The sequence below is a fragment of the Clupea harengus genome, chromosome 17, assembly GCF_900700415.2.
Source record: "Clupea harengus chromosome 17, Ch_v2.0.2, whole genome shotgun sequence".
NCBI lineage: Eukaryota > Metazoa > Chordata > Actinopteri > Clupeiformes > Clupeidae > Clupea > Clupea harengus.
This window is the reverse complement of record NC_045168.1, coordinates 25,755,737-25,858,677: the sequence shown is the minus strand read 5'-3', so window position 1 is coordinate 25,858,677 and position 102,941 is coordinate 25,755,737. Positions and strand designations below refer to the sequence as shown.

At 42.0% G+C, this 102,941-nt stretch overlaps 3 protein-coding genes and 1 long non-coding RNA gene across 5 annotated transcripts; 3 read left to right on the top strand and 1 right to left on the bottom strand.

The window, feature by feature from the left end:
- Positions 1-9,770: 9,770 nt before the first annotated feature.
- LOC122133640 (OTU domain-containing protein 1) lies at positions 9,771-12,186 on the top strand. Its single transcript, XM_042710240.1, has one exon. It carries the CDS (start codon positions 10,857-10,859, stop codon positions 11,715-11,717), a length of 861 nt encoding a protein of 286 aa, XP_042566174.1. The 5' UTR covers positions 9,771-10,856; the 3' UTR covers positions 11,718-12,186.
- A 2,711-nt stretch (positions 12,187-14,897) lies between these two features.
- Positions 14,898-42,635, top strand: nphp3 (nephronophthisis 3). Of its 2 annotated transcripts, none has more exons than XM_031583764.2 (29): positions 14,898-15,506; positions 15,843-15,937; positions 19,176-19,605; positions 19,690-19,815; positions 20,080-20,230; positions 20,871-21,023; positions 21,950-22,083; positions 24,287-24,441; positions 25,123-25,291; positions 25,602-25,676; positions 26,382-26,549; positions 28,421-28,524; positions 29,264-29,378; positions 29,564-29,707; positions 30,068-30,165; positions 31,017-31,119; positions 31,204-31,286; positions 32,402-32,540; positions 32,734-32,898; positions 33,663-33,757; positions 33,863-33,985; positions 34,093-34,282; positions 35,519-35,760; positions 37,514-37,589; positions 37,775-37,902; positions 38,297-38,537; positions 39,305-39,430; positions 40,329-40,444; positions 42,416-42,635. In XM_031583764.2, exons 3-29 carry the CDS (start codon positions 19,282-19,284, stop codon positions 42,582-42,584), a joined length of 3,912 nt encoding a protein of 1,303 aa, XP_031439624.1. In that variant the 5' UTR covers positions 14,898-15,506; positions 15,843-15,937; positions 19,176-19,281; the 3' UTR covers positions 42,585-42,635. The 2 variants fall into 2 exon arrangements, with proteins under 2 accessions (XP_031439624.1, XP_012676699.2); XM_012821245.3 differs by having other exon boundaries at positions 14,898-15,518.
- Positions 42,636-58,816: 16,181 nt separating this feature from the next.
- LOC122133637 lies at positions 58,817-60,658 on the bottom strand. The gene is made up of 8 exons (XM_042710233.1): positions 60,532-60,658; positions 60,318-60,393; positions 60,044-60,199; positions 59,819-59,936; positions 59,640-59,690; positions 59,457-59,534; positions 59,215-59,271; positions 58,817-58,828 (listed from the first exon to the last, which is right to left on the bottom strand). The coding sequence occupies exons 1-8, from the start codon at positions 60,656-60,658 to the stop codon at positions 58,817-58,819; spliced, it is 675 nt and encodes a 224-aa protein (XP_042566167.1).
- A 23,733-nt stretch (positions 60,659-84,391) lies between these two features.
- On the top strand, positions 84,392-85,722 carry LOC116224404. Its single transcript, XR_004165565.2, has 3 exons — positions 84,392-84,750; positions 84,836-84,920; positions 85,114-85,722. It is a non-coding gene; the product is annotated as an uncharacterized LOC116224404 (long non-coding RNA).
- Positions 85,723-102,941: the final 17,219 nt, after the last annotated feature.

Here is a 102,941-nt window from a genome sequence, read left to right as displayed (position 1 = left end):
CATGAAACATTAAATCACTCCAAGCAATATACATTTGCTGACCTAAATAAGATGCTATTTTTATTACTTCAGGTTATTTCCATAATTGAAAATTTTAAGCTTGGCCTACCATTTTATGGGAGCGATGAGGGACAGGTGGGGATTGAAAAGCCCCCCTTGTTCAAAGTGGGGAATTACAGAAAAAGTTTGAGAACCACTGCGGTAGTTGAAGATGGAGAGAGCTGAGGGATTGTTGGGCGGAAAGTCTCTGTTCTAGAGCCAAAATGACGGAACAATCGACAAAACTAAAGTTGTATGTAGCATTTGTCAAGCTGAATTTAGCTATCACAGAAGCAGCTCGTCTTTAAGTTATCACCTTAATGCAAAGCCCCCGACAGAAAGCAGTCCCAGGTTAGATGATCGCCAACCCACACTCCACGACTTCTCTAGGAAAATAACTAGACCAGTCCGTGAAAAGGTTACCATTTGGGTTGCCGGTGACTGTCGGCCCATCAACATAGTTGAGGAGAGTGGGCTGATTGAGGTGATTCGAATTGCTTCAGGGGGAAATTCTTACGATTGACCGTCGAGGGGCACCATTGTGTTTTAAAAAAAATACAATTAAACAACAGTGTCTAAAATACACGCTGTCTGAAGTGATTACTCGTTAATTTATGAGATCTAGTCTTAAGAAGAAAAACAAACTTTTAATCGCGATTCATTATTTTCAAAATGTGCGATTAATTCGTTTATTTTTTTTAATCGATTGACAGCCCTAGTATCATTACATCCCATTGCTGCAACTTCATATCTGTGGTTTGCGAGTGGGGTGACATCGTGTGGACAGTGCTGGAATGACAGCCTACATGTCCCAAGCAGCTGCCAGATCAGCCTGCAGCTTCCTTTCAAATCCGGTAGGAACCCATTTAATCTTGGTTTAAAAATAGGCAAATTAAAGTACCCTGTTCTTTTAGTTATGTCTGATTCAATAAATAAGTTGTTAGAATATATACATATATACCGGTATATATATATTACCATGTGTATACATTATTTCCAGTATCGATTCCATTTAATATCTGTACATTTTCATTTGGACTACTAAAGTAAAGTGAACACTCCCTGAGTATCTACTGATGTAGATATTTATATGCCCTTAAAAGCTTAAAAATGATTGACACATAGACCGGAGAAGTTACAATACTGGTGAGACTTTATTACGGAGTAACAAAGCCGAGGTGGTCTCGGGAGCATCTAGCATCTTTCTTGCCACCAGCTTGTATAGGGAAAGCTCATCCCATCCCAGAGATAGAAAGCTCATCCCATCCCAAGATGGCAACTTTGACGACTTTGATAACTTTTTTTGTTCTTAGCTAATATTGACTGGTGATAATTGTTACATAAAATGAAGTTGACTGGTGATAATTGTTAGATCAAATTTATATAACACTACAAACACAGCTACGTATATATAGACATGGAGGTTGATTCTCACTTGCATAGCCAGTTAATATCTGTAGATTTGGGCTATCCAAGTAAAGTGAAAACTAACAGAGTCGACAGGCTACTTATTTCCTTCTACATGAAAACTTTTAACAGGACAAATCCTCACATCCTGACAACACGTCCATCAAATCAAGCTGTGAATGAAAGACTGACAGTTCATTAATTATAATAGGCCATCAATCATTTTTGACAGAAAGTCAATCCTATATACTGATATTCAGACCCCTAGTGGTGCTCAAGCACCTGCCCTTTTGCCCTGGATGAGAAAAGTGCCCCTTCTGCTGGAGCCAAATTTTTTCTTCATTCATCAATATTTAAGAATAAAAATTACTCTCTCTCTCATCAATTCCCCCCAAATGTGTTTTGATATATGACGGGGCATTTATTTGAGTTCTTGTGAGAATTTCACCCCGACATGCTCCGCGGCGCTCACAAGCCCCACGCGCCTCTCCCTCCTCCTCCTCCACTTAAGGGCGCCAGAACAGTAGGTGGAGCAACGAACGAAGACGACCTTAGCGAAGTCGGCTATCCCATGCAATCTGTGGGCGTGGAAGTCGTTGGCTTGTTTATTTACCCGGTCTTGTTGTCAACACACTCACTGAACGATGGCAACCTGGAGTCGAAAACAGTTGAGGGAGCTGCAGCTGATGAACATTGAAGAGCAAATGATCATATTGCGAAGGAGGATTCGGAGACGAGAAGAACTGCTTGTGCAAAGACGGAGACGGAGATGGAATGGGGGGAAGAAAGTCGTGTCGTGGTTGTGGCCACATATAAAACATCGGATGACCTCGTCCAATTACGAAAGGGTAAATATAAAGTTATTGGTTTTTGAACAGCCTCTGAGTGTTTCGAGCTAGTACGCTAGCACTGTAATCAGAGTGGTAGAGTTCACATGTTTGGCCGGAGTATGCTCAACATATTGCAAATTGTGGTAAAGAACCTAGATGTAATGCAATTGCCTGTAACCTTTGCATTTGCAAGACCGGTCCTTTCGGGGAAGGTATCTCAAAACCCTTTGATTTCGAACAGTCTATTAAGATAGCATGTACGGCAACATGACGCTGTGTCATCACGCTCTGTGTGCTTATTTGCTAGCTAGCCGCTACTGTTAGCGACCTTGCAATTGTAGCTACAGACTGTTTAAATATCGCTAAAGAACTGTGGGCGAGTGTTGCCTACACGTTTTCTATCTATCGTCATTGTCGTTAGTATTCCATTCCATAAACTAAGACTCCTGGTCATATACTCTAAATCAGGGGTGCCCACACTTTTTTGGCTTGTGATCTACTTTTAAAATGACCAACTAAAAATGATCTACCACCAAAACATGTTCATAAATAGAGACTTTGGGGGGGCTAAACAAAAGGTTACCAGGACTACAAAACGTATCCACAACACAGTGCACCTGTTGGCATTACAGAAGGACCATCAGTACGACTGAATACAATTATATGAATGTCTCAGCCTTCACGATCGCGATCGACGCATTGGGCACCCCTGCTCTAAATGCATGGACAGAGAGTAACTGTCTGTTCCTAAAGTGCTCTTACTGTTGATGTAAGGAGTGCCGGAATGTTACTTTCACCATTGTAGCCATATGCAATTTCCATATTTCTAACAGACCAACTGCGTTCTTTTGTTATCATGAACAGGCCCCAACCACAGGACCTTCGCCATCGCCATCCATCTCAATGCCATCTACCTCATCACGATTTCCATATCTACCGGCTATGTCCAGCCCTCCAGCCTCCATGCTGCCATCTCCTCTGTCCCGCAAGGCACAAAGAACAAGGCTGTGGGAGGAGAACCAGCAGGAAAAGGCGAGATTGAATGCTCGTGGAGAGAGCATGACTGCTCTCCTTCAAGAAAAGGAAGAGGATGAGGACACCAGATTTGCCGCTACGCTGGTTGACGTGCTGAGGAACATGCCGCCAGGGACTAAGGATGAAGGCAGGCGCACCCTGTACGTGGCGGCGGTCGACATATTGCTAAAAGCACAACAAAAGGAAAATGAAAGCCCCTTATAAATTCGTTATTCGCTATTGTTTGGCACTGGTTTTTACTTTTATAATTTGCAGTTTTATATTATATTTATATTATTATCTTTATTTCTTACTGTTTCTACTTTTATATTTTACACCTTTTATTGTACTTTTTGCACTGTTTCTACTTTTATATTTTGCACCTTTATTTTACCTTTCTTGTCTGTTTATAATAAAAAAATTGGTTCGTTGTGAAGCAGGATTTTGTCAAATCTATTTACACTGCTAAGTACAGGTGATCCAGGGTCAAGACAGAAGATAAAAGCCAGCTATCAGGTTCTAATTAGCTCTAGCTCAGAAAACACAAAAGCCAGGAACCATGTCTGACGACTCTCTACATAGACAAAAGCCCAGGAACCAGGTTGATATGTGAGATGATGGTCTGATGGCTGAAATTCACCTAAATGTAACAGGTAAGATCACCAGGTCGTTATCAGGTCATCTGTGGACCGCTCCCTCATGGGTCAAAGAGTTGCATCAAATCATTTCTCACACCTATAGCAGCTAAATTCTCTCCCCTCACTCCCCCCAGCCATATCCGTCAGTCAGACATGAGGCTGAAATCCCCCCCAACCCCTAAAATCACTCAGACAGTTTTGTTGCAGAGTCCTCTTTTAAAACTGCACTTTTATCACTTACCTTTACCATAACCACTTTACTGTTCTACTTGCACTGTTAATGTAGCAAATACATCTTACAGGATGTTTTTTTGCTGCCATTACCAAATTGCCTCTCTTGCACTATCATAGCCTCATTTAAAAAAAAAACGTATTCTGCTGTATGTGTATGTTTATATCTATATGTAGGAAATGTCTTGTCTTATCTGTTGTGCCTGTGCACATTATATGTTTCACCGTGGGAGAGTGGGAAACATCCTATCAATTCCTTTGTATGTCTTGACATGCAAAGTAATTGACAATAAAGCTACTTTGGCTTTTGTATAAGTGTTCATACAGGCTGCTTTTATAAAATACAGGACTGATCATATGCCTAAAGACACTATGCTGCTTCTTTGCACTTAGTTTTCTAGTATTATTTGAATAGCATGTGTTTGGCACCTTGTTTGTATGCAAAGTCAAGATAAAATAACACAACAAATAGGTATAGAAACAGTTTTTTTTTATTAACGATTCCTTAAGTCAGCGTATAAGGTAAGATCATCAGGGGGGAAGTGTGTCACGGGACACTATTTCATCCTGCCATTGAACCGCTCCCCCAGGCGTCTGGAAGAACTGCATCATGTTGTTCCTCACAACCTGGGCAGCTCTGGTGGCACGGCTCCTGGAGATATGTGGTGTCTGTGCTAGGTTGAGGTCGCCAGCCACCACTCTGCGCCACTCACCAGGCGTTACCGATCCTCCTGACTCTGCATCCGAGTAACCGTCTAGTATGTAGCGGCCCCCAGATGACGCATCCGCACAGGCCAGGAAATTGTGTAAAACAACACAGGCCTTGACAACATCAACAGCTTTGCCTGGCTGGAACTCCATTGTCCTGCCCATAATCCTCCAACGTGCTGCCAAGATACCAAAGGCATTTTCGATGACCCTCCTGGCTCTGGAGAGTCTGTAATTGAAAATCCGCTTTTCCCTGCTCAGGTTCGCCCCTGATAACAAAACAAAAAAACATGCAAACTGTTACTGAATAGAACACGGTGGCACCACAGTCATGGAGAAGATACTACGTTCTGTCAAATATCTATGCAATTAATTCTTATGGTTTGTGACATACCTGAAAATGCACAAGTCAAATGAGAAGATTTGGTAGTGATAGTGACACCGAGATCTCTGAGATCTGTTTTATGTACAAGTCAAATGAGAAGATTTGGTAGTGATAGTAACACAGAGATCTCTAAGATCTGTTTTATGTACAAGTCAAATGAGAAGATTTGGTAGTGATAGTGACACCGAGATCTCTGAGATCTGTTTCATGCACAAGTCAAATGAGAAGATTTGGTAGTGATAGTGACACCGAGATCTCTGACACTTCGGTGTTAGTGAGATTCCATCAAGGATGGCTGGATAGTGTAATTCTCAAATGTTAAGGGCCTACATTCATAATGCCAGTTTTATCTGTGTTAAGGAGCAGAACATTGTTAGTCATCCCTGCTTTGACATCTTTAACACTCAGGAGTATGAGGCCTGTCAGGCGTCTTTGAGGTTACTTGACATGCATACATGACTTGACATTTTCATATTTTTACCCCACCTAAAACACGCTACATGCTACAAACTATAGCAACAATAATCTGAGGGCAGTAAGAGTGGTATTATTATATTTTTGGGATAAAATCAACTGTAAACACAGTTTTCAAAAACGCAAAGACACACTTTGAGACTGTTGAGCTCTAAACATCCTAGACACACGTGTTGGCTCTGTAAAGGTGATTCAAGCTGTGGGATATTTTTTATGTTTAGATGAACATGGATTAACTCATCAGTATGACAGTCTCACTTTAGGAAAGGCAGACCAGGCGGGCAGCAGTAACCTAGCCATAGACATGATTCACTGATGTTAAAGTCAGCACTAAAGTCACGACACAGGCACATTCCAAGAAACACCCGGTGAGGAGGGGGTCTCAGAGGATCTCAGGGAGTCTCACCCCATGCAGACGGACTCTAGTTTGCCTGAAGCCGGGTTCAGTTTTCACACCTATTTCACACCTACCCAATTTTTACATCGCGTGCACATGAACCCAGTGAATCCGATTGACTCAGCTGTAGTACATCCCCCACGCCTGTTGGTGGCGCTTTGGTGCTACAGACAACTGAAGAAAACGGAGAAGAAGACAGGAGCATGCTATCAAAATAACATATGACAGTAGTTGAGCTCCAACTAGCAACGTTTAGCTTAGCCGCATAGCCTACATTTAATCTGCACAGTAACACATTATGGTGGTTTATAAAATCAGTGGTAAGAGCAGACTGTAGGTTAAGCGAAAAATAATTATATTTGTTATTGATAATAAAGAGTTTAGAACAGTGCAACAAAGCAATGTGCAACATGACATGTCTGAGTTGTTTAAATGCCTGTGCTTTATGGAGATGCTGAGCTTGAGCAGGAGAGACCACAATGCAAGTGATGTGGATCCTGAATGTTTCATGGTTTACAATTGCTTCCAATTTCATGGTTTTATTACTAACAACAAATGTAGGCTATTGTTGAGGGCTTTGTCCTTCACGTACTGTAGGCTACCTCTGAAGTAACGTTAACACTAGCTAGTAGCTATCGCTATCGTTGTCTGACAGGACTAAAGCTAACGTAACATTCATCTGTTTTGAAACTTCCGTCTATAATAAAAAATCTTTTCACGTCAGATTTGCTCATATAGGCTATTGCTGACACTTTTAAAAACTGTTTTTTGAAAAATGGTCTGATGCAAATAGATTAAACAGTGATAGATTAAAGTGTGGCTTGTTAATGTCATCCCTTTCCTAACAACAGATATATACATTTGTATTAATCCCGTTAGGGAAATTCACGTGGAAAAGGAGCAAGGTAATAGGAAGAATATTTTTTTTTAAACTGGAGAGCTGTTATAACTGGCTGCCAAACTCACTGCGCCATGGCAAACTATTCAGTTATTAAATAATGCCGGTTGTGTCTGTTGTTCTGGCTGGTCTAATGATGCGATCACGTGGGGCAATCCGATTAGGTATGCGGATAGCGTGCAGACGAACACCAACAGCAATCGGATTCGGAGGTTACTCACTTTGGACCCCCGATTCGAGGGAGTGCGGATACAGTGTGCGGATACAGTGCGTTCGTCTGCACGATAGGGCTATCTGTACTCGGGGTTCACCGGGTCCAGACAAACTAGAGTCCGTCTGCACGGGGTGTCAGGGGATCCAGACACGACACACACACACACACACACACACAGGGGGGGTCTAAAGGGAGTTAGAGAAGAGGGAATAGTTCATTCTGATTGGTTTTGGCAAACAGCCAGATAGAACACACCCCACAATTTACAGGCCTTAAAACGGCGTGCAGAATGTTCATACAATGAGCACTTTTAACAATAAACATGTTTCATGTAGTTTGGTTACTAAACTTAAATTTCATTAATTTATAGAGCGCCTATATAATACATACATTGGACCCTAGTTTGGCGCATGTGCATTGTTGCGACAGTAGAAATGCTTCAGGAAAAAAGTTAAAGGTCAAAGATGATTAATGCTTCAGGAAAGTGTTAAAGGTGTGGTCAAAGATGAATAATGGGCTGAGCCATGAAAGGTTTGGTTAAATCCAGTGTCTGAGCAGAAAAAATACACACAGTGTCTTCACAGACATTTACTGTCCTGGCTCTAGAAATGGGAAACAAAACACAGTGGCTCGGACTGAGCCATAAACAGTGACGTCATCTCGACCAACAATGAGGATGAAGTTGAATCTAATCTAATACATCTTACCCTCTTTCCTCTCTGTCGACTCTGGGCTGCAGGTTGGCTGCCGCCTCAGCTACAAGGTCTTGTTGGCTGGACTTGCCGCTAGAGCTCAGACTAATAACTGGGCGACAGTGGTACAGGAGGTAAAGAAGTCGTTTAGTAATCAGAAGGTTGCTAGTTCGATTCCCTGTCAAAGTGTCCTTGAGCAAGGCACTGAACCCCTAATTGCTCCTGATGTGCAGTGTGCCATCAGTGTAAATGTAAAATGTGTATACATCGTAAGTCGCACATATGTAAGTCGCTTTGGATAAAAGCGTCTGCTAAATGACTAAATGTAAATGTAAGTGTAAATAAGAAGTGACTGCCTGATTGTGATGTGAGTGCAGTCTGTGAAAACAAACAGTAAATAAACCAGATAATGTATTTATTTACTTATATCCAGCATGCAATAAAAAGTACCCTTGCTCCAGTTCAGAGCGCCTGCAATTTGCTTCAGAGTTGTGAAGACAAAATACCACTTCCTATAAAATACAACAAGACAAAAAAGTTACTTTTATGAACAAACTTCCACTGGTTCTGCTAAAAAAACTCATAGCTCTCTCTCCTTACATGATAGTCCCTTTCTCCCTCTCCTTACACTTATGATAGTCCCTTTTTTGCTAATCCATGTATATGATATATGATATATGAAATATGATAGTCCCTTTCTCGCTAATCCAACAGTTGTTTACATGCTATTCAGATCTGTAACTTCAGTTAGGGCTGGAGTCTCTCTCTCCCTCTTACTCTAAAACAGAGCTGGCTAGCTAGCTGTTGGTCACCTAACTAAGTTAGGGCTGGAGTCTCTCTCTCCCTCTTACTCTAAAACAGAGCTGGCTAGCTAGCTGTTGGTCACCTAACTAAGTTAGGGCTGGAGTCTCTCTCTCCCTCTTACTCTAAAACAGAGCTGGCTAGCTAGCTGTTGGTCACCTAACTAAGTTAGGGCTGGAGTCTCTCTCTCCCTCTTACTCTAAAACAGAGCTGGCTAGCTAGCTGTTGGTCACCTCACACTAACTAAGCAGGCATAGCAACTAATTTATTACATCAATGTTACATTCAAAAGTAATGTTATGTTCGATGTGGGAGGGACTTGTATCTCAAACATTCTGGTTTTCTGAAGGAGTCCTGAAGAACTTGTCTCCTTTAGCTTCACTCCTTTAGCTTCAACCACACACAAACACACACACACACACACACACACACACACACACACACACACACACGCACACACACACACTCCTTTAGCTTCAACCTTGTGCACAGCAGTTGCTCCCAGGTTTTATAGTCATGTTGACTAATAGAGGCATACCCACATACATACATACATACATACATAGGCCTACGCACACACACACACACACACACACACACACACACACACACACACACACACACAACACACACACACACACACACACACAGGCGTTACGACACACACACACACACTCCTTTGGCTTCAACCTTGTGCACAGCAGTTGCTCCAGGTTTTTATAGTCATGTTGACTAATAGAGGCACACCCACATACATACATACATACATAGGCCTACACACACACACACACACACACACACACACACACACACACACACACACAACACACACACATAAATACATAGGCCTACACACACACACACACACACACACACACACACACAAATACACAGGCAGCATACAGATGGAGAGAGGTGTTCAGATATTCTGGCAGTCTGATTAATGTCAATATGTTCTCATCGCCTACATTAGAATACCAGAGAGCTTCACATCACTCACATTTTTACAAATATGACTAAACTAAATTCTTCATATTCCTGTGCCTGGGTCATCTTTCAGAGTGGAGCCTGGGTGGTGTGAGGGGAGCTCGGGTGACTCTACCAGTCCAAACCAAGCATACACTGACGCAGTACTGGCCTGTTGCACACCAGATGCATTGCATGACGGCTGCGTCTGGGAACTGCTGCTCTTTCTGCATTGGCTTTGCTTTTGATAATGGCCACAAATACATAATGAGCTTGGTGTCAACCATCATTGATGAGCGGTCCCAAAAGTGAAAACCAGAAAGTCTTCAGGAGGAGAGAGCGCACCAGAAAATGACTGCCCTTCACCTTATGTTCTGTTAACCTGTCGACATAATTATAGGCTACATTGGGTTACTGCTATGACTAAATAGTAGGCATGTAGCCTCCACGTCCCACTTTCATAACATGCAATTGCAAAAATTGTTTACAAATTTCATATTTATATATCTGTGACAGATAGCCTAGTCATTGAAATGACAGTGAAATGTGTCAGTTATGTAATGTTGCTGGTATGATGTCAATATGACTGTCAACAGATCTACATACCGGTAGTCTATTTTTGTTGAGAACAGCTTACCTCACCAGTGAAAAATAGGCTCCAGGCCGAAACTCTAGATGACTCGCGGCTGAAGAGCGCCTGACGCACGTCCCATGCAGGCAGTGAATGCTCTAACCTGTTTACATGGGCGCCGAAATGAAAGTCCAGACGTGCCGCAGCCGTCATCCACGCAACACATGTGTGTCAAGAGCCCAAACTTGGACTACTACGTCATCACTGAAATCCATCTGAGAAGACGTTTCAACAACGTAACGTTACTAGTGGTGATTGGTAGCCTATTTTCAGAAGGTGCTGTCATCTTTAAGCATAATTTACATCATAAACCCATAAAGCGATACGTTTAAAAAGGGAAGTCGCACGAAGCCATTACAGGTTACTCTCAACGTGCTGATAGCATAACAATCACACGAGACCAACTGTAGGCTTATCCAGAGAAAAAAAACGATTCACAGTACCGGATAGTTGGCCAGTCTTGCGGATTTCAGGATTGCCAGTGGCCACAGCGGAATATCACTTAATCTCTGGACACAACAGACCGGTAATATGGCTTCGTTTTCTTTTGAGGATACTTCAAAACCATTTATCTACAGATCCACTGCAAACATTATCATATCTCGTCTGCATGGTGAAGAGGCTCCTATCCATCCACAGAGGGAGTTTCAGAGAAAACACTTGAGTTCAGAAAATGGTTATCATTACGGTGATTGTGCTCAGTCAGACTTGATAGCGAACCGCCTCGACCGTTTGTGGACAAAAAGAGACACTGGCTCAAATGGTACCATTGACGAAGTTACTGGAAAGCACCAAGACAAGGCTCAAACCACCCTCTCGCCGAATCCGAACGTAACTGAGATCGACAAAAAGGTGATCTGCTACTTGTGGGAAGTTACAAAACAAAATACATACCTTCACGAAAGGCAAAAGTACCGGTTCCAGGTAATCCCCGATGGCAACTGCCTCTACAGGGCGGTGAGTAGGGCAGCCTATGGGGACCAGTCAATGCACAAGGAATTGAGAGAACAAACAATGCATCACATCGCTGACCACCTGGAGGACTTTAACTCCATCATTGAAGGGGACATCGGGGAGTTTCTTATCAGTGCCTCACAGGAAGGAGTATGGGCTGGATATCCAGAGTTGTTGGCTATGAGCAAGTTTCTCAATGTGAATATTTACCTGACCACTGGAGGAAGTTTTGAAAGTCCTACTGTCTCCAGTATGGTTCATTTCCTTGGCGAGGAGGACACAACCAAACCCGTTATCTGGCTAAGCTGGCTCAGTAACGGTCATTACGACGTGGTGTTAAATTGCTGTGTGCCCAACCCAGAGTATGATGAGTGGTGCGAAATAATGCACCAACAAAAGACAACGGATGAAGAGCTGGCCAAATCAATAGTCACATAATAAACTATGTACTGCAGAATGTCGTTCACTGAATGACAATTTGATAATGAATGACCTCGATAGGAATAGGCCTGCTTTCGCTAGTCTACTATAGGCCATTGTGTTCAAGAGGTAACTGTAGCAGGCAATCATTGTTTATACTATTGTCTGATATTAATGGACCTTTATATTGCTCTCAAAACAATGTTTCTGATCTGGTCAAAGTTTCTGAGCACACCTCAAACATAAAGCCCATGGCCTACTTTTTATAAAAACTGTTCCTTCTGATGTCTTTTTGTTTTTTACTGTATGGCTACATATTTTTTTTTCTTTATTTTCAATATTTATTTTTATGGTCACTCACTGTAAAATTGTCAAAATGATTTTACCAATTATCCAGTAGTTTCTGTATTTCATACCACGGTAGAATTACCATAAAACTAACTACAGTAGTTTTTAGTACACTGTAAAATAAAGTACCCTGTTATTACAATGTTATTTTTTGACATACTTTATAATTAAGTACAGTATAATACTGTTATAGAAATGTAATTTATTTTTCAGTGCTACTGTATAACCTACAGTACTACATACCTATATACTGCTGTATTTGTTACAATGAAATACTGTTATTTAGCTGTTGATGTAAAAAGTTGAATGACATCTAAAAAGTAGTGAAATAAATGATAACTGTTTTGGAGATAACATTCCACACAAATTTCAGGTAATTCCTAACAATGGATTAAACTTTCACCCATGCCGCTAGTTATTCTGTAAAAGGCGGTGGAGGTGGTGGGAGCCGGGTGAGGAGGGTAGTTGTGGGTGGTGGCATCATATGGAGCAGAGGCAACAACACATGATAGTCCTGCAAAAAATGAAAAAGACAAATGTGCCTAACTCACATTATTAAAATACCTTTGAGTGAATCCGTGAAGGTACAGGAGGGTTGCTCTGCACTCACACTAGACAAAGACATTTTTAAAAGCCTGTTGCTACTCAGTTGGTCCCTAAGTCTGTATGGTCTGTAACAGGAGGCAAAAAGGGGATTCATAATGACTATACACACACAGTGCAGTCTGTAAGTCCAGTCCAGTCCAGTCCAGTCCCGTCCCGTCTCTGAAACAGATGTTGTTTTGACTCCACTCCAAAACACTGGTTTTCAAATGGAATGATGACAAACACATTAAAGTGCAGACTTTCATCTTAGAATTCAGGGTGTTTACATCCATATTAGGTAAAAGGTGTAGGGATTGTAAACATTTTTAGACATAGTAACCCTCTTTTAGGGGATGACCAAAGTGATTGTTCAAATTAAGATCAACTTCATACAATATGTTCATATTTGGTGGAAAATCGTCTATCGTGAAATTATTTCCTGCTCACAAAGCAGAGACCAATGATCCTCAATACAGTACATTTGAATGAGACTTAAAAGGATTTTAGGTGTACAGTGGACTCTTCATTAGAATATTGCCCAGTGTGCCAGTGGGTAGTGTGCGAGGCCCATTGTGCAGTGGGTAGTGTGCCAGTGGGTAGTGTGCCAGTGGGTAGTGTGCGAGGCCCATTGAGCCAGTGGGTAGTGTGCGAGGCCCATTGTGCAGTGGGTAGTGTGCGAGGCCCATTGTGCAGTGGGTAGTGTGCCAGTGGGTAGTGTGCGAGGCCCATTGTGCCAGTGGGTAGTGTGCGAGGCCCGTCGGGTCTGTGGGTAGTGTGGCAGTGGGTAGTGTGCCAGTGGGTAGTGTGCCAGTGGGTAGTGTGCGAGGCCCATTGAGCCAGTGGGTAGTGAGGCACATTGTGCCAGTGGGTAGTGTGCCAGTGGGTAGTGTGTGAGGCCCATTGTGCAGTGGGTAGTGTGGCCCATTGTGCAGTGGGTAGTGTGTGAGGCCCGTCGGGTCTGTGGGTAGTGTGTGAGGCCCGTCGGGTCTGTGGGTAGTGTGTGAGGCCCATTGTGCCAGTGGGTAGTGAGGCACATTGTGCAGTGGGTAGTGTGTTAGGCCCATTGTGCAGTGGGTAGTGTGTTAGGCCCATTGTGCCAGTGGGTAGTGTGGCAGTGGGTAGTGTGCCAGTGGGTAGTGTGTTAGGCCCATTGTGCCAGTGGGTAGTGTGGCAGTGGGTAGTGTGCCAGTGGGTAGTGTGTTAGGCCCATTGTGCCAGTGGGTAGTGTGGCAGTGGGTAGTGTGCCAGTGGGTAGTGTGTTAGGCCCATTGTGCCAGTGGGTAGTGTGGCAGTGGGTAGTGTGCCAGTGGGTAGTGTGTTAGGCCCATTGTGCCAGTGAGTAGTGTGCAAGGCCAATTCAAACGAGGGAGGACCCCAAACCATATCCCATGGACCCAGGCAGGCAGCTCTGGGCGTACTGCTGTGTGGAGAGTCTTAGGGGCTGTGGATCAGCTCTGGGCGTACTGCTGTGTGGAGAGTCTTAGGGGCTGTGGATCAGCTCTGGGCGTACTGCTGTGTGGAGAGTCTTAGGGGCTGTGGATCAGCTCTGGGCGTACTGCTGTGTGGAGAGTCTTAGGGGCTGTGGATCAGCTCTGGGCGTACTGCTGTGTGGAGAGTCTTAGGGGCTGTGGATCAGCTCTGGGCATACTGCTGTGTGGAGAGTCTTAGGGGCTGTGGATCAGCTCTGGGCGTACTGCTGTGTGGAGAGTCTTAGGGGCTGTGGATACTGTCTGCATGCCGGCTGATGGCCTGGAGGGCCTTCCCTGTCCTACTGCACACTCATGCTTATCTTAAAAGTGGCACATTTTAGGCTCCCCTGTCTCACGGCACACACTCTAACATATTTCCAACCAAACTTTAGAATATGCAGGGCCTCGGCCATAAGGGGAAAGCACTGATAACTGACCAAATATGACATAAAAACATTTCCGGGCCCCCAATACTCCAATTAAAAAGCAACATGTATCCTATGTGGAGGGCCATAGGTGATTTAGGGTGACCAGAGGGTCTCTTCAGATGAATAAAAAAGAATGCAAACCTCTGAAAACACAGTATAGTCTTGAGACTTGCTCAGGTTTAAGATGTTGGTATTGCACTGGCAAAATAAACCTTTTTTGCTTCACACTCTGCCATACTTCTGAGGATTTTGAAGATTTTTCCTGAGTGACCAAGAACAAAGAGTTTTATTCAGATCAGAAAAGAAGACTGTCTAATTTATCACAAACCTACAAATCAGACACGCCACATCTCTCTGCTTAACTCCTTTTTCAATATGCAATTTTTATAAATATGGTATGTCGCGGAGAGGGACAGTAGGCTACAAAGTTATCCACCCTCCTTGATGAACTCAGATGCCTTGCCTAGCCTGACCAATAAGAGCCTGATTTAACTTATTTAGGCTACAGCCCTCCCCTATGCTCCACAGGCGAATCAGGGAGCAATCCTACCCGCGACGCACTTTAACAAGTCTGCTGCAAACAAACAAAGTAAAAAAGCCAAGTGAACCAACGACAACGAGATGGAAGATGGGCATTAACTATTCGTTCTCGTTCACTGAAAAGATTCGTTCCTGAACAGAAATTCGTTCACTAACATGGCTTACTTCACGTCTCATCTTCGAGTGGATTTCAACATAGTTAGAGGGTCGGTCAGTGAGGCTAACGAGTTGAGTTGTCATTGCTGAATTAAGAGCCAGTTTGAAGTCTATACTCACATAAAACATCTTTGGATGAGACTTTAATATTAAACTGGAACAAATATAGGCGTCTGGACAGACCTAGGATTTTCAGATAGACGGGCTCCAGACAGACCTTTCCTATGATGAAATGGACAATGGCGGTCACTTAAGAAAAACCCACTTTTATCGCAAACTGGGTAAGAACCAGGGTAAGTTGACGTTAAGATTACTGCTGATGTTAACATGATAACTTGGACGACGACGATGGCTAATATAAAACTTTTTGTTCCAAAGATTCAATGCATAACTCCAGTCAGTGCCTAGAAACTTAAGAATAATGACTCTGAATTGCATGTCATTGACTTGTAACTTTACAAATAGCTATTTTGCTGATGAAACCGTGACTTGGACTGTGTCCGTCCCAGTTAAACGTTAAAGCACCGGCTACGGAACCAGTGTTATGGATCAACTTGCATCCACGTTAACGCGACGATTGCTGATGTTTTAGCTTGATTTACCCTTTTCTTCTACAGATGTGGAGGGTCGCAGATTCGTCATTTCACGATAGCCTGGGAGATGTTCAGTAGGCTACTTATTTTACAACTAAAAACACATCATCATCGGCACAGTAAGTACGAACGTTATAAGTCAATACAACAATGAAATTACTTTGGAATACGTTCACATCCCATTAGACCACCAATCTTGTCAGAATAGGTAGGAATCGATGTATCCTCTACATCTACAACATAGGATAATCCTTGGGGGTATTTAAACCAACTGAATGCTCATGTCAACTGTTATCTGAGGTCTGGATGTTTTAACAGTCGTTCTCCGCGGTTTGTTTAAAAAGAAAAGTAGGCCTACCACATATCATGCGTGACATGACTCCCGCATAAAGTGAGAGAATGAGCAAGAATCAGGCTTTATGCACACCGTTCGTTCCCATCGTTGCATGTGTCTGGCAGCTGCGTAGTGGTACTCCTACGTCCGGTAGCTGTGTATTTACACCGCCGACGTTTCTGCTGCGGTGTTGCTACTACCAGGCCTATCTCTCTGCATTTAGTATGCCTTTGATAGTTGCCGTCCATACACAATCAGTTTGGTATCATCCATGGTTGATAAGTGGTCCTAACAGTGAAGATCAGAGCGAGGCCAAGAGCGAGAGAGCGCAACAGAAAACTACTAACTTATCAATATAATGTAATCCTAGCCTACATTGGGCTTGTATATAGTAGGCTACACGTGTAGCCTCCACTTTACCCTTTCATAACATGCAATTGCAAATATGGTTAGAAAATATCATGTATATGTCTGTCCTATCTGTGACATATTGCCCACAGATCAAAACTGCAGTGAAATATGTCAGCTATGTAATGTTGCTGGTATGATGTCAATGTGATTATTAAAACATAGTTTTACTGTCTACTTTTGCTGACATTAAGCACATTCTTAATGCTTACCTCACACGTGGAAAAATAGCCTTCATGTCAAAATTCTAGGCCTACATGACTCACATCTGAGACTCCTGTCTCACGCAGGCAGTGTGTATGCTCTAACGTGTTAACATGGGCGCCAAAATGAAAATCCACAGGTAACCCAGCCAGACACGGAGACACGGAGAGCCCTCTTCGACGTTGCAAACCCTCTCCGAGCACCTCTCCGTGGCCTGACGTGCACCTCCCACATTTTTTAACTATCCGACTCCGTCAATCCGTCAATACATCGCTGTTTACCTTGTGGGTAGTAGTATGCCAACATTAGATAGCTAGCTCAGACTCAGGCAAATCCCCTCAGATGTATTTTTCAGTTACAATAACGGGATTTTTACATTGCAGTGTCTATTTCTCTGTAACTTAAAAAAAAATCTAAGCAAACAAACAAACAACTTTTATGTACAAATACGACCATCTACGGAGTTTGGTCCGCCGCCATCTTTAAAAAATAAAAAATAAAAAATGCTTTACAACACCCACAACCGTCGGAGAACCATAAATGAATACGAGTCCGTCAAGTCAACCACGGAGTAACGGAGTCGTAGAAGTATATTTCGGCCTTTGCAGTACTGATGTATGCTGGTGAAGCAAAACACTTGCTTTGCTTTGAGTGGGCGAACAGGCTGAACTAGCAAGCTAGTTATCAAGATATACACTGTATATCCAGTCACCTGTCTTTATATCAGAACTGTCAAGCCCAGGATTAAATATCTAATGTACCAGGAACAACAACCCCTTACTAGGCCCTCCAAGGTGTTGTCAACCTCTAGCAAATTAAGCAGCCGAACAACAGCATAATCCTGCAATTTTCAAAACGCCAGAGACCACAACAAACTTCGCTCCTCATTCGCTCGCTTTGCCCAATCCCAATCGCCTGCCTCCAACAGAAATGATTGGAACACACAACTTTGCTTTGCTGGCATGTATCAGTACTGTTACACTTCTTGCATATCGCCTGCATTCTGTGTGAGTGGGCACTGCTGCGGCTCAGCGGTGTGTGTGTGTTAAGGCCTGTTTCACACTGCTTGTGTTGCATGGTGGCTGCGTTACCTGTCGATTCTCATTTGGGCGCCCATGTTAACAGATTAGAACATGTACACTGAGTATAAGACATACATCTGGAGTTGCAGCCGCAAATCAATCACATATTCATATCATACCAGCAACATTACATAACTGACACCTTTCACTGCAGCTTCGATGTCTGGGCTATATGTCACAGACATGACAGACATATATTTTATGTAATAATTATATATTTTAAGGTAATTCTGGGTACAACCTGTCAACTTTCTTTTTTGGACCACTCATCAACAGTGGATGATACCAAACTGATTGTGTATTAATGGCCATAAGGCGAACTCGATGCAGAAAGATAGTGCTGGCAGTAGCAGGGCAGTAGCAGAAACGTCAGTGGTGTGAATAAACACGCAACCGAGCTGCAGCAGTTCCGTAACGCAAACGTTTGGCAAAATGTTATAACTCTTCGGTCATTTGTCTTGGGTGTGGCCAGTGGACTCCCTGGTGCCCCGTAACATTTCTGAATGAGTTTATCGCTGTGGTTGCTACAGAGTACAATATTCACAGATTATGCTGGAGACATTGTCCTTACCATGTCAGGCATATTTCCCATTGGTTTGTATTTACTCAACATGTTGAAATTTGAGCAATTTTCACATCATTTTTACAAACTCTTTTGAACTCCATCTACAGAGTTAATCAGATTCCCTTGCAATGTGGTTGGTATAAACTCCAGACATATGTGATGATAAAATGAGAAGGAATAGTGGATACCTCAAACGAGGGCGTTATGTCTGGCAATTGATTTGCTTGAGGCCAGATTCAAGGGTGTTGATGGTCAAGACACAGTTGCTTTTTACATTCATTGAATTTGGCATGAGCACTTTGCCCTGACACCATTGATGTCACGCCCCACCCACCCCTTGCCCCGTTGTACGGTTTGACTTGCACTGTAGTGTGAGGGCCCTAGGTCCCTGTGACAGGGGAACCCATTTTTTAATTCATTAAAAATTCATTTTGAGATTACTGATTACCTGTTGACAGCTATGTTGTGTAATATAATCCTTCATTAAAATGTGTAGTCTAATAAACCACAGTTAAAAAGGCAGAGACAAGCTAATTGAAGCTTTAAATATACATACACAGAATTATGCTTGAACTAATCACACAGTGGTTATACATTGTGATTGATAATGACAGAAATGAGACTGTTATTATTTACTGTAGTATCAGTGTCTATTCAGTTTCATGTGCTGATGTGTGACCTCGCATTTCAAGCAATGTTTTTTTCTTCAGTGTCAACATCCAGAGTTGAGTTTAATGTCAGTATAACTGTTTCATTTGCTACAGTTGATCAGCCGGTCTCCAATCATGCAAGATAAATCAGGAGCAGTGGTCAGCGATGTGCACATCGACTTGAACTGAAGGACTTACGTGCAGTTACTCTGTGGTCACCATGGGGACGGCCTCTTCACTGGTGAGCCCCGGTGAGGTCATTGAAGACGCCTATGGTGGCGAGGGGGGCGAAGCGTGTGAGATACCCGTGGAGGTGAAGCCCAAAGCACGTCTCCTGCGCAGCTCCTTCCGCCGCGGCCCCAGGGTGATCGGCGCCAGCTTCAAATCCACTGGGTCTGTGGACCTCGAGTACACCGCAGAATACGAGCGTCTTCGTAAAGACTATGAAATCTTCAGAGTCAGCAAGAATAACGAGGTTGCGTCCATGCAAAAGAAAGAGGCCAAGTTGGATGAAGAAAACAAGCGACTGCGTGCTGAGCTACAGGTAGGAGGCTGAATTCAGACTAAGCAATTTTGTTTGAAATAACATACACAAATGAATTAACAAATGCTTTATCAACTTCTAAAGGCTTTGCAGAAAACCTATCAGAAGATCTTGCGTGAGAAAGAAAGTGCTGTGGAGGCTAAGTACCAGGCCATGGAGAGGGCCTCTACATTTGAACATGACCGAGACAAGGTCAAGCGACAGTTCAAGGTTGAAGGCACCCTCATTTTTTATTTCCTCTTTTTCATCAATGAAATTTAGTTAATTGGTGCAAGTCCCACCTTAATGGAATCTGGTGTCTTAACATTATGGTGTCTATTGTGAAGACCACACAGGAGAAAGGTTAATTGTCTCTGGTATGATTAGCCAGTTGGGAAACTTCCAGAGATGATTATGCCTATTCACAAATTATTTTGCCTTCATGGCCAGATATTCATTTCTTTCTTTTTCTTCATATTCATTTCTGATTGACAGATATTCCGGGAAACAAAAGAGAAGGAAATTCAGGATCTCTTGCGAGCAAAGCGGGATCTAGAGTCAAAGCTGCAGCGGCTACAGGCTCAAGGTGTCCAGGTATATGAGCCAGACGACTCTGACTCCGAAGAGAACCAAACCACAGTGACCGGTACGACCCACCAATCATTATTGATCATTATTGATCATTCAGAATGTACGACCCACCAGTCATTATTGATCATTATTGATCATTCAGAATGTACGACCGACCAGTCATTATTGATCATTCAGAATGTATTAAAAACAGACAATTTGAGGCATGCAAAAACCTTGCCAGGACCAACACCACCACAGTGGGTTCAGATGAAAGCTTGCTATCACGCTCTGTGGTGTCTTTTGGGCAATGTCGTTTGTGATGTCACAATGTGAAAGCTTTTTTTTACATTTTGGCAGGTGGATCATCCTGGTCCACAGAACTAACCTGTCCATAACCTGGGCAGTTAGTGGGAATGATAGCTGCGTTAATCTGTCCTTCACATAACCATATACAATCAAAATGCATTTTAAGGAAAATATAAAAACCTGTAAAAACATACATCAAACTGTGGAAAATTGCTGTATGCTGTTAAGTGGTCTTATTGGTGAAGGCATTATTATTACACTCCTTTTGTTTAAAAGACATGTTATTACAAGATGTAAATGTGGTAACGGTCAGTTACATGAAATTTTTCTTTATCATGACCATAATATTGCTTTCATTGAATTGCTTGTATGATGAATGTTTACCTCCTCTCTCTGCCCGGCTCCAGCGGTTGGCATGCAGTGTGAGTACTGGGGCGGGGGAGCGCTGGGCAGTGAGCCCTCTATGGGCAGCATGATGCAGCTCCAGCAGAGCTACCGGGGACCAGAGTTTGCTCACAGTCTAATGGATGTGGAGGGACCCTTCGCCAACGTCAGCAGGGGTGTGGACATTTATTTCTGTTTGTTCGCATAGTGTGTGTGTGTGTGTGTGTGTGTGTGTGTGTGTGTGTGTGTGTGTGTGTGTGTGTGTGTGTGTTATACATGCGTTCACATTTCATAACATAACAATGTCCCACAGAGGTCATTTACCACACATAGTGTGTGTGTGTTATACATGCGTTCACATTTCATAACATAACAATGTCCCACAGAGGTCATTTACCACACATAGTGTGTGTGTGTTATACATGCGTTCACATTTCATAACATAACAATGTCCCACAGAGGTCATTTACCACACATAGTGTGTGTGTGTTATACATGCGTTCACATTTCATAACATAACAATGTCCCACAGAGGTCATTTACCACACATAGTGTGTGTGTGTTATACATGCGTTCACATTTCATACCATAACAATGTCCCACAGAGGTCATTTACCACACATAGTGTGTGTGTGTTATACATGCGTTCACATTTCATAACATAACAATGTCCCACAGAGGTCATTTACCACACATAGTGTGTGTGTGTTATACATGCGTTCACATTTCATACCATAACAATGTCCCACAGAGGTCATTTACCACACATAGTGTGTGTGTGTTATACATGCGTTCACATTTCATACCATAACAATGTCCCACAGAGGTCATTTACCACACATGTAAACATCTGCAACTTCTGATCCCACAAATACATTTGCCAAAAAATTTCATTTGGCAGATTTGTAATAACTTCAGTAACTAAATGTAATAAATGACTCGCACTGAAGCTGAGTGTTGGGATGTGTTGTAATACCAGGTACAGTGCCTTGCAACAGTATTCAGCCCCCCTGAGAGTCTTCATGATTATCCGGTTTACATAAGATACTTACACATATACAATGTGCATGTGGTTGATGGTGTGTGTGTGTGTTTTTCCTAGATGACTGGGATACAGCTGTGGCCAGCCTGTTGCAGGTGTCTCCTCATATCTCTAAAGGCCTCTGGAGCAACACAGTGCGGTGCTATGTCATCCACACAGAGGACACCAGAGATGAGCTCCATCACTTTATTGAGGTACAAATACACATACTTTATAGAGGTACAAATACACATACCTTGGCCATTGGGGTGATTACTTAACCCCCAGAAGTCCGGGGCTTGATTCAGGCGCTTTGGTGGTTCTGACATGCTCTGAGTACATATTATTGTACATGAAGGTAGTATGGCAGATTTGTATTTACATTTGTATTATAATCATACTGTAAAGGGTAGTTTTTCATACGTATGTGCTAGAATATGTGCAAAACTGAACCACAGTGACTAACTGTTTTGGTGACTTGAAGAGATTCTCTAGGGTCTTGCTTTATGCTGTACGCATAAAAGCGTTTAATCAGTCCATTCATACAGTGAGTAGCCTAAGCCCACACTAGCACACAGCAAACTATGACTGTAGTTATATAACTATAACTTATGAAGCATGTAACATTACCTACTGCACACAGAAACTCAAGATTAGTTTGTTTTTAATTATGTGGCGTATTGCTACTCGTCATTAGCCTGGATGCCAGACGAACTTAGCCCCGCCCACAAAAATTTAGGTTGGGAAGTTCGGTCTGGCATCGCTCCATTGGGGAGAAACTATCTCCTCACAAAAATCTGTGAGGAGATAGATAGACCAATCAAATTGTCAGGGCGGGCTTTATACGATGATGGACAGATGATCAACCGTAACGTAATCAACCACGTCACCAAAGAGCGCTTGGGTTGAATTTGTTTTCAAAAAACATGGCTGCCGCTGGAGAGCTGAAATGTGGAGATTCGAGTCTGTTTTAGAAGACATTGACAGCACATTCATTTTGAAAGAGGAACAGAGAAACGTGATCAAGGCATTTGTCGATCGAAAAGATGTTTTTGCCGTCCTTCCTATGGGATCCGGTAAAAGTTTAATGTATCAGCTGGCCCAGATGGTCTACGTTATGGTCATACTACGTTACTCTGATTGGTTGTAGGTATATCCAATTGAGCGAAGATGCATTTTTTTTCCTGGTTCGGTTGAAACACGCCCCATAATCACAGCCCAATGGAGAGATATCAGACTCATATTCTGACTAGAATTATGAGTATGACATCGTCAGGCTAACTCGTCATACCACCACTGCCAAATAAGTTATGTTAAAAACGTTAAAAACGTTAGCCTATCCTAAACACATCAATACACCTACACAACACCAAATAAGTTATGTTAAAAACATTAGCCTATTATAAATACATTAATATGCCTACACAACGTTAGCCTATCCTAAATACATTAATACGCCTACACAACACGCAAATCTCCTTGTGTGATATTTTCAAATATTTAAATGTACTAGTAGTGTTGATAACGTTTTAGATCCATAGTGCACTAAATTTCATTGACCTTGGAATTTTAAAGTTTCATAAAAATAAAATTGGCTACTCCAACTCACCATGCCTCTGTTCACATGTTGCACGGACAAGTGGACATGCATTGCATCTCCTTCGAAGGAATTCCTTATCTCCTTGCTAATGGCAGGGCTTGCCTCAAAATACAAGACATGCTTAGTGGCGTTTTGTTTACAGTGGATTGCTGCAAAGTCTATATCCTTCATTAAAGCCACAGGCAATGACAAAGTCTTTAGCATGTGAGTAGGAAAACGAATAAGGGAGTGAGTGTTTATGCTGTCCTGCTGTTACTGAGACTTCAGAGGGTTAACCTGGACATATCGCGATTCTTGACAAACAATTCTCGGCTATCTTAGCCCCATTTACTGCCAGCTTGGTGCAGTTTAACCCCATAATGTTATTGCACAGTCAACTTATAATGTACACTCTGTGATAAATGCTCGGCCATCCACCAACTGCTACAGAAAAAACGTCCAGCTTTGCTTGGATTGTGCCTAATATATATATATTTTTCTGGCAGCTTCTAGTATTATGGCTGACAGCTCTTTGGAAGTCCCCCTTAATTTCACCTGATTGTTCACATGAAGCCATGCCTGTTTAGATGGGGAAAATGACACGATTTGGGAACCAACATCAGTGGATAAAAGGAAGGTTAGGTGAAGCTCAAGCAACCAACTTGTCCACACCTCATATTACTTGAATCTCACACAGTTTCTCTGAAAAGTTTGCTTTGCTTCTCAGGCCTCTAAAATGAAAGCAATTATTTGAAGTTGGTATTAAGAGAATGTGCATCAAACTGAGCCAGTGTGGTGAACAGTATACTCTAATTCTATTTTCCCCCTTTTTCCTTCAGATGTATTCTCCCACATTGCGGAGGCTTTGTGAGCGCTTGGGCCACTTCTATCTGAATGTGTATTTTCCCGAGGACACAGCCAGTGTTGCAGAACGGCGACGAGAGATGGAGAGGAGCTCGATATGTGTCTTACTACTTAAACCCTCTGCTAACAGGTCAGTTGTGATATGATACTTAAACCCTCTGCTAACAGGTCAGCCGTGATATGATGCTGAATTGTCCTTGTCATTTTGTAAGGATCTGGTCTGAATTTTTAAATCTCCAGAAATGTTATTTTATCCTCAGTTCGTGCAGTTGTAAGAAGAGTGTGGGATTCAGGAAATTATTTATTGGTGTTGGCATTTAAACCATGAACTACAAATTTCAATCTTTGATAACAGCTGATATAATTGACTTGATTAACACCTTCAATTCAATAACAATTTCCACTTCAGTTTTTCTGTCATGCAGTTTTTTGATTCAGTTGTGACACTACTAGATTCAAAGGCTCCCAAGACTTTGCCCTGCATTTCTCAGACTTGGCCATAGTGGATATTCCTTCAGATGTTTATTGGAACAATATGTCGGTCAACATATCATGAAAATACCCAACTGTTTTGTGTTTGGGTGTGTGCTCGTCCTTGCATCAGATAGCACATTATCCCTGTCCTATAGTCCAATTTCATATTTAACAGAGGGCAGTTCGAGGTTTAGAAAATTCACATGGTAAACCTAAACATCTATTACGACGACCAGTCCCAGTGTTGTCCGACACGGGGATGAAGTGGGTTTTTGTGACTGCTGTAGAACTGCCACTTAGGTTAAAGCCCCATATTCTTTTTGTACCTGTCTGGTAGTCTCTGTAGCTATGTGTTAGAGGACGCAGAGGAGGCTTTTGTCAAGACCCCAGACTCCAGGCCTCTCCTATTGTACCTTCGAACAGTGGATGGGAAAGATAGCATCAGTGGGACCACCAGAGAACTGCTGGAAAGGGTCAACAATGCAGACAAAAATGCAAAGATCAAGGTAAGTGCAATAATCCCATTAGAAAACTTAATTATAAATGCAGACAAAAAGGGGGCCGTGCTGTGCAGATTGAAGATTAAGATCAAGGGGCCAAGTAACATACGCTACCCCTCAAAAGTTTGGAATCACTGAGAACACAGCTAATAATCCCCAGACCCCAAACCTGAATTACAGAAAGAAATGAAAATGGCAGAGTGATTATTATGAAAGTGTTTTGAAATGTATCATCTTCAATTATGCTCCAAATGTTCAATTATAATTCAGGACTAAACCTGTACTTTAATACACTGTGGCCCAATCTTGTCTTAAGGTAGTGGACCACGCTGGATCTCCAGAGGACGGGGCTGCTCTGATCCACCATCAACTGGAGAAAATAATAAAGCAGGTGTGAACCGTGATCTAACCTTGTTAGACATTTCCTTTACTGTGTGTTCAGGAGCTCATTTTGAGAGATTCAGACAAAACCAGGTGGGCTGAATTGCTAACCTTCGCTAATTTTTTAACTTTTTTGTAGAATGGGTATGGTACTCTAATTTAAAAAATCCTTCTGAGATTGACCACTTGGACCAGAGTTAGAGCTTCACCTGTTTTGGGAGCCAAGGGGCCTCCTTTGAAAACGCAAATTCCAACCTTTATAGGTCTCAATTTCGAAGGGGTCCTAGATCAAACGTACTTGATAAAAAGTCTTTAGGGAGGGTAGAGTACACCAACAGAATTGTGAAGCTGGGAAGTTTGAAGTTGGCCACTAGGGGGCGCTCAAAATGCTCCAAATCTTAATTTCTCCCCAGGGTTATCTTGAAACTTCAAGGGAATCCTAGATGTTTGGTTTCTGATGTATTTCATTTGCAAGGGACTGACCTAATATGAATCTATTGATGTTTTGATGGGGCAACCTTCGAAACGGTCGGGAATTAGGCTGGTGGGCCTTTTCTTAACAACTCTAGGCTAGATCCCAATTGTTTTGTTTAAATATCTCTCAAAAATGAGAAAAATGTGTTTACATTGCTGGATTACAATACATTCCAAAAATAATATTACATTGTAAGCAGGTGATGAAAAGTATACAATTCTTTCTCTGTTTTGCTGCCAGGATTTGTTGGGCTTGAAGCTAGTTGATGACGGTGAGCATTTGGATCTGTTGGAGGACCAAGCCGAGGTGGAGGCCAGTGATGTTCTGTGGGACGAACATGATGAACAAGAACAGATTGAAACCTATCAGAAGATATGCAGCTCTACAACCCACCTTCATTTTGACAAGGTTTCTCTCTGTCACTCAACATTCCTTTCTTTTCTCCCTCTATTCCATACATTTTGCCATTTTGTGCTTAATTTTCCACAGAGATGAAGTTAAAGTAACACTATGGAGCAATTTGGCCTTAAAATTAGATTAGATTAGATTAGATTCAACTTTATTGTCATTGCACAGAGTACAAGTACTGAGGCAACGAAATGCAGTTAGCATCTAACCAGAAGTGCAAAAAGCAGAAGAGTGCAGAGTATGTGCATATGTATAGTGGTATAACAAAAATAAAATAGGATATATACAGTATGATATAAGATATATGGGGTATGAACAGTAAGAACATAACAGCTATACTGGATAATCTAATCTGGCCCTGCCTCCTGCATTATTATTTCCTGACGTTTGAATGAGCTCGTGGGGCCTACATGGTGTCAAAACCTATACATTGAAGCAAATTTGGAATTACATGTACAACTACATGCATTATTTATTAATGGATGAGTTCAATTTCAAACTGGATGGATATGGCAACACAGTCAGCCAAAATTAGTCTGGAATGCCATATACAACGGCACTCAGGCCATGACCATCATACCTGGTGCTTTAGGGTCCTGTGCATCGTCTTAATAGTTCCAAAGAGCAACTATGTTCTCCCTTCGATCTGTTAGAAGCAAACTCCTAAATATATGTTCCTAGCACTGCTTGAGTCATGTTTGCTTTTTACTTATTTGCTTTAACTTCTAATTCCTCTTTCGGTCCCTGAAATGTTTCATGTTCTTTCTCTATGTTGACATGACTTGGCATCAGTGGTGATCCTTTTGGAGGCCTCTAGGGGGCACCAGGAGGCACTGGTACAATGGCGTAGAAACCTTAATCAATATTATTGCCAGGAAACAGTCACATTTCCACTGGTTTATGACCGTATAAGGAAGGAGTGGAGTAAACACCCAAAAGGCATTTATGTTTTAAGCTGGATCTAACTAATGACCTGACCTAAAGTCAAAGTTCTTTTTTTTTTTCTTCTGTTTCCCACAAAGGATACATTTCAAGTTTATCTTTGTACCTTTCCAGACTTTTTGAGAAACCTTTTTGAACTCGTCTTAGACTATTTCTTGGACTCTTCTACAGACCAGATTTACAAAAAGTTGTTCAAGAAAATGTGTTCAAGAAAAGGTCAAACTGTTTGGTTTATCTAGTCTGATGAAAGTTTGTCATGAGGCAATGAATGTTAAACAAGCTTATATAAGCCACTGTGAATGTTCAAGCATCATGTTATTTACTATACAGATGTATGATATCACAATTCTTAGATTTTCATTTAGACTGAACATGTATTACTATTTTATAATGTCATAGGTCCTCACAACCATAACCATAACTGGCCCGTTTTCACAAAGCATGTTAAGGCTAAAAGTAGCTCCTAAAGTAGCCTTAGAAACTCCAAAATAATGGGCTTGTCAGTACTAACTTTGGGACGTCTAAGAGTAATTCACAAAGTCCCTTAGCACTAAAGCAGCACCTAAGTCTGGGAGAAATGAGAAGTACTCCTAACTCATTGAGACCAACATCCAAACGAACAGAAAACATCAGTTTCTTGCGTGGATAAAAGTGCTACACAATATAAACTAAATATTTTGATAAACTTAGAGTTACATTTACTCTAAATATATAAAAACCATGAATGATCAGAGGGCATTGACTTTCCCATCTTACGACGCCGCTATCTTCACTGGAACCATCATGCACATCATTTGTATAAAGATTCCAATTTTATATTTTACATTTTTATAATGATGTGCGTCAGGCTCGACACTTGTATTTTGCCCAATACCAGTCTTATCCTAACTAACTTCCAGAGACTAATAGAGTTTGTTTTCCTTTGTCAGTATTTAACTCGTCTGAATGACCTGGTGGCGGCTCCTCCTCCCACTCCCCCACTGTTGGTGTCTGGTGGACCAGGCTCAGGGAAATCTGTCCTGCTTGCCAAATGGTATTGGGGAAAAAAACCTCTGTCGTCACTGTTTTAGTTTTAAAACTGTATATCTATTGTGTTGATGTACCTAGTATGGTGTTAGATAAAGCTACTATGGTCTGCAACTGATATTTTTTCTAAACTATTGATCAAGCCATGAAATGATTTTCAATCTGTCTATTCTAGGGTTTGTTGTAACTCCTACAACAGGTATATCATTCATAGAGGTTAGCCATAGCTGAAGCCCCTTGTTGCCATCCATAAGGATAGGGGTTGTGTTGGGTGGCCACTGTAACAGCACAGCTGGATTTAATGAGAGCTGCTTTCATGTGTCGGCTGTGCTGTTGTGGTTTGGGCAGCGCAACCATGCCACAGAGAAGGTAGCAGAGACATCAAAAGTGATCTATGAACAATGTGCCTCATAAACAAACGAAATGGTTTCATGGTTCTCAGTTCAGCAAAGACAGGTTACCAACAGTGCAGGAAGCAGTTAGGTTTAAAGCCAAGACCAATGCTGAAAGAATCCAGTTGTACGACACCCTTGCAAAGTGCAGTAACAGCGACGGAAAGGCCATAAAACCTGAAGGACAATTAGCACCCTAGCACCCTTCAGTTGCTTTTTAGATGATTTTTGTAAACATTGGGTACTTTTACACCACCTCAACCCCCAGATTGGTTTTGCATTTGCACTTAAGGTTATGGCATTTCAGGGCAGTTAGCTGTATGGACAGGCTTTGATAATATACATGCTCCACAGGATTGAACTGCAGCAAAGAAACTCTCCCAACACAGTCATTCTCCATCACTTTGTTGGTCGGCCTTCAACTACAAGTGCAGAGCCTGTGCTCATCATCAAGCGTCTTACTGTCAAGGTAAAGGAGTGTAGGTAAATGCATTGCCATACAGAAGGGTTGTGTGATACCAAGCCAAGAAATATTTTTCGAAGTTACCTAATATTTAATCTGATGTGCATGTAATAATTTGTCTTGGCGAGCTCAGGTTTTTACCATTTACGTCTGTAGCTGTGTTGTAGTTGTGATGTGTGTGTTTTCTGTAGCTGTTACAGCACTTCTGGTCCATATCAGGGCTTACTATGGACCCATGCAAGGTCCTGGAAGACTTTCCTCGCTGGCTGGAACGCTTATCAGCACGTCGTCATGGCAATATTATCATTGTCATTGATTCCGTCGATCAGATACAGGTGCACATTCTCACCGGCTGGGGTCCATTTTGGTGGTAATAGTATAGTGGATAAAAACCATACAGTTATTGCATCTGTGCCCAGAAGAGCCATGTCTAGCAAATAAAGGAGATACAATACGCAGACGTGCATTTTGTCTGGATCTAGTCGTACCTTAAGGCAATCTTGTCATTCTGTCACGTGTCATCCTGTCACATGAATATATGTTTATTTGTGCCCACATCAATATTGGACCTCCTCACTTGTGAACTCTGTGTTAAATTGGAAAAAACAACAATTTGCTTTGGTTGTTTGTTGAGAGATTTATGTTTATGGTAGATTAAGGAACTTGTATTAATTTAAATTCTGTGGTCTGTGTAGAATGCAGAGCGAAACATGAAATGGCTGATTGACCCTCTGCCTGCTAATGTCCGAGTGCTGGTGTCAGTCAATGTGGAGACGTGCCCACCGGCCTGGAGGTATGGAGAACACAAACACTCATGGGAATACAAATATGGATGTGACTGTACATATTTGCACTTTCTAATACATTTGTAAATTATAAAAAATATATTGGAAATGAGTTAGTTCTGATCAATCTATTTCCAGTGTAATAACTAACAGTGGCTGTGCTTCAACATGGTATAAGCATGAAGTGATTCAGTCCAGTCAAATAGATGGATAGATGGATAGAAGTGACAGATAATCAGAATAGAATCAGAATAGAATAAAGTTGACCAATTTAATTAAATGAATTTGGGTGGGCAGAGCAGAAATGTAGGTGGGAATTGCCCACCGCTGCCCACCGCTGCCCACTTCTAGATCTGACGTTGCTCCACTGGCTACCTACTACATTTAGAAATGATTAAATGTTTTATTATTATTACATTTGGAATGATTAAATGTAGATCTTTTATTATTTGTTTTAGGCTGTACCTGGATGAACACCTATAATTAATGAAGACTGTCACATTGTTTTTCACTGTCCCTTGCTTTTCTAATCAGATCCTCCTTTTAGTCCTTAGGACTGACTGAAAAATAAAGGAATATAAAGCTTTCTCACTCCTAGCCTGTGCAATAGTCCCCTGTGTTGGGTCCTTTCCCACACTTGCCACAAATTATTATTTCCAGTTTTATTCTTCATCTCTTGAATGTTTTTTTTTTTTGTTCTCTGCAAATTATTCTGTTTGATGTCATTCTCTTTGCATTTGATTATTTATGGACTTCTTACATTTTTCTTAGTCTTGTAAATCACTTTGAAGCACCTTCTTGTTGGCTTTTAAATGTGTTAAGTAATTTTAAGTGACTATTATGTGGTGATTTCCTCTAGGCTGTGGCCTACAGTACACCTCGACCCCCTGAGCAGCAAAGACATAAGGAGTATGATCACCATGCACTGTATGACAGCTGAGATTAACCTCAGCAAAGAACAGGTGCGTGTTAGTGTTGGTTTGTGTACACATGTTTCTGTATGACATTCGTGTTTGTGAAGCTTTAACATGGCTGTCTTTTAACAGGAGAAGAAATTGGAGAGACACTGTCGGTCTGCACCTACTTGTAATGCTCTATACATTTCCCTTTTGGCCAGACTTTTAACAGAGTAAGTATCAACAACCCTCTTGGCCAGACTTATAACAGAGTAAGCATCACCAACCAGAACTGTAAACTTTTGTTTGGATTTGGCCAGGTATATAGGAAACTTGCCTGGTTTTACGCCTTCAGTCATAAGTTATGAGTGATGACTGAAGTCATAAGCAATAAAATGCTTTTGGCATGTTACCGGCCTCAAGCCTAGGGGAACTGCGGCCACCACAAACTTGAAGATTCAGAACGGAGAGACTGTGTTATTCAATTCAATTCAATTCAATTTTATTTATATAGCGCCATAACAATACAATTATCTCTAGGCGCTTTACAGAGCCCAGAGCCTGTTATGGCATGGAGACAATCAAGTTCTTTATTAAAGAACAAAAATAAAATAAATTGTATGAAATATACAATTTCCAGGCAAATATAGACACAGTTCATCAAAATAATAGCGGAAGTTCAATGCCAAAAGGCAACTTCGCACACCAGAAAATCAGCTTTTTACACCCATTACAAATGTGTATTATGTTAAGACACAAGTACAACAGAAAAAATGCTACTCACATTCACACAAAACATAAAATGTATTCCAATATGCTTGTATGGGCTAAGTCTACACTTAAAGCCCAGAGGGGTTGCTGACTGAGCACTTGATTGACACGCTTACTTGTTAGATGTAAAATAACGTTCCAGCTTTGTTCTTGGTTATGGATGCTAACTGGCTGAAGCTAACTCTCCGAAACCTGCCCCCCTGCTTCAAACCATGCTCCCCAGTTTCTTCTCTTATCCTACCTGATTTGTTGGGTGTGCCCAGCTGGCAACATACCATTGCTCCCTAGTAGACTGGCGATGACTGAGAAAAGATGCAGTGGACAGGGGTATGGCATACTACGATAAAAGAGGGTGGGGGGGGATATAAACGTATTACTTATTTCCAGCCACTACAGGCAGTTGGCAAAATATGGTATGAGGTCAACATTAAACTGCTGCTGTGCAATGCCTCTACTGTAGAAAGTGGTTGCCAGGGTGTTGCTAGGCAGAGTTTAAGGTATACTAGGTGATGCCTAGGATGTAGTAGTAGTAATAATAATGATAATAAAGTAGTGTGATATGTGGTGTGTTTTATAGCAGTAGGTTTGGCTGGTCGCTGGAGGAGACTCTTCAGCAGTGTGTAATGTGTCACGATACAGTGTCACTGTTTCAATTTGGCCTGAGGATGATGCTAGACTCGCTAAGGACAGATGAAGAGAGACACATTATGAAACAGGTGACCCCCCCCCCCCCCCAAAAAAATTACTTTCTGTTAAAAAGAGTTTTTCTTCCATTTTGTCACTTGTATGCTTGGTCTTGGGGCTTTATGCCAGTGTAGAACAGATAAACAAATTTAATTGACTTGAATAAATAAATATGAATAATGATAAAAATGTGTTTGTTTTGAGAATGTGTCTTTATCTCCACAGTTGCTCTGTTTATTGTATGCCAGTCATAATGGAGTCAGTGAGTCAGAGCTGTTGGAGTTACTGCCAGAGCTGGCCTTCCCCACCCTCTCCTCTTGGCTCTTCAGACTGGAGTACCTGCTGGTCCTGACCCTGGGCTGTGGCATCATCCACTTCAGACACCTACAGGTGCGTTTCAGGACAGACACCTACAGGTGCGTTTCAGGACAGACACCTACAGGTGCGTTTCAGGCGGTCTCCCAGAACAGAACCATGGCAGATGAATTAATATACGTATCAGGGTGAGCATGCTAGCATACATTTCGTAAATGTACACAATACATACCAACATAACATGGTATATACATGATGCATACAAAATTGATAGTTGATAAGGTGGGGAGAGAGCGTTCAAGTATTAGAGAGCATTCAGCTTAGTGGGTATACAGTGTGCTCATGGGTTACAAGGGTAAGTAGAACAATAAAAGAGAAAACTATGTCGATGGTGGCAATTATTTACATTGCAGGTAAATCTAGCACAGAGTATGGGGTAGAATAAGTGAATGGCTGTGGTGGGGTTTGGGAGGATTATGTCAATGCTGATGTTTCATTTGTATAATAAAGTGGTGTGAAGGTTTTAATCAAGATTCAAAGGGACATTTCTCATGTTTTTCTCAGCGTCACCAGCATAGCTACTAACTTTAGAGGGCAATAACGTAGTTGAAATCTCACGAGGGCTCACCCATGCTTCAGCCCTTGTTTGTATAGTATAACTGGTGTGATCTGTTGTGGTAATTTCAATAAATGTGTGAAACAAGGCAAATTTAAGGCATAAGACATAGTTATTGGATTATAAGATCAGATTGAGGTCAACGCTCATGATTGGATCCCTCTTGTTGGTTTTGATATCGATCATGATATCGATCATGATATTGTCCCATGGTTGTGTGTAGGCATGTGAGGCAGTCAGACTTGAGCTGTTGGACGGAGGGGAAACGGTGGCCACATACAGAGAAAGGCTCATCCAACACTTCAGCAAGCATCTCAGGTAACATAACTCAATTTGTGTTGTCAACTTGAAAATAAATATGCACACATCCTGTCCAAACAGAAGTTTAAGAACGGTAAACAGCTGACAGTGGTTGTTTTGCAGTCAACACAGGGTGACGTGGCGAGTAGCTGATGAGTTGCCATGGTTACTACAGCAACAAGAGGATAAGACGAAGCTCCAACTAAGTCTGCTGAATTTGTTTGTGTCTCAGAATCTGTACAAGAGGTGACGAGGCCATTCATTCTTTGATTAATTGATTGGGTCTTAACTTCTTATCTTAAATATCATTCGCTGGGATGTCACTCAGTTTTTTTCTCTCTCTCTCCTAATAGGGGGCATTTTTCAGAGTTGTTGACCTATTGGCAGTTTGTTGGGAAGGATAAGGTGTCCATGGCAACAGAATACTTTGTGTCCCTGAAGTGCTATGAGCAGAGCTGTGAGACTGAGGACAGCATGAGACGCCTGGCCAACTTGTATGAGACGCTCGGCCGTTTTCTCAAGGACCTTGGTCTGCTCACTCAGGTTTTGAAACGCAAAGACATACATTGGCACACACACACAACTACACTCATACAAGGGTTTGAAGACATACATTGGCACACACACACACACAACTACACTCATACAAGGTTTTGAAGACATACATTGGCACACACACACACAACTACACTCATACAAGGTTTTGAAGACATACATTGGCACACACACACACACAACTACACTCATACAAGGTTTTGAAGACATACATTGGCACACACACAACTACACTCATACATGGTTTTTCTCTGCTCTGCTAATACATATGAGATGAATTAGTGTGGAATATGTTTGTTTGAGATCCAAGCATTGAAATAGCTGCCAATGTAATGGTAGCCAGCGGGTGTGGAGCTGTGCAGTGAGTAAACATCACTCCCCGCAACAGATGCTAGCAGTCATGGGTTTTGGCCTCATAACTAACATGCCACCTCCCTTGTCTGAGGTTGCAAGTTTGAATCCACTGTGGGACTGTGCTCTCACTCAACGCAGGTTACAATGGTGCTGTAGACCTGGAAGAGGAGTGAATTTAAGAGAGGGTGACTGTGCTCTCACTCAACGCAGGTTACAATGGTGCTGTAGACCTGGAAGAGGAGTGAATTTAAGAGAGGGTGACTGTGCTCTCACTCAACGCAGGTTGCATAGATGCTGTCAACTTAAGAGTGTTGGGAATCTGTTAATTATAATTTATGTGTCCTTCTACATATTCTTTTAAATTGTATCTTGATGGATGTGAAGGCAGAGATTTACACCTTGGGTCAGATGCCACACATTCCAGTTAAAAAGGCTTTTTGTAAAGGACGGCCCACCTGTTTCTTTAGTAGATTACCATGGCAGACAAATCAATTTAGCTCTTATGCAAGAATAGGGCCTCTACTGTTTCTGAGTGATGGGTTGCTTGATTAATAGGCTGTCGGGCAAGACTAGAGATAATCCCCTGATTAAAAGAAGTCCAATTTCAGCCTTATTTCCCAGAGAGTAGCTGAAGGGCTCAGGTTTGAATATTGTAGGGAAGATCAGGGAGGAAGGTGTTGGGGGAAACAAGGTGATCTTGGAGATTTTTTGCAAATGAAAAGGCATCTGTGATAACATTTCATAACACAAATGGAAAAGCACTGATTCAAACGATGTCAGATGTCCATGGTAGACACTTGAATGTATCTGTAAACAGTAAAAAAGGGCCAAGCACAGGAGGGGAAAACGTTTTTCTGCTCTTGCTTTCAGGCAGTAGCACCTCTGCAGCGCTCCCTGGAGATCCGTGAGACTGCGCTGGACCCAGACCACCCGAGTGTGGCACAGTCTCTACACCAGCTGGCTGGAATCTATGTTCAATGGAGGAAGTTTGACAATGCAGAGCAGCTCTACAAGCAGGCGCTGGAGATCAGTGAAAGCGCTTATGGTCCAGAACACGGTTCAGTTGCACGAGAACTTGATTGCCTTGCCCTACTTTACCAGCAGAAGAACAAGTACACACAACTTTGTCTTTGCTTTATATGTATAATAAGATCCAGTTATGTTGAATTGAATACTAACAGTACTTTACACAGTGCGGGCCAATTTGACCCATAACATAATGGATGTAATAGTAGCATAGTTTGGGGATATGTCATCTCATGGTGTCTCAAGGATTATCAGATAAATCTGAGATGGTATGATGGATCCCCATAGTTTAAATGACATGGAATGACCCTCCTGTGTGTCATGCTTCTTCTAGGGTTCCTTGGCTTTATAAACTCTTTATTGGCTAGCAAACATACAGTGCCTTGGCTTTATAAACTCTTTATTGGCTAGCAAACATACAGTTCCTTGGCTTTATAAACTCTATATTGGCTAGCAAACATACAGTGCCTTGGCTTTATAAACTCTATATTGGCTAGCAAACATACAGTGCCTTGGCTTTATAAACTCTATATTGGCTAGCAAACATACAGTGCCTTGCTAAAGTATTCAACACCCATCTCATCATTCATCATTAGCCATCATTTTCTCAATTACAAAAGGTATGTACACATATTTTAACAATTTTCAGGAGCATATATGCAATATTTGTCTGCTTAAAAATAACAACTGAAATATACTACTTGCATAAGTATTAAAGCCCATGTGCTTTTGAGTTCCAGGTTTAGATTATTATTCACAAATGATAGAGATACCACTCATTTTACCATTGCGTTACTTTTAACTGATCATAATTAGGTACTACCTATGCGTGGAGGTAGAGACCTCTCTCTGCATGTAGAAATCAATCAGTCTGAAGGTCAAGGGTCAGAGAAAAAGAGGACTAATGGGACAAAGTGATTCAAATGCTTAAGTGAGGAAAATACTCATTCAATACAAAATGCATTAAATACTCATTCAATACAAAATGCATTAAATACTCGTTCAATACAAAATGCATTAAATACTCATTCAATACAAAATGCATTAAATACTCATTCAATACAAAATGCATTAAATACTCGTTCAATACAAAATGCATTAAATACTCATTCAATACAAAATGCATTAAATACTCATTCAATACAAAATGCATTAAATACTCATTCAATACAAAAGCACAAATAACCTGTTGCAGTCTGTTTTAAAACTAAGGCTTGGGACAGGGTTCGCCTTCCAGCAGGACAATTACGGTTTCTGAGCCACTCCAGTGTTGCACTTGCATTGTTCTGAGAGTAAAGTGAATGTTTTAGAATGGTCCAGTCAAAGCCATCTGTCAAAATCTACTGAGAATGTGGCACTGCAACCCAGAACCGCCATTCCACACAACTAGATGATCTATATAAATCTACCTAGAAGAATAAGGAGAAAAACTGCAGACCAATGTGCAAAGCTGGTACCTACTCACTTCAAGAGACTTCAGGATGTTATTGCAGAAATAGTTGAAAATATGAATACTTATGCAAGCAGTGTATTTTATTTATTTTAGTAGACAAATATCTTCTTTTGCATTTAAAATATACTACAGTACAACTCATCACAATAAAAATACTGATTGGAAAAATCTGTGTAAGTATCTTTTGTAATTGAGGAAATGGTTATGACTTTCAGCCAAGACTAATATGCTTGCTCAGATTCTGTATGATTTTCTTGGCTTCTACAGTTGGCCCTACCTAACCTACTTGACAATGAGAGACTGAAGTAGTAAGGCCTGTTTGCTAGATCCATTAAAAAAAATGAAACTAGCACAGTGGGATGAAGTTAATATATTGGTTTTTGTAGGTACGAACAGGCTGACAAGTTGAGAAAGAGGTCTGTTAGGATTCGTCAAAAGATGGCTCACCAAAAAGGCCATATGGTGAGACATATGAGAAAAATGTTCTATTTGGATGTTGTACTTGCCCTCTTGTATGTGTATATATTATGTATAACGCATTGATAATGTACCTCAAATGCTTTTGAATTTTCAAGTGTACTCATGTTTCCCAATACGTCTCTGCAGTACGGCCAAGTGTACTCATGTTTCCCAATACTTCTCTGCAGTACGGCTTTACTTTGCTGCATCGACGGACTCTGCAGCTGGAGGAGCTGACGATGGGGAATGACTCTGCTGACTGTGCCAAAACCCTCAACGAACTAGGAGTTCTCTACTACCTGCAGAACAATTTGGAGTAAGTGTAATATCTCGCAACGCACTAGAAGTTCTCTACTACCTGCAGAATAATTTGGAGTAACGAGCCAGTGATAAACACATTTTCTTAGGCCATTACTTTATGTCATGTAGTTGCTGATCCAGAATGGATACATGAGTCTTTTCTAAACTGCAAAGAAACATGTAACTATCGCAGACAACTTAATCCCACTATTATAACTATGGTAACGATTTATTTTAAAGTTAACCACAGCTTGGACATGTTGGACATATGACGATGACGAAGATGACGATGTCTACTTTGTTAATCGATGTATGAAGAATGATCAGCATTGACCTACCATAAATCAGTAATGTATTATGATGCAATGTTTCCCTTGAGTGTTGTGAGCATCTCCTTGTCCTCTTCCCAGGACAGCTAAAATGTTCCTGAGCCGTTCTCTGGAGATGCGCCAGCGTGTTCTAGGGCCAGAGCACCCAGACTGCGCCCAGTCACTCAACAACCTGGCAGCTCTGCACTGTGAGTGCCACGAACACGAGAGTGCAGAAGAGCTCTATGAGCAGGCGCTGGACATACGCAAACGAGCCCTCGCTCCAGACCATCCCTCCCTGGCCTACACCATCAAGCATCTTGCCATACTATACAAACGCAGGGTAAGAATGAAAACAGAGGTGGATATGCAGAAATAATTCTTACTGATGGTATTAACTGACTTATTCAGCAGTACATATCTTACCGTGGTTATAAACTGTTAAACAGTTGAATTAACTTTTTAATTAATTAACAGTTTAATAAACAATATAATAAACAATAAACATTAATACACTTTAGAATGCTGCAGAATGTTCCATCGAATTGAATGGGCCCTCCCAATATTCAGAGGTCCGGTATTTCTTGATAATGATCGCTAAAAATGTATAATGACCATTGCCATTGGCAAATGGTTTTGTGCTTTTGATTCATATCTAACATATCATTCCGCAAGTTGTCCAGTTATCAAAACTGGAATACATTTTAAGTCTCAATTAACCACCTACCCTAAATCCACTCCACTCTCCTTTACATGAATAGTGAGAATCAAACAGTCCCTAGAGGTAGACATTGCGTAAGGTGCCTTAAAGGCAGAATGAGTAAGATATGTTAAAGGTGTTGGAAGGATTTGTTAAAGTTGCGTACATTGTTTGTACACTACAATTGGCAGCATGTGTGGGAATTTTATAGAGCATTATTCACTTTATAGTTGAGAATTCAAACAGCACTACAAAATGGCTGACTCACTATGTGGTGGACTATATAGTGGGTGAGAGGATGTTCCGTGTGGCCATTACCATCTCAAATGATATTATTTTGTGCTACCGGAATGCTGCATCACCCATTATCCTGTATTTATGACTTGTTTGATCCAATGTTTGCATGGTAGGGTAAGCTGGAGAAGGCGGTCCCTCTGTATGAACTGGCACTGGAGATTCGTGAAAAGAGTTTTGGGCTGAAGCACCCCAGTGTGGCCACTGCATTGGTCAACTTGGCCGTCCTTTACTCCCAACTGGTGAGAAGCAGCAGTTACTGTAACCATTCTTCTTTCTAAATAATAATAATAATAATAACATATAAACATAAATAAGATAGTGTTAGTGCAGTGCAGTGGTAGTGTCTGTGCACCCAGATCCAGAACCGGTTGGATCCAGACTTGAGTCCAACCTGACGTCATTTCCTGAACCCACTCCCCATCTCCCTCCCAGTTGCCTCCTGTCAACTCTCCACTGTCCTATTATTTTAAAAGGTCAGGAGGTACACCAGTGCAGAGGCGATAAGATTAAGACACTTGTCCCTGCAAAGACATGTTGAGCATCTAGTGAGCTGTGATTCAAACCAACTTTGTGCTTTCCCTGAAACGCCCAGACTGAACAGTGTACAGTGGGGGATTTCGCAGTGTCAAACTGATGAATTATTATTATTCTGAGACAGGAAATCAGAAATGTGCTTAACACAGCCTTTTCAAGAAGCTTTGATAAAAAGGGGAGAAGGTGGTGGGAATAGGGTCTAGACTTTAGAGGACATTTTGTAGAACGGCTTTGTTGAAGAAGCATTTATAGCTCTTCCTCGTTGGATAATCATTTCACTCATTCTCCCCTCTCAATGTCCAGAGGAGGCAAAACACACCCAGAGGGATTGGAGAAGTGAGCACTAATAGCTCCAATGTTTTTAGTCAAAAAAGGTCCCAAGTCAGCAGCAGAGAGGGAGGTGCTTTTATACTGTTATTATACACGCCTCGGTTTTTAAAGTACTTTGAGCTACACTCAGTGTTTGAAAAGTGTCATATAAATGAAGATGATTAAGAATTAGCTAAATTGTTAAAAAAATAATAATAATAATAATGTATTTGAATTCTAGAGTTTTTGGTTGTTTGTTTCATCATGTTTATTTTTTATTTTTTTTCAATGCAGAAAAAGCATAGCGAAGCATTGCCCCTCTATGAGCAGGCTTTAAGAGTGTATGAGGACAGTCTAGGGACATCTCACCCTCGTGTCGGAGAAACACTGAAGAACCTGGCTGTGCTTAAGTAAGTGTTTGTTCAAACAGTTTAAATGTGTGATGGTTCCCAAAAAAATGTGGGTCCGTTAAGAGAGCATTTTCAAATTTAGAGTGAAAGAAATATTAAGGATACATACAGTATGTAGCTGTCAAGCCAGTAAAGGTATGGTTGGATTCATTGAGTTGCCTGTATTTACATGTTATGGTATTTCTGTTTTTATGGCTTTCAGTGGAAATCAACCAAATTACACTAATATCTTTTATCCATATCAGCACAATAGCAACTTAGTCGCTAACTAACCATTATGGTAGTCTATATATTTCATCACTATTAATGTATTCTGTGGTCTACATAGATAGTTCATTCCTGTCACGGAAACTGCTGCGTAGAGAATGTGTTCTCATTAAAAGCCGGTTCCCAAATTATAGTAACTAATTCTCACAACATGCAGTTTTTCTCTGTCACTTTGGCACATTTCTTTGATCATAAATAACAGTCTCAAAAGTACTTTTTTTCAACCTCCATACCATCTAGTCACTTGTGCACATCATGTGAGTCATTTCTAATTCTTGTGAACAAATTACCAATACTTTGGCATGTTCATGCATGCATCAAAATGTATTGTGCTGCCTCTTTGAATCTAGGGATTGATTAATTCCGTCAGATCACATTTGATATCAAATGTATGCAGATATACACAAAGTTCTGAAGGGTTCACAAACTTTCTAGCCCCACTGTAGCTAACATTGGTGCGCACACAAAGAAAAACCAATGGCAGAGAATACCAGTGGTCTTATATGTTGCATGCAAGACATTGATCCTTTAAAGCCTGCTTGAGTCTAGCTGCTGCTGTTTTGGCCCTCTCCTTTTTGTCTGCTATCCAGAAAGATTCCATTGATAAAACATTCTCTACACGTTTTATATCCAATATAACAATTATGGTGCTTAACCCTGTGTCTCTCAATTTTAACCAGGATTATAAAAAAATATTCTCTGCACTAAGATGAATGCTATTTTTAGCCAAATACACATGAGTGGCATGCCACTGAAAGGAGTACTTGGATAGTCCTCTATTTAGTCCCCTATTACCAAAAGACTTTATTTTAGTCTCTGGGTGCCATGGTAACAAAAGCAGCTTTGTTGGCTGCATCTGTTTCACAGCTGGCCCCATATGGAGAAATATAGGATGCCTGCCAGCAAATCAGAAAAGAGCATGTTTCATACTTTTATTTAGAGTACACTTACTTTTCAAAGGGAGGGCTATAAATGAGTCAAAATGATTTAATTGAGGAGATTCTAAACTTTCCAAACTTTCTGAGGTCAGACAATGCGATTGAAATGAAGAGTAAACAAGTAACCAATATCTTAATTAGTTGAAATGATTAATCATACATATATTTTTTATTATTTTTTTTAATTTAATTTAATTCTCAAATTCGACAACGGGCTGAAATGGTACACTGATGTTATTGCAAAAATAGGACATCAAGACAGTTCTGTGAGGACACGCTGTGAATAACGCATTACTCTTTCTGACAATGTCTCTGTTTCTGTTTTTTGATTGATTGCCATTTTCCTCCTACTCACTTTAGGAAATGGATATGTTAATTGAGGAAATGGTTATGTGAATTGATGAATTGATATGTTAATTGATGAATGGATATGTTAATTGAGGAATGGATATGTTAATTGAGGAATGGATATGTGAATTGATGAATGGATATGTGAATTGATGAAATGGTTATGTGAATTGAGGAATATATATGTTAATTGAGGAAATGGTTATGTTAATTGAGGAAATGGAAAAGTAAAATCAGGTTTAAAAGTCTTGGGCTAGTGCCACTTCTACACACTCCAGCAGAAACATAAATAGGTAACAAGGCATTAAAAAAACTAGGGCTCACTTTGTACATTTCATTGATTGCTTTAATGTGTGTTTGATAGGAAGTGCTCCTCATATATATGCTCAGTACTATGTGATCACTCTTCTCCCCTTAGTTATGAGAAAGGCGACTTTGAGAAGGCTGCCGAGCTCTACAAGCGTGCAATGGAAATAAAGGATGCAGAACCGTCACTGGTCTGTGGCAAAGCAGCTTCGGTCCACTCATCCAACGGAGACACTTTCAGCCTCAAAAGCCCTAGCTTCCACCCTCACACACCCAAATGATATTGACCTTTGGCCTCCACCCTCAGACACCCAAATGATATTGACCTTTGGCTTCCACCCTCAGACACCCAAATGATATTGACCTTTTGCCTCCACCCTCACACACCCAAATGATATTGACCTTTTGCCTCCACCCTCACACACCCAAATGATATTGACCTTTTGCCTCCACCCTCACACACCCAAATGATATTGACCTTTGGCCTCCACCCTCACACACCCAAATGATATTGACCTTTGGCCTCCACCCTCACACACCCAAATGATATTGACCTTTGGCCTATTGACCTTTGGCCTACAGCAACTTGGATCTACATGTTCTCACCTAGACCTCACCACATGACCAGAAGCTCACACAAGCCATTTTATAGGGGAATATTGAGTTTCCCCGAGACTCGCGCTGAATCATATGGTACTATATTTATCTTTAGTCCAGTAATGTTTTAATAATGTAAAATATGAGAATATCATGTTTCAAAGATCAGATATGGACTGAAATGAAATGAACATGTAGCAGGCTTGTTATTTATTTCCAGCATAGGAATTTCAAATTATGTTACAAAAATATTTGCCTTTGTGGTGACATTTCTGATAAAGTGTCTTTTAGTGTCACAATCAAACACAGTCTGTATGTCATATTCCATGAACAGTTTGCAGCTAATCCTAACACTTTCCACCTATGTTAAGGGATTACGTTAAAAAGGCAATGTGTTAAACCAGGAAGATTTCCACATTTTAGTAGATCATCTCAGGTCTCGCTTCATACTTGGATAACTCTCACATGACGGCACATACTCAGTTGAAAGATATGGGTTGTACTAGAAGGCCTTGTTTGAGAGCCTTGATTCACTTACCTGCCTGTCTGATTGAAGGGCCATGGGGAGTTGCGTTGCTACTCCAAATTTCCATCTAAAGACACTGCATGTAGAATATAAAGTGCTTTTGTACATATGGGTATGCAGGTGTTTTTACAGGAGAACACTTGTCAATGTTTCATGTACAGTATTATAATACGCAAATAAATACTTTATTGAGAGTAAGACATTTCATAAGTTCAGTGATTATTTTGATGGCTTCAGTGTGTGTTTTATGGGTGTCTTTTTAACAAACGCTACTTTTCTTTTGCAATCCTTCAGGAAATGCCTATCTAGTTCTTCTTCTTTTCACCAATTTCTCCAATTAATTCAGCTTTAATAATGTTGAAACTGTTCAAACTTTGTCGCATAGGTCTTGTAAAGGACACTTACTTTATAAGATATTAAAGAAAAACGAATACAATTGACCGTTCGCGAAACTCCTCCCTAGAACGGCCCTCGTCCAATCCTACCTTAGAGACCGCTACTAAGATAAGATGCTCCAACAAACGTCTGAGCAACATGGTGAAACGGCAACATGGTGAAACGGTCTGCCTATGGGACTTGTAGATCTGACACAAGGTACCCTGAGAGATTAGAGGGAGGTGCCGTTTTTTCCTGCATTTCCAAAACCCAAAACACAGGAGGAAAGGTGCTGGCTGTGGATTAAACAGTGTGGGAGACCACACTCCCAACTCAATATATCAAAGCTCAACAAACACACGTGTGTGCTCAAAAGTAAATTAAGCTGCCTTTCAGCTAGCTAGTCCCAATAGGCCATTGTGAACTTATTTTCTTTTAATCTTTTTTTTTTGAATATACATTGTTGCATAATTGGTGTATTCAAGATCAACATAACATAAAATAACATACACAAGAAAGGCAAGGTCATCAGAATGCCCACCCCCCACCCAAAAATAACTAAATATAAAAAAATGGACAAGACAACACAGGACTAAGCAATGAGTACACAAGATGATTGTTCCTACAAAAGCAAGATTTTCATTGCATTATATTCACCATGGATCAACACGATCGTGATACCTTGGCTCTCATCCTTGTACATCGAAGAAGAGGGCAGCAGCAGCAGCGGCAGCGCATTCATTGGGTCCACCCGATCCCTCAATTGCGCCGGGCCCATGGTGAGTACCATCGCTTGGTACAGAAGTTGCGTTTAGACAGCTACCTGTTCCAGCAATACTTCAGGCTCACAATTGAGCAGTTTGACGATTTGACTCTCGTGAGTAGGTCCCAGGATCACCAGGCAACACTTAGAAGCGTGCAGCTATCCGACCGGCAGAACGTCTCGCCATTTGCCTTCGGTGAGTAAAGTTTTTCTTGGTATGCAAGATTATCTACCATTGCCATTTTGTATTAGGATTATGTAATTTATTGAAAACGTTTTGATACAATTTGGAACAAAGGTTTATTATACAGAGCATTGCGTGTAGGCTAAAGCATACATTTTCAATTAGCTTATAATTAGAAAACCTATATGTCCTCCAACGGCTATTGTTGAATTATATTTTTTGTTTGTTTGTTTTGTACAGATACCTTGCCACTGGTGATTCTTTCAAGACCATCAGTTTTAGTTACCGTGTGGGGCACTGCACTGTAGCCAGAATCGTCAGCGAGGTATGCAAGGTAATCTGGCACTGCCAGACATCTTGCAAGAAAAACATGGGTGGGTGTCTGTACGCTGCGCAGGCCACACTTTGCAGTTAGTTATAAATCATGCGCTGAAAAACCCTCAGATCAGCAAAGCACTTGGAGCTGCAAGGTGTCTCGTTGAGCACTTTAAAAGAAGTGAACTGACTGCAAGCAAGCTGAAAATGAAGCAGAAACAAATGGAGACTCCTGAACACAAACTTACATGATGTACAAGATGAAAAAAAAAACATACAAGATGTCAGTACCAGGTGGAACTCATATCATTCCTACTGGAACAGAGGTGGCCAGTCACTGCAACCCTTTCTGACCCAGCAGTAACAGAGAGGGAAACCATACTTAGACCTCAAAAGCGATCAGTGGACCCTTCTAGAAGAACTGACCCAAGCTCTCCAGGCCTTTGAATGTGCCACTGTGTACTTCAGTGCTTATCACAGTGTTGATCATACAACTCCTGTGCAGGCCTTCCAGGCAGCTGCTTCAGAGGAAACCATTGCACGGTGGTCAGGAGAGGTCACCTTCACAGATGATAACCAAAGCAAACACATAATTGCAGCTGCACTTGACCCATGATTTCGAAAACTGAAATTCCTGACACCAGAGGAGAGGTTCAGTGTTCAGAATAAAGTACAAGCTCTGGCACTACAGCCCATGGATGGGAGTACTGTGAACCAGCTCACCAGTGGGAACCAAGATGCCACAGCATCAGATGACAAGGGAACTCCAAATGGAAGGACTGTTTCAGTACTGGATTCACTGCTTGGATCAGACTCAACAGACGGTGACAATGACATCAATGAAGAGGACGCGCACAAACAAATGATCAGTAATGAAGTGCTGATGTATTTTGGAGAGCAGCCTCTCTCAAAGACAGAAAGTCCCCTGTCTTGGTGGAAGTTGAATGAGGCAAGGCTTCCAGCTCTTGCTTCACTAGCCAAATCATTCTTGTGTATTCCAGCTACTTCTACTCCTTCTGAGCGGCTCTTCCCAGCATCTGGGGACATCGCCTCCAAGAGGAGAGCCAGCCCCCCTCCAGAGCATGTCAATATGCTCACGTTTCTACATTGACATTTAAAACGTGTGTAAAATGTGTGTTCTCCTGAAGGAGGGAACAGCAAGATGTCATTGGGACGGTAAGAAGTCATTTTACTTTTTCATTTACTTTGAAACCCTTACTTGCACTTTAAATGTCGGATGAATGTCGGATGAATGTTGCTTGCAACCCAGTTATTCTTGAGTTATTTTACACTTGTGGAGGCCTGATTGCTAGTTACTTTTAAAACTTTATTTGCACTTAAATTTGTATTACTATTTAATTTATTTATTATGATGATTATATTTGTATTGACTTGTTACTGAAATACATCTGATGTTCAAATTCCAACATTTTGAGTCATTATTTTAATTTACTATGGGAAATAGCCATTAGATTAGTCGATTAATCGAAAAAAATGTCAATAGATGAATCGATAACCAAAATAATCGTTGGTTGCAGCCCTAGTCCTACCCCACTCGTACACTTTCCTGAACTCGGTGTGACCATTCCCATAAGGAAAATAAACGTTAGATCAATCCGGCAGTCACTAGTAACTAGTAAGAGAGGAAAAATAAATGCAAACTGAGGCAAGTATCCAGTACAGTAAGATAAAAACACCATAAGAGTTTAAATTCCCTTATTTTCCTTCAAATAAGTATTTGAACTGAAAATTGAAAGGTTATTAATTACAGCATCAAAATGACCGAAAATTCAACTGAGTTTAACATCAAAGCCAACGCTAGCTCCCTATCAACTGGCAAATTATCAATCCCCCGCAACTACCTCAGACCCCGTTTACACGGTGGGAAAACGCATATATTTTCATGCGGTTTGGCCTTTCATTTACATGAAAACGGAGGTTTTATCACGGAAAACGATCATTTCTTAAAAACTACGGCCAAAGTGGAAATTTCTGAAAACTTTGTTGTTTGTGTTTTTGTGTTTGCGTGTGCACTAGGTCAAACGGAGTTTTAGGTTCTCAAACGTCACCGTATGCGACTAGAAATGCATCATGTCATGTGAGCGTCCTCTGTTTACAGTTAGTTTGCTTACTGATCATGGATGCTGTTAAGGTAGTGCTCATTAATGCGTTAATGCAAACCCTTTTGGCCTGTTTGTATTTACAAACACAACTGATTTTTTATATCGAAGAGCAGAGGCGAAGAACTGCACGGAGGTCAGCAGTCCTTCTACAGTTTTCACTCCCAAGACGTAGGTTCATTGCTTGCCAACGTCGCCGCCATCGGTTTTGGATCCGACCAGGGCGAACCGCTGTCTGGTGGGAAAACTTTGAGAAGGAAGTCGTCCTCCCGGAGGAATGGCATGAGAACTTTTGAATGCCGCGCTCATACCTACTGTCTCTTTCGGAGTTACTGCGTCCCTCCATAGGAGGTCAGACTACTGTCATGCAGTCGCCGGTCAGTGTGGTTAAAAAAGTTGCCCTCACCCTATACTATTTAGCTGATGAGGGCAGACTACGTAAAACTTCAAACGCATTCGGTCTGTCTAGATCGGCTGTTTCAATTATAATCAGACAGGTGTGTAGAGCCATAACAGTCGACTTGGGAAGTTTTGCTTGGTTGAAATCCCCAAGTATAATCAGAAGAGAGTCTGGGTATTTTCGCTCCGTGCTGGTTATCTGGTCAGCCAGGTGCCGTAGTGCCTCGCTAACGCAGGCTTGAGGTGGTATGTAGACACCGACCAGAATGAAAGAGGAAAACTCCCGCGGTGAATAAAATGGCTTGCAGTTAATGAATATGGATTCTAGGTGAGGAGTGCATGAAAAATGGAAAAATCCCTCCCTGTCCAAGGCAAATCATTGAAGATGAAGAGGCCATACAAGTGTACATACTCGGTGACCCTGCATATCCACTGCTCCCATATGTTATGAAAGAGTACGTAAATGGGGGAAGCACTGCCCAGGAGCAGTACTTTGGACTATCTTTGTGCCGAGCACGGATGGTGATAGAGTGTGCGTTTGGGAGGCTAAAAGCCCGGTTCGGAGCACTGAGAAGGGCTATGGACATTGATCTGGATGATCTGCCCTTCGTAATTTATGCATGTTTTGTGCTGCACAATTGCTGTGAGGCTTCTAAGGACAGAGTAGACGACAACAGTATAATTGAGGCAATTCAGTATGCCCGGGACAACCAGCCAGACACACTACCAGCTGTCAGAGGTGACTCCATGACAGCAGAAGGGAAGAGGGTCAGGAGAATCCTAACTCAATTCCTGGATCCTTAAAAGGGACCATCTTCTTTCCAGTGTGTGTATTTGAGTGTGTGGAGTCGTGTGATTCCTGGATCCATACAAGGGACCATCTTCTTACCATTGTGTATGAGAGTGTACTGGAGTTGTGTGATTGATTTAACACAGTATTGTATGACATCTTAAAGTTTAAAGGTTGTATCAGTGATGCTGAGCGTTTAGTAAACATGTTACACTCTTTATAATGTCAGACAAAACTGTCTGCTAAGAATACAACCCTTTAAGTTCTCATTGTCATTGTTAAAAATGTTTTGACTGTGTTCATCACAGCATTTAAATGTACAAGACGTTTGTAAGCAAATATGTTTACAGTTGTTTTCTGTTATTTACATTGTACATTGTTAACAAGTCACTTGAATGGAATGTATTGACATTGCCAAGTGTAAATGTTTGCATGTTTGGTAGAACGCCATTATCCACATAAAGAATGAGAAACTCTTAATGGTCCTGTGTGAAAGCAGGACACACATCTTCAGTTTTCAGACATTTTACTTCTGAAGAGATCTGACACTTGACAGACACAAAAACAAAATGCCTGTTTGTCATTTAACCAGAAAATCAGAGGTAGTAGTGCAAATAAGCTGCCTCTGTAGTGCAAATGTTCAAATAATAAATAAAGACATCTTTCAAGTAAACTTAGACCTCAAGAGGATTAACTAAATTGACAAAAGTGGTGCACATAAACTGCCTCTTCAGTACTGCTGCTCAACCGATAAGCTCAACAAAGACACTTCAAGTAAAACCTATAAAGACTTCAAGAGGCCTTGAATAGAACTAAACTCAAGGCTACCTCGTTTGTACATAGTACCCATTTGTAAACTCTTGGTACAAAAATATTGGAACTGCTAGGGGTAACATTTCACACTAAACACCCCCAAAAACTACAACCCCCCCCCACCCGATTGTAGCTGGTAATACAGGTAATTGATACTTGCCTTTATGCTATATCTCAAAATATAGCTGTGCAGGAACAGTCATAACACACAAAATGTATTTGAAGACATAACCCATCAGAGGTAAGATTCACTAAGCTTCCTTGAAAAGGGCTTGGGTAAATGAAAACTGGCCCATGCCCTCGACAGGTGTGTGTGTCAAATCTGCTGTGTTGATGGTGCTGAGTGGCACTGCATTCTGTGTTCTATTGTCTGCTGATGAGTTGGGTGGGAATGAGTGCTGAACTGGTGCTGAATTTGGGAAATATGACTGTAGTGGTGGCGTGTGTGCATATATCTGTCCATTAGTGATGTGTCGTTCGTGAACGATTCGAATCCTTACAAGGACTTGAGAGTAACGAGTCCTCTCAAAAAAAAAATTCGTTAATTTTCTCGTAGCCGCGCATCGGGACTTGCATAGGCTCAGCCAAGGAAACAGAAATGATTCGTTGAATGCAGGTCACGTGAAAAAGGATCCAAAAGAATCGTACAAAGACCGAGTCGGGAAATGAACGAATCATTTCTGTTTCCTCTAGCTACCAGTACTGAGCCTATGCAGGTCACGTGGAAAAGGATCCAAAGACCCGTATCCGGCAGATGAACGAATCAATGATCCAAAGACTTGGTTGGCAGAAGAACGAATCATTGATCCAAAGACACGGTCGGCAGGTGAACGATTCGTTCATCTGTCGGATACGAGTCTTTGGATCATTTTTCACGTGACCTGCATGGGCTCAGCACTGGTAGCTAGAGAAAACAGAAATGGTTTGTTCATTTTGACTGGGTTTTTGGATACGGATCTTTGGATCATTTTTCACGTAACCTGCATAGGAATATATCAGAAGAGGAAACAGAAAGGATTTGTTAACCTCGTTCACTTTCGCGTGACTAGGTTTAGTAAGACGTGAATGATATTTGTTCACAAGTAATAATTACAGGTTTCGTTATTTGAACTTTTTTGTACTTTACTTACAGTTCAGCGCAGCGTAATTGTTTGCCGTGATAATTAAATGCTAGTGTGATAATAAATGACCATTTCATCCAAACGTTCATGATATATTATTTTAATGCAGGAATGTCTTTTAAATTAATATCTGCTGGTTTACATGCACTAACATGAGAATATGATACGTGTCTGCAGTGGACGTATTTAGGCTATAAAATGTTGAGCAACACCCCCCCCCCCCCCCCCCCGTTGAAATGACCGAATCAGTGGTGCAAACTCATCAGGGATGAAAAAGGTGACAACGATGCAAACACCCTAGGAGGGTCCGGCGCATGCTCCCCGGGGGAATATATTTTATATATATTTTGCACATTTTAAAGTTCAATGCATCAATCTGGTGCACTTTGACAACAAAATTATGAAGCTAGATCTATGAAAAACTTTGTGATGTTGTAAACAATGCTGTGCTCTGGTAACAGTTTCATCATAAACATTCCTGTGTTGAATGTTGCACGGGCACAGGCCAACCTAACCACCCACCCCAATACCCTCCCGACCACCCACGCCAGTCCACTTCACCAAAGCACATTACGTCACAGATCTCCATCAGGTATTAAGCCAAAAAAAGGGCCAACTATAGGAACAGAAAATCAACAGAGGCTGCATCAGGCATGGCCTAGCTTCTCCGTGTTCTTGAAAAACTGTGACAGTGGGAACACTTGAGCACTTCGAGCACTGACTTTCAGTGCTAGGGCGCCACACTGACAAAACCAGCAGAATTCAGTGCACTGAAAGTACCCGGATGGCGCACTGCAAACGGGCAAAAAATGCAGTGTAATGACACTACTGGCCCTAAACGGGCGCCATCTTGGCTACGTAGCGGAAGAGGAGGAGCCCTCTCGCCAGCTTTTCATTTTAATTCTAAAACAATGGTGGACGAGATGGCTTCGGTAGCACAAGCGGTAGACCACGAAGCTACAGACCGTAAATGTAAGTATCAGCAGTAATTAAACATTGTACTGATATTAAAATGTACTACTAACATGCCATTCTCAGATTAAAGCCAGCGACATGAGTATTTGGTGGAGTTAACGATGTATATGATGTATACCGACTGTTAGCATACCTAGCTAGCTAGGTAGTATTAGATGCCATTGGATCTGCATGGCAGTTATGATAAGCTAGCTGGCTAATCCACCACCCGGTCCTCTTGCCAGTCCGACGAAGGTGCACTTTTATCGGACACTTTTCGCTTGACGAGCAGGGGGCAGGTGGCGGGCTCCAGGTGCTTGCTCCAAAAGCCAGTTCGACGACAGATAGCTATGTCAGTCATCGGACAGTGTTAAACAACGGCTGTTCTGTTAAACAATCGAAATAGCAATTTTAATAATGGATTAACAATGGATATGCTCAGTTTTATAACGAGTTAACATAACACCGCAAACGTTTGCCCACACGCCGCCCGATAATTAATACCATTACGATAGCTATCTAAGCTTGTCCTTCTAGAAATAATTGTAGCTTTCAATCATCGTTGTGTGTTGTTTTTTTTATGTAGTGGTATTTCACATGTCTAGGGACAGACGAGGACACGAGGGCCTTAATCCCGTGGCGGTCTGATAATAAATCCCTCTTCACGGGGAAGAGGAACGCCTCCGTGACTGGATTTGAGTAAGTAAAATTACTCATACGGTAGCTAATAGGACTTTACTCTAAATGGTTGCCTTAGTTGCTAACCTTGCAATGATCAATGTGGTCATTGCTGTGTCAGGGATGTGGTTGAGGCGAGATGTTAAAGCAGCATATATTTCCACCAGGGTCTTCATAAAGGAGAGAGGGCTTGGGAGCTTGGATCCCAAGCTTGTGAAAAAGAGGTGGGAAAACCTCGTTCACAAATATAAGGTCAGATTAAGCCTAGTGTCCAACAAAGCCTAGTCCAATAAAGTATCTTTCTTGATCATAACTTTGCCCCTGTAGAGTAACACACTTGCACAATGTAGAGATGGCTAGTGAGTATTTACATGCAGTGTACATGTACATGGATGCAATATATTATGATTAAGGTGATTGTTGTTACTCTTGTTCTTATCTATGTATTGTGCTCAAAGTAATGTAAAGTAATCGTATGGTCAGCCTTCAGTTCAATAACCAATTACCAGACCAGTTGAAGGCGCAATGATGTGCAACTCCAGTTTGGCTGTCTTTTCATCCGCAGGAGCTCAAGAAACCCCGGACGGGTGTGAGCACAGAGGGGGGTGGGGTCACTGCTGCTTCTTGGAAGTGGTATGCCCTTATGGATGAGGCACTGGGGGCCAGGCCATCTGTGACCCCTCTTTGCCTCATCCAGCCGGGAAGTGGCAGGGAACCCCCCCCCCCCCCCCCCCCCCCCCCCGCTGTGGTCACACCCCTCCCTGTGGTCAGGAATGCAAGTGGAGCTTCCTCCACAGTGTCAACCCCAAAAAGACGGAGGGTAGACACTGTGGAGGTTGCCGAGCTCATTAAAGAAAATGACAGGAGGATCTCCGAGGCATGGACGGAGATGGAGGAGAAGCAAAGGAGAGCAGAGGAGGCCAGGGTGAGCGAGGCAAGGGAGGCTGCTGAGAGAGAGGAGCGGCGACATAGGGAGGCCCTGGAGAGGGAAGAATGTCGCCACAGGGAGACGGTTGCCATAGAGGAGAGAAGATTTAATTTTCTCAGAGAGAGTGAGGAGAGGAGAGAGGCAGCCGCCAGAGAGAGGGAGACAGCCGCCAGAATGAGCGAGGCAGCAGCCAGAGAGGAGCGCCTCCTCATCCTTTTGGAAAAGATTTCAGTTTAGAAATAATAATAAAGCCTGGTTACTTCAGATTTATGTACATGTCTGTTTACTAACACTTAACCCGTAGGGGGCTGAGGCCTGTTTTACTTTTCTAGGAAGTCAATAGTGATCACTGAATTACCATACCCTTTAATTAATTAATTAATTAAATAAATAAATAAATACATAAATAAGTAAGTAAGTAATGATGATGATGAGTGCGTAAAAGACAAACGTAACTAAGAAGACCTAAAGGGACAAATAAATGCTCCTTATTCTCCCAGCCCTTCCAAAATGGACTCTCTGAACATAAGAATGGCTCCAACTGCCATCCATGTCTTTTAATTAGCCAGATAGGTTTTTCTGATCACCTGGGCATGGCGTTTAATTATACCTCTCCTTTGTCCGTGATCAAGTTCATTCGTAGGTGGGTCAGGGAAGGCAGGCAGTCAAGGCATGAACAGACCTCGCTGAGCAGATGGTCGGCGGAAGACTCTAGAGGAACCGTGGCCCATGATGGACACCTGAATGGACTCGTGTGCCAGAGATGGACCTCTTTCGTCTGTGCATGAGAATAGATGCCAAGCACCTGTCTCTGCTTTTTTGTGATATGCTGAATGTTTTTCAAAGGCATTGCTTTGACAATGGAATACTCTCTATCACGCTATCTCTATCTCTGTATCCTCTCTCTCTCTCTCTCTCTCTCTCTCTCTCTCTCTTTCTCTCTTTTTGTAATGCTTTTGTTGTTAGTATTTATTTATATTGACCGGCTGAAGTTTTTCAACATTGGCGACATTGTGTGAGGTCTGCCCTGGACTGCAGCCACTGAGGAGACCAGGTTGTCCTTATTCAGCAGGGAGAATCTACTGTGGCTCCAGGCATGCCAATTAAGATCAGATATATTTCTCTGCCGTTTCACTCCTACGCGTCAGTGTCTAATTAAGCACAGCCTTTGTTTTGGTCCATTTATAATGTTCCCATGGGAATGCCAGGCTTTGTTCTTGGTTATTATTTTCCCCGTCTTGTGCTTTGAATAAATCTTGAATCTCTCAGATGTGACCAGGGCTGTGCACACATGTGCTAATGTTTGAATGAAATTGGAGTGCATCCCCGTTAAATATGCCTTTTAAATGCTCCTGTGGGACTAAGGATCTCTAGGAGCTTCCAGCAGCTTCCACGGTTTACTCAGTGACCCCCCCCCCCACACACACACACACACACATGTCCACAGATGGATCGGAGCTCTGAACAGTGGCTTGTGATAGATCGGAATGCTGGCATTGTGTGATAGATCACCGAGTGCTGAAGAACCCCAATCCCACCAGTCACCACAGCTCAGTAGTAATTATAAAAATATGGTTTGGAGAGTCCCCTACACACACACACACACACACACACGCTCCGCTCTGGATGTGGAGGCTGGAAGAGAGAGTCCCCCTTGAGGACACGCACACACACACCAGACACACACACGCTCCACTCTGGATGTGGACCCTTGAGGACCCGCTCCACTCTGGATGTGGACCCTTGAGGACCCGCTCCGCTCCACTCTGGATGTGGAGGCTGGAAGAGAGAGTCCCCTGAGGACACGCTCCACTCTGGATGTGGAGGCTGGAAGAGAGAGTCCCCTGAGGACACGCTCCACTCTGGATGTGGAGGCTGGAAGAGAGAGTCCCCTGAGGACACGCTCCACTCTGGATGTGGAGGCTGGAAGAGAGAGTCCCCTGAGGACACGCTCCACTCTGGATGTGGAGGCTGGAAGAGAGAGTCCCCTGAGGACACGCTCCACTCTGGATGTGGAGGCTGGAAGAGAGAGTCCCCTGAGGACACGCTCCACTCTGGATGTGGAGGCTGGAAGAGAGAGTCCCCTGAGGACACGCTCCACTCTGGATGTGGAGGCTGGAGGAGATTCGGAGCCATCTCCTCTCTGAGCCTAATAGCACAACATCACCACGTAACAACAAGGACATCACACAGTTCACTTTAAGATGATCGGTAAAACCCCATATGTTAGGTTTGTCTCTATGTCAGGACTATGCTTCTCATATAGCATAGCATATATATACCTCTATCTAGGTTGAGTGCTTTCATGCTCCCTACACTTTGAGAGATAGTGTAAATAATGTATACCTTAGACTTTCACCAAAACAAGAGATCTGTGTCAGTACTGCATTACGGTGAGATTTTACCTCGACAGACATCTCCTCTTTCAATAGAACAGACAGGAATAAATGTATAGAATAAATATAGCCGCTATAGTTAAAAGAAGCGAGGGAGGGAGTGTAAGGTGCATGACGGCACTCAACTGTCCGCCTATGAATAGCCCAGTCACGTCTGTCTCCGAGGGCAGAGGCCATAGCTCTAGTCCCACCGCAGCTCACCGGCTAACTGCATGCAGCAACATCCACCCACTGCTGCCCTCGCCCCCCCCCCCCCCCCCCCGCTGGTGTCTGTGTACCAGCTGATTAAATGAGCACAGGAGGCCCCTGATTGGCCCAGACGAATAGAGTAAAGAGAGCCAAACGACCTAATATAATGCCTCAACTCTGCGTCGGAACTCAGGGTGAGATACAGCAGCAGCAGCCTTTACTGGACAGTCATTCAGGTACTGTGACATGAACGCAGCAGCCTTTACTGGACAGTCATTCAGGTACTGTGACATGAACCCCAACTACTATTTCAGGGCTCTCAAATCAGGAGGATAAGATTGTGCCGTGAGGCAAAACGTTCAGCTTGACCCGGCAAGAATGACAAGCCTCACCTCTATTTTATGGACATTATTTGGATGTCTGCCTGCCACCAGTAAAGACCTGGCTCTCAGACCAGGCTCTTGAAGCTGTTTCTTAGCCATTCTATTTGACCAAGCATAATGTTATTGAGTGCTTCAGGAGACGGAATACTGTTGGAACAGGTATGAGCAACTGAAAAACACTCAGTCCTTGAAGTACTTCAGTCACAGAGCCTGCCAGGATGAACGCTGAGCTGTGTTGTGCGTCATGGAGGACGATCATCTGATTTCAATTATTTCTTGTCTACTCATAATGTCCTCTGCACCATAATGGATTGTGCTTCAAATTACTGTTGGTATGTGAGAGGGACACGCGATAAGAAGCTAAATGACAATAACTGATTGATGAATTCTTTGCCCTCTTCTGATCACATGTTCCATCCACATCTCAACTGAAAGTCATATCCGTGTTTTGTAACTCAGCCAAAATAGAGTGGTATCCATATGATATATGGAAAACTATTCTACGAAACAAGTGATGATTATTGTTTTTCTTGTTATGGCCTAAGATATAATAAGACAAATATATCTGTGGAATGATTCATGATTCAGTGGTCTGTGAAGGATAATTTTACCATTTGAAAACAATGAACAAATGATCAGTCCTCATTAATTAATCCATGATTCATTTTCTATAAACACCAGATGGAAGTAGTATTGATGGGTGCATCATTTTCACTCAAGCCATATTACATGTGAACAATATTTTACTGTCAACATTTGACATTCACTTAAGTTTTACATTTCAAGTATTTCTTTGCTTCATAGAATATGTCAGCTACTTTTCACAACAGCATACATCTTGCACATAATAAAACTTTTTTTTCCAGTGACCGATATCATTGGAAACTAAATGTTTCCAAATACCCATTTTGTGTGGTAATGCTGATTATGACTATGAATGCTCAGTGCTTGATTTCTGGTATTTATGAATATGATGGAGACATCTCTATCATCAACTGAAAAATGCTGCCCTCTAAGGCTGTTTGTGACAACAATGTAAATATCATTCACTCTATCCTAGTTTTTATGTTTTATGTTTATTTGATGTCTATTTATATGTGGATCACTGTGCATGTCATTTCTATGTGCACGTAATTTCTTTGCTGTTAAGCACTTTGAGCTGCATTGTTTTGTATGAAAGGTGCTACACAAATAAAGTTCATTATTATTTTATTATTATTATTGTGCGGTGAGATACTCATCAAGCAGAAAGACAACATTTTTAACATTCATTAGTGTTGTCCTACAGGACAGTAGGACCTACACCATTCATACAAAGACCTTCGTGATGGAGATGCACTTGTCAATTGATGTTTGAAACACTTACATTATGTTAAGATTTTTGGAAAACCCCCCCGTAGAGAAGCAGTTTTTCAAAATATGTCACAATCTGCACAGGGAGTTGAGCACCCAATTCTGCTTAAGGTAATGCATGTATATTCAAAATGAAGCTTAAATATACTGTATTCATCACATGCCTAGATAGATGTACAGTGTATATACTCAAAGAAATATTTTACATTTTGGATTACCGGTAATTCATTCCATTCATCCAAGTCAAAGTGTGATGTTAGTCGGGTTAGATAGCAATCCCTCTGTTCACATAAACTAATGCATGAATGGATGAATTAATAAATCACACAATCAATCCATGAATCAACAATCAGTCAATATGAATTTTCGGTTTGGCAGAACTTTATTACCACAATTAGTAAAAGGAAGGCGTAGCACGTAGCAACAAACCACTTTGTCTTTTTCCATCGGCATCTTAAAACAGAAAGATGGATTGTGTCAAGTCTGTTGAGAGGGCACCAGTCATAGTCCAGTCACTACTGCTTCAGGCTCCTCACTCTTCAAATAGTGTCAACACCATAAGCGAAGTGTCTACGTGTCTCTCTCTCTTCAAGTTTCACAAGCTGTCTTCTGCATGATTATACACTTCAGCCTTCAGCTAAAATGGTGGCATGCCGACATAGTGTACATTGCAGTATGGCTGGATGACATGGCAGGCGGTGGTCCACAGGACATCCACACAGTCCAGGCCGGGGATGGTGGAGCAGGAGGGTGTAGCCAAACTGAGGAGGCTCAGGGGCAGCAGAACACCCAGACCAACAGCAGCACCAACCAAGGCCCCTCTTTTGAAGCTCCGCCAGGCCTCACCCAGCCAGCTGTCACTTCAGTGAGGGGCAGAACATGGGGAGATGGACAAGGGAAAGGCAGAGAGGAACAGTAACATCAACACAGGTGTAATGGTTTGGACACCCTAATGACTGACCAAGTGTAGTGCGTCACATTATTGTAAGTACATAAATACACATCCCGATAGTAAGTCCAGCTTGACCTCATTGTTATCTGATCCTAACATGTACCTGTCCTCCTCTCCTGCTCGCTCCTCCTCCTCCAGTGCCTTGAGTTCTGCCATTGCTACCTTGGCCTCCTGACTTACAGCAGTTTCCACTTTCTCAGAGCTGATACCCCTTTCCACCTCCTTGCTGCTGACCTCTCCTACCTCCTCTTTCAGCTCCATTATGTTCTGTTCAACCTCCATGATCTCCTCAGACTCTGATCTGTCATCTATTTCCTCCTGCTGAATTGAAATTCAATCATTTCGTCATAGTTCATAGGCCACATTTACCACAGTCAGTGATGTTACAGTAAATGAATACATGGTTGGGTTAATTGAGGTCAAGTTGTAATTTGGGATTGAAAGACTTGATTTGAGACAGAGAGGCCAAAGGTAACATCAGTTAAAAGGGTTTTTGTTATTGTTTTTATTTTCCCTGTTGTTGTCATTAAACTCACCCTGAGTCCAGGTGTCAGACTGAACTCTTCAGCCAGAGAAAGAGGGAGCTCTGTGGCCAAGGTGAAAGTGCCATCCATCTTCAGAAAACTGCCCCCTTCAGCACTGATGATGACGTAATAAAGACATTTGAGACCATTTTTCTAGACACTACTCTAACAAAGAAACACAGTGAGAAAGATGAAGTACATACACCAATGCAAATTCCAACTGGGCCTGCAGGTCCTTAACCTCCACTTTCAGTTGCTATGGCAAGGACATTCAGGATGGAAAGACAAAATCATGATTAGATGTTTGCAGAAGTGTGACATCTGGAGGAGAAATAATACAATTTTGCGAGAATTTTGATTGCAAATACCTCTGCAGTTGTGGTGAACTCCTTCAAGGAAGCGCTTTGATGACTGATCAAGCAGTCTCTCTGAAAATGAATTCAATGACAGTATGATGGGATTTTGCTTTATAACATTTAAACATGTATGTAACCTCAGGTGGTAAACAACCAACAAGAATGCCATGTCAGACAGGAGCTATGGACACTTACTTGGTGAATTATTTCATCTGTTTCAGCAAGCTGCACTCTCACCTCCTCGATCGCTTGCTACAAACAACACAAACACAATATAATTTACTGAATCATTTTCAACAGAATATTTCAAGAAGTTTTCAAACTGCCTTTCCAAAATGAATTTCTTTTTCATAACATTATTACTGTTACTATAATTCCAAATATTTACTGAAAGGATTCAGTCAACCAAGTAAGTGTTGACTGAGTGACAGAAGTACCTCGAAAGCCTGAACCACTTGACTCATATCAGTTATCTTTTTCTTGTCCGTTTCTCTCTTTGGCAAAATATCAGACATCTGTTGCAGGAAACATGAAAGGGGGTTGAGATAAGAATGAAGGTTGATATATTTATGCAACGAAATTAAAGTAACGTTGTTGTGGAAGATATTCCTTCCTCATACCTCATTGTTGATGGATGTAATCTGGTCAGTCATGGCTTTTTTCTCTTTTTCCTGTGGAATAGGATATTTTACGACAAGAAATAAATGAATTTCATATAAACACATTTGAATGAATAAGATGACTTCAAACACACACACAGACTTCTCTACTGTAGATGGTTATATTTGCAGGGACTCACCAGCTTTCTGATGCTGGCTGTAAGGCTGTTAGTGTCCCTCTCCTTCTCAGCAAGTGCAGCATGAATATCATCCATTTCATGCACTAATTGTTCTCTATCCAGAACAGACTGATTCAAACTAGATAATCCAAACAAATTAAGGTATTTTTCAGATTATTGTTACCTTTTGTCATTATGGAAAACATTTCTAAATAAATCTTTTTAAAGTATTAATTACATTCGTACCTTTTGATGTGGTCCTTGAGAGCAATGTTTTGAATTTCCAGGTCATCATTTGAGTCCTCACGTGCATTGAAAGCCTCCTGCAGATCAGCATTGATCTTCATCTGGCGGTTCTTGCTCTGTAGAAGTGCCACCAAGTCTCTTTTCTCATCCAGGCTTCTACAGATGCACACAAATCATAACATCAGCCTTGTAGATTTGTGTCTCACCTGTGTTCTGCTTTCCATAATGATATACTTTATTCAGTTCATATAGAGCTCTATACTTTCACACTCACAGATCTGTGGAGTTCCAGATGTCCTCTCCTGTATCCAGATCATCATACCCCGTGGGGAATACAATCTCTGTAAATACTAGTGAATGAGTTCATATCATTTACATTTTCTTCATGTACATATTTCAAAGGACCTGCCCCCTGTAAATGTGGTTCAGAAACATGCATCTTCCTAAATCAATAGATAAATGTACTGCGTCCGTATGCCTACTCGTACCATCGTTTCCGTCTCCATCGCAGACGTCAGCTTTTTCAGGACAACTTGGTGCGCACGTATCAAACAGCAGGTGTGAACCCCTGGTAGCAGAAAGTGCTGCCAGGTCTTGAACGGAACAGGTAGACATGCTTCCACAGGGAATGTCCAGCAGGTGAAACCGATTCAGACCGATCGCTGATCCTATGAATTTAACTCAGAGTCTGAAGAGCAAAACTAGTGTTTTTTGTTTTTGTTATTACAGAAATCACACCAGAAATTGAAACAACTCCACTACACTCAAAGGATATTACAACAACTGCACCGATCTACGCGATCTGTACAACTTCTCAAATAGCCTCGAATTTATAGCTAAAGTTGCGTGTAACCGTTGGACGTCATAATCAGCACCATAGTATGACGTCTTATTATGCGAACCGGGTGATCCCTAAACTTGCCGAGCAAAGACAATCCTGACTAAACTAGTTATTTTCTGGTGTGTTATGCATGTACTAAAGTGTACAAGTTTCTCGCTGAAATTTGAAAAATCCATATAGGCTTAATAAAACGGATTTGTCATTTTCTATCAATCAACCTTTTCTATTAAGATTTTAATAGTAAGGGGAAATAATAAAACGTATTTACTGAATATAGGCCTAATGTATTGGTTATTTTCCTGAACTATTAACTGTTTACCTATATTCCTGAATTCTCTATATCCGATTTGGATTTGACCAAGAGTTACAACTGCCACTGTGTTTTATTTCTGTGTTCGTGTGCAGGCCCTCGTCATGGTTGAATAGGTCATGTTATGCATTTATTTGGAAAACTTTTAAAAACTGTTTTCATTCAGTGACCAACAGTTACAACAACTGTTACTGCAGCCAGATAGCGCATAGAGAGAGATTGTAGTGCATAGTATCCGATATAATTCAAGTAAAAGGTCAAAACAAGCATATCTGATGGCACTCTTTTTTTTCACAGCCATGAGACATACAGAAGCTGACAACTTGAACTTATTTTGTATTTTATGATGTCGCCATCTACTGGCCACTGGTATGGAGGTAAGCAGAAAAAGATTGGTCATGAAATCAGAAGGCAGCAGTCAGGAGCTGGGCAGGCAGTAATGGCATTAATCCAGTTAGTGGGTGAAATAGAAGTCTGATAAAAGCCCCTGTTGATTACAGTTTTTTTTTTTAAATTTTAATGTATGTTTATGCTTTTTTAACCAAATAAATATGTTTGTATGGATTTAAATGTTATAGCTATAAAGCTATATTTTTGTTATTGGCCCCGGTTGTGTTCATGAATGTATAACATTTATGTCGGATTCATCGTGCCATTGAAATGAAGGATACCACTTTACTCAGCTACAGATCACAGATAATTATACATGAACACTGTCCCCAGCATATGTTGTCTATCAACCACATTAAGCTGTCAAGCAGTTCAAAACTACATAATATATGTTAGTTTATATATGTTACAGAGTTTTCCAACAGATTCTTCAAAAGGATATTACTTGAAGAAGATAATATAAGACTTTTTCTCAGAGGCAGATTAATTTAAGATTTATTAAATGATAAAATACAGAAATTGTTATCTGATTTCCCCATTTGGATATATTACATATATGCCATGTTGTAGTACTGGATGTCCAATATTGCTATTCAGTCTGTTCGGTGCATTATTCTAACATTAAAGAGAGAATGAAACACAACTTACAGTACTATCACAAAAAGAATTATATTTTGTATGCAGATATGACTTTTAAAACAATATAACATGACATTATCTCTTAGAATAACGGTGACAGCTTCCTCTTTTGAAGAAACTTAACAATGTACAATTTAAGTGTGCCGATACCATATATTATAGGATCAAAGAGTGGTTGCAAAATCAAGAAAAACAGAGACATAAATACTGATACACCAAATGGTACTTGGTTGTCTGTCATGCGGGCACTAATAAATTCAAAACAACAACCAAAACAAAAGTTCATAACAATCAACAAATGTGGTATGCATGTTTGAAGTGCTTTGTTTTGACACTCCTTGGATGCTTCTCTGCAGATTCTGAGAATCTTAACATATGAAAACAAAATCACAAAGAGCGTTGGGAACATATAAACAACCGTCATTAGGAGTCCAACAATGCTATTTATCAAAGTACTAGTGCAGGAAAGTTTAACTAGATCAAAATTTGTACAGTGGGTTTTGTGAATGACATTGCCACAAAATGACAGCTGAATTGTCAGTGATAAAAACATTGCAAAAGAGCAGAAAGGATAAAGCCAGGCTACTGCAATGAGAATTTTAACCTTTCTTGGAGACATCTTGTCATGATAGTGTAATGGGGTGCATATGGCAGCATATCTGTCGTATCCCATTATAGCCAGCGTCACCAGTTCAACACTACCAGAAGTGTGCAAACAAAATACCTGAATGAAACAGTTTACCAGAGAGATCGTGTATGACTGTGTAGCAAGCTTAGTCATAATATGTGGCAACAAAGCTGAGCTTCCGTATATTCCATTAAATGATAAATTGCAAATGAAAATATACATTGGTTCATGCAGGGCTCGTTCCTTATAAACAACTACAATTAAAAGTGTATTCAAGGCAATGGTTAAAATGTACGGTAGAAGAAAAACAGTAAAATATAAATATTTCTGATGGTCCATCTTTTCATACATCTTCAGAATGAAAGTTGTTTCAGAAGTTATGTTGTCCATGGTACTCTGCAAATATTTGATGAGAGAAATGACAAATGTAATGCACTCATATCATGAGCAACTCAGCAAAATGGTTTGTAACATTCTACAACACCCCTTCCCATGTATAACAGCATCAATACCATCTGCCAATACAAACTTTAAATCTTTTGTTTTCTGGAAAATGAAAAGTATAGAAAAGACACGTTAAATAGCTGTAAATATAATAGTTACCCAAGCTCATATGGTTTAGTGTGTCTCACTGAACAGAACACATCACTATCTGGTGACAGTTGGAAACATAGTTCTTATACTTCCAAAGATGGGAGGGACTTCTTCAGTCTGAAATGCAATATGCAAAAGGAGGACTGCAGTAGTGCTTAATTACATCAAGATTTCCACCCAAACCCACAATAACAGCAAAGCAATCAGATCATGTTTCAAAAAGTATGAAGTTATATTCATAAAAGTATCAGTAGATCATACGTCATTTCAGGATGAATGTAAAAAAAGATAGATGCTCCTAATAAAAGGGTGTAATATGAGAGTGTGTGTTATATTTCTATATAAGTTTGCATTTGGAAGTTCATTAAGTAGTCTTGAGGGATGCTGATAAGGATATTTTGTGTTGCTTAAGTTTCAATGTTGTTAAGTTCAATTATCTAGAACATGCAGTGTGGTATAGTAATTATCTAAAATACTGTATGTAATGTAGTGCTGTAGTGTCAGTGAGTGAAATGGCAATAGTAACTTAAAAATGATACATCGGCTATACTGATTTATTTTGTTATCGTTTTCATAATTTTTAAGTTCTCTGAACTTATATTCAAATATTTTTATACTTAAATCTTTTAACCTCTATGTACTAAATTATTTTCACTCAACAACACAAAATAAAATTAAGTTTTAAGCCTTAAAAATCAAGTTCAGTGCACTTCATATTGGTGAAAGAGTTCAACTTAATTATTCTGAGTAAATAATACTTAAATAGCTAACTTTTTTTAAGTGAGCACTACTTATTTTCAATTATTGACCACATATACTGATTTTCTGGTTCTGTTTACAAACTGACTTTAAACTGAAAGTTACTCTACAAGACACATTCAAATCTATGTAAGATTTATATTAAAAAGAGTGAGATGAGAAAAACTTAAGAGGTATCACATCATTTATATTTCTTGTAAAACAACTGACAAAATAAAAGATTACATTAAAGCTTTAAAGAACAGCGTTACAAAGTTAACAAGTCAACAACAAATCGTTTATTTCAACAAATCATTTTTTAAGGTGAGTAAGGACGTTTTCAGAGGTTTGTTGTCATCCAGACACATAAAAATGTTCTGTATGAGAATGTGCGTGAGTTTTTTGGGATATTCTAAATTGAAAGCATGTCAGGCCAAACAACAACATAAATGCCTCAGAAAACCTCTGCACCCAATTCAAAGATGTTCTTGCGGCTGAAGGGGTCGGGACCCGATGTAAGGAGAGCAACAGGAGCATCATCAAAATCTGGCTCCTCTTCCTCCTGCAAAACACCATCAATACAATTACCAGGAGAGTTTCAATGGAAACACTTACAAAAAAACTGACAGAAATGAACAAAAATGCAAATATATTCTGAAATTATTTTCATTATGTAAAATACCTGAAGACACAATCAGATTTTGTTATATTTATGGATATTAACAGGGCTTACATTGCAGGTATTGAACACCAAAACCAGTCCGTGATGCCTTCTGCCTGTACACAAAAATATCTCCTTTGGTTGACTCCTCTTCTTATATGTCTACATCAAATCGGTTTGTTGTTTATATGCAACACGAATGCTGTCAGGGCAAAAAGAATATTGTAGGTCTTAACTGAAGTTCTCGACCATTATTGTTAGCTTGCTGCTAACACTTTTATTCATCAGATCCATTAAAACACATAGAAGCTAGCTAGCTGCTAAAAAGTTACATATAACATTAACATGCTGATATGAATTATATGGTGTTTCTGTAGAACATGAGTTGTTTTCAACATAAACTGTTGAGTTGTGGTGCACTGTTGCTGCAGCTACCGTTGCATTCGGATGAAAGAATACATGATGGAGTTATCTTTAGCCGTTCTTGGCGTATTTATTGAACAGGCTTCTGACACATCAGTCTCACGGTCAGAGCTAACTTCAACTGACTAACATATGGCAAATCGGCCTTTATAGCCTGTACCCTAGCGCCACCCTGTGGCGTAACCATATATACATACCACAGTACAGCATTACATTACATATACATCTGAGTACATAATGAACATATCTCAACACCCCCACTTGTACTCAGGTTGCTATACTTCAAGCAAGAAACACAGAAAAACAGAATGAATGTGAACCTCTGTCATACACATATCACTCTCCAAAAAGAGCACTTGCAAACCTCTTCAGTTTCAACTTATTTACAGTTTTGGTCATTACATCAGCAATCATGTTATCGGTAGAACAATACATCAAAATCACCCTTCCCTCAATCACAGTTGACCTGATAAAGTGGTACTTTATGTCAAAGTGTTTACACCTCTGTCTGTTTACAGGGTTTTTGGCAAGAGCTATTGTCCCCTGATTGTCCTCATGTACAATAGTTTGTGTGTAATTGTAGTTATCTATACCCCCTAGTAACTGCTCCAGGTATAGACACTCCTGTATGGTTGAAGCCAGTGCCATGTATTCTGCCTCGCAGGTGGATAGCGCAACTGTGGGTTGTTTTCTAGGCTTCCACGAGACTAGAGAGCTGTTCTGACTAAGACTGACACAGTATCCTGTGGTACTGCGTCTGTCACTGGTATCAGCCGCCCAGTCAGCATCACTGTAGGCTTGTATACCTAGCTCCTCACTGTCATTTCTCCTAAAGCTTAACCCTTTCTCTGCAGTGCCTTTGAGATACCTAAGTACGTGCTTCACAGTGACCCACTGCTCCTCTGTAGGCTCTGCAAAGTACTGTGATAATCTGCTCACTACAAAACTTAAATCTGGTCTGGTACAAGTAGTCAGGTATATAAGACTACCTACAGCCTCCCTGTACATCCTGACATCTTCCATCTTTACTGCATCGTCAGTATACTCTAGCTTCTGCTCACAGGGTGTTTCTCTGGTCCTATAATCTTGCATATTAAAACGCTGTAGTATCTTGTTAGTGTACCTTTCCTGTGACATCTTTACACATCCATCTGATTGACTGAAATCAATACCCAGAAAATGTTTGAGTTTGCCTAAATCTTTCATCTTAAACTTTTCTGCGAGCATCTCTTTCACCTCTTTCAGTCTCTCTTCATTGCTTGCTGCAATGATCAAGTCATCGACCCATGTGATTATGATCAACTTCCCTTCTTTTGACTCTTTGGCATAAACACAGTGGTCGGCTGGGTTTTGTGTGAATCCATCCTCAGTAAGGCAATTGTGCAAAACCCTATTCCAATTTCGGCCGGACTGTTTAAGACCGTAAAGGGATTTCTCTAGCTTATAAACTATACCCTCTTTTTCTTCATAACCCTCTGGTGGATTGATGTAGATCTCATAATCTATGGGAGCGTGCAAGTACGCAGTTTTCACGTCCATTTGGTGCAGGAGTAAATTCTCCTGTGCAGCTTTTTGTAGCACCACCCTTACACTCGTCATGTCTGCCGTGGGTGAAAACGTCTCCCCATAGTCTACTCCCATTCTCTGGCTGTAACCCTTGGCCACAAACCTTGCTTTGTATTGGTCTCTCCCATCTACATCAGTCTTGATGGTGTAAACCCATCTACCCCCCACTGTCTCCTTGCCTATTGGCAGTGCTGTCGGGGTAAAGGTCTTGTTCTCGTTTAAGGACTGGATTTCCTCATCCATGGCTTTTGCCCATTCTTTTGAGTTAGCTGACCCCATTGCCTCCCCAAATGTCTGTGGAATGCCACACACCGCTCTACAGCAGTAGTCTACTGTGATATGAACCGCATCACTAACAGTTTTCAGTTATGAACTCATCTAAGTGACTCGGCTTCCTTCTTTCTCTAGTTGGATACCTTCTACTCTCTGGTTCACCACTTGTCACACTCTGTTGTGTTTGATTATGGTCACTAGACCTCGCTTCTGTACCTGGACTATCACTATTTTCTGTTTTCCTACTCACCCCCTGCGTGGTTCCACTAGTCCTGGGTCTCACAGTGTCATCATAGCTATCACTTGGATCTGGCTCACATGTCTGTGTTTGTTTTTCCACAGTTGACTGCCTCACAAACTTTACTAGTCTGTGTTTTTGTACTTTGTTTGTATCTGGATGATACACCAAATACGCTGGGCTGTTCTTGTCGTGACCTACAAAATGCCCCTGATCACATATGGAATCAAGCTTCCCTTTGCTCTGTTTGTACGTGTAACATACAGACCCAAACTTTTGCATTTTGGATACATTGGGCTTTTTGTCTGTTAGCAGCTCATAAGGAGTCTGCCCTGTACGTCTGTTAAAACATCTGTTCCGTACCATTGCTGCTGTTTGTACAGCGTAGGGCCATAGCTGCTTTGGTAATGCACTTTCAACTATCATGCACCTACCCATCTCAAAAAGAGTACGCCAACCCCTCTCTGCTGTTCCGTTCTGGTGTGGGGAATAAGGAGCTGACGTTTCATGTCTGATGTTATTTTTCCTCAACACTGCTTGGAAATCACTGCATGTAAACTCTGTTCCGTTGTCGGATCTGATGCACCTCACCTTCCCATAAGGGGATATATCTGCTAGGAACTTTTCCGTAGCCTGTACTGTGTCACTTGTCTTCTTTAGAAAATAAACGAACACTGCGCTTGAGTAATCATCAGTAAATGATTGCACATATTTGTAACCATCTCTCGACTCAGTGGCTACGGGACCTGCAAGATCTGAGTGTACCATCTGTAAGGGAGCCTTTGCTCTGGTGTCAGGGTCCCTATTTCTGGTTTGGGCAAACTTTCCCTGAATACACACCTCACACTCTTGTTCGGGCCTACCCGTTTTGCCTTTGATCTGCATACCTACAACAACATTTTGCAACTTAAGAACATCGTCATAGTTACAATGGCCTAATATTTCATGCCATGTCTGTATGTCGTGACAGGCATTACACTTATCATTAGATTCAGATTCAGTATGCAAATAATACAGCTTTCCATACACATGAATGTTAAATCTGGTACCACCTCTGGTTATCAGGACATCTTTATCTTCTTTGAAGACAACCGTAGCTCCACTCGTAGTAGCTGCCTTCACCGAGAAGATGCTCTGGGGATATGACGGTACGAACAAAGCGTCTCTCAGTGTCACCTTTCGTCGCTGTCCGTTGCTGTCGATGAGGGAAACCTCAGCATTCCCCCTCCGCTGAGCAATCCCGCTGCACCGGGTGCCGTCTGCCAGCTCGACAATGTGCGTTTCTGGCCTGAACGCGCTGTCGAAACTCTTGAACACGGTTATGTCAGTGATGACATGAGAAGTAGCTCCCGTGTCCACCATCAGACCCCTCTCTTGGATGCTGCGCGCCGGCTGCCGCTGGGTTCTGGTTCCTCCGCCTCTCACCGTGAACGCGTAGTCCTCGTCGGCATCTTCTGAGACTTTACTCACACCATCTCGTTTGTCCTTACGCCTACACGTGGCATCTTTGTGTGTGTCACTTCTGCAAAAACTACACCATGTCTTCTGTCGACACGCTCTCGCTCTGTGGCCTTTGATGCCACACTTGAAACATAACATTTCTGTGTCTTCTTTGTTCCAGCCACGGGCGACCGTTTTGGCGGGACGCCTTCCACTCTTCCCTTGAGTCTTCATCACACTGTCGCTAGACTCAGCTGCGTTTATCTTCTCTGTTTCTTCAAAACTTCGTAGTTTAGTCTTGAATTCTGCAAACGTGATGTTATCGTCCGTATGTGCCACATGTATTGCAAATGGCTTAAAACTCCCAGGCAGTCCTTTAAGACCATAGCCACTAGCAGTCCGTCTCCTAACGTTTCACCCGCGTTCCTCAGCGCTGTGATGGCGGTTTCTGCTCTGATGATATAGTCCATTATACTCTCATGGTTTGCCTTCTTAAGCGATGTCAACGTGGTGTACAAGTTGATTATACGGGGCTTTCCCCTCCCTGCATAATACTCTCTCAATATTTTCCTTCATTGGGCGCATCCCTCATAACTAACGAGAGGCTTTTGTCATCCAACAGTAAAATTAGCTCTGCATATGCGTCAGCATTTTTACCTGCATCTGCTGCTATCTCTCGTTCTGACGTCGGTTCTCTCAGAACACTGTCCTTTAGTCCATTCAAATGGAGATATCCCAACATTTTGGTTTCCCAAATCTCATACTTGGTCTCATCTCCGTCGAATGTCGGTCGAGGCAACCTGCTCCTCCCACGTTGTTCCATCATGCAAGCTTGCTCTTCTCCTTAGCCAGCTGCCCGTTAGCACGCGATTCGTTGCGACTTTCTAACTGTCAAACTTTTCTTCCGAACGACTCCTGGGCCCATAACCTGTTGAGTTGTGGTGCACTGTTGCTGCAGCTACCGTTGCATTCGGATGAAAGAATAAATGATGGAGTTATCTTTAGCCGTTCTTGGCGTATTTATTGAACAGGCTTCTGACACATCAGTCTCACGGTCAGAGCTAACTTCAACTGACTAACATATGGCAAATCGGCCTTTATAGCCTGTACCCTAGCGCCACCCTGTGGCGTAACCATATATACATACCACAGTACAGCATTACATTACATATACATCTGAGTACATAATGAACATATCAATGATACATCGGCTATACTGATTCATTTTGTTATCGTTTTCATAATTTTTAAGTTCTCTGAACTTATATTCAAATATTTTTATACTTAAATCTTTTAACCTCTATGTACTAAATTATTTTCACTCAACAACACAAAATAAAATGAAGTTTTAAGCCTTAAAAATCAAGTTCAGTGCACTTCATATTGGTGAAAGAGTTCAACTTAATTATTCTGAGTAAATAATACTTAATAAGCTTACTTTTTTGAAGTCTACTCCGCTTGATTATTCTGAGTAGGTAATACTTAAATAGCTAACTTTTTTTAAGTGAGCACTACTTATTTTCAATTATTGACCACATATACTGATTTTCTGGTTCTGTTTACAAACTGACTTTAAACTGAAAGTTACTCTACGAGACACATTCAAATCTATGTAAGATTTATATTAAAAAGAGTGAGATGAGAAAAACTTAAGAGGTATCACATCATTTATATTTCTTGTAAAACAACTGACAAAATAAAAGATTACATTAAAGCTTTAAAGAACAGCGTTACAAAGTTAACAAGTCAACAACAAATCGTTTATTTCAACAAATCATTTTTTAAGGTGAGTTAGGACGTTTTCAGAGGTTTGTTGTCATCCAGACACATAAAAATGTTCTGTATGAGAATGTGCGTGAGTTTTTTGGGATATTCTAAATTGAAAGCATGTCAGGCCAAACAACAACATAAATGCCTCAGAAAACCTCTGCACCCAATTCAAAGATGAAGGGGTCGGGACCCGATGTAAGGAGAGCAACAGGAGCATCATCAAAATCTGGCTCCTCTTCCTCCTGCAAAACACCATCAATACAATTACCAGGAGAGTTTCAATGGAAACACTTACAAAAAAACTGACAGAAATGAACAAAAATGCAAATATATTCTAGAATTATTTTCATTATGTAAAATACCTGAAGACACAATCAGATTTTGTTATATTTATGGATATTAACAGGGCTTACATTGCAGGTATTGAACACCAAAACCAGTCCGTGATGCCTTCTGCCTGTACACAAAAATATCTCCTTTGGTTGACTCCTCTTCTTATATGTCTACATCAAATCAGTTTGTTGTTTATATGCAACACGAATGCTGTCAGGGCAAAAAGAATATTGTAGGTCTTAACTGAAGTTCTCGACCATTATTGTTAGCTTGCTGCTAACACTTTTATTCATCAGATCCATTAAAACACATAGAAGCTAGCTAGCTGCTAAAAAGTTACGTATAACATTAACATGCTGATATGAATTATATGGTGTTTCTGTAGAACATGAGTTGTTTTCAACATAAACAATTGATTGTTGTTTACTTTGCACATGAACATACTTGGGGGGAAATAACCCACTAACTAGCTCTTTAGCTTCCTAGCCGCCAGCGCCAACAGTCGTGCAACTGAACTTGCTACTTGACAGCCAAAACGTGATTACTCAATAATAATTACAAAGAGGGAAATTCGCCACTTCTTATCGCAATTTCACTTGCTCCCGCAATTTTGTCGCAACAAACACCTAAAAAACACTGTTTACTTACCAGATAAGGACGCTTAGCAGCGACAGGATTACTAAAATATCTCCTTTGGTGGGGTGACCAGACGTCCTCTTTTACCCGGACATGCGGCCGGCAGTGATTGCAAAATCGTCCGGGATTTTGCCTCGTCGGATATTTGTGTTTCTCTGGGTCCTTCACAAACTAGTTTTTACGCCCTTACAAGTTTAGGAAAGGGTATCTCCCTTACGTTCCACCTTCTAGCACAAGCTCTGACTGTAGCGAGAACTGTCATTGGTCGACCGGCCTCTCAGTGTTGCCAGATGCACGATAATTACCCTCCAAAGATGATCATTTTGAGCATTTAATACGATACTTCACCATTTCCAATCTGGCAACACTGAGCACCGTGCCGTTTCCACTAGTTCCATTGTTTACAACAGCACATGACATCTGCATGTGGAAAAGATGTAAAAATTCCGTCGCGGGGGGAGGGAGCGGGGTCATCTGTATGCTACACACTACCACGCCCCTCCCCGCGACGAAGTGTCCTCTTTTTCACAAACTCAAATATGGTCACCCTACGAAGTTGGTCGATTCCTCTTCTACAGGAGGAACATGCTTATAGAAGTCTAACTGATACTATACAATTATTAAGTCTGCTGTCTCCGTCTCTCATCACAAGATCTCTGATTCTGTTCTGAACTAGTCCTGCAATGACGTTGATGACGTCAGACGTCACGTTTGAATGAAACAAAAAAAATATGAGTTATCAGGCAATGTTTACTCAAACAAATACATTCCAATACAATTAAAACGTCTTCATCTGCTCAGAAAACTAATACATTTAAAGTTGTCTCAACTAAATACCAGGTTTTAAGTACTGAATAGAAAATGTTAATAAGTTAGTAGAACTGTTTGGGTTTACAGTGAGGTGGCATATGCTATTCAATGCAGATAATCAAGAACAACTTTTCCATGCAATACACATGAAATATCCAAATAATCACTCTATGTTGGATCCAACACCAAAAGAAAATGTAATGTCTTTAAACCTGAGATCTAATAAAACAGAAAGCTCGAGCTGATATCAATATCAAAGAGAGAGGGGAAAAAATCTGTGCGATCACAATGTCCCGTCCTACCACGCTCCTGTGTGATAAAAGTAGACCTAGGCCAGAAGCTCCGCTTTCCAGCAGAAATAGCAACAACAAATCTACGACCAGACCTTGTGCTTTGGTCGGCCTCACTCAAGCAGGTGTATATCGTCGAGCTCACGGTCCCCTGGGAGAGTGCGATGGAGGAGGCCTACGAGCGCAAGAAGCTAAGGTATGCAGAGCTTGCAGCAGATGCACAACAACGAGGCTGGAAAGCTAAGGTCTGCCCAGTTGAAGTAGGCTGCAGAGGATTTGTAGCCACCTCAACATCCAGGCTTCTCCGAGAGATGGGAGTGCGGGGGAAGGCCCACAGGCAGGCAGTCAAAGACCTTTCCAGGGCTGCTGAAGTCAGTGGCTGTGGATAAAGAGGAAGGACTCTGTCGGATGAGTGATGGCATCTAGGGAGTGAGCCCGGGATGCCGGATCTCACTGCTGAACCCTCTGGAGGTGTCGTGGGTCAATTAGCGAAACATCGAAGAAGGAGGGCGCCCACTTGATAACCCTTAGGATGCCATCAATCATTCGACCAACCCACAGAGTCTCGAGTATGCAGAAAGGGATATTAACACCTTGTCCTACATAACAGATCTGAGATGGTCCAGGGGAGAACGTTCTACTGTCTAGGAGGAATCAGTCAGTCCATTTTCTGTATGATGTGACCTGTCCATTAAATGCGGTAAAATGGAGTGTCCCATCAATAGTGGGTGGGGGTTTACATGAAACACTAACTGTGTCATGGTATCCATGAGAAAGATGCTCTCCTGACCTCTGACGAAAGCTGGAATATGGGGGCAGGCGTCTAAGATTACATGCGAAGCAGAGGCCACTAATTACTATGCTGACTGTGTGCAATATGTGGTCAACATCAGTGAGTCTCTAAATCTATTATGTTGTGTATAGTGTTATATATGTCAAAATCTCCGTAAACGTTAGAAAGGTCGCCGATTAACACTTGCAACTCAGTGTTGTGATGGTTTTAAAAAAATTCAGAAGGTAGTAAAAAAGGTATTAAAAAGGTATTAAATTTTACTTAAGGATTGCTGTATATACCCTGATCTAAGATTACATGCGAAGCAGAGGCCACTAATTCCTATGCTGACTGATCTTTGCCCTTCAGAGTAGCAAAGAATTTGCGCATTTGTTCCATAAGCCATGGCGTCCTTGCTATTGCTCCGTCTATGGTGTGTATTCCCCTTATGACCGTGCTTATGTCCTGCTTGGACATTCTTCAACCCAGTGCCCTTCCTTTAGGCATCCAAAGCATTGTTCCCCTTGGAGGTGGGGCGCCAAGGGTTGTGTTCCCCTGTGGGAGTCAGCCTGGCAGCAGGGAACGTGACATTTGCGTAATCTGTGGCACCATCAACCGCAGCTATGCATTTGGCGAACACCTTTTGGTAGTCCCTTTTTCTCAGTTAAGCTGATATCAACTCGCTGGTCCCGCTGTTTGAAGTCAATCCTACTGTTGATGGGGGGCAGAGTGTTAAAGTAAAGAGTCTTTAGATCAGAGTTCAGACCTGAAACAGCAGTGTGAACTCTGATGTAATGATTCAGAGTCACAGACCAGTCTCCCTTCACATCAAAGTAGTGCCTTCAAAGATCTTCAAAGTGTCTGACATAATCATAAAAATGTTCCTTCCATTGGGGTCGTTTGGTTTTAAGCAAGGGATTGAGTCCAGCAATGAATGTTTTTCCTGCGGGGTAAGAGCATGCCACACACCATATGTGCTGTTAGCAGACGTTTCATTGGGAATCCTGAGTTTACTGGTATTCTCTTCTTGTTCGAATCCGTCCCATCTCAGGTCCTGGTCAGAGTTGTCTATATTGCCAGGTCTAATCAAAATATACAGTGCCTTGCATACGTTTTCACCCCCTTGGATGTTTTACCCTTTTATTGCTTTTATAAATCAATCATGGTCAATATAAGATTCCATAAGTATTCACCCCCTTTAAAGTGACTGACCTAATTCAACAGAGGTCCAGCCAATTGGTTCTAGAAGTCTCACAATTAGTGAAATGGGGATCAGTGTGCAGTGAATGTGTCTCAAGGGATTGTAGTATAACGAGTATTCCTGGCTACCATTACACCATGAAGACCAAAGATCACTCCAAGCAACTCAGAGAAGAGGTTTTTGAAAAGTATAAGTCAGGGGAAGGGTACAAAAAATGTCCAAGGCACTAAACATCCCCTGGAATTCTATTAAATCCATCATCAAGAAATGGAAGGAATATTATTAGAGCATATTATAGAGCAGGCCGTCCTCACAAACTGAGTGACCGTGCAAGAAGGAGACTAGTAAGAGAGGCCACCAAGACACCTATGACTACTCTGAAGGAGTTTCAAGCTTCAGCAGCTGATATGGGAGAGACTCTGCATACAACAACTGTTGCCTGGGTTCTTCACCAATCAAAGCTTCATGGAAGAGAGCCACTTGAAAAAAGCTTCACTTTTGGTCTCATCAGACCACAGAACCTTCATCCACTTGACCATGGAGTCTCCCACATGCATTTTGGCGAACTCTAGTCGATATTTGATATGAGTTTTCTTCAACAGTGGCTCTCTTCCATAAAGCTTTGATTGGTGAAGAACCCGGGCAACAGTTGCTTATAAATGCATTACAACAGCGGCATGCAGTCTATAAAGAAACCTGCAAATACTTTGGATTTATACAACGCAGATCTAGCGGATGACTTTCCAGACGAACTAGCGCAGTTTATGAATTTCTCCCGAGTTGCTCTCACTGACCCAACAACACAGTGAAAGCTACTTTCATTAATATGGGAGAGGCATCTCCAAAGTGTTTTCCCAAATGTGGACATAGCGCTGAGGATATACCTTACATTGCCCGTTAGTAATGCCAGTGGGGAGAGGTCATTCTCCTAATTAGGAATTATTAGGCATAGACTGAGGACATCAATGTGCGAGGACAGACTGAACAATTTGACTTTAATGTCAATAGAGCATGACATACAGTACTGCGCCAACTGGACTTTGAAGAGCTCATTGATGAGTTTGCGTTGAGAGAGCAGAAAACAGGCCTTTTAATATCACTGATGGTGAGTCACATGTTTGTTCTATGTTAGGCCGCGGCTGCCAACACTCAACATGGCTCGATTATTGTAAAATAGATTTTTAAATAGCTTGTAAGCTAATTCAAATGCTTTCCACCCTGGAGATGTTGCACTGTATATCTGACTGTCTGCCTTCTTGTGTTTGGGTTTTTGAGTAACCTATAATGGTCATTCCCTGGCTATTTAGCCTTGTTTTTGCTTTTGAATAAATGGAAATATGTATACATTTACATTATTGGTTTACTATTGTCTACTGTACTGCACTACTACACAAACACATTTTGTCCTTGGCTTTAAACTGATCATATTTATAGAGTGCTTCTGTGGACTTTAAAGCACTGATGTGTCAGTGCACCTGGCGTGGGTTTGTGTGCGTGTCTTGATGTGCGTCGGGGCGAAATAGGGGCCTCATCCTGGTAGTTAGCCCCAGGCCTTAAAATGTCTTAATCCGGCCCTGAATGTACTGAGTGATGCCAGGTCTTGAACGGAACAGGTAGACATGCTTCCACAGGGAATGTCCAGCAGGTGAAACCGATTCAGACCTGAGTCTGAAGAGCAAAACTAGTGTTTTTTGTTTTTGTTATTACAGAAATCACAACAGAAATTGAAACAACTCCACTACACTCAAAGGATATAACAACAACTGCACTGATCTACGCGATCTGTATGTAGCAAGTGGGCAAGTAGTAATAGTTTGGTGTAACGACCCTCACTCTCATGTGTATCAGTGACAGGGAATCGGACCAGGGGTTCTTCACAGTGGCTTTTATTGTCTGCATTCACAATAGAAACAAATAATCCATAAAATCTTTACTGCAAACTCGACTGCTTACGTACGTCTCGAACAGGGATAGACTAGCTCTAAGGTACGGGAAGCGCAAACGCCCAAAATGCGTTAAAGTGAAAGAAAATAAACAAGCAGTCGCGCAGCCTCATATTGAACCTTAGTGAATGCAGTATAGTATTTGGGACATTTCCAGGTTTCACACATAACATCAAAAAAACATTGGATTACAATGGTATGTGAAATACAAATTTTGTTTGAATTCACTTAATCTAAAGTTAGGTTCATTTCAACTCTGTTACACCCACCCCCCACTGAATTCTGGACAAAATTATACACATGTTCGCAACACCATACCTATGACTCATCTGGTGTCATGGGACTACACACAAGGCCGACTCTAGAAGTATCCCTTAAGGATGCAGTGGACAGAGAGCGACATCAGAAACTCCCCCACCCAACCACCGGCTATAGAATGCCTTACACATTCTACGCTTGCCCAAAAACTGCCAAAAGACATACCAGTATGTATAAGTGTTCACATATTACAGTACTTCTAAAGACATTAGAAAGATGTGCAAAAAATGCAAATTAACTTATGCCCTAAGAGCTTTAACCACAGAGCTGCATATAGTCCGAACATTCTGCTGTAGTCGTCTGGCGACATCTTGTCTAGCTATCGTGTACAGGAGCCTGTTAACTGGTCGAACAACACGACCTAAGCGTGTAGCGCGCTGTGGTGCAGACTCAGGCAGCTCAGTGGGTGCAACAGTGTGTGCAGTGTCGCTTAAAGAGTCAGAAGTAACTACTGACAAAACAGTGTGATGGTCACTAACAGTCGAGGCATCATCCCTAACAGTGTCAACTGTGTGTGCAGCGTCGCTTAAAGAGTCAGATGTAACTACTGACAAAGTGTGGTGGTCACTAACAGTCGAAGCATCATCCGTAACAGTGTGTGAGGTATGAGAGTATTCAGAGTGTGAGTCTGGGATCTTGTCAGTCAACACGACGTCAATCAGGTCAGTAGAAGGTTCCTTGGCACCTCCTTCAGGAAACTGTTGATTTGGGGTGTTCAGGTGACTGACCCATTCTCTGGTCCTCTCCTCAGACGCAGGCAGGACATCTGAGTAATTAACCGGTTCAGAGGCGCTCACAAGACTGTGCACATCATCAACTCCACATCGAGTCGCATCCGGCTGAACGGACACTTGAGTCTGAGTGTGCTCCGACGTGACTTGACCTAAGGCCATGGAATGGACAGAGACGGAAGACTGGACGGAGGACATTGAGAGGCCAGACTGAGAAGACTGTGGCACATCTTGAACAGGAAGAAAATTCACCAGCATAAGTAGATTGCGATGGACAATCCTTTCACGCCCTGTGACAGTGTCCTGTATTTTATATGTGTGCGTTTGAGGATTCATCTCAGTCACAGTATAAACAACAGACTCCCATCGGTCAGCAACTTTTCTCTTGCCCCTTTCTTTCTTATTGGCCACAAGTACTCTGTCTCCCATTTCAATTGTCGGCCCTTTTTCTTTCCTATTATACAGTCTTGCCTGTCTGCTCTGCTCCTTTGTGACATGCTCTTGAGCAATTAACATGGCTTCCTTAAGGTCCTCAGACAGCTTCGCGACATATCTGCCAAAGTTAGTCACACCAGGGTCAGTCAAGATGTTCCCAAACAGGATATCTACTGGAAGACGGGGCACCCTTCCAAACATCAAATAAAACGGTGCATATCCAGTAGTTTCATGGGCAGTGCAATTGTACATGAACGTGAGAGTTTGTAAGCGTCTCGGCCAGTCTTGCTTTGAGTCTGAGGGAAGAGCCCTGATCATATTGCCCAGTGTCCGATTAAAACGTTCGACACTGCCATTTCCCATCGGGTGGTATGGAGTAGTATGAGACTTTCGCACACCAGAGAACCGAAGAAGTTCAGCAATCAACTCGCTTTCAAAACTTGCACCTTGGTCACTGTGAATCCTCTCAGGGAATCCATAGACGCAAAAATACTTGTCCCAGAGGACTTTTGCCACTTGTTTGGCTGATTGATCCCTGCATGCAAAGGCCTGAGCCAGTCTGGTGAAATGGTCGGTCATTACCAAAACATCCACAGATCTGTTGTGTGAATCTTCAGCTGACCAGAAATCAATGCAAACAAGTTGCAGTGGTCGGGAGGTGACAATGCTTTCAAGGGGAGCTCTTCCTGCAGGCTCGGCCATCTTGCTCACTATACAACGCTGACATTGACGAACGTACTCTCTCACATCTCTATCCATGTGCAGCCAAAAAAATCTCTGTCTGGCAATGCTCAGGGTTCTTGACTGACCTTGATGACCCGCACTGTCATGTACTCCTTTCAAGACTTCAGCCTTCAGGCAATCAGGAACGACAAACTGTTGGCGTCTTGCCTTTGAAATCTGATCACGTGACACTCTGTATAAGACGTCATCACTCAGAACAAACTTTTCCCAATGTTTCAGAAGCCTCAAGACTTGACTCGACTCCTGTGCTCTTTCCCGTCTGGATGGTCTCCGGGATCTCCCCACAAAAAAACGAATGCGAGACAATGCATTATCTCTAGACTGTGCATCACAGAGATCTCCAACAGCAAAGGCAGGCAGGCTGGGCAGACCATCAGGAATGAGCTGGGGTAAGTGACCCACAAGGGCTGTCGCACGAGTCCTTGCTCCAGAGGTCCATTCAGTGTGTGACTGGATAACAGCAGTGACTTCCTGTGTGGACAAAGACTGAGCTGACGTGTGAAGGGACTGGGCATTTGTAGCTACAAAACGTGTTGGTCTCTCTGCCATTATAGACTGGTCAGTGGATTCTCTGAAAGTCTGTTGAACAGCTGTGTCAGACAAAACAGCAGCTTCTCTGGCAAGTTCATGAAGTGGTTCACTGATCAGTCTGCGACCGACACTTTTGCAAAAAGGGACACGACTGAGAGCGTCAGCAACAATGTTCCTTGGGCCTGGCACATACTTGATGTCAAAATTGTAACTGGCTAGTTTTGACACCCATCGCTGCTCACAACAGTCAAGTTTAGGTTTAGTCATAATATGTGTCAGTGGATTATTGTCAGTCCACACAGTAAAATCATGGCCTTTCAACCAGTGGCTAAACTTGTCACATACTGACCACTTCAGTGCAAGAAACTCTAATCGATGGGCTGGATAGTTCTTCTGTGACCGAGTTAAGGACTTGCTAGCAAATGCAATTGGTCTAGCCACTGAGTCACCTTCACGTCTTTGAGATAAAACGGCCCCAAGGCCATCCAATGAGGCGTCTGTAGACAGCAAAAACGGTTGACTAAAGTCTGGGTGAGCCAAAACAACAGAATCGATGAGGGCCCGTTTGAGTTCAGCAAATGCCCGGTCATGGTCAGCGGTCCAGTCAGTCAACTTTAGTTTGCGACTCACTACAGCACACTTTGGCTTTCGGCCTTTCTTCTGTCTCTGACCAGCCAGCAGCGAGAACAGGGGCTTCGCAAGAGCTGAGTATCCTGGGATGAAGTGCTGATAGAAATTTAGCATGCCAAGAAAGGACCGCACACGTTTCTCAGATGGCGTCACTCCGTCAGCCTCCATCAAGTCAGTCACAGCCATACTGCTTATGCTCTCAACTTTGCCTGGGTCAGTCGAAACTCCATGCTCGTCAACGATGTGGCCAAGGAATTTGACAGACTTCCTCAAAAAGTAGCATTTCTTAGGTGCCAATTTCAAGTTGTGAGCACGGAGTCTGTTAAACACCATCTCAAGACGTGCAAGGGCAGAACTTTCATCAGGAGCAAAAATCAAAATATCATCTAGATAGCATAACAGACTTAGATAATTTTGATCACCAAAAATAGAAGTCATCATTCTCATAAAGCTCCCTGGACTGTTACAGAGCCCCTGTGGCAGCCTGTTGTATTCGTAGAGCCCCATAGGTGTAGTGAATGCTGAATACTTCCTATCGTCCTCATGTAAGGGCATGTTATAAAATCCTGAAGTCAAATCCATTGTGCTGAACAAGGAATTACCACCCAGTGCTGCCAAGCAATCGGCCTGATGTGGCAGAGGGTGAGCGTCCTTCAAAGTCCTCTTGTTCAGCCACCTGAAGTCAGTGCACACACGCAAATCACCATTCTTCTTCCAGATAAGTACTAATGGTGAGGCATACTCACTGGTTGACTTTCGAATTATCTCTTTTTCTTCCATTTCACTTAAGACTTGGCGCAGTTTTTGGTACTGGCTCGGTGGCACGCGTCTGAAAGGAAGTCTGAATGGCTTTTGGTCAATCAAATGGATTCTGTGAACAAACTCTTCTGCTTTTCCGCAGTCAAGGTGATCGCGTGAGAAAACATCCTGGTAACGAACAATAAGTTCTGACAACTTGTCTTTACATTCAGACGACGCATCACACAGGCTGATATCCAACTTACTCAGGCCAATGGACTCTAGCTTCTCCCCAGCACATCTCACATCAGGACAGACAGAGGTATCAGGCACGGTGGAAGTGCTTTGATGACCACTGACCAGGTCTAAATCTTCCAAAGCGACACAGGGTACCAGGTCAGCAAGCTTAGCGTTACGTCTCAAAAACAAAGGCTTTTCAGAGACATTCATCACTTTCAAAGGAACCCACCCATCTGCCCACAAGGGTGCAACAACTCTGGCGACCATGAGACCTTTGGGTGCAGACCGTGCTGACGTCGGCTCCGTCATCACTGCACTACCAGGAGACACGTGAGTGGGTTTCGGCAGTTTTCCCCACAAGAGATATTCACAGCCGGGTTGAAGGCAAGTGGCCGAGTTGCAACGCACTGTACCTATCTTGTCAGGCATTTCACCATCACCCCATCTATGCAAGCCAGCCAGCATGGAGAGAAAATGCTCGGTTTCAGTATCGGTGGATGACGGTGCTGAAACTGCTGTCCAGTATGTACTACACTTCTTTGACTCACGCAGTATGTGTTTGATCACATTGGTTCCAATTATCATGTCATCATGTTGTCCTTCAACTACAATCGTCGGCACAATCATTTTGCAGTCATTAACTTCCATATTAATGTAGAATGCTGACTTTGGATGCACTCGTCGACCTCCAACACCAATGAGAGTCACATCGGTGGAGAATCTATCTGCTTCACACACTGCCCCAGCAGAGAGCAGGTTACACATAGCAGTATCACTGACTGTACATGCCATTGAGCCACTATCTAGCATACCCCCAAGAGTCACTTTGCCTCCCACTTTCACTGGTACGTAAAATAAGCTGTCACTGCCACCCACATTCTGAGTATTTTGATACACAATGTTTGCTGATTGAAATTGAGAAGAATTGGAAAAATTAAAAGCTGAATCAAAAATATCGGTGTGTAGCGAGTGGGAGGATTCTTTATGACCTGTATTGCCTCCCTCTGAATACAGGTCAGCTAGTTTCCCGAAGCTGGGCTGAGTTGGGGCGGGGCATTGTTTGGACAGTGCTGCCTTGAGTGACCAGGGGCCAGACACTTGAAACAGAGATGGTCAGATCTGCAGTGAGACAGGGTGGAGTGATTAGTATCTCGGGGCGGCAGTGGTACAGGAGGTAAAGAAGTCGTTTAGTAATCAGAAGGTTGCTAGTTCGACTCCCTGTCGAAGTGTCCTTTGAGCAAGACACTGAACCCCCAATTGCTCCTGATGTGCAGTGTGCCATCAGTGTAAATGTAAAATGTGTATACATATGTAAGTCGCTTTGGATAAAAGCGTCTGCTAAATGACTAAATGTAAATGTAAATGTATCTCCACAAACTTTACACGGCGGCGAGCTGAAAGGGCTGGAGCGTTTCTGACTACGCTCAGGATTACGCGGCTCCACCCTGGCCAAGACTCTCTCCAGCATGCTCATCATGCGGCCAAGGACTCCATCATCAGGCTGCTGAGCATTCTGTAGCGGCGGGATGTGCCGCTGCGGCGGGATACGCTGCGGGCGCTGGACATGCTGCTGGACAAAAGCAGAGCCTGAGCATGAGCTAGAAGTCGTGGCATGAGAACATGGCGGATACATTGACTGGGGGTCCGTCCCATGAGAATCAGAGTGTGCACAAGTGTGTGAATCATTGTCAAGCACAGCTGCAGGGTAACTTTTCAGCTGTGGAACACTGTAAGACATCGCAGACGCTCCCGATTCCCTTTGATACTCATCTATCCTGAGCTGAATGTCCTTAGAGGTCCACTCACTGACAGGCTTGCATTTAAAAATAGAGGAAAGCTGTGGATCAGGACAGTGCTTTGCAAACATTTGTGCCACTTCTCCACTTATGTTCTCCATTCTCCTACCCTGACGCCGCAGTCCCTCATCAGCTGTGTCTGCTGCTTTGTTTAGTCTGATCCAGTAGTCAACTGGATTTTCTTTTTGCTTGGGCAGTGTGGTGTAAAAATCTTGCAACGGAAGTGATGATGAAGACTGACTGAAATATCGCATTAGAATGTCGTATATGAGATCTGGGTTCTGTTTCACATCAAGTGTGTCATCACTCCTCAGAGCTACTTTGACTACGTCTCTTGCCTTTCCTAAAAGCCTTCCTTGTATCTCATCTGCTTGTTCAGCTGTTGTGTAAGACTGTTTCTTAAGGTGAGCTTTTGTCATGGCAATCCATTCCTGAACAGAGTACTTGTCAGAACTATTTCCCCTAAAAGTCACAGGTTCACGTTCAGTGTTGACATGAACTACTACTTGCGTTGTGTCTTGTTGTGTAGGGCCTGGAGTCAGAACAGTCGCTGGTTTGTCAGTCAAAGGTGTATCATGTGCATTAGTACGATCAGTAAGTCCAGAAGAGAAAAGTCTAGCTGCAATGGAGTTACCTATTTGCTCTCCCAATTGGCCTATCATATCAGTTAGGTGTTGCATGGCAATGCTATCACTCACTGGAGTAGAAGTTTGTGCATTCTCCCTCAAAAACTGTTCACTAGGAGACCAGCCCGGGCTCACACTACGCCCCCTGTTCCTAACATCACCAACATGTTCTTGAAGACCACCTGCACCCTCACTTCCATACCCACTAGTCAATGTGTTAGCATTCAGACCATTCAAATGAACACCCCTGCCCCTATTTATGGAGAAGCCTTTAAACCCATCGCCCTGACTGCTATTTCCTTCAGCCATGTTACCTTGAGTAATACAGAATTAGAAATAAAAATAATAAGAGGAAAATATAAATTACTAATGCAGAATATTGCTGTCACACTACCTGAAAAATACCACTTAACTGTAGTATGATTTCGAAATATATCAATATTGCACACAGAAATGAAAGAGAAATGGCTAAACAGTGTACAGTAGTGTAGCTACACTTCATGAGATTAAACTACCATCGATATATTGCAAATGCAGTGTTAGAGTACCCCCTAGCGGTCATACGGAATCACCAGAAAATTCACGATGCACATCAGGAACACAGCGCAGCACCCACGGCGATCTGCTTGCGGAGCTGATCTAGATGATCCAAGAAGTCACGGCACCAGTGTAACGACCCTCACTCTCATGTGTATCAGTGACAGGGAATCGGACCAGGGGTTCTTCACAGTGGCTTTTATTGTCTGCATTCACAATAGAAACAAATAATCCATAAAATCTTTACTGCAAACTCGACTGCTTACGTACGTCTCGAACAGGGATAGACTAGCTCTAAGGTACGGGAAGCGCAAACGCCCAAAATGCGTTAAAGTGAAAGAAAATAAACAAGCAGTCGCGCAGCCTCATATTGAACCTTAGTGAATGCAGTATAGTATTTGGGACATTTCCAGGTTTCACACATAACATCAAAAAAACATTGGATTACAATGGTATGTGAAATACAAATTTTGTTTGAATTCACTTAATCTAAAGTTAGGTTCATTTCAACTCTGTTACACCTACTCCCTCTGCCGTTACCCAGTTAGTCTCTCTCTGTCACACCGCAATACGTCACTAATTGGGCAATGGGTTGCGATTGATTAGGCTACCTGACATATTACCCACAGGCTTATGTATAGGCACCCGGGGTCCTAAAGCCGGTAGCTCGTCAACACCACTGGTTCTGGGATTGTGTAGCAGAGTCACGGGTGCTGCGTGAAATAAACAGGTATGTCTGGGCAAAGGTTTCTTTAAGTTCTTCCGTCACTGATTACTAGCTTGCTAAGTGGCTACTTGTTTAACTATGGTATAGGAGGGCAGACGCTGGCAGAGCCGCTGTGTTTTGATGTACGTGTGTGGGCGTGACGCCGTGTGTGCAAAAAGGTACGTTATTGAACGTATTCGTGGTATTCTGTTTGTAGTATAATACAGACAAGTCATGATGTACTCTTTATGTATCCTTCACCAGTGTCTGCTGGGCACTGTTACCATAGCAGAGAGGGCAGTTATTCTCCAGAAGCCATCAGCCACAGTGTAGTAGCCATCTTGAAAAGGTACTGTATGCGTACCAGCAGGCCATAGCGGCCATTCATTTTGCGCTGACAAGTGACGACACTAATGTAGGCTGGCTGACTAACACTTTGCCCTGTATTGCTGTTTTTAATTGATGTAATGCCATCACCTCTCCCATGTGTGCTGCTTTTAAGGCTGTGGGATCTTAACAGTGTTTGTTTTATATGTTTGCAGCGTTAGACCCTCGCAGCTACCCAGGGCTGCTAGTTGCTGTTCTCTTTTAATGTGTATTTGATGCATTGGTGCCGCGTATAGTTTGTTTACTTTTTTTTTGTTCCTCTAGCCTATCGGCCTAAGTAGCTTGTGTAGGTACTACCTATTTAATGTGAGCCGCAGGCTAGAGTGGATTTATTTTGTTTGTTTTTCTTTTTTACTGTACTTCCAGTTCGTGTGTCTCCCTCCCCCTCCACAGCTAATAGCCTCGGTGCTTATAAGGCCCATTAGTACCTGACCTTGGATAGCCGGTCTCTGTAGTTTTTCTCACTCTAGTAGCCTACAGAGATTGCAGTGTGCATGTAGTTTGAACTCTTAATTGCCGTGTCACATATCACAGAGTGTCTTGGATATTGTAGTGCATTTTCCCTGAATCTAAAACACGTGTTATTTAGTGTGCACAAGACCACGTGTGTTAGAGACCTGGCCTGACATCAGTTCTCCTAGTGGCCCAGTACCGAGGTTCCCCAGTCCCCCTATTGTGTCTATGTATTTTTTTGTATTATATCTGGTGACCAACCAACGCTACTCGTGTCTACTATTTTTATACTTTCACCAAAAACTGGCAATAGTGTTATTGAGTTCCCCTTGCTATGACATAATTTAGCCCACTTCAAGGGGTGGCGTAGTCAACAGTACCCGAGAGGGCGCTACATGTACAACTTCTCAAATGGCCTCGAATTTATAGCTAAAGTTGCGTGTAACCGTTGGACGTCATAATCAGCACCATATGACGTCTTATTATGCGAACCGGGTGATCCCTAAACTTGCCGAGCAAAGACAATCCTGACAAAACGAATTATTTTCTGGTGTGTTATGCATGTACTAAAGTGTACAAGTTTATCACTGAAAGACACCTACATGGATTTGAAAAATCCGTATAGGCTTAATGTCAATGTCATTTTCTAAGATTTTAATAGTAAGGGGAAATATTAAAACGTATTTACTGAATATAGGCCTAATATATTGGTTATTTTCCTGAACTATCAACTGTATACCTATATTCCTGAATTCTCTATATCCGATTTGGATTTGACCAAGAGTTACAACAACTGCCACTGTGTTTTATTTTTGTGTTCGTGTGCAGGCCCTCGTCATGGTTGAATAGGTCATGTTATGCATTTATTTGGAAAACTTTTCAAAACTGTTTTCATTCAATGACCAACAGTTACAACAACTGTTACTGCAGCCAGATAGCGCATAGAGAGAGATTGTAATGCATAGTATCCGATATAATTCAAGTAAAATGTCAAAACAAGCATATCTGATGGCACTCTTTTTTTTCACAGCCATGAGACATACAGAAGCTGACAACTTGAACTTATTTTGTATTTTATGATGTCGCCATCTACTGGCCACTGGTATGGAGGTAAGCAGAAAAAGATTGGTCATGAAATCAGAAGGCAGCAGTCAGGAGCTGGGCAGGCAGTAATGGCATTAATCCAGTTAGTGGGTGAAATAGAAGTCTGATAAAAGCCCCTGTTGATTACAGTTTTTTTTTTTTAAATTTTAATGTATGTTTATGCTTTTTTTAACCAAATAAATATGTTTGTATGGATTTAAATGTTATAGCTATAAAGCTATATTTTTGTTATTGGCCCCGGTTGTGTTCATGAATGTATAACATTTATGTCGGATTCATCGTGCCATTGAAATGAAGGATACCACTTTACTCAGCTACAGATCACAGATAATTATACATGAACACTGTCCCCAGCATATGTTGTCTATCAACCACATTAAGCTGTCAAGCAGTTCAAAACTACATAATATATGTTAGTTTATATATGTTACAGAGTTTTCCAACAGATTCTTCAAAAGGATATTACTTGAAGAAGATAATATAAGACTTTTCTCAGAGGCAGATTAATTTAAGATTTATTAAATGATAAAATACAGAAATTGTTATCTGATTTCCCCATTTGGATATATTACATATATGCCATGTTGTAGTACTGGATGTCCAATATTGCTATTCAGTCTGTTCGGTGCATTATTCTAACATTAAAGAGAGAATGAAACACAACTTACAGTACTATCACAAAAAGAATTATATTTTGTATGCAGATATGACTTTTAAAACAATATAACATGACATTATCTCTTAGAATAACGGTGACAGCTTCCTCTTTTGAAGAAACTTAACAATGTACAATTTAAGTGTGCCGATACCATATATTATAGGATCAAAGAGTGGTTGCAAAATCAAGAAAAACAGAGACATAAATACTGATACACCAAATGGTACTTGGTTGTCTGTCATGCGGGCACTAATAAATTCAAAACAACAACCAAAACAAAAGTTCATAACAATCAACAAATGTGGTATGCATGTTTGAAGTGCTTTGTTTTGACACTCCTTGGATGCTTCTCTGCAGATTCTGAGAATCTTAACATATGAAAACAAAATCACAAAGAGCGTTGGGAACATATAAACAACCGTCATTAGGAGTCCAACAATGCTATTTATCAAAGTACTAGTGCAGGAAAGTTTAACTAGATCAAAATTTGTACAGTGGGTTTTGTGAATGACATTGCCACAAAATGACAGCCGAATTGTCAGTGATGAAAACATTGCAAAAGAGCAGAAAGGATAAAGCCAGGCTACTGCAATGAGAATTTTAACCTTTCTTGGAGACATCTTGTCATGATAGTGTAATGGGGTGCATATGGCAGCATATCTGTCGTATCCCATTATAGCCAGCGTCACCAGTTCAACACTACCAGAAGTGTGCAAACAAAATACCTGAATGAAACAGTTTACCAGAGAGATCGTGTATGACTGTGTAGCAAGCTTAGTCATAATATGTGGCAACAAAGCTGAGCTTCCGTATATTCCATTAAATGATAAATTGCAAATGAAAATATACATTGGTTCATGCAGGGCTCGTTCCTTATAAACAACTACAATTAAAAGTGTATTCAAGGCAATGGTTAAAATGTACGGTAGAAGAAAAACAGTAAAATATAAATATTTCTGATGGTCCATCTTTTCATACATCTTCAGAATGAAAGTTGTTTCAGAAGTTATGTTGTCCATGGTACTCTGCAAATATTTGTTGAAGAGAATGACAAATGTAATGCACTCATATCATGAGCAACTCAGCAAAATGGTTTGTAACATTCTACAACACCCTTCCCATGTATAACAGCATCAAACACCATCTGCCAATACAAACTTTAAGTCTTTTGTTTTCTGGAAAATGAAAAGTATAGAAAAGACACGTTAAATAGCTGTAAATATAATAGTTACCCAAGCTCAGGTGCATATATGGTTTAGTGTGGGCCCACTGACAGAACACTATTTGGTGACAGTTGGAACATAGTTCTTATACTTCCAAAGATGGGAGGGACTTCTTCAGTCTGAATGCAATATGCAAAAGGAGGACTGCAGTAGTGCCTTAATTACATCAAGATTCCACCCAAACCCACAATAACAACAGCAAACCCAATCAGATTCATGTTTCAAAAAGTATGAAGTTATATTCATAAAAGTATCAGTACATCATACGTCATTTTCAGGATGAATGTAAAAAAAGATAGATGCTTCCTAATAAAAGGGTGTAATATGCGAGTGTGTGTTATATTTCTATATAAGTTTGCATTTGGAAGTTCATTAAGTAGTCTTGAGGGATGCTGATAAGGATATTTTGTGTTGCTAAGTTCTCAATGTGTTAAGTTCAATTATCCTAGAACATGCAGTGTGGTATATGTAATTATCTTAAATACTGTATGTAATGTAGTGCTGTAGTGTCAGTGAGTGAAATGGCAATAGTAACTTAAAATGATACATCGGCTATACTGATTCATTTTGTTTCGTTTTCATAATTTTTAAGTTCTCTGAACTTATATTCAAATATTTGTTATACTTAATCTTTAACCCTCTATGTACAATATTATTTTCAACTCAACAACACAAAATAAAATTAAGTTTTAAGCCTTAAAAATCAAGTTCAGTGCATCTTCATATTGGTGAAGAGTTTCAACTTAATTATTCTGAGTAAATAATATTAATAAGCTTACTTTTTTTTGAAGGTCTAGCTGCCGCTTGATTCATTCTGAGTACGGTAATGACTTAAATAGCAACTTTTTTCTAAGTGAGCACCGTACTTATTCTTCATTATTGACCACATATACTGATTTTCTGGTTCTGTTTACAAACTGACTTTAAACTGAAAGTTACTCTACAAGACACATTCAAATCTATGTAAGATTTCTATTAAAAAGAGTGAGATGAGAAAAACTTAAGAGGTATCACATCATTTATATTTCTTGTAAAACAACTGACAAAATAAAAGATTACATCAAAGCTTTAAAGAACAGCGTTACAAAGTTAACAAGTCAACAACAAATCGTTTATTTCAACAAATCATTTTTTAAGGTGAGTAAGGACGTTTTCAGAGGTTTGTTGTCATCCAGACACATAAAAATGTTCTGTATGAGAATGTGCGTGAGTTTTTTGGGATATTCTAAATTGAAAGCATGTCAGGCCAAACAACAACATAAATGCCTCAGAAAACCTCTGCACCCAATTCAAAGATGAAGGGGTCGGGACCCGATGTAAGGAGAGCAACAGGAGCATCATCAAAATCTGGCTCCTCTTCCTCCTGCAAAACACCATCAATACAATTACCAGGAGAGTTTCAATGGAAACACTTACAAAAAACTGACAGAAATGAACAAAAATGCAAATATATTCTGGAATTATTTTCATTATGTAAAATACCTGAAGACACAATCAGATTTTGTTATATTTATGGATATTAACAGGGCTTACATTGCAGGTATTGAACACCAAAACCAGTCCGTGATGCCTTCTGCCTGTACACAAAAATATCTCCTTTGGTTGACTCCTCTTCTTATATGTCTACATCAAATCGGTTTGTTGTTTATATGCAACACGAATGCTGTCAGGGCAAAAAGAATATTGTAGGTCTTAACTGAAGTTCTCGACCATTATTGTTAGCTTGCTGCTAACACTTTTATTCATCAGATCCATTAAAACACATAGAAGCTAGCTAGCTGCTAAAAAGTTACGTATAACATTAGCATGCTGATATGAATTATATGGGTTTCTGTAGAACATGAGTTGTTTTCAACATAAGACAATTGATTGTTGTTTACTTTGCACATGAACATACTTGGGGGGAAAATAACCCACTCAACTAGCTCTTTAGCTTCCTAGCCGCCAGCGCCAACAGTCGTGCAACTGAACTTGCTACTTGACAGCCAAAACGTGATTACTCAATAATAATTACAAAGAGGGAAATTCGCCACTTCTTATCGCAATTTCACTTGCTCCCGCAATTTTGTCGCAACAAACACCTAAAAAACACTGTTTACTTACCAGATAAGGACGCTTAGCAGCGACAGGATTACTAAAATATCTCCTTTGGTGGGGTGACCAGACGTCCTCTTTTACCCGGACATGCGGCCGGCAGTGATTGCAAAATCGTCCGGGATTTTGCCTCGTCGGATATTTGTGTTTCTCTGGGTCCTTCACAAACTAGTTTTTACGCCCTTACAAGTTTAGGAAAGGGTATCTCCCTTACGTTCCACCTTCTAGCACAAGCTCTGACTGTAGCGAGAACTGTCATTGGTCGACCGGCCTCTCAGTGTTGCCAGATGCACGATAATTATCCTCCAAAGACGATCATTTTGAGCATTTAATACGATACTTCACCATTTCCAATCTGGCAACACTGAGCACCGTGCCGTTTCCACTAGTTCCATTGTTTACAACAGCACATGACATCTGCATGTGGAAAAGATGTCAAAATTCCGTCGCGGGGGGAGGGAGCGGGGTCATCTGTATGCTACACACTACCACGCCCCTCCCCGCGACGAAGTGTCCTCTTTTTCACAAACTCACACCCTACGAAGTTGGTCGACTCCTCTTCTACAGGAGGAACATGCTTATAGAAGTCTAACTGATACTATACAATTATTAAGTCTGCTGTCTCCGTCTCTCATCACAAGATCTCTGATTCTGTTCTGAACTAGTCCTGCAACGACGTTGATGACGTCAGACGTCACGTTTGAATGAAACTAAAAAATATGAGTTATCAGGCAATGTTTACTCAAACAAATACATTCCAATACAATTAAAACGTCTTCATCTGCTCAGAAAACTAATACATTTAAAGTTGTGTCAACTAAATACCAGGTTTTAAGTACTGAATAGAATGTTAATAAGTTAGTAGAACTGTTTGGGTTTACAGTGAGGTGGCATATGCTATTCAATGCAGATAATCAAGAACAACTTTTCCATGCAATACACATGAAATATCCAAATAATCACTCTATGTTGGATCCAACACCAAAAGAAAATGTAATGTCTTTAAACCTGAGATCTAATAAAACAGAAAGCTCGAGCTGATATCAATATCAAAGAGAGAGGGGAAAAAATCTGTGCGATCACAATGTCCCGTCCTACCACGCTCCTGTGTGATAAAAGTAGACCTAGGCCAGAAGCTCCGCTTTCCAGCAGAAATAGCAACAACAAATCTACGACCAGACCTTGTGCTTTGGTCGGCCTCACTCAAGCAGGTGTATATCGTCGAGCTCACGGTCCCCTGGGAGAGTGCGATGGAGGAGGCCTACGAGCGCAAGAAGCTAAGGTATGCAGAGCTTGCAGCAGATGCACAACAACGAGGCTGGAAAGCTAAGGTCTGCCCAGTTGAAGTAGGCTGCAGAGGATTTGTAGCCACCTCAACATCCAGGCTTCTCCGAGAGATGGGAGTGCGGGGGAAGGCCCACAGGCAGGCAGTCAAAGACCTTTCCAGGGCTGCTGAAGTCAGTGGCTGTGGATAAAGAGGAAGGACTCTGTCGGATGAGTGATGGCATCTAGGGAGTGAGCCCGGGATGCCGGATCTCACTGCTGAACCCTCTGGAGGTGTCGTGGGTCAATTAGCGAAACATCGAAGAAGGAGGGCGCCCACTTGATAACCCTTAGGATGCCATCAATCATTCGACCAACCCACAGAGTCTCGAGTATGCAGAAAGGGATATTAACACCTTGTCCTACATAACAGATCTGAGATGGTCCAGGGGAGAACGTTCTACTGTCTAGGAGGAATCAGTCAGTCCATTTTCTGTATGATGTGACCTGTCCATTAAATGCGGTAAAATGGAGTGTCCCATCAATAGTGGGTGGGGGTTTACATGAAACACTAACTGTGTCATGGTATCCATGAGAAAGATGCTCTCCTGACCTCTGACGAAAGCTGGAATATGGGGGCAGGCGTCTAAGATTACATGCGAAGCAGAGGCCACTAATTACTATGCTGACTGTGTGCAATATGTGGTCAACATCAGTGAGTCTCTAAATCTATTATGTTGTGTATAGTGTTATATATGTCAAAATCTCCGTAAACGTTAGAAAGGTCGCCGATTAACACTTGCAACTCAGTGTTGTGATGGTTTTAAAAAAATTCAGAAGGTAGTAAAAAAGGTATTAAAAAGGTATTAAATTTTACTTAAGGATTGCTGTATATACCCTGATCTAAGATTACATGCGAAGCAGAGGCCACTAATTCCTATGCTGACTGATCTTTGCCCTTCAGAGTAGCAAAGAATTTGCGCATTTGTTCCATAAGCCATGGCGTCCTTGCTATTGCTCCGTCTATGGTGTGTATTCCCCTTATGACCGTGCTTATGTCCTGCTTGGACATTCTTCAACCCAGTGCCCTTCCTTTAGGCATCCAAAGCATTGTTCCCCTTGGAGGTGGGGCGCCAAGGGTTGTGTTCCCCTGTGGGAGTCAGCCTGGCAGCAGGGAACGTGACATTTGCGTAATCTGTGGCACCATCAACCGCAGCTATGCATTTGGCGAACACCTTTTGGTAGTCCCTTTTTCTCAGTTAAGCTGATATCAACTCGCTGGTCCCGCTGTTTGAAGTCAATCCTACTGTTGATGGGGGCAGAGTGTTAAAGTAAAGAGTCTTTAGATCAGAGTTCAGACCTGAAACAGCAGTGTGAACTCTGATGTAATGATTCAGAGTCACAGACCAGTCTCCCTTCACATCAAAGTAGTGCCTTCAAAGATCTTCAAAGTGTCTGACATAATCATAAAAATGTTCCTTCCATTGGGGTCGTTTGGTTTTAAGCAAGGGATTGAGTCCAGCAATGAATGTTTTTCCTGCGGGGTAAGAGCATGCCACACACCATATGTGCTGTTAGCAGACGTTTCATTGGGAATCCTGAGTTTACTGGTATTCTCTTCTTGTTCGAATCCGTCCCATCTCAGGTCCTGGTCAGAGTTGTCTATATTGCCAGGTCTAATCAAAAATATACAGTGCCTTGCATAAGTTTCTTCAACCCCTTGGATGTTTTACCCTTTTATTGCTTTTATAAATCAATCATGGTCAATATAAGATTCCATAAGTATTCCACCCCCTTATAAAAGTGACTGACCTAATTCACAGAGGTCGAGCCAATTGGTTCTAGAAGTCTCAACAATTAGTGAAATGGGGATCAGTGTGCAGTGATGTGTCTCAAGGGATTGTAGTATAACGAGTATTCCTGGCTACCATTACACCATGAAGACCAAAGATCACTCCAAGCAACTCAGAGAAGAGGTTTTTGAAAAGTATAAGTCAGGGGAAGGGTACAAAAAAATGTCCAAGGCACTAAACATCCCCTGGAATTCTATTAAATCCATCATCAAGAAATGGAAGGAATATTATTAGAGCATATTATAGAGCAGGCCGTCCTCACAAAACTGAAGTGACCGTGCAAGAAGGAGACTAGTAAGAGAGGCCACCAAGACACCTATGACTACTCTGAAGGAGTTTCAAGCTTCAGCAGCTGATATGGGAGAGACTCTGCATACAACCAACTGTTGCCTGGGTTCTTCACCAATCAAAGCTTCATGGAAGAGAGCCACTTGAAAAAAGCTTCACTTTTGGTCTCATCAGACCACAGAACCTTCATCCACTTGACCATGGAGTCTCCCAACATGCATTTTGGCGAAACTCTAGTCGATATTTGATATGAGTTTTCTTCAACAGTGGCTCTCTTCATAAAGCTTTGATTGGTGAAGAACCCGGGCCAACAGTTGCTTATAAATGCATTACAACAGCGGCATGCAGTCTATAAAGAAACCTGCAAAATACTTTGGATTTATACAACGCAGATCTACGCGGATGACTTTCCAGACGAACTAGCGCAGTTTATGAATTTCTCCCGAGTTGCTCTCACTGACCCAACAACACAGTGAAAGCTACTTTCATTAATATGGGAGAGGCATCTCCAAAGTGTTTTCCCAATGTGGACATAGCGCTGAGGATATACCTTACATTGCCCGTTAGTAATGCCAGTGGGGAGAGGTCATTCTCCTAATTAGGAAATTATTAGGCATAGACTGAGGACATCAATGTGCGAGGACAGACTGAACAATTTGACTTTAATGTCAATAGAGCATGACATACAGTAACTGCGGCCCAACTGGACTTTGAAGAGCCTCATTGATGAGTTTGCGTTGAGAGAGCAGAAAACAGGCCTTTTAATATCACTGATGGTGAGTCACCATGTTTGTTCTAATGTTAGGCCGCGGCTGCCAAACACTCAACATGGCTCGATTATTGTAAAAATGATTTTTAAATAGCTTGTAAGCTAATTCAAATGCTTTCCACCCTGGAGAATGTTGCACTGTATATCTGACTGTCTGCCTTCTTGTGTTTGGGTTTTTGAGTAACCTATAATGGTCATTCCTGGCTATTTAGCCTTGTTTTTGCTTTTGAATAAATGGAAATATGTATACATTTACATTATTGGTTTACTATTGTCTACTGGTACTGCACTACTACACAAACACTTTTGTCCATTGGCTTTAAACTGATCATATTTATAGAGTGCTTCTGTGGGACTTTAAAGCAGCTGGATGTGTCAGTTGCCACCTGGCGTGGGTTTGTGTGCGTTGTCTTGATGTGCGTCGGGGCGAAATAGGGGCCCTCAATCCTGGTAGTTAGCCCAGGCCTTTAAAATGTCTTAATCCCGGGCCCTGAATGTACTGAGTGATCCAGGTCTTGAACGGAACCAGGTAGACCATGCTTCCACAGGGAATGTCCAGCAGGTGAAACCGATTCAGACCCTGAGTCTGAAAGAGCAAAACTAGTGTTTTTTGTTTTGTTATTACAGAATCACAACAGAAACTTGAAACAAACCCACTACCTCAAAGGATATAACAACAACTGCACTGATCTACGCGATCTGTATGTAGCAAGTGGGCAAGTAGTAATAGTTTGGTGTAACGACCCTCACTCTCATGTGTATCAGTGACAGGGAATCGGACCAGGGGTTCTTCACAGTGGCTTTTATTGTCTGCATTCACAATAGAAACAAATAATCCATAAAATCTTTACTGCAAACTCGACTGCTTACGTACGTCTCGAACAGGGATAGACTAGCTCTAAGGTACGGGAAGCGCAAACGCCCAAAATGCGTTAAAGTGAAAGAAAATAAACAAGCAGTCGCGCAGCCTCATATTGAACCTTAGTGAATGCAGTATAGTATTTGGGACATTTCCAGGTTTCACACATAACATCAAAAAAACATTGGATTACAATGGTATGTGAAATACAAATTTTGTTTGAATTCACTTAATCTAAAGTTAGGTTCATTTCAACTCTGTTACACCCACCCCCCACTGAATTCTGGACAAAATTATACACATGTTCGCAACACCATACCTATGACATCATCTGTGTCATGGGACTACACACAAGCCGACTCTAGAAGTATCCCTTAAGGATGCAGTGGACAGAGAGCGACATCAGAAACTCCCCACCAACCACCGGCTATAGAATGCCTTACACATTCTACGCTTGCCCAAAAACTGCCAAAAAGACATAACCAGTATGTATAAGTGTCTCACATATTACAGTACTTTCTAAAGACATTAAAGATGTGCAAAAAATGCAAATTAACTTATGCCCTAAGAGCTTTAACCACAGAGCTGCATATAGTCCGAACATTCTGCTGTAGTCGTCTGGCGACATCTTGTCTAGCTATCGTGTACAGGAGCCTGTTAACTGGTCGAACAAACACGACCTAAGCGTGTAGCGCGCTGTGGTGCAGACTCAGGCCAAGCTCAGTGGGTGCAACAGTGTGTGCAGTGTCGTTAAGAGTCCAGAAGTAACTACTGAACAAACAGTGTGATGGTCACTAACAGTCGAGGCATCATCCCTAACAGTGTCAACTGTGTGTGCAGCGTCGCTTAAAGAGTCAGATGTAACTACTGACAAAGTGTGGTGGTCACTAACAGTCGAAGCATCATCCCTAACCAGTGTGTGAGGTATGAGAGTATTCAGAGTGTGAGTCCTGGGATCTTGTCAGTCAACACGACGTCAATCAGGTCAGTAGAAGGTTCCTTGGCACCTCCTTCAGGAAACTGTTGATTTGGGGTGTTCAGGTGACTGACCCATTCTCTGGTCCTCTCCTCAGACGCAGGCAGGACATCTGAGTAATTAACCGGTTCAGAGGCGCTCACAAGACTGTGCACATCATCAACTCCACATCGAGTCGCATCCGGCTGAACGGACACTTGAGTCTGAGTGTGCTCCGACGTGACTTGACCTAAGGCCATGGAATGGACAGAGACGGAAGACTGGACGGAGGACATTGAGAGGCCAGACTGAGAAGACTGTGGCACATCTTGAACAGGAAGAAAATTCACCAGCATAAGTAGATTGCGATGGACAATCCTTTCACGCCCTGTGACAGTGTCCTGTATTTTATATGTGTGCGTTTGAGGATTCATCTCAGTCACAGTATAAACAACAGACTCCCATCGGTCAGCAACTTTTCTCTTGCCCCTTTCTTTCTTATTGGCCACAAGTACTCTGTCTCCCATTTCAATTGTCGGCCCTTTTTCTTTCCTATTATACAGTCTTGCCTGTCTGCTCTGCTCCTTTGTGACATGCTCTTGAGCAATTAACATGGCTTCCTTAAGGTCCTCAGACAGCTTCGCGACATATCTGCCAAAGTTAGTCACACCAGGGTCAGTCAAGATGTTCCCAAACAGGATATCTACTGGAAGACGGGGCACCCTTCCAAACATCAAATAAAACGGTGCATATCCAGTAGTTTCATGGGCAGTGCAATTGTACATGAACGTGAGAGTTTGTAAGCGTCTCGGCCAGTCTTGCTTTGAGTCTGAGGGAAGAGCCCTGATCATATTGCCCAGTGTCCGATTAAAACGTTCGACACTGCCATTTCCCATCGGGTGGTATGGAGTAGTATGAGACTTTCGCACACCAGAGAACCGAAGAAGTTCAGCAATCAACTCGCTTTCAAAACTTGCACCTTGGTCACTGTGAATCCTCTCAGGGAATCCATAGACGCAAAAATACTTGTCCCAGAGGACTTTTGCCACTTGTTTGGCTGATTGATCCCTGCATGCAAAGGCCTGAGCCAGTCTGGTGAAATGGTCGGTCATTACCAAAACATCCACAGATCTGTTGTGTGAATCTTCAGCTGACCAGAAATCAATGCAAACAAGTTGCAGTGGTCGGGAGGTGACAATGCTTTCAAGGGGAGCTCTTCCTGCAGGCTCGGCCATCTTGCTCACTATACAACGCTGACATTGACGAACGTACTCTCTCACATCTCTATCCATGTGCAGCCAAAAAAATCTCTGTCTGGCAATGCTCAGGGTTCTTGACTGACCTTGATGACCCGCACTGTCATGTACTCCTTTCAAGACTTCAGCCTTCAGGCAATCAGGAACGACAAACTGTTGGCGTCTTGCCTTTGAAATCCTGATCACGTGACACTCTGTATAAGACGTCATCATCAGAACAAACTTTTCCCAATGTTTCAGAAGCCTCAAACTTGACTCGACTCCTGTGCTCTTTCCCGTCTGGAATGGTCTCCGGGATCTCCCCACAAAAAAAGAATGCGAGACATGCATTATCTCTAGACTGTGCATCACAGAGATCTCCAACAGCAAAGGCAGGCAGGCTGGGCAGACCCATCAGGAATGAGCTGGGGTAAGTGACCCACAAGGGCTGTCGCACGATCCTTGCTCAGAAGGTCCATTCAGTGTGTGACTGGATAACAGCAGTGACTTCCTGTGTGGACAAAGACTGAGCTGACGTTGAAGGGACTGGGCATTTGTAAGCTACAAACGTTTGGTCTCTCTGCCATTATAGACTGGTCAGTGGATTCTCTGAAAGTCTGTTGAACAGCTGTGTCAGACAAAACAGCAGCTTCTCTGGCAAGTTCATGAAGTGGTTCACTGATCAGTCTGCGACCGACACTTTTGCAAAAAGGGACACGACTGAGAGCGTCAGCAACAATGTTCCTTGGGCCCTGGCACATACTTGATGTCAAAATTGTAACTGGCTAGTTTTGACACCCATCGCTGCTCACAACAGTCAAGTTTAGGTTTAGTCATAATATGTGTCAGTGGATTATTGTCAGTCCACACAGTAAAATCATGGCCTTTCAACCAGCTGGCTAAACTTGTCACATACTGACCACTTCAGTGCAAGAAACTCTAATCGATGGGCTGGATAGTTCTTCTGTGACCGAGTTAAGGACTTGCTAGCAAATGCAATTGGTCTAGCCACTGAGTCAACCTTCACGTCTTTGAGATAAAACGGCCCCAAGGCCATCCAATGAGGCGTCTGTAGACAGCAAAAACGGTTGACTAAAGTCTGGGTGAGCCAAAACAACAGAATCGATGAGGGCCCGTTTGAGTTCAGCAAATGCCCGGTCATTGGTCAGCGGTCCAGTCAGTCAACTTTAGTTTGCGACTCACTACAGCACACTTTGGCTTTCGGCCTTTCTTCTGTCTCTGACCAGCCAGCAGCGAGAACAGGGGCTTCGCAAGAGCTGAGTATCCTGGGATGAAGTGCTGATAGAAATTTAGCCATGCCAAGAAAGGACCGCACACGTTTCTCAGATGGCGTCACTCCGTCAGCCTCCATCAAGTCAGTCACAGCCATACTGCTTATGCTCTCAACTTTGCCTGGGTCAGTCGAAACTCCATGCTCGTCAACGATGTGGCCAAGGAATTTGACAGACTTCCTCAAAAAGTAGCATTTCTTAGGTGCCAATTTCAAGTTGTGAGCACGGAGTCTGTTAAACACCATCTCAAGACGTGCAAGGGCAGAACTTTCATCAGGAGCAAAAATCAAAATATCAGCTAGATAGCATAACAGACTTGGATAATTTTGATCACCAAAAATAGAAGTCATCATTCTCATAAAGCTCCCTGGACTGTTACAGAGCCCCTGTGGCAGCCTGTTGTATTCGTAGAGCCCCATAGGTTTGTAGTGAATGCTGAATACTTCCTATCGTCCTCATGTAAGGGCATGTTATAAAATCCTGAAGTTCAAATCCATTGTGCTGAACAAGGAAATTACCACCAGTGCTGCCAAAGCAATCGGCTGATGTGGCAGAGGGTGAGCGTCCTTCAAAGTCCTCTTGTTCAGCCACCTGAAGTCAGTGCACACACGCAAATCACCATTCTTCTTCCAGATAAGTACTAATGGTGAGGCATACTCACTGGTTGACTTTCGAATTATCTCTTTTTCTCCATTTCACTTAAGACTTGGCGCAGTTTTGGTACTGGCTCGGTGGCACGCGTCTGAAAGGAAGTCTGAATGGCTTTTGGTCAATCAAATGGATTCTGTGAACAAACTCTCTGCTTTTCCGCAGTCAAAGGTGATCGCGTGGAGAAAACATCCTGGTAACGAACAATAAGTTCTGACAACTTGTCTTTACATTCAGACGACGCATCACACAGGCTGATATCCAACTTACTCAGGCCAATGGACTCTAGCTTCTCCCCAGCACATCTCACATCAGGGACAGACAGAGGTATCAGGCACGGTGGAAGTGCTTTGATGACCACTGACCAGGTCTAAATCTTCCAAAGCGACACAGGGTACCAGGTCAGCAAGCTTAGCGTTACGTCTCAAAAACAAAGGCTTTTCAGAGACATTCATCACTTTCAAAGGAACCCACCCATCTGCCCACAAGGGTGCGACAACGCTGGCGACCATGAGACCTTTGGGTGCAGACCGTGCTGACGTCGGCTCCGTCATCACTGCACTACCAGGAGACACGTGAGTGGGTTTCGGCAGTTTTCCCCCACAAGAGATATTCACAGCCGGGTTGAAGGCAAGTGGCGAGTTGCAACGCACTGTACCTATCTTGTCAGGCATTTCACCATCACCCCATCTATGCAAGCCAGCCAGCATGGAGAGAAAATGCTCGGTTTCAGTATCGGTGGATGACGGTGCTGAAACTGCTGTCCAGTATGTACTACACTTCTTTGACTCACGCAGTATGTGTTTGATCACATTGGTTCCAATTATCATGTCATCATGTTGTCCTTCAACTACAATCGTCGGCACAATCATTTTGCAGTCATTAACTTCCATATTAATGTAGAATGCTGACTTTGGATGCACTCGTCGACCTCCAACACCAATGAGAGTCACATCGGTGGAGAATCTATCTGCTTCACACACTGCCCCAGCAGAGAGCAGGTTACACATAGCAGTATCACTGACTGTACATGCCATTGAGCCACTATCTAGCATACCCCCAAGAGTCACTTTGCCTCCCACTTTCACTGGTACGTAAAATAAGCTGTCACTGCCACCCACATTCTGAGTATTTTGATACACAATGTTTGCTGATTGAAATTGAGAAGAATTGGAAAAATTAAAAGCTGAATCAAAAATATCGGTGTGTAGCGAGTGGGAGGATTCTTTATGACCTGTATTGCCTCCCTCTGAATACAGGTCAGCTAGTTTCCCGAAGCTGGGCTGAGTTGGGGCGGGGCATTGTTTGGACAGTGCTGCCTTGAGTGACCAGGGGCCAGACACTTGAAACAGAGATGGTCAGATCTGCAGTGAGACAGGGTGGAGTGATTAGTATCTCGGGGCGGCAGTGGTACAGGAGGTAAAGAAGTCGTTTAGTAATCAGAAGGTTGCTAGTTCGACTCCCTGTCGAAGTGTCCTTTGAGCAAGACACTGAACCCCCAATTGCTCCTGATGTGCAGTGTGCCATCAGTGTAAATGTAAAATGTGTATACATATGTAAGTCGCTTTGGATAAAAGCGTCTGCTAAATGACTAAATGTAAATGTAAATGTATCTCCACAAACTTTACACGGCGGCGAGCTGAAAGGGCTGGAGCGTTTCTGACTACGCTCAGGATTACGCGGCTCCACCCTGGCCAAGACTCTCTCCAGCATGCTCATCATGCGGCCAAGGACTCCATCATCAGGCTGCTGAGCATTCTGTAGCGGCGGGATGTGCCGCTGCGGCGGGATACGCTGCGGGCGCTGGACATGCTGCTGGACAAAAGCAGAGCCTGAGCATGAGCTAGAAGTCGTGGCATGAGAACATGGCGGATACATTGACTGGGGGTCCGTCCCATGAGAATCAGAGTGTGCACAAGTGTGTGAATCATTGTCAAGCACAGCTGCAGGGTAACTTTTCAGCTGTGGAACACTGTAAGACATCGCAGACGCTCCCGATTCCCTTTGATACTCATCTATCCTGAGCTGAATGTCCTTAGAGGTCCACTCACTGACAGGCTTGCATTTAAAAATAGAGGAAAGCTGTGGATCAGGACAGTGCTTTGCAAACATTTGTGCCACTTCTCCACTTATGTTCTCCATTCTCCTACCCTGACGCCGCAGTCCCTCATCAGCTGTGTCTGCTGCTTTGTTTAGTCTGATCCAGTAGTCAACTGGATTTTCTTTTTGCTTGGGCAGTGTGGTGTAAAAATCTTGCAACGGAAGTGATGATGAAGACTGACTGAAATATCGCATTAGAATGTCGTATATGAGATCTGGGTTCTGTTTCACATCAAGTGTGTCATCACTCCTCAGAGCTACTTTGACTACGTCTCTTGCCTTTCCTAAAAGCCTTCCTTGTATCTCATCTGCTTGTTCAGCTGTTGTGTAAGACTGTTTCTTAAGGTGAGCTTTTGTCATGGCAATCCATTCCTGAACAGAGTACTTGTCAGAACTATTTCCCCTAAAAGTCACAGGTTCACGTTCAGTGTTGACATGAACTACTACTTGCGTTGTGTCTTGTTGTGTAGGGCCTGGAGTCAGAACAGTCGCTGGTTTGTCAGTCAAAGGTGTATCATGTGCATTAGTACGATCAGTAAGTCCAGAAGAGAAAAGTCTAGCTGCAATGGAGTTACCTATTTGCTCTCCCAATTGGCCTATCATATCAGTTAGGTGTTGCATGGCAATGCTATCACTCACTGGAGTAGAAGTTTGTGCATTCTCCCTCAAAAACTGTTCACTAGGAGACCAGCCCGGGCTCACACTACGCCCCCTGTTCCTAACATCACCAACATGTTCTTGAAGACCACCTGCACCCTCACTTCCATACCCACTAGTCAATGTGTTAGCATTCAGACCATTCAAATGAACACCCCTGCCCCTATTTATGGAGAAGCCTTTAAACCCATCGCCCTGACTGCTATTTCCTTCAGCCATGTTACCTTGAGTAATACAGAATTAGAAATAAAAATAATAAGAGGAAAATATAAATTACTAATGCAGAATATTGATGTCACACTACCTGAAAAATACCACTTAACTGTAGTATGATTTCGAAATATATCAATATTGCACACAGAAATGAAAGAGAAATGGCTAAACAGTGTACAGTAGTGTAGCTACACTTCATGAGATTAAACTACCATCGATATATTGCAAATGCAGTGTTAGAGTACCCCCTAGCGGTCATACGGAATCACCAGAAAATTCACGATGCACATCAGGAACACAGCGCAGCACCCACGGCGAT

What these genes read in the sequence shown, in the direction of transcription:
- nphp3 (XM_031583764.2), top strand. Translation starts at nt 19,282, where the DNA reads ATGGGGACGGCCTCTTCACTGGTGAGCCCCGGTGAGGTCATTGAAGAC. An exon ending in ACGTGCCCACCGGCCTGGAG is followed by an intron (nt 30,166 to 31,016) that starts GTATGGAGAACA and finishes GATTTCCTCTAG; the next exon opens with GCTGTGGCCTACAGTACACC. An exon ending in AGAGACACATTATGAAACAG is followed by an intron (nt 32,541 to 32,733) that starts GTGACCCCCCCC and finishes TTATCTCCACAG; the next exon opens with TTGCTCTGTTTATTGTATGC.
- LOC122133640 (XM_042710240.1), top strand. Translation starts at nt 10,857, where the DNA reads ATGGCTTCGTTTTCTTTTGAGGATACTTCAAAACCATTTATCTACAGA.
- LOC122133637 (XM_042710233.1), bottom strand. Translation starts at nt 60,658, where the DNA reads ATGTCTACCTGTTCCGTTCAAGACCTGGCAGCACTTTCTGCTACCAGG. An exon ending in CGATGGAGACGGAAACGATG is followed by an intron (nt 60,394 to 60,531) that starts GTACGAGTAGGC and finishes CTCATTCACTAG; the next exon opens with TATTTACAGAGATTGTATTC. An exon ending in ATCTGGAACTCCACAGATCT is followed by an intron (nt 60,200 to 60,317) that starts GTGAGTGTGAAA and finishes GTGCATCTGTAG; the next exon opens with AAGCCTGGATGAGAAAAGAG.